We start from the raw sequence: 129,157 nt of genomic DNA on the forward strand, positions 1-129,157 counted from the left end.
CACTGATAGAAATCCCTGACCAAAACACTGACATGTGAATGAGGCATTAAACAGGGGCTGCACCCACTTGTCCAACCCCAGCGCTCTCCTGCCCTACAGGTGGGAGCCTTTCTTCTGCAATCTGCTTTTCTCCTTTAACACATCATCTAATATTGATCAGAATATGTCGGGAACATCTAGCTCCTCCTCTCTCTGCATCTTGAGAACTTTTCTAGGACATGGAGACTAAGAAGTATGATTTGGAAGAAGTAAAGCCAGCAAAAGATGAGAACGGTCATCTTAACCCTTTCACGCCAGGAGTTTTTTTTTTTTTTTTTGGCGTTTTCGTTTTGCGCTGCCTGCCTTCTCAGAGCCGTACCTTTTTTATTTGTCTGTTTACATAGCCATATGAAGGCTTGTTTGTTATGGGACAAGTTGTACTTTCTATCGTCACTATTAAATATTGTATATGATGTAGTGGGAAGTGGGGAAAAATACAAAGTTCTTTCACACGGGCGAGATTTATGCGCTGGTGCAATGCGTGAGGTGAACGCATTGCACCCGCACAGAATCCGGACCCAGTCATTTCTATGGGGTTGTGCACATGAGCGGTGATTTTCATGCATCACTTGTGCGTTGTGTGAAAATCGCAGCATGTTCTATTTTGTGTGTTTTTCACGCAACGCAGGCCCATAGAAGTGGTGCAATTTTCACGCACGGTTGCTAGGTGACGATCGGGATGGAGACCCGATCATTATTATTTTTCCTTATAACATGGTTATAAGGGAAAATAATAGCATTCTTGATACAGAATGCTTAGTAAAATTGGGCTGGAGGGGTTAAAAAATTATTTTTTAATAAAAATAATTTAACTCACCTTATTCCACTTGTTCGTGCAGCCCGGCTTCTCTTCTGTCTTCTTCTTTGCTGTCCTGGTGGAAAAGGGCCTGTGGTGACGTCACTGCGCTCATCACATGATCCATCACCATGTTTCAGTTTGGAACAATAGGGGGAATTTATCATTTACCCACCCCACCCCACTCACCAGTTTTCTGGTGTAAGAAAGTCACAAACTTTGTGTTTGCGGCTTTTTAAATGCCATTGTGTCTAAATTTAGTGCAAGTGGCGTTTCTATGTTGCCCTCCCCAACAGGGCCGTCTTTAATATTGATTGGACCCTGGGCACAAATTTACTTGGGCCCCCTGGATCCCGCCTTTCCACACCCTTGCATGCAATCATGCCCTCCACCGTGATTTACTGTAAATACTTAGGCCTCTTTCACACGGGCGTCGCAGGTGAGGGCTGGATGCGATGCGGGTGCATTCACTTCTATGGGGCCTGTGTTGCGTGAAAAACGCAGAATATAGAATATGCTGCGATTTTCATGCAATGCGCAAGTGATGCGTGAAAAACATTGCTCATGTGCACAGCCCCATCAAAATGAATGGGTCCAGATTCAGTGCGGGTGCAATGAGTTCACTCCAGGCAAAGTAGGGAAGAAGGGTAATAGTAGTTAGATGACTGGGTATAGTATAGGGGATTACCAGGTATGTGTGAAATGACCCGTAAGTGGTAGGCAGGTGACATTATACAAATATATACCTGGTTGTATGTACTGTTATGTAGCTTGATAAAGGCCTCATTGAGCAGGCCGAAACGTTGCTGGGATTAAAGTTTTGGGGTCTTCACCCTGCGACCTAAAGCTGGAAGTGCTGCCTCGTCATTTGTTAAGTACATATATATATATATATATATATATATATATATACACATAATGAACTGTTGGTAATAGTGAGGTGACATTATAAAAAGCATACTAAGTGTCTATTGATTCAATTGCCGCTTGTTGCAGGTAAGGTGGTGGGTGGTGGGCAACAAAGTGCTCCTAAATTGAAAGTGTGTGTCCGCACTGCTGCTGTACTGAGCCGCTAGTGAGAAGGAGCAGCGTTCATAGAGCGCGCTTCCCTCGGTGAGCATGCGCATGAGGGTGCGTGTCAAGCATCCAAGCGGGGCTATGTGTGATGGAACGCACCAGCCCTGGACAGTGTAGTGCTGGTGTAGGGGGATGGTATAGCGCTAAGAGAGAGTAGAGCGCTATTATAGAATGTGTGGAGACACATTGAATTTGTGGGCAGGCTTATGCGCCTGGCCAGTGGCTGCAGGTACCTTCCTTAAGCTAACTGTATTGCCGGCCTCAGGATGGAGATACAGTTTCATACTGTGGCACGGACGGCAGTATTTTGTACTGCACTGTAGTATCTGGTTCTGCTGGGGCAGTATATTGTGCTACATTGTACTATTTGGTTCTGCTGAGGCAGCATTATGTGCTGCACTGTGGTACTTGGTTTTGCCGGGGCGGTATTTTGTTCTGCACTACAGTACTGCAGGCCCCGTCTACTTCTGTTGCCCAGCCTTCTTTCAGTTTGGACTCACCTACAACATGGGGCCACTTTTAGTTTTTTTCCAGGGCCACTTTAAGTTCCCAGTCCGCCCCTGCTTATCATAATTTGGGAGCACCCTCCATCATCCCAGACTGGTCTATGATAAATCCTCCCCAATGTGTATAAGGCCTTTAATGATACAAAACTGCATAAGAATAAGTATTTTAAGACATTCTTTCAAAACATTAAACATGTATCGAATGGCATAACATCATTCAATATTAAAAAAGTTCCATAAAAAAAAAAATCGACTTTTATACATTAAAGCAAAGTTTTGTGATTATTTTCCAGTATAGACAGACAGCTGGCCCAAATTTACTGTTTGAAGATACAGAATGAGCTGCGTATGACAGATGCCTGCCATTGGTTCTGATGTCCTTGCATTTAGTAAGTCGTGCTATGAATTTCTAAATAAAAAGCAAATAAAATCAATTTCCAGGACAAGGTCATCTGTATGAGAATATTTGTATCAAATTTCCTATTTGGTGAAGAAGACAAAAATCATGAATAATATTAGGCTTACTTACATGTTCTATTGCTCTCATAGCACATTGTTTGCCTAATGTAATGAGATCTTGATAGCCTCAATAAAAATACACATTTTTGGGAAGCACACTTAGATCTGCCAGAATATGTTTAAAAAAAATAGATATGAAACACTTTAATTTAACTTGCACCATCTGTCAATACTGGCGCATGCCTGAGTTAATCTGCACAGTTATAGTGATGAAAGTAATAATGGCCTCAGTGCATTAATGGAAATGCCAACTGCACCCATTTATTTGGTACTCAGTTCCTTCATTACCTGCTCCTATTCAAGTCCAATCCTCCAAATGCAAGGTAATTTCATTAGAGGGAAATAGGACGTGGCAGAACACATTAAGACTGGATGCCAGCACACGAACACTGGATTCTCCTCATCCTTTGATTTCAATTAGCTTTATCAGCGGGGTCATGCCACATGTCACTACCTGGGCTCGTCTGTAATTGCAAAAAATCCTGCAGCCATGGGTTAAAGGATGGTACTGTCCAAAGGATATCAGGGAGCTGTATATGCTTGATTAACTTTTTATCTTAAAGGAGTAAGGATAGGTTGCACTGTACACTGTCTGCGATTAATACTAAGGCAAAATATCAAGGATTAAATCAGTGTTTTAAGACAGTGTTTTATTGCTACCACTAATTTAATTTTATTATACAAATATTCATAGTAGAGCACAGTGGTTTGTAGAAAGACAGACAGATGTCATGGTGGCACTCCATGCCTGCTGCGGTCCCACCTTCTGGGGCGGGTATGGGTCACATCGCCTGCGGCACTGCAGAGGTTAATTCCCTTTCTGATCCTTTGCTCAGCTGCTTGACTAATGAGCTAATCAACTCTCCTATATAAGTGTACTGCTGACCTTACTTATGGCCTGAGCAATTGGTCTCTCTAGCTTGCTATTTTCTGATCCTGTAGCGCCTCATATGACCTTCGGAATGTTTCACTGATTTGCCTGAACTTTTCCACTCCTGACCTCTGCCTGTTTTCTGACTATATGTTTCCTCAGTGCCACATACCGGTGTCTTTGAGCCTTGAGAATGTGCAGCTACCACACCAGAACTATTCCAGGAGGTAGTGGCCCTGTACAGGGCTTAAAGTGTGAATACTAGTGGACTGCCAGGTTAACGCCCTCGGGACTAGCCCAAAGTCAAATTGGTTGGTTTGCACAGCAGATCCACATTCACGGTCCATAACAATAGATAGGTAGATATATATGACACAAGCCCATGAAGGGGCTGAAGGAAAATGGGGTCTGTAGACAAAATCAAAGCCATCAGCCATGATACCCACATTTCCAATAACTGACCTATGGATATAGCCAAAAATAATGAGCAAAGCAGAGAATGGCACAGAAATACATTGAGGGCCACAGCCATCCATCATCACAATCCCAAGAACAGAACCACAGCAGCCCCCAACTACAAAGCTGACCATCATCACAACTAGTGTTGAGCGAAGTGAGCTTGGGATGCTACATCCAAAGTTGCTTCGTTCAAAATGGATCTTCGTACAGCAGGGGCTTTGCTAGGGTCTCAAAAGATCCGGGGCCCAAGCCCCAATGAATATTGCCCAATTCTCTAAGTCAACCAATCGCCCCCCCCCCCCCCAACCCATCCCCCTGCAAACACTAGCACTGAAGACATTTTATTGTACTTGCTAAACAGCTATACAGCACAGCAGCACGTACCTTTCACATCCAGTGCCTCCCAGGTGACGTCTCCTCCGATGTGGATCTTCTCTGTCATCATCTTTTCCATTCTGTCCGGACAACTTCTCTCAGCCGCGTCTCACCTCTGCAGAGTGTGAAACACAGTCATCTTAGCTTCCTCACTTTTCTCTACCCCCAAATACTATTTTGAAGAAAAATGAGTGCCCCCCCATAGTAATAGTACTCCTCACAGTTCCACCAATAGTAATTCCCTTCTAGAATGCCCTTATTAGTAATACTGCCCCCTACAGTGCCCCCAATAGTGATAGTGCCCCCAATAGTGCCTCTATTAGTAGAAGAGCCCTCCGATATTAATAATGTCCTTACAGAGCCCCTAGTATAAATAAGGCCCCCCTTCTGTTATCCCAGTGGTAATAAAGGTCTCTATAGACCCCTCATTAGTAATAAGACCCCCATAATGCTCTTTATAGAAATAATGCAGATCTATAAGTCCCTCCTATAGAGCCCCCAGTAGTAATAAGAACGCTTAATGTCCCCTGGATATAAAATGCCCCCACAGTGCCCCCAGTATTTATAATGCCCCCTACTGTTGTAATGCTCACCCTGAAGTGCCCCAGTATTTATATCGCCCCCTACTGTTATAATGCCCACACAGATCCCCCAGGACGGCGAACGCGAATTTCCGCAAATGTTCGCGAACGTGCTAACCGCAATAGACTTCAATAGGAAGGCGAATTTGAAAACCCACAGGTACTCTTTGTGGCCACAATAGTGATAGAAAAGTTGCTTCAAGGGGACTAACACCTGGACTGTGGCATGCCGGAGGGGGATCCATGGCAAAACTCCCATGGAAAATTACGTAGTTGACGCAGAGTGTGGTAAGTTGAAATCGCAATGCGATTTATAGAACGTGAATTAATCGCATTGCGATTTCAACTTTCTCAAATCCGACAGTACATTTTAGCATGGAGTCATTCCCATGGTGATAGGGACGCTCCATGAGCACGGAAGTCAGCAGAAGTTCTGTTGAAATCGCAATGCGATTTATAGAACTTGAATTAATCGCATTGCGATTTCAACTTAGAGCTTCTGCCGACTTCTGTGCTCATGGAGCGTCCCCATCACCATGGGAACGGCTCCATGCTAGAATGTACTGTCGGATTTGAGAAAGTTGTAATCGCAATGCGATTAATGCAGGTTATATTAATCGCATTGCGAATTCAACTTAGAGCTGCTGGGTTCCTAATGATTGTATTGCTAGAATATAACGAAGATTGAGAATATAGTGCTATATTCGTTATATTCGTCAATTCTAGCAATACAACCATTAGGAACTTGCATTCGCTAGCTTGAATTCGCAATGCGATTAATATAACCTGCATTATTCGCATTGCGATTACAACTTAGATCTGAGTTCCTAATGGTTGTATTGCTAGAATTGACAATGAATATAGCACTATATTCTCAATCTTCGTTATATTCTAGCAATACAATCATTAGGAACCCAGCAGCTCTAAGTTGTAATCGCAATGCGAATAATATAACCTGTATTAATCGCATTGCGATTACAACTTTGTGACACTGCAGCTTCAGAATTAATCTAAGATGGATGCTGTCCTTGCTTTTTGATAGGAGGTGGGAGGGTCTGGGAGGGAGGGTCTGCTGCTGATTGGCTGGAATGTGTCTGCTGACTGTGAGGTACAGGGTCAAAGTTTGCTCAATGATGACGTATAGGAGGCGGACTGAACATCGCATATGTTCGCCCGCCGTGGCGAACGCGAACATGCGATATTCGCCGGCGAATAGTTCGGGACATCTCTATTTATATCGCCCCCTACTGTTAAAATGCTCGCCTTGAAGCGCCACCAGTATTTATAATGCCCCCTTGCAGTGCCCCCTGTAGTTATATTCCTCCATTTACTGTCCTCAGAAATTATAATTCCTCAGCCCCTCTACTTTACAGCCCCTCTACTTTACAGCCCCATGTAAATAACATTATTCCCCTTCTCCCCCATAGAGTCCAATGAAAATACCATCACACCATCTCTCCAGCCCCCTCCAATATACACATGTAAATAACATCCCTCACTATCTACAGCCCCCTCCAAAATACAGTCCCATGTAAATAACTTCACCCCCTCCCCAGCCACCTTCAACATACAGTCCCATGTAAATAACATCACTCCACCCCACTGTCCCACGTAAATAACTTCAGCCCTAACATACAGTCCCAGTTAAATAACTACAACTCCCAACATTGCTCTGCCTCTCACACTGAGTAATCTACCCCTCACTTACCTCTCCTCATGTAGCAGACCTCACCACAGCTTCTTCCCAGGACTTCTGTTCACTGCTGAGCCGTCCTCTCCTGCACTGGTCACATGATGGTGACATCATCGCAGGTCCTTTACAGCTACTGCATTTACAACTGATAACATGGACTGTGATGTCATCACAGGTCCTTCAGCTCTTGCAAGGAATTATATTCAATTGTATTGCCGTCCTGAGGATGGCAATACAGTTGGATCTATCTGGCAGGCAGTACATTCGGGCCTGGGACAAAACATCAGGGGCCCAGGCCCTCGAATGTTTTAACCTAGCAACGCCCCTGCCGTACAGTATTAATCCAAAATTTTGAATGAAGCGACTTCGGATGTATCCGAAGCTCGCTTCGCTTAACACTAATCACAACCCCATGTACAGAACCGCAGCAACCTTTAACAACAAGACTGAGCAGCAGGCAGGGGATGAACATTAGATGACAAGGCAGCAGTAAGTCACAATGTCCTGATACCATCCTGATTATAGACTGCAATGGCAAATGCCTGAACACAAGGCAACTTATCCCACGAAAAAGGGTCAGAAAAATTTGCTGCTCAACTATCAAACAAGCAACAGCCATCAGCAATAATCCATATTTTACCAACCACATTTACATACATACAGCCACAAAAGTTCCCCTGCTGTAAAATCACCCTGCCATCATTGCTCCCAAGAAAGGATATCCCTGAACAGAACCTTAACAACCAAGGAGTCAGGCTCTGGCCAAAGAACTGAAATATATAGTGCTCAACAGAAACCCTCAGCCCAGACACCATACAAGACAAAACCCTATGGAAAGGTCACTGGCAACAAATAGACCTCAAATTTTCTATGCTCCTCAAGAAACTGGAAACAACATTTACCCTAAATCGGGCCACCAAAGGCACAAACCATGGAGAAAACCACCTGCCGCAAACAGAGTAAGGCATGGAGGGGATTAAAACCCTGCTCAGCACGCTGTGCAGAAAACCTGTGATTGGACCGAACTTCTACAACATGGTCAACAGTCAAGAATCCAGCTTATTCTATGCAGGGAAGCTCATTAAAAGGTATACATACACACAGTGACATCTTGTATCATCAGTAGATGGAACACGCAAGGACTGAATGCCTCAGCCTGAAATGTAAGTTAACCACCTCAGCCCCCCTAGCTTAAACACCCTTAATGACCAGACCACTTTTTACAATTCTGAACTACACTACTTTCCCCGTTTATTGCTCGGTCATGCAACTTACCACCCAAATTAATTTTACCTCCTTTTCTTCTCACTAATAGAGCTTTCATTTGGTGGTATTTCATTGCTGCTGACATTTTTACTTTTTTGTTATTAATCAAAATTTAATGAAATTTTTGCAAAAAAATTACATTTTTCATTTTTTAGCTGTAATTTTTTTTTTTAAACGACATCTATATATAATTTTTTTGCTAAATTTATTGTTCTACATGTCTTTGATTTAAAAAAAATGTTTGGGTAAAAAAAAATGGTTTGGGTAAAAGTTATAGCGTTTACAAACTATGGTACAAAAATGTGAATTTCCGCTTTTTGAAGCAGCTCTGACTTTCTGAGCACCTGTCATGTTTCCTGAGGTTCTACAATGCCCAGACAGTAGAAAAACCCCACAAATGACCCCATTTAGGAAAGTAGACACCCTAAGGTATTCGCTGATGGGCATAGTGTGTTCATAGAACTTTTTATTTTTTGTCACAAGTTAGCGGAAAATGATGAATTTATTTATTTCTTTTTTTCCTTACAAAGTCTCATATTCCACTAACTTGTGACAAAAAATAAAAACTTCCATGAACTCACTATGCCCATCACGAAATACCTTGGGGTGTCTTCTTTCCAAAATGGTGTCACTTGTGGGGTAGTTATACTGTCCTGGCATTTTAGGGGCCCAAATGCGTGCAAAGTAGTTTGAAATCAAAATGTGTAAAAAATGGCCTGTGAAATCCGTAAGGTGCTCTTTGGAATGTGGGCCCCTTTGCCCACCTAGGCTGCAAAAAAGTGTCACACATGTGGTATCGCCGTACTCAGGAGAAGTTGGGGAGTGTGTTTTGGGGTGTCATTTTACATATACCCATGCTTGGTGAGATAAATATCTTGGCAGAAGACAACTTTTCCCATTTTTTTTATACAAAGTTGGCATTTGACCAAGATATTTTTCTCACCCAGCATGGGTATATGTAAAATGACACCCCAAAACACATTCCCCAACTTCTCCTGAGTACGGCGATACCACATGTGTGACACTTTTTTGCAGCCTAGATGCGCAAAGGGGCCCACATTCCTTTTAGGAGGGCATTTTTAGACATTTGGATCCCAGACTTCTTCTCACGCTTTAGGGCCCCTAAAATGCCAGGGCAGTATAAATACCCCACATGTGACCCCATTTTGGAAAGAAGACACCCCAAGGTATTCAATAAGGTGCATGGCGAGTTCATCGAATTTTTTTTTGGCACAAGTTAGCGGAAATTGATTTTTTGGGGTTTTTTCCTCACAAAGTCTCCCTTTCCGCTAACTTGGGACAAAAATTTCAATCTTTCATGGACTCAATATGCCCCTCAGTGAATACCTTGGGGTGTCTTCTTTCCAAAATGGGGTCATTTGTGGGGTGTTTGTACTGCCCTGGCATTTGAGGGTCTCCGCAATCATTACATGTATGGCCAGCATTAGGAGTTTCTGCTATTCTCCTTATATTGAGCATACAGGTAATGAGATTTTTTTTTTTCCGTTCAGCCTCTGGGCTGAAAGGAAAAATGAATGGCACAGATTTCTTCATTCGCATCGATCAATGTGGATAAAAAAAATCTCCTTAAAAAAAAAAAATATAAGGAGGGGAAAGGCGTCTGCCAGGACATAGGAGCTCCGCCCAACATCCATACCCACTTAGCTCGTATGCCCTGGCAAACCCGATTGCTCCATTCACATCAATCGATGTGGATGAATAAATCATTGCCGGGATTTATAATTTTTTTTTTATATATACAAAGTGTTTGCCAAAGCATATGAACACCGTCGCCTCCTCAGCTTATATGCCTCGGCAAACGTATCTTTTACTGCAGAGGAGAAATCTCGTCTTGCAGCGCCGCATACACCGACTTGTGTGTAATCTGACAGCAGCGCAATGCTTCTGTCAGAATGCACATCAGTGCTGCTAGTCGATCGGTTGGTCCACCTGGAAGGTAAAAAAAACAAAACAAAAAAGAAAAAAACAGACCGCAACGCAATAAATGTATTAACTTTATAATAACATTTGAACAGAACATATAAACTTTATTTAACTTTTTGAACAGAACGTTAACTTTTTTTCTTACCGGTGATTTTTTTTTTGTTTTTTTTTTTTTACCTTTATAGGACAAACCTCTCCTTCCCCATGGAACAATGTGCAAAGCGCAAATCGCCCAAAGATGTGGCGAAATACATTATGCACTTTGTCCCAGGTGAAAGGAGAGGTTTGCAGCAGCTCTGTGTGAATGGGCCCTAATAGCCCTGTGTGCCTGTCCTGTGAGATGCAATCCCTATGCTAAGTGTACCTGTGTGTGGTACTTCCGGAAACACTCCCCTAAGCATAGGGCAGGGTGGTCAGGGCAGTCAGGACAGAAATAGCGGGTGTCACGCCTTATTCCACTCCTGCTACAGACACGACATTTTTTTCGGGGTGGCGGTCGGTTTGAGGTACCAGCAACGACACTGGGGAAATGTTGCTCGTGTAGACGGCTCACTACACTGGTGGATGGGGCCACGGAACCTCCTGGATACAGGAGGTACACGATGATCTCTTCCTGAAATTTGAGGAAGGATCCTGTTCTCCCAGCCTTACTATAGAGAACAAAACTATTATATAAGGCCAATTGAATTAAATATACAGACACCTTCTTATTCCAGCGTCTGGTCCTGCGGGAAAGTAGATAAGGAGCCAACATCTGGTCATTGAAGTCCACCCCTCCCATGAGCGAATTATAGTCGTGGACACAGAGGGGCTTTTCAATGACACTGGTTGCTCGTTCAATTTGGATTGTTGTGTCTGCGTGAATGGAGGAGAGCATGTAAACGTCACGCTTGGCTCTCCATTTCACCGCGAGCAGTTCTTGGTTACACAAGGCAGCCCTCTCCCCCCTTGCAAGACGGGTGGTAACGAGCCGTTGGGGGAAGCCCCGGCGACTTGGTCGCGCGGTGCCACAGCAGCCAATCTGTTCTACGAACAAATGCCTGAAGAGGCGCACACTTGTGTAGAAATTGTCCACATAAAGATGGTACCCCTTGCCAAATAAGGGTGACACCAAGTCCCAGACTGTCTTCCCACTGCTCCCCAGGTAGTCAGGGCAGTCCAGGGTCTGATCTTTACCCTCATAGATCCAAAATTTGTGGGTATAGCCTGTGGCACTTTCACAGAGCTTATACAATTTGACCCCATACCGGGCACGCTTGCTTGGGATGTATTGTTATAAGGGACTCGTCTACGCAGATGTTTTGCTCAGGGGTATACAAATCTGCAAATTTGTTGTTGAAGTGGTCTATGAGGGGCCGAATTTTGTGGAGCCGGTCAAAAGCTGGGTGGCCTCTGGGACGGGAGGTTATCACTAAAGTGCAGGAAACGCAGGATGGTCTCAAATCGTGTCCTGGACATGGCAGCAGAGAACATGGGCATGTGATGAATTGGGTTCGTGGACCAATATGACCGCAATTCATGCTTTTTGGTTAAGCCCATGTTGAGGAGAAGGCCCAGAAAAATTTTACATTCGGAAACTTGGACGGATTTCCACCGGAAAGACTGGGCATAATAGCTTCCCGGGTTGGCAGCTATAAATTCAGTGGCATATCGGTTTGTTTCTGCCACAACTAAGTCCAAGAGCTCCGCAGTCAAGAACAGCTCAAAAAACCCCAGTGCCGAAACGATCTGAGCTGTCTCAACCCGAACTCCAGACTGGGCGGTGAAAGGGGGAACTACTGGTGCAGCTGAAGTTGGGGGCTGCCAATCAGGGTTTGCCAACACCTCAGGGACTCTAGGGGCTCTACGGGCCTGTCTGTGCAGTGGCTGCGACGGGGGAACTAATGCACGTGCCACCGTACCAGCTCCAACTGCCCTTCTGGTGCTCGCCACTTTACCATGTTGTACGGCAGTGCTGGTACTAGGTCCAGGATGGGCTGCTCTGCTGGTGTATGCCTCACCACATAATCCGACAGCGCCAGCCCCACTCTGCTGCCCTTGAAGCAGATCCTACGCAACCTGTGGTCTAGCAACACGGGGCCGGGTACGCCTGGTGCTATCAGGGACCTCAACCTCCTCATCCAAACTTTGTGTCAGACTGCCACTGCTTTCTACAGGTTCATATTCTGACCCGCTGGATTCGTCAGATGAGGGTTCCCATTCCTCATCCGACTGGGTCAGAAGCCTGTAGGCCTCTTCAGAAAAATACCCCTTGTTTGCCATTTGGTCAACTAAATTTAGGGGGTATTCCCTGAGACTACCCAAGAAAAAAAGCAAGCCTGTCTTACAAATCGGAGGCTAGCGAAGTACCGGAAGGCGCTGCGATTGATAAAAAATATCAAAAACTGATTTTTTTTTATCACCGCAGCGCTTGTAAAGTGATTGTGCAGTGACCAAAAAAAATATATATTTTTTGTCACTGCGGCGGGGCGGGCATGGGTGAACGCACGTGTGGGCGACCGATCCTGCCGCCGCAAAGAAGCAATCCTGCTTACGGCGGTCCTGTAGTGGTTAAATGACCCAGACTGAAAAAAAGAGTGAAAAACATTGATATGCAGATCTACAGATGGACTAAGGCAGAGAATGAATCCCTGGTGCCCACCGGATACAAGGAAATAAATCTCTGTCCCTGTCCTGAAAAACAAAAACATCAAGTAGGGCTGGAGCTTAGAGAGAATATTTGTCTGCTATAAAGAGGAGCTCCATGAGCATACCAGACCAGTGAAGAGAGGAGACAGCCACATCTGGATAAGAATCAAGGACGTGGGCAATAAATGTTCTCATCTATGGAGACCTCAATACAAGAACAGAGAGGGAAAGAGATTACCTGAGGGAAACGTGTATATATTCAGAGTAGACACTGACTGTAACAGCTCAGTGCACACAGAGAGGAACAGCTATGACAGCACAGTGACAAACTGCTGAACTTATATCGACTTTGTATTCGACTTTGTGGACTTCGTATTTTCACTGGCTGCACCAAGGTAGACTCTATGGGATGTCATACCCTTAACTCCCATGTACACAACACTGTGGTAGACTACACCATCATCAAATGCATTTTAGACCCTAAAAATCTTTGCATCTTCATAGACCAAGATTTTGTCCTTAAAAATTAGAAACCATTAACAGACCAGACATCTACTACTTCCATAATAATGTGTATAAACTGAAACTAGAAGGAGTAAGTCTTGTGGTACAGAACCACAACAATATACTTTATATCATGGCAGAAATATCTGACCCGAAAAGATGCAATAACAAGAAACCAAGAAAACAACATCCTACAGTTGGTTTGACAGTGACTGTAAAGCCGTAAGGGAGGCCCTAAGAATGGCCTCAAGTGAAAAATACCAAGACCCAAATAACCCCGGGTGAGGGAAGCCTCATACATCATGCAACCATCATCAGAAAGAAGCCACTAGTGAATAGCAAAGCGAGCTTCAGATGCTACATCCGAAGTCGAGTCATAAAAAAAAATTCGGATTAGTACTGTACGGAGATCCGTCTCTGTACATTATTAGAATGCATGGGCTCCGATGATCCGAAGTCAGTTATTCGCGAAGTTGCAAGCGACTTCGTTGAATAACTTTGGTAGTTGATTTTTACAGTGGAAAACCACTTTAAAACTTGAAACCGAACTAGGCATCGGTTCCGACTGGTACCTCGGAAACGTAGTCGAGTTCGTTACAAGTTTTAAAGTGGTTTTCCACTGTAAAAATCAACTATCAAAGTTATTTAACGAAGTCTCGCAGGACTTCGCGAATAGCTGACTTCGGCTCATCAGAGCCCATACATTTTAATTAGGGATGAGCGAATTGACTTCGGATTAAACATCCGAAGTCGATTCGCATAAAACTTTGTTCTAATACTGTACGGAGCAAGCGCTCAGTACAGTATTAGAATGTATTGGCTCTGATGAGCCAAAGTTATTACTTTGCAAAGTCTTGCGAGACTTCGCATAATAACTTCAGAAATTGATTTATACTGTAAAAATCAATTTCCGGAACTCTGGTTTGGTTCCAAGGTACCACTTGGAACTGAACCCGAGTCCAGGAAATGTTTTTTTACAGTATTGAAACTAAGTTTTATGCTAATTGACTTTGGATGTTTCATCCGAAGTCGATTCGCTCATCCCTAATTTTAATACTGTACAGAGACAGATCTCCGTACAGTATTAATCCAAAGTTTTGAACAAAGCGACTTCAGATGTAGCATCTGAAGCTCACTTCGCTCATCACTAGACGCCACATATCCATCAAACTCCTATACTCCAAGAAGCTCTCCAAGACAATTCCTTCTGGGAACTATAGAACCACATGGGCATAAACTGTAAGAACAACAATCTCCACATCCAAAATGGCAACATCTGGCTCCAGTATTTCAAGGACCTGTATAAAGAAAACCTGAAGGAGGACCAAAGCCCAGAAGAAAAAAGAGATCATGAAAAATCTGAAGGATATGGAGGAAAAAAATCTAAGATTTCCAAAAATCCTCTGGATACAGCAATCACACTGCAGGAGATAATAGAGAGGATCTCATTGAGAAAGGGTAAAAAAGCCAGTGGTCCAGATGGGATCTTCTCAGAAATGATAAAATACAGCCTGCCAGGTATCCAGGCCGCAATAGCAAAACTCTTCAATGTTGTGCTGAGTGCCGGCTACTTCTCCCAGAGCAATCAACAACTCATAACCCACATACAAAGGAGCGGAGACAGTGTACGACCCTGCCAACTATCAAGGGATATGTATCGACAGCAACCCTGACAAACTCTTCAACAGTGTGGCTCCCGGGCCTATTCCTAAAACTTTTGGAAAGCGAAATAGGAGGAAGAACATATGATGCCATCAGAAGCATCTACACAGAGAAGACATGCAGCGTGAGCGTTAATGGAAGGAGAACAGTTTATTTCCAGTAGAGCCGAGGAGTCAGACTGGGCCGAAGTCCAATCCAGTGCGCTTCAACATTACCCTCCTTGACAACCAGGTGAAATTTATGCTGTACATAGATGACCTCCTGCTACTATCACCTACCAAGAAAGGTCTCCAAGACAATCTGCAAATCCTGGAGAAATCCAAAGAGAAGCAAAATTATGGTGTTCCAGAAGAGAAAACTGAAACCAGCCAAGCATTCTCCTTACTGCTAAACAACTGCCCGCTTACAGAAACCGACAGGTACACCTACCTAGGCCTAGAAGTCAGCCAATCAGAGAGTTTTAATTAAGCCATAGAGATGCCATGGCCTGCTCTTCATTTGCTGCTATGGGAGTTCCGGAAATAAGCAAGCAAGAATGCTCAGCTATTTTCAGAAGTTCCATAGTGGTGAACAGAGGGTGACCGCCCTTGCGCGGTGCACGCCTCTTTACTTCGGGGGCCTGTTCTGGAGATAGGAACAGGTCTCAGAGGTGAGATATGTACCAATCTGACATTGATGCCATATCCTAGCAATATGCCATCAATGTCTGAGACCCCTTTAAGGACCCAATAAAAGAAAGGAATATACTCTATGCACTTTATTAGCTTAGATTTCTTTGCATATCATAGAATATGTGACACAAAAAAAATTATAGGGGCATAGTGATTCTCACCAAAATGTGTGAAAAGGGCCTTTGAGAATAATAACCCTCTTTATCCTTCACTGTAGTCCTTGTCATATGATGCCACCTTCACTAGAACTTAAAAGCTATGTACTCCGTTGGAGGCATTTATTATTGCATTGTACTAATTTTGAGCTAAACATTTTTTTTATTGGTCTTTATTGCAAATATAGAACTTTTATTCTGTACAGAGCTGAGATGCTCTTATAGAGGGATCTGCATTTTCTCTATGCTCAATCAGCCAGCTAATCTGACAGACTCTTTATCTCTGCTTTCTGACATTATAAAACACTCATTAAAGCTCAGTTCTCAACTTACTTAAATGTGGCTTAACTAAGTGTTTATGACCTCTTAGTAAATTAGAGATGAGGGTTATTAGATGACCCTCACAAAGTAGATTCACACAGCTAGACAAACAGTTAACCCTTTGTGACAGAACTGACCAATATTTTTAATAAAGACCAATTGAAAATATGATTTTTTAGCCCAAAATCTGTAAAATGCAATTATACAAAAAAAAAAAAATTGCCTCTGAAGGTGTATGTAGCCTTTAAGCAGACAGCAGTTTGCCACCTGGTACCTGCTATCAGTTATCAAGTGATATAGTGCCATCTACTGGTGGAAATATGAACAGCACTCTCTATGCAGTGTACTGGAAAGCCAACCCATCACATGAGTAACATTTGGGGTCAGTCTTTTCCATATCTGGCCCCATTAGGTCCTACAACCTTTTGAGACTGGTGCCAGCTGTTCTATTCTCTCCAACTTGTACATATATTTTATACATTTACTTCCCCGAAATAAATGACAATAAGACTGTCATTCCATCTTCAAAAAACCTTCTCTAATATGTCTGTGCAGACGACCCAGCAATTAATTATACAGTGCATGGGTTTTGGCACAAATTACTTGGTTTAAAGATTTTTCCCACTGAACCGAACAGAAAAAGTAGCTCTCTATGCATATTGACTGTCATTCCTCTACCAATTACATTACTTGTGACAACCACTCAACCTCAAGCTCTCAGCGCCAGCTTAAAAGTCCCATGTTCTGCTAGGTGGCATCCCTGGCATCAATAATTCCAGCTCTGGGTAATGAGAGGTGCAGTGCTCGAAATGATCAAGCAAGACAGGGAGATAAAATGTGTCTGGGTCTTATGTTCAGTTATGATTCTCTTCACATTCACAGCAGGACAAATGGAGCTTTTAGTAGAGTTTAAACTCCTTATTATGCAAAAAAGGAAGAGATGAATACTAATAAGCATATGTCTAGGTTAGAATGTTGACTCAAGGTACTTAGGTAACATTTCTCCTTTTGTTGACATCTTTCAGTACCGCTAATTTGAATCTCTGGAAGAATCCCTACAGTTTCCTATAAATTTCCGCCACACTGTGACATCTGCTAGCAGTGAGAGAATAGATTCATTTCAAGACTCCTGACATCTGCTGCAAGTCCTGATTTATTTTTCAGTGTTATGGAGCCAGCCGTGTATGTAACCAGCTAAATCTTTTCTAAATGTATCTCTGGGAATAGTAAATCAATGAGATTTCACAACAATAGGTCACTCTAGACCGTCGGCTCTAGAAGTCAATCCATACGTGAGGTTCAGAAAATAATTGGCCTGTGATCGTCACAAAAACATGGCCATCTTTCTTCCAAACATAGTACCACACCTATCCACCAGTCGTGTGAGATATTACAGCTGAGACCTGTTGTCCAAGAAATGAAAAAAGACTCATCTAGTCAGAGTGTTCCAGCTCCAGCACCCCGGCTCTGGTCACCGCTTCGTCCATCTACAGATTTGTCCTCAATGCCAGGCAATCAACAGCTTCAATGGTGATATGTACAGGAACGGCACCTGCACATGTCTGAAGCATCAAGGACGGGAGCCATGGCACTGGAACCAGGACGCTCTGACCTGGTCAATCTTTTGTACATTGTGCCCAGCCCCCTGTGAATTTTTTCTTGGTCTTAAACAACCCCTTGAAAAAGATTGAGACTGTTCCTGGAGAAAAAAAAAAGGAGATCCATTCTATTGAATACTTAATAACCCCTTTCAATTAGACAGTGTCACTATATATGGAAGCACGTTGTCCTATTAGAAATGTGGGTGCAAAATCAGCTGTTAGTCAGGGGTGCCAGAACTGGGAAAGTGGTCAAACGGATATTTCCCTTGCAATGCCTTTTAGGTCTGGCATTTTGGAAGGTTGGGTCAAACTAGCTATTTAGGGGCATTACTGGCTATTATGGGGGAACTAACTATTACCTATTACCTCATTTGCTGTTACAGGAGTACTAGCTCCAAGTGAGGGTCACAAAGATGGGCATTTGTATTGTGTGAGGACACAAAGAGGGCTTTATTAATGGTAAAAACCTTTTTCTGCTCCTTTGAGGAGACAAATGTGTGTTATAACTTAGCAGTTGGCACAAAGGTGGGCATTTATTCTGTAATAGGGCAGAAATGAGGCATTATTACTGCCTGGGGAGCACATTTTACTCATGCTTTACAGAAAACATACTTTGATTTAAAGAATAATTGTTCTGCTATGCAGTTAAACAGTATCAAACAGCGCAAGTTAACTCTTTTAAGTGAAATAAAGAGTTGACAAATTTGCATAGGGGAAATAGGCAAATGTCCACAAAAGTCCAAACATCAAAGCACCCCTGGTCCAGGGCACTACACTGACAAGTGCTTCATTACAGTACCGGGCACAGTCGCTAGCACATACTTCAATAAGGGGGACTCAAAGTTGCAGGAGTATCGAGGCCCTTTTATTTTTTGAGGTGACAGTGAATCTTGTTTTTGTCTGGAAAAACTGCTGTGTCATTGCCATTGAGTATCATTGAAGCTCTAATGTAAGTCTATGACAGACAGTAGTGGTAACTTTGTAATTGTTTGTGCTGAGTTTCTCCATTCCAGCCCTCCCACTAGAAGGTTCCAGTCTAGCTAGAAATGGTATATAAGGAGAGAAGTCAGAGCCCCTAGGGTGCTGCAGTTAGGGACCAGTGCTTGGAGAGAGAGACTCATGCCGTCTACATGAGTGACCAGAAGAAGACGCTGAGATGGGGATGCTGAGCCACAGACCATAGGTCACCAGCCCTATGACCAAGGAGCCACCCAGTCTACTGAGCTACAGACCGTTTAACTCCAGCCTTTGACCAGAGTACTAGCCTTTTGAAAAAGAGCGGGACAAGCTAGCTCAGGTCTTTCGCCAGCATCAAACCCTTCTTCTGCCAGGAAGGAGACTAGAGAAGCCAGCCCTATGCCTCGCCTGTGTTGCACCTAAATTTCTCCAGTAAATAAGCACACTGGTTTACTGCAGACCCTGACTCTCTGGACTTATTTCCCATTGGGGTGCACCACACCTTACCATCCCTTCCGGAGAGCAGCAACAAGTGGTGACACTTCGACGGTGTCCGGGGGACCCAGTGTAGCATTGGGGCCACCGCAAACCTGGCCACTGCATCAGCAGGTTCTTGACAAAGGCAGCACGAAATAATGACAGAATCTCAGAGTAGAGGTTGCGGGCTTGATTGACAGATCTCTCCTCCCTATTTTGAGGACAATTTCACTTTAAAGCCCATTCATAGCATTTTTCCGCAATATGTGTTTTTTGTGGCATTTTGCGCATATTTTTTGGCATATGTCAGCTGAAAGTCCTTGGAAAATATAAAATGCAGAACATCCAAGAGTTTTTGAGTTATTTCAGTTTGGTGGAATTTCTTTGTGTCTCTGGATTTTATTTTAATGCACATGTTAAAGCTATGGCTTTGTTTCCATTCATTTTTCCATCTTGTTTTAAAAAAAAAGTCATCCACAATTTGGCATACAGAAAAAAGAATACAAATGGTTTCTATGTCCTTTTTGTAACTGTAAATGTGTGATGGAGCTGCACTGTGCTGGCATCCAACTGAAAAGGACAATTGGGCGGAGCATCCTGAGAGAGGCGAAATGAAAGGGAATGGTACAACTCAGACTTCTATGGGACGCTCCAGCACAAATAGACATGTCAGGAGAGCTGGTATCTGCTCTTTAACAACCATCTACCATGAAAGAGTAGAAATCATCAGAAGTGTCTGACATTCCAATAATGTAAGATATCTCTCTGCAGAAGAAGAACCACCAAACATCATCTGTCTATTTCAAACTAAGTTCTATATTACATTAGGGGTGTAATATCTCTCTGACACCGTGGTACAAAATGGAGACATGTGAGGAGCCTGGGAAGTGCTCGTCACAAGCCAAAAATCATTCTTTTGTCTAATGCGAAGGCTTAAAGGCACAAAAAAAATCAAACAGTTAAGTGAAGCTCAGCAGCTGGCTGCACAGACATTTTATTTGTATTAGCTCTCCCTAAATCTGATTGTACACATAAGTGTCAGAGCGGCAGACAATAATCTTATATTTCCTCATCCGTCTTCCTGAAGGATGCGCCGTGTTCCTTGTGCTCTTAACATAACCATTAGCATGAAATGACACTTTCCCTCTCGGTCGGGTCTTATTCTATTACCTGTAAAAAGTTTATCACTAATTTTCATCTGGAAATGTCCCTTTAGGCTACAACAGGAATTTTTTAAGATAAGATTTACTTGGGTAATGGAATAAGTCTCAGATTTGTTTTCCACCTTTCCTGATAAAATCTCACAGGAATCTAAGACAATAAGCCCACAGAGCAGGGCCTTAAATCTTCACTAATCTGTATGGAGCGGTATGAAACACGACGACGGTGCTGCTTACATATAAAATGTGTTATAAAAGCGAGGAGTACCTCGGGGACAACACATCACCCTCAGTAAGTGGTTGCTAGAGATATCAGAGGGTACATAGAGCTATAACCTGCTACTTTTACAGGTTGTTCAACCCTGGGAACTTTTGTGCAGACCCCCAGTCTGGCCGCACCTGCAGTAGCAATCATACTTTCCTGATCCCTGCCTCTGAGTTCTATCTCCATCTTTGGGAACCGCAGTACCTGGGACTCCCCGTGTCAACATCTAGTTTGACGCGGGTCACGTGGATACTGCAGCCAATGGCTGGCCTCAGTGGTGATGTGTCACCCATGCGTCATGTGATCCAGTGACATGACGCATGGGTGATGTCACCATTGCAGCAAATCACTGGCTTCAGCGGCAACATGACCCACCTGATGTTGATGGGGGGGGGGGGGTAGACCTGCAGAGCACATGGGAAGTGATGGACCTGGAACCCAGGAGATCAGGTAAGTATGATTGCTGCTGTGGGTCAGGAAAGATTAGGAGGTCTGCAGAAAAGGTCTCCAAGGTAGGATACATTTTTTTCATTTAGAAAAGGGGGCAGAATGGGTTAAAAAGCAAAATAGGCATTAGTCACCTCATTGACCCTAATGTTGTTTTGACCCTTACCAGGTCCTCACTGGTCCCACTTCCTGGTTAAGTCTTGACACACAGGAAATGCTCACTCACCCAATCACTGGCTGAGGCATGTAACCACCGAGTTCAGTGATTGGCTGAACGAGCATATCTTGTCATTTGTTATACGATGAGACGAGACCAGGAAGCAGAGACCATTAGAAGCCTGAGGACCATCAGCTGCAGGGGGGGTCAATGAGGTGACTAATGCTTTTTAAACACATTGCTCCCTTTTTCTAAAAACTCCTGCCAGACAACACCTTTAAGATGGCTTTCCAAGAGTAAACTGCTAGAAACAGAAAAAATTCTTCCCCACAACTATATAAAACTAATGGCACCCAACACATGGATAAATTCTCTTCTCTTCTATTATCATCGGACTATTGTCAGTACTCCCAAATAAACCCTTTAAGGCCTCATGCACACTGCCGTGCCGTTTTTTGCGGTCCGCAAACCGCGGATCCGCAAAAAATGGAAGCCGCCTGTGTTGCCTTCCGCAATTTGTGGAACGGAACAGGCGCTGGCAATATAAATGCCTATTCTTGTTCTCAAAGCGCGGACAAGAATAGGACATGTTATATTTTTTTTAGCGGGGCCACGGAACGGAGCCACGCATGCGGACAGCACACGGAGTGCTGTCCGCATCTTTTGCGGCCCCATTGAAGTGAATGGGTCCAAATCCGAGCCGCCGAAACGGCGGCTCGGATGTGGACCCAAACAACGGTCGTGTGCATGAGGCCTAACAGTCTTGTTGGAGCATTTCCCCACAACTTTTCCAACTTTCATAATTCTGGGGGAATCCACATGTCTATGGGGGTCAATTATATAGTTCTACACTAGTTTTCTGGTGTGGAAAAGTTGCACATTTTGTTGCAAGTCCTGTTTTGTGACAATATTCATAACTTTTTAGCGTTTTCTAACCCTCACCATTTTTCCAAGTGGCAGGGAATGGGCGGGAGGAGGCCATCCCACCGCCCAACTCATTTGACAACATGGACCTGAAATCTACTCCAGCTCTTGGCTGGAGTAAATTTCAGCTCTGGTGCAAGGATGGTGAAGACATGCACTGTCTCAATAAGTTGGTCGGATGTTCCTCCGGTGGAGATTTTACGAAGCCCTTTTTCAAGTGTCTGAGATAACATCTGTGACAAGATGGTCAGTGGTTCATCAATGAGGACTTCTTGTTGGGTCCGTGTGTCATCCACATTTCACATAAACTGCAAGGCTGAAAATTTGTTTCCACAGCATCTCCCACCAGTAGTCTGTGAAAATCACTGACACGACACGGGTGCCATAACAGGATCAAAGTAGTGCATAAACACATTCAAGTCAATGAATATTGTCCATGTGAAATCCTAGTCTTAGTAAATGACCCCTATGTCTTTTATATCTATGTTATGCTTGTGATACTATGTGCACTTCTCAGTATACTCTACTATATTGTGTTATACACATACACTTCTTTATATTAAAAAAACACCCCGTCAGTTTTTAAAGGATGACGTGTGTTCAGAGTACAGGAGCGGACATTGCGTGTTTTATTTCATTAGCATATCACTTCTCTGTAAAAATAATTTATAAAATTTTCACTTTTATAGATTTGTTTAGGATTTAGCTGTAGACAATTTGGCAAGGATAAGAGAGATACAAAACCTTTATAGCTGGAGGTGCCATTCTGACTCAGTTGGACATTAACAATCATTTTCTGGGACTCATGCCAATATGTAGCTTTCAGAAATGATGTTTCTACCAACAGCACAAAAAGGGAATCCCAGCAAGAAGTCGGAAGATTAGGATATTGTGGGGAGAAAATCACAGCAAGTCGTCCAAATTGTGTATTTTAAGTGAGCGTCACAGTCAGGAAAATCTGAACAATGCACAAAATGCAACAAAGAAAAGATTTCTGCAAATCACAGAGATTCCTGATACGACCACATCCAAAAATAGCATTCATGGTTTAACCCATTCATTAGAGTGGGCAGTACCTGCTGCCCTGAGCCCGGTAGCATCATAGAAGGATACACGTATGTAGATTGGAAGGAGAAAGTTTAAAGGGGTTGTCCAGCCAAACGTGTTTTTTCAAGGCTCAAAGAGACATATAAAAAATTTCATACTGAACTTAACGATCCCCCACCACCTCCATTCCCCTAGTCCACAACAGTCTCTGCTTCCTGGTCCTTCTTGATATACAGGGAATGTCTCCTTACATAATCACTAACCACAGCAACGAGTGTCGAATAGAACTAAGGAGTGGAGATAGAGAGCTTAGTGGGGAACTGGGGACTGTAGGAATGGGAGTGGTGGACGATCGGTGAAGGTGCCAGACAACCCCTTTAGATTGCATTTCCGGTTTGGATGTACAGAGGTAACTTATCAGTGAATTGCCTCATATGCAGCTCACTAATAAATTCTGATTAACTGACTGCTTACAGTATTTGCTAGAAGGTCCTCTGTGGGAAAAATAAAGGCCCTGCATTTGCCACAGGAGCCCATCAACAAACTATAGACCAAAAGAAAGATAGCTCCGCAGACGCAGGCGCCAGATCATCAGTTCATTCATCCTGCTGCTGCCTTTGCCTTCCAGCAGTAGGCCTGGTCGCTGGAGTCCTTTTTCCCCTGTTGCAGACTGTGCTTGTCTTCTAGGCCTCCTCGCTCGTCCTATAGGGCGTACCCGCACTGTCCCCCTGTTCTTAAAGGGCTTTATCAGCTAATGTCTAGACACCTGTGGGTATTTAAGGCACCTTTCCCTAGGGAGACTACCTAAGCAATAGGTGTTTTAGCATGCCAGTGCCTGCAAAGGTATTGTGTTCCATTTGACTGTCTGTGTACCGTCTCTGCCCGATTCCTGACTCTCATCCTCTGCTGCCTGACCTGACCTGTGCCTGATTATCGTACTGACTCTAAGCTGCCTGCCCTGACCTGAGACCTGTTACACATATTCGCACTTACTCTGTCTGTCCTGACCTCAGTCTGTTACTGACAAGTTTAGCACTTGTGTTTCTGATCCCCGTGGGCCGGCTGTCAGTCACACAGAGACAACTCCAGGAGGCGCTGAGGTGAAACGCGCGCCGAGGTCTGCGCTCTCGGGCTTATACTTGCGGTTATCATGTCCTTAGGTACGTTCCATGTATAGTACTATAGCACTGCGGTGTGTCTATACTTGGTTCCAGTTCGCATCCACATTAGGCCCATGATACCATGCGTGGGATATTGTTATTACCTGATATCCAGTGACCATATTCATTGTATTATACATACTGGGGTCTTGGAAGTTTATATATGGATACATAACTTCTGCTGATGTGAGGTCCATGAATAATCAGTAACCCTATTGATCCTGTTGTATGGGATATATCCCTTTGGTGGGCCCTATACTTATTTATTTATATCTTTTTCTTTATTTTCTATACAGAATTGATTATTCATGCACCATATTTACTTTTACCTGTAGGTTATCCATGCTCATCTGTGTGGTCACACATGTTCCCGCATTGTGTACAGGTCCTTCTAAAAAAATTAGCATATTGTGATAAAGTTCATTATTTTCTGTAATGTACTGATAAACATTAGACTTTCATATATTTTAGATTCATTACACACCAACTGAAGTAGTTCAAGCCTTTTATTGTTTTAATATTGATGATTTTGGCATACAGCTCATGAAAACCCAAAATTCCTATCTCAAAAAATTAGCATATCATGAAAAGGTTCTCTAAACGAGCTATTAACCTAATCATCTGAATCAACTAATTAACTCTAAACACCTGCAAAAGATTCCTGAGGCTTTTAAAAACTCCCAGCCTGGTTCATTACTCAAAACCGCAATCATAGGTAGGACTGCCGACCTGACTGCTGTCCAGAAGGCCATCATTGACACCCTCAAGCAAGAGGGTAAGACACAGAAAGAAATTTCTGAACGAATAGGCTGTTCCCAGAGTGCTGTATCAAGGCACCTCAGTGGGAAGTCTGTGGGAAGGAAAAAGTGTGGCAGAAAACGCTGCACAACGAGAAGAGGTGACCGGACCCTGAGGAAGATTGTGGAGAAGGACCGATTCCAGACCTTGGGGGACCTGCGGAAGCAGTGGACTGAGTCTGGAGTAGAAACATCCAGAGCCACCGTGTACAGGCGTATGCAGGAAATGGGCTACAGGTGCCGCATTCCCCAGGTCAAGCCACTTTTGAACCAGAAACAGCGGCAGAAGCGCCTGACCTGGGCTACAGAGAAGCAGCACGGGACTGTTGCATGTCATTCGGAAATCAAGGTGCCAGAGTCTGGAGGAAGACTGGGGAGAGGGAAATGCCAAAATGCCTGAAGTCCAGTGTCAAGTACCCACAGTCAGTGATGGTCTGGGGTGCCATGTCAGCTGCTGGTGTTGGTCCACTGTGTTTTATCAAGGGCAGGGTCAATGCAGCTAGCTATCAGGAGATTTTGGAGCACTTCATGCTTCCATCTGCTGAAAAGCTTTATGGAGATGGAGATGAAGATTTCATATTTCAGCACGACCTGGCACCTGCTCACAGTGCCAAAACCACTGGTAAATGGTTTACTGACCATGGTATTATGTGCTCAATTGGCCTGCCAACTCTCCTGACCTGAACCCCATAGAGAATCTGTGGGATATTGGGAAGAGAAAGTTGAGAGACGCAAGACCCAACACTCTGGATGAGCTTAAGGCCGCTATCGAAGCATCCTGGGCCTCCATAACACCTCAGCAGTGCCACAGGCTGATTGCCTCCATGCCACGCCGCATTGAAGCAGTCATTTCTGCAAAAGGATTCCCGACCAAGTATTGAGTGCATAACTGAACATAATTATTTGAAGGTTGACTTTTTTTGTATTAAAAACACTTTTCTTTTATTGGTCGGATGATATATGCTAATTTTTTTAGATAGGAAATTTGGGTTTTCATGAGCTGTAATGCCAAAATCATCAATATTAAAACAATAAAAGGCTTGAACTACTTCAGTTGGTGTGTAATGAATCTAAAATATATGAAAGTCTAATGTTTATCAGTACATTACAGAAAATAATGAACTTTATCACAATATGCTAATTTTTTTTAGAAGAACCTGTATATTGCCCTACGGCTCTCTGTACACTGTTTTCCATCCTGTCTTTTCCCGTATTTATTATATCTGAGAATAAAGTGATATTTTGATATATCTTTCCCACTTGAATTTTGTTGCTGGTAGCAGCATGGTGGCTACCTGGGACTAAAGTCCAGATCCCTGTACAGGGGTTAAAGGATGAAAGCCAGGGGACTGCCAGGATAACATACTGGGGTTTATCCCAAAGTCACACCGGTTGGTTGACACAGTGATTCCACACCCACTGTTTGTTACAGGAAAGAAATCACATCAAAGGGAACTTGTCGCTGAACCAGTCTCTATTATATTAGGGAATTTAACAGTGCCATATTTTATCTGTCAGGGGATGGCAAAATAACACACCACATAAGCCTCTCTACGATTAGGCAGGACTGAATTACTTAAGACTTTTATTCAACCCTGACTAGTTCCATTTTGCCAGAACTATTGATGTTCTCATTCATGAAGGCATTTGCTGGTGACCTTTATCTTGCAAAATCTGGACCCCAGAATCACCCTGAAGTAAAAATGTCTGCCCAATTGAATGGGGCTTACAGAAATCCATGAGCTTGCCTCCAAAACAACCCCATTTAGATGAATGGAACTCATTTTCACCTACAGAAATTTCTGCCACCTATTAAGGCCCCCTCTGAAGGGAACTGATCATTTTTACCTGCTTGCCTTGTGAACATAGCTTTACTGCCTCTTACGGAACAGAGTTTTTATACTCTCACTGTTCTTACACTAAAGAATTGTCATCTATGATGATGAAGAAACCTTTTCACCTCTGGACATAGAGGATTGTCCCTTGTCCCTAGATGCATATCTAGGTATAAAAAGATTATTAGAAAGATCTCTGAACAATACTTGTACATTTTGTTGAACACTCCTAAGCTGTCTTCCTTCCAAACAGATAGTTTCACTCTAGTGCTAAACTGCTCCGGCAGAGGTAGAGGGATCGGTATAGCCGGTGTGAAACTAGCTTAACCTGTCTTGGTACTGGAATCCACACATTGCCTTAAAGGTGTTGACCGATAAAATTTGTATTTGAATACTTTTGTTAATCACTGAAAGCTATCTGTATAGCGCCACCTGTTTGTTCTTTTTCTAATTTCTCTGTCCAGCTCACTCAGACGGAAGCACATGCTCAATTCCATCCTTTAACTGCCACCAGCTGTAGAAAAAAGAACCCCCCCAAGAAAGTGCATGCCCCCAAGGTGCCAGCTTGAAGTAAATCCAGAACAATTGCAGCAATAAGTTGGGAGATCTCTGGATCCATTTGAGGTGCAGGGCTGGTTCTAAGTTTGCTAGAAAGAGACTGTCATGTGCTATATGATATTTTTATGTGATTTTTTTTTACATTAGTCATGGGATAACCAATTTAATTGCCCTCCTCTGTATCTGCTCTAGTTCAGCTATATCTTTCTTATACACAGGTGTCCAAAACTGTACACCATGGGGCAGATTTACTCATTTTATTTAAAATGTAGACCATGTAAACTTAGGCAGTCTACAGTTTACCACGTTGATTCATGCTGTATGATAAATTTGGCGCACACTTTGGAGATACTTGTCTAACTTGAAATCAACTACAGGTTCCCTTAATTTGGGCCAAAATTTTGCCACAATGTTGGTGCTCCTGTGTGATGGGTTTATTGCTTTGTATAGAGGCACAATAGTGCTCTTGTCATGTGGATATATGCCTCTTTTGATGCATCCCATGATTTTATTTGCCTTGGCAGCAGCTGTCTGGCATTGGTTGCTAAATGTAAGCATACGGTTATTGGGATAATTGCAGTAAAGTCTGAATTTGCAGGTGCTTTTGATGCTCCACTTGGCTTATGACAGTGGATCAAAGTTTCTTACTTTTACATTTGTAGACATCAGCATTTACAATAGAATACGGAAAGTATGACTTTCACAAAGCAGGATTTTCTCCAAATTTGTAGGGCAAGTCACTTTTTGTGGATTTTAGAACCAAAGCATAAAAGGTTTGTTGAGCGTGATCCATCACCCAGCGTAGGGATTAGTAATGGGCTCGGCTAATGGTTATGTTTTTTATGATGATTTACAGGCTGTATCATGGAATGGACATAGTGATTTAGCAGGGACAGAGCCTGTCATTTGATGGTAAAAGCTCAATCTTATTCCAGAGACAACCTGCATAATGAAAGATCATTGGTGACTGATTAGCACACTGGCGAGGAAAACATGATAATGATATTGACATACAGAATCGTTCACACTGAAAAACGTGGGTCTATTTCAGGCACAATAGGTTTTTGTCTCCAACATTAAAGATGGAAATAATACAGTTTACATGGAATTACACATTTTAGATTATTCCAACTGAAGGTAATATTCCACCTTGAAAAAAAAGATCTGTGCCACCCCCAAGTTACGTTTAATGCTGCAACCACAGGCTTTCAGATATGGGATTTTTTATTTCCAAGAGCCCATTTCCATCCTATTAGCATGTGGGAACCATTTCCAAACAAATTAGAGCCTGCATGTTGGATTTGGAGCTCAGTCACACTACAGAAGTAGTCTTTCTCTGTTAGCGATGGTAGAGCATTCTGGGACTTAGCTCTATAAAGTAGATGGTAGGACGTAATAACATAAAAACAGCTGAACATTCTGAGTATTGTATTGCTACTGGTTATACTACATGACATTGTAATATCTATACCTTAACCCTTAGGATACGGTAGATTTTTTCATTTTTGCGCTTTTTTTTATTCCCTATGTACCTTGAGCCATAACTTTTTTATTTATTTTTCTATTCACATATCCATATGGGGGCTTATTTTTTGCAGGGTAAGTTGTACTTTCTAATACCACCATTTAATATGGCATACAATGCAATGGAAAGCAGAAATAAAATTCCACATGGGGTGGAATTGGGAAAAAAAATGCAATTCCTCCACCGTTTTACAGGTTTTGTTCCTACGGTGTTCCGTTTGTGGCAAAAATTACTTGTACCCTTCATTCTCTGGGTTAGTATGATTATAACGATACCACATATGTATATATATATTATTTTTTTTTAGCAATTCTCTTTTTATAAAAAAAATAAAATGACATACAAATCAAGTCGCATTTTACAAGCAAATTAGTATGTGGAGTTTAAACAGGTAATAATGACATGAACATTTGAAAGTGCAAGAACTGGCACCATGTATAATTTTATACTATACTATGTGTAAATAGTGTAAAAATAAATTAAAACTTTTTTTATATCACCATATTCTGACCCCCATAAAATTTTTATAGTTATATCTACTAAGCTGTGCGGGGGCTCATTTTTTGTGGGAATTTGGGTAAGAGAAGCAATGAAATAATGGCGAATCGACCCTTTTCACCCTTTTTTCCATTACACTAGTCACCATATTGGAAAAATATTTTTATATTTTAATGGTTGGGGCGTTTTTGGACGAGGCGATTCCCATGTTTATATTTTTTGTTATTTATGTATTTACTTTTTTATTCTACGTAAAGGGGGGTGACAAACTTCTATATATATATATTTATTTATTTTTTTACTTTTTTTATGGTTCTGTAGCTCGTGTTTGAGGCTACAAAACAGTATTTTTTTTATTCTGTACGATTATGTTTATTATATATCCATGTTGGTACAGAATTGCTTATTTCTTATGAGCAATTTCACTTGCTGGCCAAAATAAGAATTGCAGCTTCAATACCCTGGGTCGCTTCAGAGAAACCCAGCGCATTTAAATCAATTACTGACATCGTCATTGGCCGCAGAGGATGCCGGTAAGAAGCCTGTAAGCGCAAGTTTTTCACCCTTTAGATCTCATGATCACACTTGATCACGGCATCTAAAGGCTTTAATGACCGCGATCGGCATTATTGCTGGTCGCGGTCATTAGCCGCTGGTCTCTGCTGTTTGCCCATTGCTCCAGCGTTGTACATGTACGGTGCTGGTACTGAAGGGTTTAAAGGGATCTCTGGTCCCATAAAGACATTTTTTATCTGCCCAAGGTGAGCATATTATACTCCATATACCCTGTTCTCAGCATTGCTGTATCCTGGCAGGAAGTTTACATACAGAACCCCAGCATGCTTTGCTCTGCAATGTTTCTCACTGGCCTTGCCCAGCTAACATAGTGTAGGGGCGTGACTATTGCAGAAGGAACAGTGTGGCAGGCAGAATAAGCCAAGGAAATTACTGAGGAAAGCATGCTAGGTTTGGTTGGCAAACCCAACAGCTTGAAAGGGACAAGTAGTTGTAACTACACTGCGCCGCCTCTACGAATAGACAACATGCAGGTAATTTTGAAGAGGAAGCAGGGCTCACATGACACTATCTCTACAAACAGCTGATCGGAAGGGGTGTAGGGACTTTGATATTGATGACCTGTCCTGAGGACAGGTCTTCAATATTAACCCACAGCAAAACTTCTTTAACCTTCTCCCGACCGCCTAACGCAGGGATGTGTCCTGCAGGCAGCCGGTTTATTCCTCATGGACGCATCGACGCGTCATCCCGCGAGAGCCGAGATTTCGCGTGAACGCGCGCGCGTTCACAGCAACGCGCGGCTGAGAAGTTAATCTACAGCCTGCCAGCAGCGATCATTCGCTGGCAGGCTGTAGATGCGATTTTTTTAACCCTAAAAAAGTATATTAGACGCTGTTTTGTTAACAGCGTCCAATATACCTGCTACCTGGTCCTCTGCTGGTCCCTTTTGCTTGGATCGACCACCAGAGGACACAGGCAGCTCTGTAAGTAGCACCAATCACCACACTACACTACACCCCCCCCCTGTCACTTATTAACCCCTGATCATCCCATATAGACTCCCTGATCAACCCCCTGTCATTGATCACAAAACATGGACACCGGCAATGTGCTTTCCGCATTTTGCGGATCCGCACATTGCCAGAACTATATAGAAAATGCCTTATCTTGTCCGCAATTGTGGACAAGAATAGGACATGTTCTATAGGCTTTACAAAAAACGCAGTGTTCGCCCGATCAGGCCTGATCTTGTGCGCACACTTGCGTTCAGTCCACCCCACCGCAGTGACAGAAATGTGTTTTTTTTTCTGATCACTGCAAAAACACCGTAAAATCGCTGCGGCGCTATAAAGATCACTTTTGAGGGGCATGGCGAGTTCATAGAAGATTTTTTTTGGGCACAAGTAAGCAAAATTTTTTTTTTCTTACAAAGTCTCATATTCCACTAACTTGTGACAAAAAATTTAATCTTACATGAACTCGCCATACCCCTCACGGAATCCAAATGCGTAAAAATGCCCAGTGAAATCCTAAAGATACTCATTGGAATTTGGGGTCACTTGTGGGGTATTTATACTGCCCTGGCATTTTAGGGGCCCTAAAGCGTGAGAAGAAGTCTGGAATCCAAATGTCTAAAAATGCCCTCCTAAAAGGTACTCATTGGAATTTGGGCCCCTTTGCGCACCTAGCCTGCAAAAAAGTGTCACACATGTGGTATCGCCGTACTCGGGAGAAGTAGGGCAATGTGGTTTGGGGTGTATTTTTACATATACCCATGCTGGGTGAGAGAAATATCTCTCTAAAATGATAACTTTGTATAAAAAAATGGGAAAAGTTGTCTTTTACAGAGATATTTATCTCACCCAGCATGGGTATATGTAAAAATACACCCCAAAAAACATGGCCCTACTTCTCCTGAGTACGGCGATACCACATGTGTGACACTTTTTTGCAGCCTAGGTGCGCAAAGGGGCCCAAATTCCAATGAGTACTTTTAGGATTTCACAGGGCATTTTTACACATTTGGATTCCAAACTACTTCTCACGCTTTAGAGCCCCTAAAATGCAAGGGCAGTATAAATACCCCACATGTGACCCCATTTTGGAAAGAAGACACCCCAAGGTATTCCGTGAAGGGTATGGTGAGTTCATGTAAAATTGTCTTTTTTGTCACAAGTTAGTGGAATATGAGACTTTGTAAGAAAAAAAAATCATCATCATTTTCCGCTAACTTGTGACAAAAAATAAAAACTTCCATGAACTCACTATGCCCATCAGCGAATACCTTAGGGTGTCTACTTTCCGAAATAGGGTCATTTGTGCGTGTTTCTACTGTCTGGGCATTGTAGAACCTCAGGAAACATGACAGGTGCTCAGAAAGTGAATGAATTTTTTTGCACCATAGTTTGTAAACGCTATAACTTTTACCCAAACAAATAAATATACACTTATTGCATTTTTTTTTAATCAAAGGCATGTAGAACAATACATTTTGAGAAAAATTTATATAGAAATATAGTTTTATTTGAAATATTTAACAACAGAAAGTTTTTTTGTTTTTTTTTGCAAACATTTCGGTCAATTTTGATTAATAGCAAAAAAAGTAAAAATGTCAGCAGCAATGAAATACCACCAAATGAAAGCTCTATTAGTGAGAATAAAAGGAGGTAAAATTCATTTGGGTGGTAAGTTGTATGACCGAGCAATAAACCGTGAAAGTAGTGTAGTGCAGAATTGTAAAAAGTGGTCTGGTCATTAAGGGGGTTTAAGCTAGGGGGGGCTTAAGTGGTTAAAGGGGTTCTACAGTTTGTTTTAACTGATGATCTATCCTCTAGATAGATCATCAGCATCTGACCGGCGGGGGTCCAACACCGGGGACCCCCGCCGATCAGCTGTTTGAGAAGGCAGCGGCGCTCCAGCCAAACCACGGCCTTCTCACTGTTTACCGCTGGCCCAGTGACGTCACGACTAGTATAAACTGGCCTGGGTGGGACTAAGCTCCATTCAAGTGAACGGAGTTCAGCCACGCCCAGGCCAGTTGATAGCAGTCGTGACGTCACTGGGACAGCGGTAAACAGTGAGGAGGCCGTGGCGCTGCTGGAGCGCCGCTGCCTTCTCAAACAGCTGATCGGCGGGGGTCCCGGTTGTCCGACCCCCGCCGGTCAGATGCTGATGATCTATCCAGAGGATAGATCATCAGTTAAAACAAACTGTATCACCCCTATATTATTAAAAGCATTTTTACTTTGCAGCATTTTTTCAACAATTGCCTAAAACATTTTCACAGTATTGTATAAATATTAATCAGTATAGAATTTTGGACTTATTTCAATATAAAATGTGTTCATGGGCTTACATTAACTTTAAAGCGTTGGCCCATGAATAACACTAATGCTGCATTTACATGCAGGGACTGAGCACACAATTGTTGGGAAGAAAGTGTTCCTTCCTGACAACTGCCTGCTCGTTAGTAGAGGTGAAGTGTATTTACATGCAGAAATCACCTCCACAGTATGAGGACAACGGCTATTGCTAGCGTACTGTTTAGACAGCATTATCTGCTGCCCAGAAACAAATGACTTAGGTGTCTGCATGAACTATTGTTTCACCGATAAACAAGTGTTTAGTTTTCCATCGGGTGATCTGCTCCACGTTTAGACAGGCAGATTATTGGGAATGGGTGACAATCGGGCCGCGTAAACCCGCCTTTATTCCTTACCAACAGGATAAGTAATAAAAGTAGACTGCTGGGGGTATGACTGCTGTGAGTTTCACTGATCACTAGAGCAGGGCCACTGAGTCTCATGTGTAAAGGCAGAAGCAGTCGTACATGCGATCCAGTTATAATGAGTTGAGATATTCAATTATCAGTATTTTGCATTCCTCACAATTGTACTGTGCTTTTCTGGATTCTTTTGCGTTTTCTTGGTCTAAGAAAAATCTTTGATTATAATTTGTCTTCCCAGACCAGTCCACCTTTAAACATTGAATGGAACTTGCAGGGCAAAAAATGTTTGGGGACTTTGGCAATAAAGCATACAATACAGCACTTTCAGAAATATTACCACCCTCTGCTTTCGAGTGATACTATATCTCCTTATGGAGAGCGCCTAACCGGTGTGAAGAGTCTTATAGACCAGGCAACGCTCCTCTGGATTTCTGGGAATAATGAGCTCTTAGCAAGCTTTGATGCCACCAGATGTAAGGTAGCTATCCTATAAGTCAACATTCAACCTTTTAAACAGGTCTTGTGAGCTAATTTGCATACACTCTTTCCTAGTCTATAAGACTCTTCACACTGATTAGGCGCTCTTCAGAAAGAAAATATAGTATCTCCAGAATCCTGACCTAGGCCTCTCACCTAGTTAATCCTGTACTCTTTATTCTGAACCAATGATGGGCAATCACCTTGAGACAGCTGTCTGCAGATGAGATGCTGGCTTAATTATTATCTAAGTCATGTCTCAAGGCCTGTTTAAAAGGTTGAACATTTGACTTATGGGATGGCATAAGAGGCAGAGCTTGCATACCCTCTACATATAATGTGTCATAATGGTCAGATTATGACGCATTATATGCTATTACAAAAGCTTCGCCGCTTCCTACCATACTCCAAAAAACATGCCAATGGTTTTATTGGTTACCTATGATTTTGCCCCTACTGTGTGCCTGAGATAATGAAATTAGGGTGAGAAAAAAAAATAACTGGTGTGAATAGTGACAGTATCTGTCCAATGCTGTGGAGTAGGTTGGCGCTACCTCAGTAGGAGGAAATAAATAGATCCTAATCTGTGGATCAAGTCTAGATAAAGTGCACTGTCTAGAAAAGGGTGGTGTGCTATAAAACCATATAAGCATGGTAATTACAAAGGGAAGAGATAAAGACTATAAAGGGCTTCTCATGCTTGGAGGGTTTTATATGCAAAACACAAAACAATTATTGTTACTAATCATCTTTGGTAATTCAATTTACATCCTGGTGCAAACCGACTCCTTCAAGCAAGAGGAGGAAACTTCAAGCAGTTTTTTTGACACAGTTTAACCTTTCAATTCCTATTTAGTAAATCTGGGAGAGATGAAAGGCAATGTCAATGGAGTCTCTGACCTTTGCAGTAAACACAAGTCTCTCGTTACCAGTAAACAACTTAGCAAATAAGGCATCTTGGGCTTCCGATGACAGCGCCGGAATATAAATCATCGCTGGAAAATACAAGTCTTTATGAATTTAAAATGAAATGTTCATGCATGAGTTCTACTAAAGCGTCTGCAGTTAGCGCTAATGTATAAATAAAGCTTTCATCGCTTATACACTGTAATGGCAGCCGTGGACAACCTCTTACCGGGGTCCAAGAACGTTATTGTGTTATAGCGCTGGGGTTAAAATGTTTGGCATAATGTGTGTAAATGACAGTTTTGGACTGGGCAGCACGGTGACTCAGTGGTCAGCACTGGGGTCCTAGGTTTGAATCCAACTCCATCATCTGCATGACGTTTGGGCGTTCTCCACGTGTTTGCGCGGGTTTCCTCCCACATACTGATAGGGAACTTAGATTGTGAGCCCCACTGCGGACAGGGTGATGCTAATGTCTGCGGAATATGTCAGCGCTATATAAGTGAGTAAAATAAATTATGACTGGACTCCGGGTCCACAAACAGCATACTCTTTAACAAAAAGGCATTCAAAGAGTCACATTTCAATGGCAGGATTCTCTTGTATTTAAGGGGTTTTCTCATAAACAGCCAATTCACAGGATAGGCATCTGACAGCTGATGGTTCGACAGATAGGACACCCAGCGATCAAGAGAATGGTGGTCCACGATTCACCATCGTAGTGTGCATGCAAGACCATTGTTCCATGCAATTCTATGGCTATGCTAAGTACAATGCTCTACCACCAACAGTACCATAGAAGTGAATAGAGCGGTGGTCATGCATGCACACAACTTCTACATTCATATGGAGCATTGGGGACCTCCACTCTTTTAATCGCTGTGGCTCCCAACAGACAGGCCCCTGGTGATCACACATGCTCTATGTATTCTGTATAAGGGATACGTGCTTTGTGCATGCATGATCATCATTCTCTTCACTTTCATAGGACTGCTGATCACAGCGCTCATCTCTTTCCCCAAAAGTACCATAGAAGTAAATGGAGTGGTTGTCACGCATGCAAACTATTGCTCCATTCATATGAGTAATTAGGGACCCCCGATGACTTCATCACTGAGCGTCCCAGTAGACAGATCCCTAGCAATCTGCCAGTTTTACCCCATACCTGTGGATAGGGGATACGTGTTCTTTGTGGGAAATCCCCTTTAAAAACATAAAAATATGAACGATCACAACAACAAAAAAGAAAAAGAAAACAAAAACAAAGCAAAACACTTTTTGTTCTGATTAGTTGGGAGCAGTTAATCAGTTTCTACCGACCACAAGAACTTGAACTACAGTTTTATTAACTTAGATACAAACATCGGTCCCCAGGCTTTTCCTTTACGTGGGAGAACTAACAGTCCATGAGTTACTTGTGCTGAAAATGTGAACTCATGGGATAATGTATTGGCCAAGTCACTCAGGTCCACGGAGAGGACGTCTCTGCAAGAGTTCAAGACGCTGGAAACCACGGCGCTGTTTTCAGACTCCGATAATGTGCATGTAGAATACACCACTGATCCTCCGGGACGAAGGGCATGGATGGCAGACCTGTGCAATTAGAAACAAGAGCAAAGACAAACTAGTGTTATAAAAAGGAAATTATCCTGCCCACAAGGTCAGCGGAAAAAAATCTTTATTTGACAAATTCGGAAACATTTATGTTCTAAACGGTAATGGCAGATGCTTGACCCTCACTAATAAGTGACCTGGTTTTGAATGTCCTTCAATTCAGAGCAAAGAACAAGCAAATAGGGTCATCTGGGCGGACAATCTCCACTGACGATAATGCTGCGTTCGACACTAACAGAAATGAGACAGCTTGGGGCTCCTCTAAAGCAGATCATCCCCACAGTAAATGTGTGGCAATTATCTGATAAAATTCTCCCTCACGTGGTCTAGCTACTTGTACTTTATAACCATTCAGCTCTTGTTGTAGTAGAAAATCAGCTTCCCCATGCCGGTGAGCCTGTGTTTATACACCAAAGTAAGAGCTAACAACCTTGGAGACTTGGAGAAAATAAAACAGGGGAAATAAGTAAAATAACTGAAAAATTTTAAAAAAATGAAGTACAAAATGATCCCCCTTTTTCCCTCATCAAGCCCTTTGTTAATGAAAAAAAAAAAGAAAGATACATATTTGGATTTTGCTGTGTCTATAAGGGTATGGCTTATCCCACACTGCTAGATTTCTTGTGACTGGTGCGGCAATCCCATTCATTTGCACCGCCAATCTGTGAACCTGGCCGCAACCAGTGTCACCGTGTAGCCGTACCCTAATGGTCTGAAATATAAAATGATCACATTATTTATCCCATAAAGTGAGCGCTGTAAAAAGGAAACAATAACACACAATGCCAGATTTGTCTCTGCTTAGTCCACTCAACACCCAAAAAATTTAATCAAAAGTGATCCTGTACAAACATATAATAAGCCCCCAGACAGCTCTGCTTTGGTACTTAGGAAATGGCAACACAAAGCATTTTATTTCAAAAAAGTGATTTAATTTTGCAAAAGTAGGAAACTATTAACAAAAAAAAACTATATAAATTCAGTATCATCTCAATCGCATTGAATAAAGTTAACATTTTATTTATGCTGCATAGTGAACACTATAACAAAAACCGATAAAAAGTGTTGCTCTATGGTCAGTTCACCTCCCAAAAAATAAAGTCATGAGTAATGAAAATGTCACATTTACCAACGAAAACTACAGCATGAGAAAAAGCTTAGAGAAGGCTCACCTCCTAGGCAAAAAATGGAGTGGGTGCACCTGCGGGAAGATTACACCCAATCTTCAAAAGGATTTAGTGAATATAAAGTGTAGCAGGGCACACCTGCACTTGAGGTCACACAGGAGAGTAGGGTGGATAGTTATATATTTTTATTTATGTCAATTCAATACAAGAAAAATATACTTATAAAATTATTAAACAGTATGCTATATAGACTTAAATTCCTCTAAAAATGGGTATCGCTAAAATGTAACAACACATGTGTGATCCTATGGGAAGGATATCTTGATGGCCAAGTTCCTTACTAATGATAGTGTCCAATACACTTGGTATGATCAGGTTTGTATTGTCAAGAGTCATAGATTGAATGCCGTATAGTCAGAGTGCCACTCACTCCGGTTTCTTTTGCCGTTAGTTGACAATGCAACAGATCGCTCTGCCTGTGTATACACTCGTTCGGCACTTTTGTTACTTACAGTTCTGTAGGTTTGTGCCGACTGTGCTGAAATTTCACGTGGCGTCCCACGTGTGATGCGTTATTCAGGCTGCGGTATATCCTCCAGGAGATAAAATCAGGGATCCACGGTAATCCACGGTGATCAGTTGTAGAAGTGCAGTCTCAGTAATTTGGTAAACTTCAGTTCCTGCACGGGTACTCAATCACGCAGGCAGGTCAGATGTTGCTGCGGCTGATGAGTTTTAAAAGATTTTTCAATTTTTTCTACCAAGTTGTGATTACCAATCCCGTTACTCCTGGTCGACTTGAAGCGCTTCAATACGTCCTTAGTCTCATGGAATTGTCCTACCAGACGCGTTTCGGAGTTAACTTGACTCCTTCCTCAGTGGTATACCACTGAGGAAGGAGTCAAGTTAACTCCGAAACGCGTCTGGTAGGACAATTCCATGAGACTAAGGACGTATTGAAGCGCTTCAAGTCGACCAGGAGTAACGGGATTGGTAATCACAACTTGGTAGAAAAAATTGAAAAATCTTTTAAAACTCATCAGCCGCAGCAACATCTGACCTGCCTGCGTGATTGAGTACCCGTGCAGGAACTGAAGTTTACCAAATTACTGAGACTGCACTTCTACAACTGATCACCGTGGATTACCGTGGATCCCTGATTTTATCTCCTGGAGGATATACCGCAGCCTGAATAACGCATCACACGTGGGACGCCACGTGAAATTTCAGCACAGTCGGCACAAACCTACAGAACTGTAAGTAACAAAAGTGCCGAACGAGTGTATACACAGGCAGAGCGATCTGTTGCATTGTCAACTAACGGCAAAAGAAACCGGAGTGAGTGGCACTCTGACTATACGGCATTCAATCTATGACTCTTGACAATACAAACCTGATCATACCAAGTGTATTGGACACTATCATTAGTAAGGAACTTGGCCATCAAGATATCCTTCCCATAGGATCACACATGTGTTGTTACATTTTAGCGATACCCATTTTTAGAGAAAACTACAGCATGTTCTTCAAGAAACAAACCCTCACACCGCTCTGTCAAAAAGCGTAGGCTCTCAAGATAGAGCTACAAATAAAGCATATGATTATTAAAGGAGTTTTCCAGTCTCGACATTTGTGGCATGCCACAAATGTCATATAGGTGCAGGTCCCAACTCTGGGACCCGCTGCTATTTCCAGAATAGTGCCCTCAAAGTGGAGAGCCCCCCCCCCCCCAGTAACCACTATAGAAGTTCTGAAAATAGCCGAGCACTTGCACAGCTATTTTCCAGCAGTCCCAAAGCGATGAATCAAGAGGGGGCTGCACTTGGACAGCTTGATCTCCATTCACTGCTATGGGACTTCTGAGGGTGCTCATGGCAGTAAAAAGAGAGGGTGCCACACATTTTTCACTTGGAAAATAAAAGCAGTTCCCAGAGGTGGGACCAGCACCTATCTGACATTTGTAGCATTTCTTAGCAATATACCACACATCCAGAGAAGGGAAAATCCATTTAAACCTTCTTTTTATTGTGCAAAAGCAGTAACCCATAAAATAACTACCAAAATTTGGTAATTTTGTACTGACCATCTGAATAAAGTTAATGTCAATTTTTTTTACTGCACAGCGAATGTGCGTAAACATTTTAAAAAAATAACAGAATTTAGTCACCTTGCCTACCACACATAGAATAAAAAGTAGTTAAAAAGTTGCAGGTATCTTAAAATGGTACAAATAAAAAACTACCACTCATCTCTCAAAAACAAGGCCTTACACAGCTCCATCTAAGTCAAGGTTATTGAGACATAAAGATACCAAAAAGGAAGAAAATAAATAAAATATATATCTATATATATATATATATATATATATATACATATATATATATAGTAGAGTACAGACCAAAAGTTTGGACACACCTCATTCAAAGAGTTTTCTTTATTTTCATGACTATGAAAATTATAGATTCACACTGAAGGCATCAAAACTATGAATTAACACATGTGGAATTATATACATAACAAAAAACTGTGAAACAACTGAAAATATGTCATATTCTAGGTTCTTCAAAGTAGCCACCTTTTGCTTTGATTACTGCTTTACACACTCTTGGCATTCTCTTGATGAGCTTCAAGAGATAGTCACCTCAAATGGTCTTCCAACAGTCTTGAAGGAGTTCCCAGAGATGCTTAGCACTTGTTGGCCCTTTTGCCTTCACTCTGCGGTCCAGCTCACCCCAAACCATCTCGATTGGGTTCAGGTCCCATGACCGTGGAGGCCAGGTCATCTGGCGCAGCACCCCATCACTCTCCTTCATGGTCAAATAGCCCTTACACAGCCTGGAGGTCTGTTTGGGGTCATTTTCCTGTTAAAAAATAAATGATGGTCCAACTAAACGCAAACCGGATGGAATAGCATGCCGCTGCAAGATGCTGTGGTAGCCTTGCTAGTTCAGTATGCCTTCAATTTTGAATAAATCCCCAACAGTGTCACCAGCAAAGCACCCCCACACCATCACACCTCCTCCTCCATGCTTCACGGTGGGAACCAGGCATGTAGAGTCCATCCGTTCACCTTTTCTGCGTCGCACAAAAAAACGGTGGTTGAAACCAAAGATCTCAAATTTGGACTCATCAGACCAAAGCACAGATTTCCACTGGTCCATTCCTTGTGTTCTTTAGCCCAAACAAGTCTCTTCTGCTTGTTGCCTGTCCTTAGCAGTGGTTTCCTAGCAGATATTCTACCATGAAGGCCTGATTCACACAGTCTCCTCTTAACAGTTGTTCTAGAGATGTGTCTGCTGCTAGAACTCTGTGTGGCATTGACCTGGTCTCTAATCTGAGTTGCTGTTAACCTGCGATTTCTGAGGCTGGTGACTCGGATGAACTTATCCGCCGCAGCAGAGGTGACTCTTAGTCTTCCTTTCCTGGGGCAGTCCGCATGTGAGCCAGTTTCTTTGTAGCGCTTGATGGTTTTTGTGACTGCACTTGGGGACACTTTCAAAGTTTTCCCAATTTTTCGGACTGACTGACCTTCATTTCTTAAAGTAATGATGGCCACTCGTTTTTTTTTTTTTGCTTAGCGGCTTTTTTCTTGCCATAATACAAATTCTAACAGTCTATTCAGTAGGACTATCAGCTGTGTATCCACCTGACTTCTCCACAACGCAACTGATGGTCCTAACCCCATTTATAAGGCAATAAATCCCACTTATTAAACCTGACAGGGCACACCTGTGAAGTGAAAACCATTTCAGGTGACTACCTCTTGAAGCTCATCAAGAGAATGCCAAGAGTGTGCAAAGCAGTAATCAAAGCAAAAGGTGGCTACTTTGAAGAACCTAGAATATGACATATTTTCAGTTTCACACTTTTTTGTTATGTATATAATTCCACATGTGTTAATTCATAGTTTTGATGCCTTCAGTGTGAATCTACAATTTTCATAGTCATGAAAATAAAGAAAACTCTTTGAATGAAAAAAAGGTGTGTCCAAACTTTTGGTCTGTACTGTATATTGTAAGGATTAGCTCTGGTAGGCAGGGTAAGCGGACGCAGTACAGAGGCCAAACAAGTTCGTAAATCAAAATGTCAGTGTTTATTCACACAAAAGACAAAAGAAAAACAACTCATAACAGTCTTGGTGTTAATTCACACAATGAAAAGTCCATAGAACAAACACGTCACCTTGCTAGCCATTTTATCCCCGGCAGTCCACAGCAGGCTTTAGGGGCCTGTTTCCCAGCATACAGCCCTCATGCAGCTCTGAACCTTCCAGCACAGCACCATGCTTCAGATCCCAAGACAGAGACTTATCTACTGAGCCCAGCTGCCTATTTAAAGAACAGCCAGGTGCTGCCAAAACCCTGACCGGCACTTAAACTCCGGTCCAGTATTTGATCTCACCTGGCTGGAAATCAACCCAGCCGCCCGTGTTGGGAGGAAAATACCTGCCTTCCCAAACAGAACCCCTTGCTTTGTCACTATAAATATATATATATATATATATATATATATATATATAAATTCAACACCTTATTGTCACGGCTGAGGACGGGGAAAATCCTCAGCCGTGCGATGCCAGATGATGTTAACCCCTGCTCGGCCAGGACGACAGAATTAGGGAGCAGGTCACCTCCTAAACGCATCCCTAATCTGACCCTAACTCCTAGCTGCATGGGCCGACCTTTAAGGTAGGAGGACCCATGCTCAGGAACCTCGGATCCCTAACTCACCCTCCGACCGGTCCCTGGACTAGGAGTCAGGGTAAGACGGCCTGTTCCTTCTGGACACGAAGGAACAGGGGTCTTACTGGCCAAGCTGCAGGGAAAAGGGGAAACGCAAACAGATCTATGGATATGGCAGGTGAACTGAACCAGTTCCACCTACCTGCCACAGCCTTGCTGACTGGATCCCTGTGCTGGCAAGCTGAAGATCACAACGCATCCACACACAGGGACCCAGATCCATAGCTGCACAGAAAAACAAGGAAAACATCAAATAGACATCACACATAAACTTGACATAAACTTAAAAGTCACAGTTAGTTTTACATTTATGACCACAAGGGTGGCCCTCACTGGCAGATGGTATTCACAGGAGGCTGCTCCAGCTAAGCATGGCTGAAGCAACCCACTGAGACATGCCAGACACAGAGGCTTTATAGGCCTAAGTGGCCACACCCACACAGACACACCCAGTGTCTCACACACACAGAAAGGGAGTTAACCCTTCCATCACCAGGGAAGGGAAAACACCACTTAAAGGGGAAGTGCACAATAATATAAAACCAAGTGCACACATACACACATATCACACGCAACCGCATGCACAACACAGCAAGCTGACAAGACACAGCTCAGACTGCTATGCTGCCACATACATACTGTTGCCAGCGGCAACCACAGGTGAGGCAAATACCACAGCCCTCACCTGTGATTGACAACCAAACCAAAGACCGCTGACAACCGCATGCGGTTCAGGAGTCACGACCATAACCATGGCCGTGACACTTATATGCAACCCAAAATTGTGCCATTAAAAAAATTAATAAAAAATCATCCCTCAAAAAAACAAGCCCTCATAAGGTTACATCAATGGAAAACTGAAAATGTTCTGGCTCTTGGAAGGCTGGGATGAAAAAAAATTGAATCTGAAAGGCCATAATAGGCTCTGGAATTGATTATTTTAGTGTGCCAAGTTTGCCCAAGCATACTAATTCCATAAAAGAGTCCTCGATACAAGAGGCTTAAATTATGAGGTGTGCGCCTCCGAAAGCACAAGCTTGTGAAAAACGAGATTTTTGTATAACTTACCAGTAAAATCTCTTTCTCGCTCTTCCTTGGGGGACACAGGAACTCTTGGGTATAGCTTATCTCCATAGGAGGCGTGACACTAAGTAAAAGACTGTTAAGCCCCTCCTCCAGCAGCTATACCCTCAGCCTGGAGAGAGAGACTTCCAGTTATGTGCCCAAGTAGTGCAAGACAAAGGCAAGGAGTAACCAAACCAATACCAACAAGTCAGAAAAAAACACCCGTAGGGCAACAAAAAAACAATGGGTGGGCGCTGTGTCCCCCAAGGAAGAGCGAGAAAGAGATTTTACTGGTAAGTTATACAAAAATCTCGTTTTCTCGCCCAATTCCTTGGGGGACACAGGAACTCTTGGGACGTTCAAAAGCAGTCCACAAACAGGGAGGGACCACAATCAAAAGCGAACCAGGCACCGTAAACATTAAGGCACCGCCGCCTGCAAGACCAAGCGGCCCAAAGCAGCATCCGCCGAGGCATAAGTGTTCACCCTGTAAAACTTGGTGAACGTGTGCAAAGAAGACCAGGTGGCCGCCTTGCACAGTTGTTCAGCCGAGGCACGATTACGCTGAGCCCAGGAAGCCCCGACCGCTCTGGTAGAATGAGCGGTAACACCAAAGGGCGGATCCCTGCCCCGAGCACGGTAAGCCTCAACGATAGCCATCTTGAGGAAGCGGGCAACAACCACCTTAGACGCCGCCAGCCCCCTGCGCGGACCCTCCGGAATCACAAACAGAGAATCCGAGCGACGAAAGGGTCTGGTCACATCCAGGTAGATCCTGAGAGCCCGAACAACATCCAGACGGTGAAGCTCCCGCTCCCGGGGATGCGACGGGGACGGACACAGAGAAGGAAGGACAATATCCTCATTCAGGTGAAAGGCGGACACCACCTTCGGAAGAAAATCCGGAACAGGGCGGAGAACCACCTTGTCCAGGTGAAAAACCAAGAAGGGCTCCACGCAAGAAAGAGCCGCCAACTTAGACACACGCCGAAGAGACGTGATAGCGACGAGAAAGAAAACTTTGCAAGACAACAAGCGAGGGGAAACCTTGCGCAGAGGCTCGAAAGGGGAAGATTGGAGAGCCGCCAACACAACGTTAAGATCCCAAGCAGGAACGGGAGGGCGATAGGGGGGAGCACAGTGAGCAACCCCCTGAAGAAAGGTCTTAACCGGACCGAGCGGAGCCAGAGGACGCTGAAAAAGGACCGAAAGAGCCGAAATCTGACCCTTCAGGGTACTGAGACCCAAGCCCAGAACCAGACCAGACTGCAAAAAGGATAAAACCGTAGGAAGGGAAAACCTCAGAGGGGGAGTCCCCAAGGCCTCACAGAAAGCCAAATAGGCCCGCCAGGTACGATAATAAATCCTGGCCGAGGCCGGTTTTCGCGCACGAATCATGGTACGGACCACGTCAGCAGAAAACCCCCGCCGCGTCAGGACCGCGGTTTCAATAGCCACGCCGTCAAACGTAGCGACCCTAAAAGCTGGTGGAAGATCGGCCCCTGAGAGAGGAGGTCTTCTCTGAGAGGCAGAGGCAAGGGAGCGTCTGCCAGAAGCAACATAAGGTCGGCGTACCACGGACGACGCGGCCAGTCCGGGGCGATCAGGATTGCTGGCGTGCCCTCCGCCGCAATCTTCCGAAGGACACGCGGAAGAAGAGGCAGGGGCGGAAACACGTAGAGGAGCGAAAACTCCGTCCAGGGGAGGACGAGCGCGTCCGCGCCGTAAGCGTCCGGATCCTTGGCCCTGGCCACGTAGATGGGAAGTTTGTGGTTGAATCTGGAGGCCATGAGATCCACGTCCGGACGACCCCAACGGAGACAAAGAGACTCGAAGACGTCGGGGTGCAGAGACCACTCCCCCGGGTCGATCGTCGTCCGGCTGAGGAAATCCGCCGCCCAATTGTCCACCCCCGGAATGTAAATGGCCGAAAGATGAACCTCCGCCCAGCGAAGGATCAGAGACACCTCCCTCATCGCCGCCGCGCTGCGAGTGCCCCCCTGGTGATTTATGTACGCCACAGCCGTGGCATTGTCCGATTGGACCCGAACAGGGCGACCCTGAAGCAACGAAGTCCAGTGTCGGAGCGAGAGGAGGATGGCCCTCAGCTCCAGAACACTGATCGGCAGTCTGGACTCCGATGGAGACCAAGTGCCCTGGACGGACCGAGGAGGAAACACTCCCCCCCAACCCCGCAGACTGGCATCGGTGGTAATCACCAGCCAAGTCACTGGCAGGAAAGACTTCCCCTGAAGAGGGGTCCGCAGCCACCAGAGGAGAGAGGAACGAACCTGGGGGGAAAGGGGAAAATGCCGATCCAGACTCTCCTGGGACTTGTCCCAGGCGGACAGAATGGCCGTCTAAAAGGTGCGGGAGTGGTACTGTGCGTAAGGAATCGCCTCGAAGCAGGACACCATCTGACCCAGGACCCGCATGCTGAACCGGAAAGAAGGACGGCGGTGGGACAGAAGGCTCTGAACCGACCGATGGAGGAGCAGGCGCTTTTCCAACGGAAGCCGAACCACCGCTGAATCCGTATCCAGCAGCATCCCCAGAAAGACCAATTGCCGGGAAGGAACAAGAGAGGATTTGGGTAGGTTGATAACCCAACCGAACCGGCGCAAGGTTTGCAGCGAGAGATCCACGCTGGCGGAAGTCAGTGACAGAGAAGGCGCCTTGATTAGGAGGTCGTCCAGATATGGAAGCAGAAAAACTCCCCTGGAACGAAGTAAGGCGAGGACCGGGGCAAGGACCTTCGTGAAAACACGAGGGGCCGTCGCCAGCCCGAAGGGAAGGGCAACGAACTGGTAGTGGTCGGACCCCACTGCAAAACGCAGAAAGCACTGATGACACCGTGCGATTGGAATGTGAAGGTAGGCGTCCTGGATGTCGATGGAGGCCAGGAACTCCCCCTGTTCCAGAGAGGCCACCACCGACCTGAGAGACTCCATCCGGAAACGCTGAAGACGAAGGAAGCGGTTCAGCCGTTTTAGATCCAGAATGGGTCGCACCGAACCCTCCTTCTTGGGGACCACAAAAAGGTTCGAATAGAACCCCTTGAACCTGTCTCCCATAGGAACCGGGGTGATGACTCCTTTGTCTAGAAGAGTTTGAACGGCAGCAAAGAAATCGGCCGCCCCTCGGGAATCCCGGGGAACCCGAGAGCGAAAGAACCGAACTGGGGGAAGGGACGCAAACTCGAGTTTGTACCCGGAAGACACAACCTCGAGAGCCCAGGCGTCGGAGACGTGCGCCTGCCAGAAGTCCCTGAACAGGAGGAGACGTCCCCCCACCCGGGTGGGTGGGGGCGCACCTTCAGGCGGGGGCCTGCTTGGTCGCGGGAGCGCGAGCAGGTTGAGATTTGCGCCAGGAGGGCTGGGTCCGAAAAAAGGGTTTCTTACGCCTGTCCTGGACAGGGTTAGCGGACGGACCTGAGGCGGTGCGAGGAGCAGAAGCCCTACGAGAAGACCTGAAGCGGGAGAAGGTGGGACGACCACGAGTGGAGCTCCTAGCCTTGGATTGGGGAAGATGGGTACTCTTCCCCCCCGTGGCTTCAGAGATGATTTCATCCAAACGGGTCCCGAACAAACGAGCACCAGAGAAAGGAAGGCTAGTAAGAGACCGCTTTGACGCGGCGTCCGCCGACCAAACCTTTAACCAAAGCTCCCTCCTAGCCGAAACGGCCAGGGCAGACGAACGGGCAATAAGAGCCCCTGCATCCAGGGATGCTTCACATACAAATTTTCCAGCCTGAACGATAAGTTGAGCCAGGGCACGGAGGTCTTGAATAGGGACGTCGGATTCAAGCTCCAGATCCAGCTGAGATGCCCATTCTGAAACCGCTTTACCAGCCCAAGCGGAGGCAAAGACTGGCCTAAGCGCGGATCCGGAGGCCGAAAAGATACCCTTTGTAAGGGCCTTTATACGGCGATCCTCAGTGGATTGTAAGGAAGAACCATCTGCGACGGGAATAGCCGTGCTCTTGGACAAACGGGCCACAGGGGGGTCGACCTTAGGAGGAGACGCCCAGTTTGTGATGCAATCCGCCGGAAACGGATAACAAACATCTAACTTTTTTGGCGGGGTAAAACGTGCATCAGGATGGGCCCAGGCCTTAGAAACCACTGACGAAAAGTCAGCATGGAGGGGAAAAACCGCAGAAGCCTGCTTCTGGCGAAAAAAGGAAACACTGGTTTTCTCAGGATCAGGAGGATCATCGCGAATCTTAAAGGTATCACGGATATTGTTTATAAGGTGGCCCACAGCGGAAGCCAGCTTTGAAGGCAGTGCCGAATCCATATCCCAATCGGAATCAACCAGCTCCCCTTCAGAGGGCAAATCCTGCAAAGAGGAAGGACCCGACTGAGAACGCACCCTTGGGGGGGATACCGAAGCATCCGAGGATGACCGGTGATCCGCCCTTGACCGCTTCTGGGATTGGCGGGCTCTGGAGGAGTCGCCTGCAGAGAGAGACTCAGACGGGTCGGCCAGGACAGCGGACCCGGAGGGCCCAGCAGGGGAATCATCCGGCTGCGACAAGGGCAACACACCTGCAAGTCGGCCCACAACGCTAGTGAGACTAACCACAGCCTGGGAGAGGGATCTAGCCCAGTCAGGGGGATCCAAGAGGCCAGGGGGTGACACAACAGATGGCGGACCCTGCGATGGGTCTTTGCAAAGCGAGCAATGCGGGTCAGACTGCCCTTGAGGAAGGGGCGCCTTACATGCGGTGCAGGTATGATACCAAGGTCCCACAGGCACTAAGGGGTCAGACATGTTGGTAGGAGCAATAGAAAAAAACCTGCGTCCAGGCCAGGGGGCTAGAGTGGAGGAAGGGTCAACAGTCCTACCAGGTCACAGAGGAAGCAGAACGGCAGCGGCAGCAGCAGAAGAACGGCGGCGGCAACCAGAGCAATGGTCCGTCCTGCAGTGAGTATCCCAGAAGCACGCAGGCACGAGAGTGGGCGGGACTAGTGAGGCGCGGGAAGAAGGGCGTCCGGCCCCTGACTGAAGACCAAGCAAGACGCTGGGACGGACCGAAACTCCGCCCCCCACCGAAAACATTATCGCGCGCCTCCCCCTGTTCGCGATTCAAATCCCGCTCTGATCCATCACAGGTCTCCCAATGGCCCCCGCCGCAGCGGAAGCGAGAGGTAGGAAGCCGAAAGAGGAGGACCGGGTTTAGGCGTCCTGCAGAGCAACGGCACAGCGGTCGCATACCCGGCCGCTCCCAAACAAGCCTCCCCCATGAGCGCCGCTCAGCTCTCCTGGGACTTGTCCCAGGCGGTACAGACAGGGCGCCAGGCCGCCTCCGAATCGGAGCAACGAGGCCATCAGCAAAAGGGAGAGCCTAGAACGGAACGGAGAGGAGAGGAAGGGAAGGGAGGGGGAGGGGAGCGGAACGGCTGCACTAGCCACCTCACCTGCGACGTCTTCACCCTCTAGTCCATCCAGCTGGGACGCCCCTTCAGCCACTGGCACAAGAGTGACAGTAGCTGGAGAGGGGCTTGCAGGTGGGCGACCCAGTGCTGGCGGGATGCAGGGGAGCATGAGCTGCCCTGGTCCTCCTTTTCTTCTGTGGGGGAGACAGCAGGGCGGATAACCGGCCCTGGTGCAGCTCAACCCCGGGAAAACAGAGAAGTCTACTGCGACTCTGTTGTCCCTGTGGAAAAATCCAAGTGAAAAAAATAAAAATAAAAAATTAAAAAACTCTAAAAACTTCTCAAGACAACTCTGCAGTGCAGAGAGTGTCTTGCCTCCTTGACACTAAGCAGAAAACTGGAAGTCTCTCTCTCCAGGCTGAGGGTATAGCTGCTGGAGTTGGGGCTTAACAGTCTTTTACTTAGTGTCACGCCTCCTATGGAGATAAGCTATACCCAAGAGTTCCTGTGTCCCCCAAGGAATTGGGCGAGAAATCTCATCTACTTCGCTGCTACCATAAAATTCTGCAGATTTTCTGCATGCAATTCTGTTACAGAAAATATGCTCTGCTTATGTTAGTGTGTCTGTAGCCGAAGAGTGGGAGACTAAGTTCAGATGGTCGTAGCAGCTTGACGTCACTCATTGACACCCTCTCGATGGATCTTACCTGCCCTTTTGAGGTTATCAGTATATTGTGTAATACTATTTGCCTGCAGCACTGACCTCAAAGGCAGCCTGTGATCTGCTTGGGCTGCATCTGTGGTCTACCAATAACCCACTAAACCAAAGCTGTCCATACACTTCCAAGATGACCCCCTTCCCTTTTACATACCTGCTCTGTTTGGCAATGGGGAGCAGACTGCTTCCAGATACCTCTCATGTCAAATCCAACATGCCGATTCCTATTTCCGACACGTGTAATGAACATCAACCACACATCTCATACCCATTAGATGCAACTTATATTATGGAGTACGCTATATGGCGTCCCTGACAACCAACCAATATTGGTGAGGCACATATTATTTATCCCCTTATGGGCGCCTAGTATCACTTACTATATGTGACCATTTTCAGCCTCTGCAGGCATCTTGGCCAGGCTCGCTTTTCAGTGTCCTACACGTGTGGCCTCCATCTTGCATACACTGATGACGCGACCACTAAGGATACAGGTATCACTATACATCCTCAGCAACATTATATCATGTTCATTAACTTTAGAATTATATGCATTACGGCTGGTTTTGATTCTAGGGGACAACTTAAGGACTTGATCTGCATATAGCTCTTACATATTCATGACCCCAGCTATTCATAGCCCTCGCTTGTCATATGGATTAAGGGGTCTTATGTTTTCAATATGGCACAATTGAGATTCTGAATTCCTTTGCTGTTAATTAGATGTATTTTGAACAATTATGACATATGTATATGATATCGTTATTTATTTTTATTGATTGTTTTTCTGGCCACACCTTTGACCTCAGTAATGTCAACTGAGGGGTTGGGCCAGCACTACTGGGGTATTTAAACCCCTGCACGATTGGTCTATGTATGCTTGTAAAAGGCTCTATCAGCTGAAACTTTGCATCTGGAATACATCTTCACTTGAGGACGTGCTGCCTCCATCTGATTTTTTTCTATTTTTGCTGATCATCTGATCCCTGTGGGGGTACTTACCACCCCCCCAGAGACTTGCACCCATTGCTCACCAAACTAGGCGCGCTGTCCTCCCTTCATTTTTCATGCCCATTAGATAGTCAGTTGTTCCTGCAGAAATTAGCCTAAGCCTAATGTGTATGGGCAGTGTATTGGCCTGCTACCTAGTCTGTAGATATGCAGCTAAGCTACAGTAAATATTCAAAGATCTAAAATAGCAGGAAAGCACTAACCGTAATACATCATCAAAGAGCCACTATAGTACCAGGGCATCCTAATAGTTAAATGGACATAGATACAGCGTATAAATCACAGGACGTGTAATTACGAGAGACAAAAGCTTCCGATATGGTCACACGGGTGCTGCTGGCTTCTCTCGGTAAACAATACTGTTTTCCCTAGTTACTCTAACATACGGCTGGCCAAATTGGAAAATCTGGTGGTTTGGAGCTCCGGCTGTGCAGCCAGATCACACAAGTGTCACCTCCGTAACTTCAAGGCAGCTTTGCTGAGAAATATTTCTCCCATCTGGTGCAATAAAGTGAGACGCGATGTTCTGTATTACATAAACCGCGTTCTTGTTCATATTCACATTGCACTGTTTGGTGTGGTCCGATCAGTGATATCTGCAGTGACTTTGTCATCATGTTATTCTAGTAGCTGGTGCTGTCTTCTGAAAAGGCCACCCATGACCTCTGGCAGCTCATGGCCCACCAGGGATTATTGATCATTCACATGAAGCTACAAAGAAAAATCACTGATGTCTTGAAATTCCTTTGTACTTTGATAGAAATATTTGCCCAGGATATTCAGAATTGTTGAATAATTCACAAGCAGGGAATCTAAACTACAGGTTCATGTCCTGTGCCAGAGCCCGAGAATGGCCATGCTGGAAGCCTGCGGGACAGTAGAAGGCAGCGGTATCAATACTGAATGGGATGGTTTCCACGCTCATAAATCTTTCCTTGCAGCTCGGATACATTGTGATCTATAAGCCCGGTCCTCTGGACTCTGTATATTACACACGGCACAACAGGCTTTGTGCTGATATTATACTGGAACTGGAGAAAAAGCAATGAGATTTAAAAACAATAAGCACCTTGACATTGCTGGGATTTCACTGAACGTCAGCGTTCAAGGTTATATAGAGAGAGCGCTGGATATTCCACATCTACAAGTGCAGCTGATGGTGGACAAACAGCACAACCAACTGATAAGGGCTCTTTCACACTCGCAATGTTCTGTTCCGGCATAGCGTTCCGTCGTCGGGGCTCTATGCCGGAAGAATCCTGATCAGGATTATCCCCATGCATTCTGAATGGAGAGAAATCCGTTCAGGATGTCTTCAGTTCCGGACTGGAACGTTTTTTGGCCAGAGAAAATACCGCAGCATGCTGCACTTTTTGCTCCGGCCAAAAATCCTGAAGACTTGCCTTAAGGCGGGATCCGGAATTAATGCCCATTGAAAGGCATTAATCCGGATCCGGCCTTAAGCTAAACGTCATTTCGGCGCATTACCGGATCTGACGTTTAGCTTTTTCTGAATGGTTACCATGGCTACCAGGACGCTAAAGTCCTGGCAGCCATGGTAAAGTGTAGTGGGGAGCGGGGGAGCAGTATACTTACCGTCCGCCGTCCGTGCAGCTCCCGGGGTGCTTCAGAATGACGCCAGGGCGCCCCACGCGCATGGATGACGTGATCTCATGGATCACGTCATCCATGGGCATGGGGCACTCTGACGTCATTCTGGAGCGCCCCGGGAGCCGCACGGACGGTAAGTATACCGCTCCCCCGCTCCTACTATGGCAACCAGGACTTTAATAGCGTCCTGGCTGCCATAGTAACACTGAAAGCATTTTGAAGACTGATCCGTCTTCAAATGCTTTCAGTTCACTTGCGTTTTTCCGGATCCGGCATATGGAGTACACGACGGATCCGGACAACGCAAGTGTGAAAGAGCCCTAACTTGTAGTAATAAGTAGCCATCTATGTGTGTGGCCAGCTGTATGCCCTCCATACCAGCTCAATGTCTGAGCGGCTCCATCGAGGGCCTGGTGACTGATACATTCTGCCAATACCGCTACCATACAGGCTTTATGTTTTACTGGTAGGCCCCCTGCACAGAAGTGCAAGTCAACGCACGTAAGATCTGCATGAACTTCCGTGCTGACTTCTGCACCGTATCAGCACCAAAATTTGCAATTTCTAACAGCGGTTTTTGGTGCGGATTTGATGCAGTTTTGTTACAGATCCTACCCTTCATTAAAAAAGGGTGAGGTTCGCAGCTAAAACCGTAAACATAATTGACATGCTGCGGATTTAGTAATCCACATTTCAGGTCAAATTTCTGCAAAGAAAAAAAATCTGCAAAGCGTACAGGACATTTGTCTAACCTCATACACTTTGATGGTACTGTGCTGTGCTGCAGTACTTCTGCACGGGAATCCGCACGGAAAAAAGCACATATTTTGCCTTGTTTGGCCTCTACGGTGTTAGATTTTTGTCTTTGTTGTTTGTCGGCTGATACATTTCAATTTAGAAGGAAACGTATTGTGACACTAGTTTCAGGGATTTTGAATTGTGCTACAGGGGTAGGTTCCAGGACAGGCTAAGTCTACTTTCACACTGGCGTTTGGTTTACATTTGTGAGATCCGTTTCAAGGCTCTCACAAGCGGCCCAAAATGGATCAGTTCAGCCCCAATGCATTCTGAATGGATAAGGATCCGTTCAGAAGGCATCAGTTTGGCTCCGTTCGGTCTCCGTTCCGATTTTGAGGCGGACACCAAAACGCAGCTTAGTGCAATTGAAAACTGATCCATCCCCCATTGACTTTTAATCTAAGTCAGGAAGGATCAGTTTTGACTTAGACTTTTTTTGTGAAAGAATAATGCAAACGGATCCGTTCTGAATGGATACAAGCGTTTGCATTATCAGTGCCGATCCGTCTGTGCAGATACAAGATACACCGAAAGCAGGTGTGAAAGTAGCCTAAGTCCTGACAGGATGATTGCTCTGCCTGTTAAAGGGAACATGTCACCGGGATTTTGGGTATAGAGCTGAGGACATGGGTTGCTAGATGGCCGCTAGCACATCTGCAATACCCAGTCCCCATAGCTCTGTGTGCTTTTATTTTATTGATACATATGCAAATTAACCTGAGATGAGTCCTGTCTGTGAGATGAGTCAGGGACAGGACTCATCTCAGGTTAATTTGCATATGTATCAAATCAGTTTTGATACCCAGCTCTATACCCAAATCCAGGTGACAGGTTCCCTTTAAGGGATAGTTGGGGGCGATACTAGTTACCGCTTTATATACAGTTCTAGAGGAATATTGACCTCCCACAGGGTTGCAGCATTCATCACATTCTTAGATTGTACCTTTGGCATTGTGTGCTCTTTGCTGTGTCTTGACACTTTATGGACCAGATTTATACTTGGGATACTCATGTGACTTTTCCAAGCCATTGCATAATGTATCATTAAAATGCAGCTTCATAGTCTCCTCCCTGCTTCGATTATATCAACCAAATGTATCATTAGACCTCAGCTCCATATTCTCCTCCCTGCACTCATTATATCAGCCACACATACACTGCCTGTCCAAAAAATTGGATTTAACTAAGCAAATAGTTATGAGCCTCCTATTGGATAATCACTGCATGGGCGATTATCTTTCAGCTGGTAACAAGGTTTTTAACCCCAACTGGTGCAATGAGTTGCTTCTCATTTCTTAAACAACCATGTCGAAAGGCACATCTCGTGGTCGTGGAAAAGATGTTAGTCTGTTTGAGAAGGGTCAAATCATTGGCTGCATCAAGCAGAGAAAACATCTAAGGAGATTGCAGAAACTACTAAAATTGGCTTAAGAACTGTCCAAGGCATTATTAAAAACTGGAAGGATAGTGGGGACCCATCATATTCGAGGAAGAAATGTGGCGGGAAAATAATCCTGAATGATCGTGATCCGCGATCACTTAAACGTTTGGTGAAATCAAATTGAAGAAAAACAACAGTATAACTCAGGGCTATGTTTAATAGTGAAAGTAAGAGCATTTCCACACACACAATGCGAAGGGAACTCAAGGGATTGGGACTGAACAGCTGTGTAGCCGTAAGAAACCCACTAATCAGTGAGGCAAACCAGAAAAAAAAAGGCTTCAATTTGCTGGGAAGCGTAAAGATTGGACTCTGGAGCAATGGAAGAAGGTCATGTGGTCTGACGAGTCCAGATTTACCCTGTTCCAGAGTGATGGGCGCATCAGGGTAAGAAGAGAGGCAGATGAAGTGATGCACCCATCATGCCTAGTGCCTACTGTACAAGCCTGTGGGGGATGATCTGGGATTGCTGCAGTTGGTCAGGTCTAGGTTCAGCAACAGTATGTGCTCCAAGAATGAGGTCAGCTGACTACCTGAACATACTGAATGACCAGGTTATTCCATCAATGGATTTTTTCTTACCTGATGGCTCGGGCATATTCCAAGATGACAATGCTAGGATTTATCGGGCTTAAATTATGTAAGAATGGTTTAGTGAGCATGAGACATCAATTTCACACATGGATTTGCCACCACAGAGTCCAGACCTTCACCCTATTGAGAATCTTTGGGATGTGCTGGAGAAGGCTTTGCGCAGCAGTCAGACTCTACCATCATCAATGCAAGATCTTGGTGAAAAATTAATGCAACACTGGAAGGAAATAAATCTTGTGACATTGCAGAAGCTTATCGAAACCATGCCACAGCGAATGAGTGCCGCAATCAAAGCTAAAGGCGGTCCAACGAATTACGACTTTTTTTGGGGACGAGCAGTGTATCATTAGAGCACAGCTCCATATTGTCTTCCCTGCAATGATTATATCAACCACATGTATCATAAGACCACAGCTCTGCATTGTCTTCTCTGCACTTATAGATCTGGGTTCTCTTTACTGTAATTTATGGCATCTGTAAAACTACAATGAAGTGTACAATGGAGTCTCAGCAGTAAAACCTTCACCTATCAAGACATTTAGGGCTTATACTGTCAAGATGATATACAGTTGCAAGAAAAAGTATGTGAACCCCTTGGAATGATATGGATTTCTGCACAAATTGGTCATAAAATGTGATCTGATCTTCATCTAAGTCACAACAATAGACAATCACAGTCTGCTTAAACTAATAACACACAAAGTATTAAATGTTACCATGTTTTTATTGAACACACCATGTAAACATTCACAGTGCAGGTGGAAAAAGTATGTGAACCCTTGGATTTAATAACTGGTTGAACCTCCTTTGGCAGCAATAACTTCAACCAAACGTTTCCTGTAGTTGCAGATCAGACGTGCACAACGGTCAGGAGTAATTCTTGACCATTCCTCTTTACAGAACTGTTTCAGTTCAGCAATATTCTTGGGATGTCTGGTGTGAATAGCTTTCTTGAGGTCATGCCACAGCATCTCATTTGGGTTGAGGTCAGGACTCTGACTGGGCCACTCCAAAAGGCGTATTTTCTTCTGTTTAAGCCATTCTGTTGTTGATTTACTTCTATGCTTTGGGTCGTTGTCCTGTCGCAACACCCATCTTCTGTTGAGCTTCAGCTGGTGGACAGATGGCCTTAAGTTATCCTGCAAAATGTCTTGATAAAATTGGGAATTCATTTTTTCTTCAATGATAGCAATCCGTCCAGGTCCTGACGCAGCAAAGCAGCCCCAAACCATGATGCCCCCACCACTATACTTCACAGTTAGAATGAGATTTTGATGTTGGTGTGCTGTGCCTCTTTTTCTCCACACATAGTGTTGTGTGTTTCTTCCAAACAACTCAACTTTGGTTTCATCTGTCCACAGAATATTTTGCCAGTACTGCTGTGGAACATCCAGGTGCTCTTGTGCAAACTGTAAACGTGCAGCAATGTTTTTTTGGATAGCAGTGGCTTCCTCTGTGGTATCCTCCCATGACATCCATTCTTATTTAGTGTTTTACATATCATAGATTCGCTAGCAGGGATGTTAGCACAGGGCTCGACAAATCCCAGGCGCCAGGTCGCCATGGCGACCAGGAATTTAGTCCTGGCGCTTGGGTATTTGTCAGCCCGTTTTCAAAGGTGCCTGGGCGATGGGTGCGGAGCGCTGTTCTGTCCGGAGGCAGCACTGGAGTGGAGATGAGCGGAGAGCTGTGTGACGGTGCCTTAGGTTTCCTATACCCGGCTGCTCTTTGGACACGCTCCCTGCCCATGGCTGAGCGTACGCCGCGGAAGTCCACTGTGACAGACGTGATGAGGAGAAGCGCCGCCCTGCCCCCAGCGGGCTCGGGCCACCCATGTGCTCTATAAGCGGAATGCAGAGTCTGGCCTGGCAGCACGTTAAGCAGCTGCTGTGTCTGATGGGCCGGAGGCCTGACCTGCTGTGCGGGGGCCATAGCGCTGACCTGCGCCCTCCTCGTGGCTCTCAGGTTCACCTGCAGGTAACTTACACGCCTCCAGTGCAAATTACTACTACTCTCATCCAAGTGAGGCAGGAGCCTGAGGTGTCAGCACATGTACACTGTATGCCATAGTCCTATATACTGTACATATATCATGGTCCTGTATACTGCACATATATCATGGTCCTGTATACTGCGTATGTAACACAGTATACAGCACGTACACTGAATGTCAGTCATATACTGTACATATATCATGGTCCTGTATACTGCGTATGTAACACAGTATACAGCACGTACACTGAATGTCAGTCATATACTGTACATATATCATGGTCCTGTATACTGCATATACCATACTATACAGCACATGTACACTGCATATGTAACATGGTATACAGTATTATTGGGGGGGCTCTATGGAGAAGTGGGGGGGGGGGCACTATGGGGGAATCTACTGGGGGCTTTATGACGCGGCTCCGCCTGGCTCCTAACTTTTTTAGCTGGCTCCTAGATTCCAAGGAAATTTGTCAAGCCCTGTGTTAGCATATGCCAGAGACTTTTGTAAGTCTTTAGCTGACACTCTAGGATTCTTCTTCACCTCATTGAGCAGTCTGCGCTGTGCTCTTGCAGTCATCTTTACAGGACAGTCACTCCTAGGGAGAGTAGCAGCAGTGCTGAACTTTCTCCATTATAGACAATTTGATGAACAGCACGGCTTTTGGAGATACTTTTATAACCCTTTCCAGATTTATGCAAGTCAACAATTCCTAATCATAGGTCTTCTGAGAGCTCTTTTGTGCGAGGCATCATTCACATCAGGCAATGCTTCTTGTGAAAAGCAAACCCAGAACTGGTGTGTGTTTTTATAGGCAGGGCAGCTGTAACCAACACCTCCAATCTCATCTCATTGATTGGACTCCAGTTGGCTGACACCTCACTCCAATTAGCTCTTGGAGATGTCATACTTTTTCCACCTGCACTGTGAATGTTTACATGGTGTGTTCATTCTTTGTGTGTTATTAGTTTAAGCAGATTGTGATTGTCTATTGTTGTGACTTAGATGAAGATCAGATCACATTTTATGACCAGTTTGTGCAGAAATCCATATAATTCCAAAGGGTTCACATACTTTTTCTTGCAACTGTAAATGTTATTGTGGCCCTTGAGAATAGTAGAATCTGACGTGACCCTCAGATCCGAAAAGGTTGCGCACCCCTGCCAGAAATGAATGAGCACCCATGTAATAAATTACCGGAGTGGGGGCTAATGGTGCCCCACTTCATAACGTCCATATGCCCTAATACACACATGGATAGGGGTTGTCATTATGTGTGACAATTCTTTTGGTTCTTCCATCAATACTATAATTTTTTTTAAATACTAAGCCCTAAATTTTCAGCCCCATTGAGATATTATCACTTCAATGTCAAACAACCGTCTCATATTCTCCCAATTTACATAAGATATGCGCACTCACACACAGGCAATGACACAAGAAGAGCTGATCCCTTTAAACATGTCCGGCATAGAGACTTCTATCAGAGGAGATTAAAAAGCAAGAAAAAAAAAAGACCTTTTTCTATCACTTATGAAACCTGTATTTTCCATCCTTAGTATTTTGGCTCCTTAAATATACAGTATGGACTAATGTAAGAACAGATCTGCCGTATTCTGAGAAAGGGTCAGATTTAATGATACCATCATTTAACTGTTTTCAATGTTAAAAGAAAGTTGAAACAAGCGGCTCCGGCTAAATCCCAACTTACATCAATTATAATGTGTTCACGTGCCAACACTGCCATCTTCTGTTCCACAGGGCACGCTGCCCGGTAATATGCCAGCGCTACCTGGACTGTACAGTAGTTCGATGCAGCTCATAAACTTGGAGGAAATATTGCACTTTCCACAAAGGCTGATATTTGCAGCAATTCACGGCTTTCTTTCAATTATTTGCTTAATGCTCGTTTCAACAGTTTTATTTTGTTTGCTTTCCGTTGCGGCGGGGAAGTTACTTTTTTTCAATTACCCTTTTCTTTTTATTCCAACAAAAAAAAACATTTCAATCTGCTCCTAACACCAGCAGCCGAATCTGTCCATAAACTGTAAAGCAATTGCAAATAAAATGGGTACGTCTCGCTTGTATTCCAGGTTTTACTGAAGAAACCATAACGTGCTGATATGTATTTTATTTTTTATCGACAGTAAAAATTCTTAGTAAAACATTGATAATAATAAGTATGATAGACAGATACATATAGATAGATAGATAATGGATGATAGATAAATAGATAGATAGATAGATAGATAGATAGAAGCTTCCATTTGTTACAAAGGCTACCTTCCATGCCTCCCTGTTACACAGACTTCTCTCCGTGCCTCCCTCGGTTACACAGACTGCTCTCCATGCCTCCCTCGGTTACACAGACTGCTCTCCGTGCCTCCCTCTGTTACACAGACTGCTCTCCGTGCCTCCCTCTGTTACACAGACTGCTCTCCGTGCCTCCCTCTGTTACACAGACTGCTCTCCGTGCCTCCCTCTGTTACACAGACTGCTCTCCGTGCCTCCCTCTGTTACACAGACTGCTCTCCGTGCCTCCCTCTGTTACACAGACTGCACTCCGTGCCTCCCTCTGTTACACAGACTGCTCTCCGTGCCTCCCTCTGTTACACAGACTGCTCTCCGTGCCTCCCTCTGTTACACAGACTGCTCTCCGTGCCTCCCTCTGTTACACAGACTGCTCTCCGTGCCTCCCTCTGTTACACAGACTGCTCTCTATACCTCCCTCTGTTACACAGACTGCTCTCTATACCTCCCTCTGTTACACAGACTGCTCTCCGTGCCTCCCTCTGTTACACAGACTGCTCTCCGTGCCTCCCTCTGTTACACAGACTGCTCTCCGTGCCTCCCTCTGTTACACAGACTGCTCTCCGTGCCTCCCTCTGTTACACAGACTGCTCTCCGTGCCTCCCTCTGTTACACAGACTGCTCTCCGTACCTCCCTCTGTTACACAGACTGCTCTCCGTGCCTCCCTCTGTTACACAGACTGCTCTCCGTGCCTCCCTCTGTTACACAGACTGCTCTCCGTGCCTCCCTCTGTTACACAGACTGCTCTCCGTGCCTCTCTGTTACACAGACTGCTCTCCGTGCCTCTCTGTTACACAGACTGCTCTCCGTGCCTCCCTCTGTTACACAGACTGCTCTCCGTGCCTCCCTGTTACACAGACTGCTCTCCGTGCCTCCCTCTGTTACACAGACTGCTCTCCGTGCCTCCCTCTGTTACACAGACTGCTCTCCGTGCCTCCCTCTGTTACACAGACTGCTCTCCGTGCCTCCCTCTGTTACACAGACTGCTCTCCGTGCCTCCCTCTGTTACACAGACTGCTCTCCGTGCCTCCCTCTGTTACACAGACTGCTCTCCGTGCCTCCCTCTGTTACACAGACTGCTCTCCGTGCCTCCCTCTGTTACACAGACTGCTCTCCGTGCCTCCCTCTGTTACACAGACTGCTCTCCGTGCCTCCCTCTGTTACACAGACTGCTCTCCGTGCCTCCCTCTGTTACACAGACTGCTCTCTATACCTCCCTCTGTTACACAGACTGCTCTCCGTGCCTCCCTCTGTTACACAGACTGCTCTCCGTGCCTCCCTCTGTTACACAGACTGCTCTCCGTGCCTCCCTCTGTTACACAGACTGCTCTCCGTGCCTCCCTCTGTTACACAGACTGCTCTCCGTGCCTCCCTCTGTTACACAGACTGCTCTCCGTGCCTCCCTCTGTTACACAGACTGCTCTCCGTGCCTCCCTCTGTTACACAGACTGCTCTCCGTACCTCCCTCTGTTACACAGACTGCTCTCCATGCCTCCCTCTGTTACACAGACTGCTCTCCGTGCCTCCCTCTGTTACACAGACTGCTCTCCGTGCCTCCCTCTGTTACACAGACTGCTCTCCGTGCCTCTCTGTTACACAGACTGCTCTCCGTGCCTCCCTCTGTTACACAGACTGCTCTCCGTGCCTCCCTGTTACACAGACTGCTCTCCGTGCCTCCCTCTGTTACACAGACTGCTCTCCGTGCCTCCCTCTGTTACACAGACTGCTCTCCGTGCCTCCCTCTGTTACACAGACTGCTCTCCGTGCCTCCCTCTGTTACACAGACTGCTCTCCGTGCCTCCCTCTGTTACACAGACTGCTCTCCGTGCCTCCCTCTGTTACACAGACTGCTCTCCGTGCCTCCCTCTGTTACACAGACTGCTCTCCGTGCCTCCCTCTGTTACACAGACTGCTCTCCGTGCCTCCCTCTGTTACACAGACTGCTCTCCGTGCCTCCCTGTTACACAGACTGCTCTCCGTGCCTCTCTCTGTTACACAGACTGCTCTCCGTGCCTCCCTCTGTTACACAGACTGCTCTCCGTGCCTCCCTGTTACACAGACTGCTCTCCGTGCCTCCCTCTGTTACACAGACTGTTCTCCGTGCCTCCCTCTGTTACACAGACTGCTCTCCCTCACTCCCTCTGTTACACAGACTGCTCTCCGTGCCTCCCTCTGTTACACAGACTGCTCTCCGTGCCTCCCTCTGTTACACAGACTGCTCTCCGTGCCTCCCTCTGTTACACAGACTGCTCTCCGTGCCTCCCTGTTACACAGACTGCTCTCTATACCTCCCTCTGTTACACAACCTGCTCTCTATGCCTCCCTCGGTTACACAGACTGCTCTCCGTGCCTCCCTCGGTTACACAGACTGCTCTCCGTGCCTCCCTCGGTTACACAGACTGCTCTCTATACCTCCCTCTGTTACACAGACTGCTCTCTATACCTCCCTCTGTTACACAGACTGCTCTCTATACCTCCCTCTGTTACACAGACTGCTCTCCGTGCCTCCCTCTGTTACACAGACTGTTCTCCGTGCCTCCCTCTGTTACACAGACTGCTCTCCGTGCCTCCCTCTGTTACACAGACTGTTCTCCGTGCCTCCCTCGGTTACACAGACTGTTCTCCGTGCCTCCCTCGGTTACACAGACTGTTCTCCGTGCCTCCCTCGGTTACACAGACTGTTCTCCGTGCCTCCCTCGGTTACACAGACTGTTCTCCGTGCCTCCCTCGGTTACACAGACTGCTCTCCGTGCCTCCCTCGGTTACACAGACTGCTCTCCGTGCCTCCCTCTTACACATACTGTTCTCCGTGCCTCCCTCTGTTACACATACTGTTCTCCGTGCCTCCCTCTGTTACACATACTGTTCTCCGTGCCTCCCTCTGTTACACAGACTGCTCTCCGTGCCTCCCTCTGTTACACAGACTGCTCTCCGTGCCTCCCTCTGTTACACAGACTGCTCTCCATGCCTCCCTCTGTTACACAGACTGCTCTCCATGCCTCCCTCGAATTCACAGACTGCTCTCCATGCCTCCCTCTGTTACACATACTGTTCTCCGTGCCTCCCTCTTTTACACAACCTGCTCTCTATGCCTCCCTCGGTTACACAGACTGCTCTCCATGCCTCCCTCTGTTACACAGACAGTTCTCCGTGCCTCCCTTGGTTACACAGACTGTTCTCCGTGCCTCCCTCGGTTACACAGACTGCTCTCCATGCCTCCCTCTGTTACACATACTGTTCTCCGTGCCTCCCTCTGTTACACATACTGTTCTCCGTGCCTCCCTCTGTTACACAGACTGCTCTCCGTGCCTCCCTCTGTTACACAGACTGCTCTCCGTGCCTCCCTCTGTTACACAGACTGCTCTCCATGCCTCCCTCGAATTCACAGACTGCTCTCCATGCCTCCCTCTGTTACACATACTGTTCTCCGTGCCTCCCTCTTTTACACAACCTGCTCTCTATGCCTCCCTCGGTTACACAGACTGCTCTCCATGCCTCCCTCTGTTACACATACTGTTCTCCGTGCCTCCCTCTGTTACACAGACTGCTCTCCATGCCTCCCTCTGTTACACAGACTGCTCTCCGTGCCTCCCTCTGTTACACAGACTGCTCTCCGTGCCTCCCTCTGTTACACATACTGTTCTCCGTGCCTCCCTCTGTTACACAGACTGCTCTCTATGCCTCCCTCGGTTACACAGACTGCTCTCCGTGCCTCCCTCTGTTACACAACCTGCTCTCTATGCCTCCCTCGGTTACACAGACTGCTCTCCATGCCTCCCTCGGTTACACAGACCGTTCTCCGTGCCTCCCTCGGTTACACAGACTGCTCTCCATGCCTCCCTCGGTTACACAGACTGCTCTCCGTGCCTCCCTCTGTTACACAGACTGCTCTCCGTGCCTCCCTCTGTTACACATACTGTTCTCCGTGCCTCCCTCTGTTACACAGACTGCTCTCTATGCCTCCCTCGGTTACACAGACTGCTCTCCGTGCCTCCCTCTGTTACACAACCTGCTCTCTATGCCTCCCTCGGTTACACAGACTGCTCTCCGTGCCTCCCTCGGTTACACAGACCGTTCTCCGTGCCTCCCTCGGTTACACAGACTGCTCTCCATGCCTCCCTCGGTTACACAGACTGCTCTCCGTGCCTCCCTCTGTTACACAGACTGCTCTCCGTGCCTCCCTCTGTTACACAGACTGCTCTCCATGCCTCCCTCTGTTACACAGACTGCTCTCTATGCCTCCCTCGAATTCACAGACTGCTCTCCGTGCCTCCCTCTTACACATACTGTTCTCCGTGCCTCCCTCTGTTACACAACCTGCTCTCTGTGCCTCCCTCTGTTACACAGACTGCTCTCCGTGCCTCCCTCTGTTACACAGACTGCTCTCCGTGCCTCCCTCTGTTACACAGACTGCTCTCCGTGCCTCCCTCTGTTACACAGACTGCTCTCCGTGCCTCCCTCTGTTACACAGACTGCTCTCCGTGCCTCCCTCTGTTACACAGACTGCTCTCCGTGCCTCCCTCTGTTACACAGACTGCTCTCCGTGCCTCCCTCTGTTACACATACTGCTCTCCGTGCCTCCCTCTGTTACACATACTGCTCTCCGTGCCTCCCTCTGTTACACAGACTGCTCTCCGTGCCTCCCTCTGTTACACAGACTGCTCTCCGTGCCTCCCTCTGTTACACAGACTGCTCTCCGTGCCTCCCTCTGTTACACAGACTGCTCTCCGTGCCTCCCTCTGTTACACAGACTGCTCTCCTAGCCTCCCTCTGTTACACAGACTGCTCTCCGTGCCTCCCTCTGTTACACATACTGTTCTCCGTGCCTCCCTCTGTTACACAGACTGCTCTCCGTGCCTCCCTCTGTTACACAGACTGCTCTCCGTGCCTCCCTCTGTTACACAGACTGCTCTCCGTGCCTCCCTCTGTTACACAGACTGCTCTCCGTGCCTCCCTCTGTTACACATACTGCTCTCCGTGCCTCCCTCTGTTACACATACTGCTCTCCGTGCCTCCCTCTGTTACATAGACTGCTCTCCGTGCCTCCCTTTGTTACACAGACTGCTCTCCGTGCCTCCCTCTGTTACACAGACTGCTCTCCGTGCCTCCCTGTTACACAGACTGCTCTCCGTGCCTCCCTCTGTTACACAGACTGCTCTCCGTGCCTCCCTCTGTTACACAGACTGCTCTCCGTGCCTCCCTCTGTTACACAGACTGCTCTCCGTGCCTCCCTCTGTTACACAGACTGCTCTCCGTGCCTCCCTCTGTTACACAGACTGCTCTCCGTGCCTCCCTCTGTTACACAGACTGCTCTCCGTGCCTCCCTCTGTTACACAGACTGCTCTCCGTGCCTCCCTGTTACACATACTGCTCTCCGTGCCTCCCTCTGTTACACAGACTGCTCTCCGTGCCTCCCTCTGTTACACAGACTGCTCTCCGTGCCTCCCTCTGTTACACAGACTGCTCTCCGTGCCTCCCTCTGTTACACAGACTGCTCTCCGTGCCTCCCTCTGTTACACAGACTGCTCTCCGTGCCTCCCTCTGTTACACAGACTGCTCTCCGTGCCTCCCTCTGTTACACAGACTGTTCTCCGTGCCTCCCTCTGTTACACATACTGCTCTCCGTGCCTCCCTCTGTTACACATACTGCTCTCCCTGCCTCCCTCTGTTACACAGACTGTTCTCCATGCTCGATTACTCAATTATAGAGATGTATTAAAAAAACATTAATTGAGTCATTTACCTATATAGAAGATAGTGTGCCATTTTATCTCCATGGCTACTATGTTGGTTTTGTGTGCAATATGAATAAAGCCAATGTCACAACCCTGGTCGGTCTAGTCAATAATATTGTGGTCTAGTCTTATTTGGCGTATATTGCACCCATCACTGGGGAGACCATTGATGAATAATTACACAAAGGGTTCTTTCTATTTGAGATTTCTGTGAATTGTCTTGTATAACTCCGGGCTTGTAATTCAAGACTGTGATAAGTGAACTTCTCAGAAATGGGATCCACGTCTATGAGGCATTAAAGAGGTTCTACAGAATTAGAAAAACATGGCTGCTTTCTTGAAAAAACAGTCCATGGGTTGTTTCTGGTACTGCCGCTCGGCTCCACTGGAGAGAATGAGTTGGAGCAGAAATACTGGTGCCGCTTTTCGGAAGAGAACAGCTATGTTTTTATATCACTGGACAACCCTTCAATGGCAGAAACTCTAACTATGTAAACTACAATTAAAGGATGATACCTTTCTTTAACAAGTGCTCAAGTTACAATGGACTGGCTGATCCAGGACACCTTCACGTGCCTTCTGAGACTGCAACATTTGCTTATGTAGAATTTGCTTTGACTTACTGATGTCTACCAGGAGCCACGATGAGTGACAAAGGACAGAACGCAGGAACCGGATTAAAAATGGCTGCATTTTTTATAATAATGTCCTGAAATGAGCTGCACTGGCTCTACAGTGGCCTTCAAATGTTCACTGACATTTTCCATACTACACCCATAGAAAACCTATATCTATCATTGGCGTTGTGGGGATTCGCTCTGGTAGTTAGGGCTAGCGGACGCAGTATAGAGGCAAAGTACACAGTTCTTGAATCAAACAGCGGTGTTTATTCACACATTGGTGTATCACAAAACGCGGGTGGCTTGGTGTTTGTTCACACACAAGGAAAGTCCATGAACAATAAGTGTCACCTTTTCTCCTGGGTGTTAATTCACACCCTGTTAGCAGTTCAGCCTCATCAAGTCCCTAGGCGACCTGTTCGCCTTTAGAGGGGCCCGAGTCCTCCAGCCCAGCTCAAATCCCAGCACAGCACACAGACTCCTGATCTCCACTGTCAGAGGGAGGTAAATCCACCACACCTGGCAGTGCTGCCTGGTTTTTATGCCTGGCAAAACCCAGCCTGGAACATGGTAAATTGTCACCCACCGAGCACTTTGACTACTCCCGGTAAGAGCCGTCCCGGATCAGCTATGACAGCCATGCTAAATCAATAGCTGCTGCTGACACATAAAATACCGGCTCTTACTTCACCGAGGCCAGGAACCTCTGTGACCAATGCCTTCCATCCACGATGATTCCAGGTACCTTCTTACAGCATGTAATTTGTAATGAAGACTGATGTTCCATTATGCTCTGACCATGTCACTTTCAGACATCACCCTCGTGTGCAGTGCAGTAAATGAACTGCCAATATAAGTCTAGAAAAACCAGTGCGTCACTCACCGACATAAATCACAATCCTTTTCTCTATTTCAGCCATTTCACATTTACAGGCTCTGTGTCAAGGCCCAGCAAACTACCTGTTACATACTCACCACCCAGCAAGTCTCATGGCGGGGCAGGAAAGGACACTGAGCGGTTCATGTACGGAGCAAGCGGCCACCTAGTTAATCGGAGAACTATACCCTGTATGTAAAATGACAATTATATGTGTATTATCGCCGGCTAGACTGGTGTTAACCTACTGCTCCTGAATTGTATATTCACTGCTGTTTTCTTGACTCCTCTTCTGCTTCGCTGTACCTCATGCCTGGATCTACTTGATCACAATTACCGAATCCCTGGCACATGTGACTACCTTCAGGAATTATCCTCTGTAGCACTGAATACACGGCTCAGCTTCATCACTTTTATCTGGCCCATGGATACTGCATCTGTGTCTGTCTCTACTGTGATTTCTGGACTCCCCGACCACGATTTTTTCCCCATCTCCTTGCTATAACCCGGTATATTTCAGAGAATTTTTACATTTGTGATTGCTTGTAGAAAACGTTCTTCCTACTACACCCTTTGGTTTAAAGGGGTTTCTTGGGACCCAGTGGGTCCTGCAAAGCCACCATAACTACACATGACACACCTGTATGAGAAATTATGTACTTACTGTTACGAAGTTGCATGGATCGGCCTCCCAGGAACCCGGTCATGTGGCACTCCTCTTTTGAAAATCCAGCATCCACTGAAGTCACATGCTTCACCAGGTTTCCGGCCTAGGGCCTATGATGGCTAACCTCCTGCACTCCAGCTGTGGTAAAACTATGACTATTCTCAGAACTCTAAAGAAATGAATGGAGCATGCTGGGAGTCGTCGTTTCACCACAGCTGGAGTGGCAGAGGTTAGCCGTCACTGGTAGGCTATGGACAGGATGTCAATTTTGCTGTGGACAGGGACAAAACTATACTTCTCCCAAGTGCACATGCAGACTTCTGAATCCACCTCAGCTACACTTGCATCGGGGAAAGGAATCGTTCTGCCAGCGTTCACAGCCCCGGCCGGGTTCCCCAAAAGCCGATCCATGCATCTTCAGAAAGGTAAGTATATTACAAACGTTCTACTTTGAGTGTGTCCTGTGTTTATAGTGGCCTAAAACTCTTTAATTCGACCCAGTTAGCCATTTACCATGAAATCATGGGAAGGGAGGTACTTTACATGAAAATGCCCCAACCGGTTGGTTCTTTTTACAACCGGGAGATGTAAAATGGACACTGGTCATAAAATGATGTAAATGCGTTCTTTTTCGATTATCATGTGATTGAAGGAAGGACTGCTCCACTATTTCTTCTACAATGACTTCCATAATGGGCACCACTTAGGTGTATTATTTCAGGCTGAGATGGTTTAACTCATGGGCAAAATCTCCATATTGTATACAGGACAGTTCACCCCTCTGATATATAGAGGACTATAAAGCCTTATTCACACGTCAGTGATTTCCATCAGTGATTTGGAACCAAAACCAGGTGCAGCTCAAAACACAGAACAGGTGCAGATCTTTCCATTATACTGTTTCTTTGTGTAGACCCCAATCCTGGCTTTGTCTTACAATCACTGACCAAACACCGATGTGTGAATAAGGCTTTAGACGTCATCATGACGTTGTATGGGAAACATAATCCAAGATGATTTCTACTGTTCATGATAAGTCACAGCAGGAATCACATCATTCCTTATAAAACTTACCTTAGTTCATACAAATCCTCTTTTTTTTTAACTGTTGGTTGCCTCATCCTGACTATTTCTTCTAAAAATTAAGCCAGGAATGAAACCCACAACAGGGATTGTCATCACTAGAAGAAGCTGGGGCTACCTACATAATACACGGCGATCATGGAAATGAATGGCCATCCATATAACACGAAGTGGAGCCAGGCTGCCAGAGTGGGAACACAGATTGTCCACGACTGCCAGTCTTGGTTCACAGAGGCCAAAAATGAGATCTTCCTGATCTTGAGTCTTGGCGGAAAGACCTCTTTAAGAATAATGTAGAGCTCTGTATCAGTAACTGGTTATCTAAAATGAAGTTTTTATGTTTTATTCTCAAAAAAATAAAAATAGATAGAGGAACTTCATGTAAGTGATAAGCTGCATAGTGGTGCAGAGGTGGGTCTGTGTAGTTCTCATGGATGCACATGTGACAGATTTTAGGCTCATTTCTGCCCTCCTAGACCACATAATGGGGGGTCACATATCATGGCCCCTTATGCCAGTTTTTGGAGTAAAGAAGTCATATGACCCAATTGTGGGACTTTTTAAATTCCTGTGTGCTTAATTTTAGGCGCACGCTGTGTTTTTACGCCGCCCTCAACATGGGGAATGGCAGGGGAGGTGTGAGGGCATGGTGGGGGCCAGGCCATCAGCCCCGACAAACTTAATATCATTTATGTTTCCTGGTGTAAATGATGATTGAAATCTACTCTAAACAGGGGCTGGAGTAAATTTCGATTTAGGCAAACTGACTGGGGGAGGATGCGCCTAATTTATGAAAAGGCTTTCACCTCTGCATAAATTTAGTGCATCCTCCGGCAGAGCAGAAGATACCAAAGAACGACGTCAAAAGCCGGTCTTTAATAAAGAACCCCCGATGTGTATTCACATACTGCCACGACCTCTGCAGCGGCTCCATACCATAGGATAAGGATCAGTACTATCATGAAGCTGCAGAGACACTCACAGGGACGCGGCTGCAGAGCGCGCAGGGTTAGCCCCAGTAACGATGATGTATGCTTCAGCTTTCCCTACAGCTTCACAGATTTGATTTTTTATGTCACATCCAGAATGAGAAAATTATAAAGGAGGGCTACGGCATTTGATTGATTTCTCCCGAAGAAATAAACGACATGATGCATTACCCCAATAAGACACTCAAGAATTTCACCGATCAATCAGAATGTTCTCTGAACTCAGCATTTTTCATTTTACTAAGGAAAAAAAATCACCATTGTTCAGAATTCCACGGTGGCTTTTATGTCTCCTTTTATGAAATATTTTCAATGTCTAAATCACGTTACTCAATAGACTGCGGGCCACACTGGAACATAAAGGCAGGGGAAGAAGAGAACATGCTCCAACCAGTGTGTCTGGGAAGGGGCAGCGACTGCGCTGTGTTGTTTATACTTGGGGCAAAAATGGGGGCGTCGCTGTGCGCTGATGTGGCTGCGCACACAGCGCAATTTTCCAATAGATGGGCCCAAACCATTTTGATCAAAAATGTGTGCACAGAGCTTCTCATTTTCATATAGTAAGTATAGCAGTAATGCAATGCATTTTTCTCCACGTTTCCAGTGTCTGCGTGTGTCTTTGCACATAGAGCAGTGTGTTGCCACATACAGTGTTTGCCTTTGCGTTGCAGCCGTGGTATCATGCACCTGTACTTTATTACATATTGTTTGGCAGTGATGGTCTGACTTTGTTTTTTTGCATTAATGAACCATAATATATCATATTTTTAGGGGACTGTATAAAAAAAATAATGCACCGTTTTGGGGGGAATTATTTTTAACTATCTTAGGCTACATTCACACTCGCGTTTTGTGCGGATCCGTCATGGACGCACCCGTTCAGATAATACAACCGTCTGCATCCGTTCAGAACGGGTCCGTTTGTATTATCTTTAACATAGCCAAGACGGATCCGTCTTGAACACCATTGAAAGTCAATGGAGGACGGATCCGTTTTCTATTGTGTCAGATTGTGTCATAGAAAACGGATCCGTTTTGGACCGCTTGTGAGAGCCCTGAACGGATCTCACAAACGGAAAGCCAAAACGCCAGTGTGAAAGTAGCCTTATTTTTAAACAAATGTCTTTTTTATGTTTTATTAAATTTCCACAACAAAATCATATCATCACATTTCAAGATCCGTAACCTTTTTATTTATCTGTCGATTTACATATAGGAGGTAATATATGCAAAATCAGCCACCACCAAATCCATTAGATGCTGACGGATCCTGTCGAGATTAGATGTCCTGGCCGACATATATTTAATGTGAAGTCATTGTGCAGGGACACTGATGTGGGATTTAACCATTTACTGCGCAGCGCAATAATAGCACACAGCTGCAAATAAAGCGTATTTCCGATTTGCGTTGCAGCCTTCCAGCAGGCAGTATCGGCCTGGAATCGGACAGACAAAACCAGTTGCATGGCTGCATAGTTTTTTTTTTCTGGCCGAATCACAAAGTATTTTCCAGGTAGTGGCTGGATCTCTGTCAGATCCCATTGTAGTTAATGGGGCCGGAAGGCGTTCCGGTAACATCTGTCAATGCCAGATCTGGAGAACTCCGGTAGGCAAGATATCTGCCAATGCCGGATCTGGAGAACTCCGGCAGGCAAGATATCTGCCAATGCCGGATCGGGAGAACTCCGGCAGGCAAGATATCTGCCAATGCCGGATCTGGAGAACTCCGGCAGGCAAGATATCTGCCAAGGCCGGATCTGGAGAACTCCGGCAGGCAAGATACTAACAATGCTAAGATACCAGTGGAAACCAAAGGCATTGCTGTTAATGGAAATGAAGAGAGGTGTATCTCCAACTCACCAGGTCTCATGATAAGGGCTCATGCACATGAACGTATTTTTTTTTTTTGTGTCCAATCCATTTTTTTGTGACCCGTATGTGGAACCACTCACTCAATAAAAAAAAAACTGAATGGTGTGCATTCCGTTTCCGTATGTCCTATTCTTGTCCGTATTGTGGACAAGGATAGGCATTGTTACAATGGATCCGGAAAAAAATCAAAAAACAATACAATACGGATGTCACACAGACGTCATCCGTATTTTTTGCGGATCTGTGTTTTGCAGACTGCAAAATTTCTACGGTCGTGTGCATGAGCCCTTAACATGTAAACAGTGATGTGAGGGGGTGACCAATATATGTAAAAACAAAAAAAGATTTTCCATTTGAGTAATTTATCTTTCCATGTACAAGACCTATGGATGTCTGTCCGGGGGATGATAGGCCTGTGCAGACTAACAGTGGTCACAGACATTACAAACTGATATATCTATGGGGCTGAGAAGACACAAATATCTGATCTGAAAGGGAACATCGGGCCAACAGGTCGGACTGTGTCTTGTCCAGTGATAAGCGGCACCAGATGTGTCTAGTTGCTACTTACCTCCAAGTGCACTGTTAAAATAAGGGATATTTGGATGAGACAAAGGTACATAATGCTGAATGTTTATGGTGACCTCACAAATTTACTTTTCCTGCCTCTTGTCAAGGGGCTATCTGACCAGTATAATTTTTTATAGAAAAAGGTAAAAATCACGTAAATAAAAGAAGTTATACTCACCTCACCGCTCCCGTTCCTCGTCGGTCTCTCTCAATACACAGGAAATGGCGACTCATCCAGTCACTGGCTGTGGTGGGTCACCGCTTCAGCCAACGATCGAGATGGGTCACTCTTGCTTTTGGCAGGCATGAGCTAATTTGCATACCCTTTTCCCATGGAGCACTGCCTTGAAATAAGCCTCATACACACGCCAGGTCTCTTTAATCAGAACCAGCGCCTACAAATGGATTTTCTAATCTATATAAAGTAAAGTAAGTCATTAGGTGCAGGGAGGTTGATGATATTTTCTATGTTGGTAAAATATCCCACCTCATTTCCATATACCTGTGCTGGCGGCTGACAGAAGAGAGACGTGGACAGGTTAGACGCTCTCCAGAACGTTAATGGATTCAACACAGTCCGGTAGAGAAGCTTATTTCAGAGAAAGACAAATGCAGGAACAAGAGGTCACGCTCTCCGCTGGATACTGCCAGACTCCGGGAAATGTCAGGCAGCAGCGGGGCAGGAGGAGGATAGCTGCAACACTGAAACTAGCCGGGCTAGAAAAAGAAATATCACAAATCTAACGCAGACGCAGAGGATACAAGTCAAGCCGAACTGAAAGGAAAACAACCTGAAAGTACAAGTCACACACAAGTCACACAGTTTTACAATGTGTGTGTGGTCGTCGCAGCTTTCCGGACCTCTTTAGTTCAGAGATCTGTCTGAATACAGTTTTCACTTGGGATGGAGCTGATGTAATTACACTGCACAGCCGCTACAAAGGAAACGGCAGGCAGGCAAACGTTGCATGCAGGGCCGGCGCTTCCATAGAGGCAAGGGGGGCAATTGCCCCCGGGCCCCGAGTCCTTAGGGGCCCCCCCGCGCCGGCCTGCAACTTTAGGCAGGCAGGACAGTCAGTGTCACACGGAGATGAGTGCTTCCATTGTGCAAGCGCTCATCTCCAGTCATCTGTATTGCTGTGCGGCAGGGGAGGGAGAGGTGTGTCCCTTTCCCTTCTTCTGATAGGCTGCAGGCACTAGGCCGGCAGCCTATCAGAGGCCGGCGCAGGGGTGACGTCATCGCGCCGCCTGAGCCCTGAGCCGTACACAGCGCAGGACACAGGCCGGAAGAGGCCTGCATCGCATCGCTGCCAAGGAGGTAAGTATAAGTGTTTTTTCTTCTTTTTTTTTCCTGTACAATACTGGCGGCTAGTGGCACATGATAGGGGGGGCCCTATGGCTAGTGGCACATGATAGGGGGGGCCCTATGGCTAGTGGCACATGATAGGGGGGCCCTATGGCTAGTAGCACATGATAGGGGGGGGGGGCCCTATGGCTAGTGGCACATGATAGGGGGGGCCCTATGGCTAGTGGCACGTGATAGGGGGGCCCTATGGCTAGTGGCACATGATAGGGGGGGGCCCTATGGCTAGTGCCATATGATGGGGGGGCCTATGGCTAGTGGCACATGATAGGGGGGCCCTATGGTTAGTGGCACATGATAGGGGGGCCCTATGGCTAGTGGCACATGATAGGGGGGCCCTATGGCTAGTGGCACATGATAGGGGGGCCCTATGGCTAGTGGCACATGATAGGGGGGCCCTATGGCTAGTGGCACATGATAGGGGGGGCCCTATGGCTAGTGGCACATGATGGGGGGGCCGCCTATGGCTACTGGCACATGATGGGGGGGGCCGCCTATGGCTACTGGCACATGTTGATGGGGGGCTCAGGCTACTGGCACATGATTGGGGGGGCATCTATGAGGGCACATTTTACTGGCACATTATTGGGGGACATCTATGGGGGCACTTCTTACTGGCACATTATTTGTGGCACTATAGGGGCATCTACTGAGGCCACAAAGAACGGTTATTTTATATGGGGGCTCTGTATAGGGGCATTTTATACTGGGACACATTGTGGTTGGTACTATGGGGAAGGGGGGAGAGGACTACTATGGGCGCTGAGAAGGGGTATTTTATGCTTACAAATTATGGGGGACACTGAGGGCATCTACTGGCACTAGGGGGGAGAGGAGCACTATGGGGGCATTAACTGGGGTCACTATATAGGGGTATTTTATACTGGCACATTATGGAGGCACTATAGGGACATTAGCTCAACTGGGGGCATTACAAGGGGGTATTTTTTGCACCGCCACATTATAAGAAGAATTATTTCTACGGGGGGGGGGCATTATGGTGGGCTTTATTACTCCCCATGGTATGACCCCCTAGTAGCAGCACCAGCCTCTCCCTGCTCTGCTGTCCCTCTGCCCCTTCTCCAAATTCTTATTATGAAATCTTTCTCATTAGGATAAAACACAACATCAGCTCCGCCGAGCCCCCGGCCAAGTGTTGAAGTGGCGTCCGAGATCCCCAAGGGCCAAGCCAAGTAACTAAGTTTTCATATGAAATATGTTTATGTTATACACACATAGCCTACACTGTGACCCAAAATATACAGTTTCTTCTGTAAAAGTCATCAAGTGCCCCTTATTGTTTTTCGCCCCAGGGCCCCATTTCACCTAGAACCGGCCCTGGTTGCATGGCAGCTGATTGACAGGGTGTTGGACCCTTGAGCATCTGATATTGATGACCTATCCTGAAGATAGGTCATCAGTTTTACGCCACTGGACAACCTCCTTTAAAGGGCATCTTTCAGCAGATTTGTCCCTATGAAACTGGCTGACCTGTTACATGTGCGCTTGGCAGCTGAAGACATCTGTGTTGGTCCCATGTTACTATGTTCGTGCATTGCTGAGAAAAATGAAGTTTTAACATATGCAAATGAGCCTCTTGGAGCAATGGAGGCGTTGCTGTTAAACCTAGAGGTTCTGCTCTCTCTGCAACTGCCGTGCACTTTGATTGACAGCTCCAGGTACAATGACGTTTACACCCCCTGGTCCTGTCAATTATATTGCAGAGGTTGCAGCAGTTGCAGTGGAAATGGAGCCTCTAAGTGTAACGTTAATGCCCCCGTTGCTCCTAGAGGCTCATTTGCATATATTAAAACATCATTTTTCTCAGCAATGCGGGCACATGAGAACATGGGACCAACACAGATGCCTTCAGCTGCCAAGTGCACATGTAACAGGTCAGCCAGTGTCATAGGTACAAGTCTGCTGACAGTTGCCCTTTAAAGGGGTTGTTCAGTGGAGTAAAACTGAGGACCTATCCTTGGAATAGGTCATCAATATCAGATGCTCAAGGGTCCAACTCCCGAAACCCTGTCAATCAGCTGTCAAGCAAAGTTAGCCTGCCGTTTCCTTTGTAGCAGTTGCGCAGTGTAATTACATGCCCTTTAAAACACCCTGACCCTAGTCATTGTAGCTGACTGCAGTACAGCACTTGGCAATTTCTAGCAGGACCATAGATAAGAATTGAGTGTCAGTGCACATGCCCGACCTGCCGCTCCATTCATTTCGGGGGTTTGGAACCCCCCTTCTTGTGATGGATGGGGGTTCACCGATCAAAAGATTGCTCTAATAGTTATCCCCTATGCTGTGTTTGGTAGATAACATTATCTAACAAAACTACGCTTTAAATAGTTATTGGTATCAATACACACAATCTTAGACATATCTGAATCAAGGAATATGGACCACGGGTCAACAACCAGAGCTCCCAGAATGCTCGGGTAACCTGCAATCAGCAGTATTTCGAGTTCAGCATTGAGAATGTGAGTCTAAAAGTACATAATGAAAAATAACTAATTAAAATCAAATCAATACAAATATTCTGAAATTGGCCATCAAGTGATTTTCAGCAGCTTGCGGTGCCATATGCCAACATTAAAGAGAGAATTCAGGTGTAACACAAAAATAACAATAAGAATAAGTAATGAGCCTACAGTACATGAGAAGAAAAGTCTCCTGTACCTGAGTAGCTCTGCTTGGACTGCAGGGAGGACTTTCCTTTGTGATATTCTTTCCGCTGCCTGAAGAGCATCAGATGAGAACAACCAACTTCTGTCATTAGAGCAGGGGGCATCTACTAAGACCTACGGCACAAACACATGACAATGTCTAATGTCATAATCCATGAATATTGACTCCTACCTTTCAGGAGAACAAGGGTCCCCGGATTCCCGGTCTACCTACCAGAGAATACAAGAAGAGATGATCATGTATGTGCACAGCTCAATCTCCCACTCTTATAGGCTAGAATGGAGACAGCCAAGCACATGCGCAGACATTTCTCCTTACATTCTGATGTTGGACGCGACCAGCCACATTATTTCATTAAACTCATTTTGAGCTAAAAATCTTTTTTTTAATTGGTCTTTATTAAAAATGTTGAGCCGTTTTCTCAGCACAACTTTGAGTTTCTCTAGTAGCTGGTTCTGAATTTCCTCTCTGCTCCATCAGCTTGGCTCCTTATCTCTGACCTCCTAAACACTCATTAAAGCTCAATTCTTATCTTACAGATGAGAATGTGGCTTAAATAAGTGTTCATGACCTTTATAAGTTTACAGATAAGTGGTTATTAGATGACCAGCACAAAGTGAAAGTACCAGTCACACAGCTAGAAAAACAGTTAACCCTTTGTGACAGAACGGCTCAATACTTTTTAATAAAGACCGATAGAAAAAATTATTTTTATCCCAAATGCAATCATAAACAAAATACCCCTGAAGGTGTACAATGTATAAATTGCAAGTTATACTAAATCTTTTCCCATAAACCTATACATCAATCTGCTCAGCTCCTCCTGCTCTATAACCTGCTGACTGTAGCTTACATTGCATTTTCATGGTGACAGGTTCCCTTTAACCACCTCCCGACCGCCTAACGCAGATATGCGTCCTGGAGGTGGTTGCTTTACTCCTCCTGGACGCATATACGCGTCATCTCGCGAGACGCGAGATTTCCTGTGAACGCGCGCACACAGGCGCGCGCGCTCACAGGAACGGAAGGTAAGCGAGTGGATCTCCAGCCTGCCAGCGGCGATCGCTCGCTGGCAGGCTGGAGATCCGAATTTTTTAACCCCTAACAGGTATATTAGACGCTGTTTTCATAACAGCGTCTAATATACCTCCTACCTGGTCCTCTGGTGGTCCCTTTTGTTAGGATCGACCACCAGAGGACACAGGTAGGTCAGTAAAGTCGCACCAAACACTACACTACACTACACCCCCCCCCCCGTCACTTATTAACCCTTTATGAACCCCTGATCACCCATAATCACCCCATATAAACTCCCTGATCACCCCCCTGTCAGGCTCCGTTCAGACGTCCGTATGATTTTTACGGATCCACGGATACATGGATCGGATCCGCAAAACGCATACGGACGTCTGAATGGAGCCTTACAGGGGGGTGATCAATGACAGGCGGGTGATCACCCATATACACTCCCTGATCACCCCCCTGTCATTGATCACCCCCCTGTAAGGCTCCATTCAGACGTCCGCATGTGTTTTGTGGATCCGATCCATGTATCCATGGATCCGTAAAAATCATGCGGACATCTGAATGGAGCCTTACAGGGGGGGTGATCAGTGACAGGCGGGTGATCACCCATATACACTCCCTGATCACCCCCTGTCATTGATCACCCCCCTGTCATTGATCACCCCCCTGTAAGGCTCCATTCAGACGTCCGCATGATTTTTACGGATCCATGGATACATGGATCGGATCCGCAAAACACATGCGGACGTCTGAATGGAGCCTTACAGGGGGGTGATCAATGACAGGCGGGTGATCACCCATATACACTCCCTGATCACCCCCCTGTCATTGATCACCCCCCTGTAAGGCTCCATTCAGACGTCCGCATGTGTTTTGTGGATCCGATCCATGTATCCATGGATCCGTAAAAATCATGCGGACATCTGAATGGAGCCTTACAGGGGGGGTGATCAGTGACAGGGGGGTGATCACCCTGATCACCCACTGTCATTGATAACCCCCCTGTAAGGCTCCATTCAGACGTCCGCATGTGTTTTGTGGATCCGATCCATGTATCCATGGATCCGTAAAAATCATGCGGACGTCTGAATGGAGCCTTACAGGGGGGGTGATCAGTGACAGGGGGGTGATCACCCTGATCACCCCCTGTCATTGATCACCCCCCTGTAAGGCTCCATTCAGACGTCCGCATGTGTTTTGTGGATCCGATCCATGTATCCATGGATCCGTAAAAATCATGCGGACGTCTGAATGGAGCCTTACAGGGGGGGTGATCAGTGACAGGGGGGTGATCACCCTGATCACCCCCTGTCATTGATAACCCCTCTGTAAGGCTCCATTCAGACGTCCGCATGTGTTTTGTGGATCCGATCCATGTATCCATGGATCCGTATAAATCATGCGGACGTCTGAATGGAGCCTTACAGGGGGGGTGATCAGTGACAGGGGGGTGATCAGGGAGTCTATATGGGTGATCACCCCCCTGTCATTGATCACCCCCCTGTCATTGATCACCCCCCTGTAAGGCTCCATTCAGACGTCCGCATGTGTTTTGCGGATCCGATCCATGGATCCGTAAAAATTATACGGACGTCTGAATGGAGCCTTACCAGGGGGGTGATCAATGACAGGGGGGTGATCAGGGAGTCTATATGGGTGATCACCCCCCTGTCATTGATCACCCCCCTGTCATTGATCACCCCCCCTGTAAGGCTCCATTCAGACATTTTTTTGGCCCAAGTTAGCGGAAATTTTTTGTTTGTTTTTGTTTTTTCTTACCAAGTCTCATATTCCACTAACTTGTGTCAAAAAATAAAATTTCACATGAACTCACCATACCCCTCACGGAATCCAAATGCGTAAACATTTTTAGACATTTATATTCCAGACTTCTTCTCACGCTTTAGGGCCCCTAAAAAGCCAGGGCAGTATAAATACCCCACATGTGACCCCATTTCAGAAAGAAGACACCCCAAGGTATTCCGTGAGGGGCATATTGAGTCCATGAAAGATTGAATTTTTTGCCCTAAGTTAGCGGAAAGTGAGACTTTGTGAGAAAAAAACAAAAAAAATCCATATCCGCTAACTTATGCAAAAAAAATAAAAATTTCTAGGAACTCGCCAGGCCCCTCATTGAATACCTTGGGGTGTCTTCTTTCCAAAGTGGGGTCACATGTGGGGTATTTATACTGCCCTGGCTTTTTAGGGGCCCGAAAGTGTGAGAAGAAGTCTGGGATCCAAATGTCTAAAAATGCCCTCCTAAAAGGAATTTGGGCCCCTTTGCGCATCTAGGCTGCAAAAAAGTGTCACACATGTGGTATCGCCGTACTCAGGAGAAGTTGGGAAATGTGTTTTGGTGTGTCATTTTACATATACCCATGCTGGGTGAGAAAAATATCTTGGTCAAATGCCAACTTTGTATAAAAAAATGGGAAAAGTTGTCTTTTGCCAAGATATTTCTCTCACCCAGCATGGGTATATGTAAAATGACACCCCAAAACACATTGCCCTACTTCTCCTGAGTACGGCGATACCAGATGTGTGACACTTTTTTGCAGCCAAGGTGGGCAAAGGGGCACATATTCCAAAGTGCACCTTTCGGATTTCACAGGCCATTTTTTACAGATTTTGATTGCAAGGTACTTCTTACACATTTGGGCCCCTAAATTGCCAGGGCAGTATAACTACGCCACAAGTGACCCCATTTTGGAAAGAAGACACCCCAAGGTATTCCGTGAGGGGCACGGCGAGTTCCTAGAATTTTTTATTTTTTGTCACAAGTTAGCGGAAAATGATGATTTTTCTTTTTTTTTTACTTTTTTCCTTACAAAGTCTCATATTCCACTAACTTGCGACAAAAAATAAAAAATTCTAGGAACTCGCCGTGCCCCTCACGGAATACCTTGGGGTGTCTTCTTTCCAAAATGGGGTCACTTGTGGGGTAGTTATACTGCCCTGGCAATTTAGGGGCCCAAATGTGTGAGAAGAACTTTGCAATCGAAATGTGTAAAAAATGACCGGTGAAATCCGAAAGGTGCACTTTGGAATATGTGCCCCTTTGCCCACCTTGGCTGCAAAAAAGTGTCACACATGTGGTATCGCCGTACTCAGGAGAAGTTGGGGAATGTGTTTTGGGGTGTCATTTTACATATACCCATGCTGGGTGAGAGAAATATCTTGGCAAAAGACAACTTTTCCAATTTTTTTATACAAAGTTGGCATTTGACCAAGATATTTTTCTCACCCAGCATGGGTATATGTAAAATGACACCCCAAAACACATTCCCCAACTTCTCCTGAGTACGGCGATACCAGATGTGTGACACTTTTTTGCAGCCAAGGTGGGCAAAGGGGCACATATTCCAAAGTGCACCTTTCGGATTTCACCGGTCATTTTTTACACATTTCGATTGCAAAGTTCTTCTCACACATTTGGGCCCCTAAATTGCCAGGGCAGTATAACTACCCACAAGTGACCCCATTTTGGAAAGAAGACACCCCAAGGTATTCCGTGAGGGGCATGGCGAGTTCCTAGAATTTTTTATTTTTTGTCGCAAGTTAGTGGAATATGAGACTTTGTAAGAAAAAAATAAAAATAAAAAATCATCATCATTTTCCGCTAACTTGTGACAAAAAATAAAAAGTTCTATGAACTCACTATGCCCATCAGCGAATACCTTAGGGTGTCTACTTTCCTAAATGGGGTCATTTGTGGGGGGTTTCTACTGTCTGGGCATTGTAGAACCTCAGGAAACATGACAGGTGCTCAGAAAGTCAGAGCTGCTTCAAAAAGCGGAAATTCACATTTTTGTACCATAGTTTGTAAACGCTATAACTTTTACCCAAACCATTTTTTTTTTTGCCCAAACATTTTTTTTTTATCAAAGACATGTAGAACTATAAAGTTAGCGAAAAATTTATATATGGATGTCGTTTTTTTTGCAAAATTTTACAGCTGAAAGTGAAAAGTCATTTTTTTGCAAAAAAATCGTTACATTTCGATTAATAACAAAAAAAGTAAAAATGTCAGCAGCAATAAAATACCACCAAATGAAAGCTCCATTAGTGAGAAGAAAAGGAGGTAAAATTCATTTGGGTGGTAAGTTGCATGACCGAGCGATAAACGGTGAAAGTAGTGTAGTGCCGAAGTGTAAAAAGTGCTCTGGTCATGAAGGGGGTTTCAGCTAGCGGGGCTGAAGTGGTTAAAGGGCTTCTGTCACCCCACTAAACCATTATTTTTTTTTTTTTTGCTTACTTATAATGCCTACACTGCGATTAATGCCTACATAATCTAATTAGTCATTTTGGTCCTGTAGATTTTGTTTAAAACATGCTTTTAAAATATGCAAATTACCTTGATACCAGCAAGTAGGGCGGGTACTTGCTGGTAGCAGCCGCATCCTCCGATCCTAAAGACACCCCCTCCGCCAGGGAACGGAATCGTTCTCTGCTGGCCCTGTTTGCATTCAAAATCTGGCGCCTGCGCCGCGGCCGTACCTGTCTTTAATCGGCGCAGGCGCACTCGCTCGGCCGCCTCTCAGTGCGCCTGCGCCAATTAAAGACAGGTACGGCCGCGGCGCAGGCGCCAGATTTTGAATGCAAACAGGCAGGGCCAGCAGAGAGCGGTTTAGCGGGGTGACAGAAGCCCTTTAAACAATAAAATTCTTGCAGCTGCCACTAGAGGGAGCTCAACAAGGGTAGATTTATAGAGGTACCACTGAACTGATAAGGGTACTTTTACTAGCGGCAAAGAACTGCGGCAGACTGTTCCGGCGGGTAAACAGCCTATCGGATCTGTACCACCGCTAGTGCACGTGTGCTCCCGGACTACCGCTCCGGCCTCATTGACTATAATGAGGCCGAGCTGGAGTTCCGGTGGCAGCGCGGAAAAATGGCGAGAGGCGGCCGGAATAAAACTACGACATGGGACGGAGCGGTAGTCCGGGGGCACGCATGCACTAGCGGCAGCACGGGTCCGACAGGCTGTTCACCCGCCGGAACAGCCTGCCGGAGTTCCTTGCCACTAGTGTAAAACTAGCCTATAAATAGTGGTGGTTGATTGCATGTCACAATGTAACTCTATGGGTATAAACCCCTTTAAATATATATTATTAGATTAATTTGCATAACCGGAAAACAGAATTATGTCCATAGTTGGAGGTACACTTTAACTAATTATAATAGTAAGGATGGAAAGCTTTGGAATGTCGCTGTACCTCCAAATTTAAACAGCTTTTCATAAATCAAGTGAAAGTAAAAAAAAATGTGCAATATTGTATTACAGTCCAATGTTTCTCTCATCTTATCTTTACATATACTCTCCGCCTTCCCATCCCTCCTAAATTGTTGAATTACTATCAGTTTACTGGTAAAATCTATAGAGGCAACAATGAGATGTATCATCATTTCACTGTGGGATAAGGGCTGTAGCCCATAGAAGTCAAAAGAGGAGGGGAGAGGAGAGAGCATCTGTAGAGACAGAGATGTTGCTGCAGCATCTAGGAATTGATTTTCTCTTTCGCTCCGGTGCTGGATTCACAACAACACTGCTCAGTGATAAGGTATCATTTCCTCCATGCTTCTGCTTCTTCTAAGGCCTCATGCACACGACAGTTTTTTTTCACGGTCCGCAAAAACGGGGTCCGTGGGTCCGTGATCCGTGACCGTTTTTTCATCCGTGGGTCTTCCTTGATTTTTGGAGGATCCACGGACATGAAAAAAGTCGTTTTGGTGTCCGCCTGGCCGTGCGGAGCCAAACGGATCCGTCCTGAATTACAATGCAAGTCAATGGGGACGGATCCGTTTGATGTTGACACAATATGGTGCCATTTCAAACGGATCCGTCCCCATTGACTTTCAATGTAAAGTCTGGAGTTCTTTTATACCATCGGATTGGAGTTTTCTCCAATCCGATGGTATATTTTAACTTGAAGCGTCCCCATCACCATGGGAACGCCTCTATGTTAGAATATACTGTCGGATATGAGCTACTTCGTGAACCTCAGATCCGACAGTATATTCTAACACAGAGGCGTTCCCATGGTGATGGGGACGCTTCAGGTTAGAATACACTACAAACTTTGAACAAGACTGCCCCCTGCTGCCTGGCAGCACCCGATCTCTTACTGGGGGATATGATAGCACAATTAACCCCTTTAGGTGCGGCACCTAAAGGGGTTAATTGTACTATCATATTCCCCTGTAAGAGATCAGGGCTGCCAGGCAGCAGGGGGCAGCCCCCCCCCTCCCCAGTTTGAATATCGTTGGTGGCACAGTGTGCCCCCACCATCGCCCCCCCCTCCCTCCCTCTATTGTATTAAATCGTTGGTGGCACAGTGTGCCAACCACCATCGGCCCCCCTCCCTCCCTCTATTGTATTAAATCGTTGGTGGCACAGTGTGCCAACCACCATCGGCCCCCCTCCCTCCCTCTATTGTATTAAATCGTTGGTGGCACAGTGTGCCAACCACCATCGGCCCCCCTCCCTCCCTCTATTGTATTAAATCGTTGGTGGCACAGTGTGCCAACCACCATCGCCCCCCCCCCTCCCTCTATAGCAGTAACATTGGTGGCAGTGTGCGGTCTCAACAGTAGAAGATTCATACTTACCTGCTTGCTGCTGCGATGTCTGTGTCCGGCCGGGAGCTCCTCCTACTGGTAAGTGAAAGGTCTGTGCGGCGCATTGCTAAAGAACTGTCACTTACCAGTAGGAGGAGCTCCCGGCCGTTCACAGACATCGCAGCAGCAAGCAGGTAAGTATGAATCCTCTACTGTTGAGACCGCACACTGCCAACAATGTTACTGCTATAGAGGGAGGGGGGGGGGGCGATGGTGGTTGGCACACTGTGCCACCAACGATTTAATACAATAGAGGGAGGGAGGGGGGCCGATGGTGGTTGGCACACTGTGCCACCAACGATTTAATACAATAGAGGGAGGGAGGGGGGCCGATGGTGGTTGGCACACTGTGCCACCAACGATTTAATACAATAGAGGGAGGGGGGGGCGATGGTGGAGGCACACTGTGCCACCAACGATATTCAAACTGGGGAGGGGGGGGGGGGTCTGCCCCCTGCTGCCTGGCAGCCCTGATCTCTTACAGGGGAATATGATAGTACAATTAACCCCTTTAGGTGCCGCACCTGAAGGGGTTAATTGTGCTATCATATCCCCCTGTAAGAGATCGGGTGCTGCCAGGCAGCAGGGGGCAGTCTTGTACAAAGTTTGCATTGTATTCTAACTAGAAGCGTCCCCATCACCATGGGAACGCTTCTGTGTTAGAATATACTGTCGGAAATGAGTTTTCACGAAGTGAAAACTTAGATCAGAAAAAGCTTTTATGCAGACGGATCTTCGGATCCGTCTGTATGAAAGCAACCTACGGCCACGGATCACGGACACGGATGCCAATCTTGTGTGCATCCATGTTCTTTCACGGACCCATTGACTTGAATGGGTCCGTGAACCGTTGTCCGTCAAAAAAATAGGACAGGTCATATTTTTTTGACGGACAGGATACACGGATCACGGCCTCGGCTGCAAAACGGTGCATTTTCCGATTTTTCCACGGACCCATTGAAAGTCAATGGGTCCGCGAAAAAAAACGGAAAACGGCACAACGGCCACGGATGCACACAACGGTCGTGTGCATGAGGCCTAAGGGTGATAGAGACATGGGAGCAGGATTTCATCTTCTCATCATAGCAGCTCATCTCCCCCCACCTGGAGCCGAGTTCAGGGAAAACTGACAATGGAAAACATCTGCATGAAGTTTGTATGTTCTCCCCGCGATTGCGTCGGTTTCCTCCCACACTCCAAAGACACGCCGTGAAATATAGTAGTGCTATATAAGTGCGTGAAATAAATAAAATAAACATGCAGAGGAGAAAACTGCTGATAAATGCAGGATAGAATACACAAAGAAATACTAAGTGATACTAAACTACTGGTATATCAATCATGAGTCATGTAGGAATAAGAAGCTAATCAATACTGGGCATGAACCCTAAAAATGATACCTTTATTTAGATTGCGTTTAAAAATAATACATGAATGACTGTACTCAAAAAAAAAATTAAAAAAAATATGTCAACAATTATAAATCCACTTGGTGCACACAAGATTCAAGAGTATAGGATAGAATACACACACGACAGTTTAACGGTTTAACAAGGAATCCTGTCCATGGACTTTACACGGAACTGTACAAATTGTATGGACCCCCTAAGCTTCTGCTGGAGGCTCTGCCTCTAAATAATGTTAACAAAAAAAAAAGGTGATACAAAATGCTAGGATTTTCCCATTATAAAGATGCAAACCTGAACCAAACATGCCTTCCTGAAACAATACAGACCTTGTCATATGACTTGGCATGCAACTTCCCTATAAGCCTCCCGTCCAGTTCGGAAGTGGAGATGGCATTCAGATGGGGCGATGGAACAAAGGACTCCAGTGTCTCCTTCAGCCATTGCGATCTGCGGATATCCGGTTCATTGCAATGAAGATGCCCTGGGCAAAAATGATAAAAACATGAGCGCAATAAAAAGGATGGTTTAGACATGTGAGTGTTTTGCAATGTTACTGTTATGTTTTCCTTACTGACGCACTGAATATCAGATTAACCCCTTCAGGACCCTGCCATTTTTCACCCTAAAGGGCTTCTACCACCAGAAATACTGTTATGTAGCTGACAGACATTAGTGATGCGCCCATGTCAGCACTACATAACAGTATGTTTCTAACATTTGTCCCTGCAGCGGTTTTTGTAAAAAAAAGCACTTGTATTATATGCTAATGAGCCTCTAGGTCAGGGCTGGCCAACCTGCGGCTCTCCAGCTGTTGTAAAACTACAACTCCCACCATTCCCTGCTGTAGGCTAATAGCTGTAGGCAGACTGGGCATGCTGGGAGTTGTAGTTTTGCAACAGCAGCCCTGCTCTACCGCACCGTTGACAAAATCCCGCGTCCTGCGCCGTTCACTTCTGTCTTCGGTGCAGGCGCAGTGAGTGAAGGTCGCTCTCCTGATGCCGACTTCCTCACTGTGACGTAGTCGGCGCAGGCGCAGTGAGGAATCCGGCACCAGGAGCGCATCATTTACTCACTGCGCCGAAGACAGAAGTGAACGGCGCAGGCGCGGGATTTCGTCAACGATGCGGTGGACCGTGGCATCAATCAAGAGGAGCGGGGCGGGAAGAACAGGGGACCTGGGCGGGATAAAGGGTGAGTGGGCGGAGCCTCTAGGTGCTGATTTTACGCCCACATAGCACCTAGAGGCTCATTAGCATATAATAAAAGTGCTTTTTTTTTACAAAAACGGCTGCAGGGACAAATGTTAGAAACATACTGCTATGTAGTGCTGACATCAGCGCATCGCTAATGTCAGTCAGCTACATAACGGTATTTCTGGTGGTAGAAGCCCTTTAAGGACAAGGCAATTTTTTGCAAATCTGACATGTGCCACTTTATGTGTTGATAACTTTAAAATGCTTTTACTTATCGAGGCCATTCTGAGAATGTATTCTCGTTACAGGACAGTGGTAAAATTGAGTAAAAGAAAATGTATTTTTATTTATAAAAAATGCCAAATTTACCAAAAATTTTAAAAATTTGTATATTTCCAAATTCCAATTTCTCAACTTTTATAATAGATAGTAATACCTCCAAAATTAGTTATTACTTTACATTCCCCATATATCTACTTTATGTTTGGATCATTTTGTGAATGGCATTTTATTTTGTGGGGACGTTAGAAGGCTTAGAAGTAAATCTTGAAATTTTTCAGCAAAAATTTCTAAAACCCACTTTTTAAAGGACCAGTTCAGGTCTGAAGTCACTTTGTGAGGCTTACATAATAGAAACCACCCAAAAATGACCCAATTTTAGAAACTACATCCCTCAAGGTATTCAAAACAGATTTCACAAACTTTGTTAACCCTTTAGGTGTTCCACAAGAATTAATGGAAAATAGAGATCAAATGTCACTTTTTTGGCAGATTTTCCATTTCAATAAATTTTTTCCAGTTACAAAGCAAGGGAGCAAGGGTTAACCACCAAACAAAACTCAATATTTATGGCCCTGATTCTGTAGTTTACAGAAATACCCCACATGTGGTCGTAAACTGCTGTACTGGCACACGGCAGGGCGCAGAAGGATAGGAATGCCACACGGTTTTTGGGAGGCAGATTTTGCTGCACAGTTTTTTTGACCCTATGTCCCATTTGAAGACCCCCTGATGCACCACTAGAGTAGAAACTCCAAAAAAGTGACCCCATTTTAGAAACTACGAGATAAGGTGGCAGTTTTGCTGGTACTAGTTTAGAGTACATATGATTTTTGGTAGCTCTATATTACACTTTTTTTAGGCAAAGTAACAAAAATTAGCTGTTTTGGCACAGTTTTTATTTTTTGTTATTTACAACGTTTATCTGACAGGTTAGATCATGTGGTATTTTTATAGAGCAGGTTGTTACGGATGCGACAATACCAAATATGACTATTTTTTGGTTGTTTGTTGTAGTTTTACATAATAAAGCATTTTTGAAAAAAAAAAAAAATTTTGTGTCTCCATATTCTGAAAGCCGTATGAAAAGCCGCTCTGAAAGCTGTCTTGTGTATGGGCTCATTTTTTGTGTGATGAGATGACGGATTTATTGGTACTATTTTAGGGTGTATATTACACCTATTGTGTGTGTAAGGTGACAAAAAATGGCTGTTTTGACACCGTTTTTACGGTGTTCATCTGAGGGGTTAGAACATGGGATATTTTTATAGAGCAGGTTCTTACGGACGCGGTGATACCCAATATGTCTATTTTTATTTATGTAAGTTTTACACAATAATATCATTTTTGAAACAAAAAAAAAATAACGTTTTAGTGTCTCCATATTCCGAGAGCCATAGTTTTTTTTATCTTTTGGGCGATTGTCTTAGTTGGGGTATCATTTTTTTGCGGGATGAGGTGAAGGTTAGTTTGGTACTATTTTGAGGGGCATATGCCTTTATGATCGCTTGGTGTTGCACTTTAAGTGATGTAAGGTGACAAAAAATAGTTTTTTTAGCACAGTGTTTATTTAATTTTTTTTTGACGGTGTTCATTTGAGGGGTTAGGTCATGTGATATTTTCATAGAGCCGATCAATACGGACGCGGCAATACCTAATATGTATACTTTTATTTTTTACAATTTTTTTAACTTTATTTTGGGAAAAGAACGCTTTTTTTACTTGAAACTTTAATATTTTTTTGTTAAACTTTATTTTTTTAACTTTTTTTTACACTTTAAATTTTGTCCCACTCTGGGACTTCAACTTTTGGGGGTGTGATCCCCTTTACAATGGGGCTGGATCTCACAGGGTCTCCCGGAAGCCAGCCACGATGCCTAAGGAAGGCATCGGGCTGTCTTCCCTGCCATCGGGTCCCCATCACATCAGCATGGGGACCCGATGGATCTCCGCACGGACATTGCACGTGTCGCGGTCAGTGCTGACCGTGGCACATCAAAGGTTAATGCGCCGACATTGGTAATTTCACCGATGCTGGAGCATGCAGCAGGGGTCCGGCTATCAGTGACTGCCAGACCCCTGCCGCGGATCGGGCGGGCGCATCTCCTGCATCCGCCCGATCACAGCTCTGTACATGTACAGCACTAGTCCTTAAGTCACTAACATCTACGCCGTACATGTACAGCGCAGGTCCTCTACGGGTTAATGATGCACGTGACTAAGGCCTCATGCACGCGGCCGTTGTAGTGGGTCGCATCTGAGTCGCATTTTTTGCAGATCGGGTGCAGACCCATTCATTTCAATGGGGCCGCAAAAGAAGCGGACAGCACTCCGTGCCATCTTTATTGAAGACTAGCACAAAATCTCGTCCTGCCTGTGATGATTTCCTACATCACCGCACACAGGATTTTGTGCGAGATCTCCTTGTGGCGATCAAATGGATGAGCTAAGTATTTCCCCATTCAGGGAAAATCGATTCGCTATCAAGAAGCACAAGGAAATTAGGCTTTGTGGCGAATCGAATTTTCCCTGAAATTCAGATCAAAGTCCACTTTGTGGACTTTGATTTGCTGAACACTAGTCTTTGACTTTCTCTGCTCCACTGGAGGCTACATCTCATCAAAAATTAAGTTGCCCCGTTTACACCATTCCCTTGCCACCCTTTACAGAAAATGGTGAAGGTGTAGAATGCCACTTGCGTCCACATTTCTGATGTACAGGGACACAGTAAATGACCCCCAACATGTGATATGTCCGTCATGAGACTTTGATCAAGCTGTGCTGTCCTAGGTAAAAGCTTCATAGTATGGGGGGAAAGGTCTGCTCTCCTGTCAGGTCTCATTTATGGGATATGCTATCAGTTTAAGATTGGCAGGGGACCGACCTCTTGGACCCCAACAATCCTGAGAATGGTGGGGCTGCGGCGCTGAGTAAGTGTTGCAGCTACTTCACTGTATTTCTCTGCGCAGCAGTTCCCGGGCCACCAACTGTTCAGAGAACTTGGACACAACTCCATTCAAGTAATGGGGGCCGTACAGAAACTAAATGCACAGGGAAAACTAGTGAAGGGTCCGCAGCACTGACTCAATGCTGCAGCCCCTTCATTCTTAGGATTAATGGGGGTTCCAGAGGCCAAACCCTCAATCATAAAGTGATGGCATGTCCAAGAGATGTGGCATCACTTCAATGTCAGGTCACTTATCAGCAATTAATATTAATAATCCGCTGAAGCAATGTTTCTAATACAGTTGTGATGACGGTGAAGTTTTTTTTTTCTCTAGAATTACAAAGATCTTTGGAGCCAGCGGGAGACCTATCAATGCACCTTGAAGACAACCTAAAACAATTAGCTCAAGGTAAAATGCTTAGGAACTTACTGGTACATAATTACAGAGCAAAAATATGGAAATTGCTGATGCGGTTGCTGAAAGTGGTCATGTCTCTTTCAGCTCATTTCCCCATAACGTCCTACTAAGCAGTTCCTGCCTGACACTGTGTAACATTAATCACTGCTGGAGAGATGCTCTTCAGATGCCGTTATCAGCAGGCCGTGCCGCTGCAGAGCAAAGATTCTGACAAGTGAGTTGATCTTGGCAGCTAGATAAGGACTATTGTCTCCCCTGCGCCCGTCTGACTCCACTATCACTCTCTCCAAAATGTCATTTCTGAGATTGCAATATGTCCATATAACCGCAGCGTGCAGACAGCAGGTGGAGAAGGGTCATCTTCACCGCCGTGAAAGATAAATTACGGAAATGGCGGAAAAATTGTAGGGTTTGAGCATTAAAGCGTATAATGAACTCCATCCGTAATACACAAATGACCATGATTGCAGAAAGGCACAGAACATAAGAGATGAATTATAATAACGTTTTATTCCGAGCATGTCAACCCATATCTGCTCGCCCAAACAACTAATCTAATCAGGTCACAACTGAAAGCATCGGTCTGGGGCCATCATGGCAGATCAGACGGAGCGCTACGTTGAAAGATAATGGGAGAGATGTACCGAGCTAAATGATCCATCAGGGCTCAATTTGCTCCAATGTCATGCGTCCATTTTTAGGCTACACTTGCGGTAGCAGGGTGCTGGCAGGCTGCCGGATGCGTGCTACCGCTAGTGCACCATGCCGCTCCAGCCCCATTCACTATAATGGGGGCGGCTCGGAGGTCCGGCACGGCAAACGTGCTGAGAGGTGGCCGGAACAAAACTACGACATGTGAAATGAAAAAATCTATTATTTTTTTTATTTACAATAAAATGGTGTTTTAAGCCCCAAATTTTTCACAAGGGCTAACAGGAGTAAATACACCCTACAATATCTTGCTCATTTTCCCCCGAATATGGAAACACCCCGTATGTGCTTGTAAACTGCTGTATGGGCAAGACTCAAAAGGGAAGGAGTACCATTTAGCTTTTTCAAAGGCTGATTCACTGGAGTGGTTTTGAGGCACCATGTCACACTTGAAGAGACCATGAGGTGCCCCTACAGTAGAAACCTTCAAGAAGTGACTCCATTTTGGAAACTACACCCCTCAAAGACTTTTTCAAGGGGTTCGGTGAGCATTCTGACTCCACAGGTGTTTTTCAGACATGAATGTGTAATGGATGGTAAAGGGCTAAAATGAATAATCCACGGATGAGCTGTATGCTTTTAAGCAATCCTTCCTGCACTGGCCAGGTTTCCTGTCCAATCATCCCCAGCGGAGCCCACCTGCAGCCCCCTTGCTGGCCTTTACTACAATCGGAGCTGCAGGGGAGAGGTACAGCCAATATCTTAGGCTGGTCATTATGAAATTATGAGACATTATGTTTACGCACGTCTTCAAGGGATTAAAAGTTTTCAAAGCATTCAGAGCTTTGTTTGTCAGATAAAAAAAATCCAAATATTTAAAACTTAAACGGCCACTTAATTTTCACACAGCTTTGTATAAATCAATAGTACAGATGAATATAGGAAACTTTGTAATATATCTCATCAGAGAAAAATCTCTTGTTCTAGGGTCATCAGCTTTTTTTTTTTTCTTCTTCGTCCGTTACTAAACTAACATTCTTTCGGAATTCTGTGATAAATCCATCTTGACAAAACAAGACAGGCCGTCAGCTCACTGAATGACCAGATTACACAATCCAATAGAAGTCTATGGAGAGGGGGATGAGGAGTGAGCCGCAGGGCAATAAACACAGACTGACACAGACAAGGAGGCTGGAGGAAAAAAAGCTGTGTATTCGGGCGTATAAAATAGGTGTTTTATGCTGTGTAATGCACATTTGAAACAATGCAAAATGCAGAAGGATTTATTTAAGTGAATCAATATCTGGAAACGCCCTACTGCATTTACTACAGATTATATGAACACGAGTTTAAGAGCCTCATGAGCTACAATGCTTTAAGGCAGTGTTTCCCAACCAGTGTGCCTCCAGCTGTTGAAAAACTACCACTCCCAGCATGTCCGCACAGCCAAAGGCTGTCCAGGCATGCTGGGAGTTGTAGTTTTGCAACAGCTGGAGGCACACTGGTTGGGAAACACTGCTTTAAGGTAATCCCCTCGCTGTCGGTGTTTTGATGTATTTGTGACTACCAAATAGTATCCCATAGAATACAAAGGGAAATACAAACCTTTGTGTACAGGGTGTGTATTTTTATACAGCGGCTTTCAAAAATACTATAGAAGTGGCAGGTTATTTCAGTCAACTGTCTTTAAGGCTGCTTTCCCCATTGAAGTAGTTGAAGAAGTAAAATACATTGATGAGTAGGAGGCACATCTGGCGTGAGTTTGGCAAGATTTCTCCTTGACCTGCCACAGATTTTTCAGGTCCATTTTGTGAACATTGCTATGAGTTATCTCATCTTGAGTGCTTTATTCACATCACTACTGCTCAGTACTTCTCTATAATGTCCTATATGGGAATTCTGAGTGAGAAAGAGAGTTGGGAAGCAGAATCTGCAGTCTCCATGTGTAGTCTATGGGAGACATCAGACATGGAGACATCCACCCTCCAGCTCAGAGACAGCTGAAAATTTGAGATATAACTGCTAAAAATGCCATAAAAGTCATAAAATAGTCAGATTACTCATGTATAAAACACATGACAGCGTATTCTGAAAGGCTATCTGAAAGAGTAGGAATGTTTTAACAAGCTGTTTACCTGAAGCCACGACTATAGGGTACTTTGAAGCTAACTGCATATTGCTATAAATAGAACTGTGATCAGAAGGATTTTTTCCCATAAAATGAAGAAAATTGTCTTCTACCTCATGATGGTTTTTTTCCATCCTCTGTATCAACTTTGCAGGATAACAGGCTGAACCGGATGGACGGATGTCTTTTTTCAGCCTTACAAACTGTTACTATGTAAGATACAGAGTTAGCTCATATGCTCCCTCTAGTGGTCATTACCATTAAAATCCATTTCTATGCAAGGCATTTGAAGTTCTACAGGAAAAGTTCCAACTGCCATAAAGACATGTAAAAAAATCAATCAATACAGAATTTTGGACTTAAAACAGCAGTTCAGGCACTGAAAAATGTAACAAAATGTAAAAAAAAAATAAAACATTTAAAGGGGTTGTCCGTTGTGCAGAGCTTAGAGATTGATGACCTGTGCTCGGGATAGGTCATCAATATCACATCAGTGGGGGTCTCACTACCGGCAAACCCCGCCCATCAGCTCCCTTCTCTGCTCTGTTTACCTGCTTGCCGCAGCAATTGCAGTGGTGAGCAGGTGTAATTACAAGTATGGCGTCTCCATTCACTTCTATGGGACAGCTCTATCTGTTCAAGTAAATACCACCGAGCCATCCCAAAGAAGTGAATAGGGGTGTTATACTTGTAATTACACTGCAATTACTGCGGCAAGCAGGTAAACAGAGCAGTATGAGTGCCACCTTCTCTTCCAACAGCTGATCGGCGGGGGTGCCGGGAGTTGGACTCCTGACCATCTGATATTGAGGACCTATCCTGAGAATAGGTCATCAATAGTAAAAAGTGGACAACCTCTTTAAAGGGGTTCTTTACCTTTTTTTTAACTAATGATCTATCCTTTGGATAGGCCATCAGGATCTTGACAGCGGAGGTCTGAGATCCAGGACCCCCATTGGTCAGCTGTTTGAGAAGGCAGCGGCGCTCGCAGTAGCGCTGCAGCATTCTCTTTGCTTCCCGCAGGCCAGTGACGTCATTACTATTTCAATGGCCTGGGCACGGCTCAGCCCCATTCACTTTAATAGGGCTGAACTGTGCCCAGGCCAGTAAAATAGTAATGACGTCACTGGCCTGCGGGAAGCTCTGAGAAGGCCCGGTGCTACTGCGAGCGCCGCTGTCTTCTCAAACAGCTGATCGACGGGGGTCCCTAATATCGGACCTACACCGATCAGATTCTGAGAACCTATCCAGAGGATAGATCATCAGTAAGAAAAAGCTGTAGAACCCTTTAAAGCTGGTCATACACATTAAGTAGCTGACGGCCGACCGCATGTTTGGCCGACAGCTATCCCTCTTGATCCTCCCACCCCATACATGTATATGTAGTGACTGGGGAGAGGGGAGAAAACCCCTGCCAGATACCGCTGGCATAGCCTACCTCACTGCTAAAAAAAAGGATCCGCCAATTGAATCTGACATGGCCCATCCTTACCTCCCACTTGGAAGACACCGCATGCATTAGATGGTTGGCCAAAATAGGTGGGTTCAGCCGATACCTATCTAGTGTGTATGGCCATCTTTATTTGCTTTTTTTAACTGATATCACCAAAAATAGGACAAACTTCTATAAAATGTGCACAAAATAAAAGGTAGGTAAATAAAAAAAATATGCAAATATATTTGAATAACCAAGCGGAAAAAAACTGCATGTACAGATGTAACAGAGTTAACAGTCAGTCAGAACACGTTAGGCTACTTTCACATTAGCGTTTTCAATTCCGCTATTGAGATCCATCATAGGATCTCAATAGCGGAAGAAAACTCTTCAGTTTTGTTCCCATTCAATTGTCAATGGGGACAAAACTGAACTGAACGAAACAGAATGCACCAAAATGCATTCCGTTTTGTTGCGCTCCCATCGCGGACAGAATAACGCTGCAATCCGGATCCGTCCTGGCACACAATGTAAGTCAATGGGGACTGATCCGTTTTCTCGGACACAATAGAAAACGGATACGTCCCCCATTGACTTTCAATGGTGTTCATGATCCGTCATGGCTTTAGAAGACATAATACAACCGGATCCGTTCATGACGGATGCATGCAGTTGTATTATGGTAACGGAAGCGTTTTTGCAGATCCATGACGGATCCGCAAAAAATGCTAATGTGAAAGTAGCCTTAACTAGTTGTGATAACTCACTAAGGCTCCATTCACACGTCCGCAATTTCGTTCGGCATTGTGGACCCATTCATTCCTATGGGGCAGCACGATGTGCTGCCTGGACACAGAATTGCAGATCCGCACTTCCGTTCCGCAAAAAAATAGAACATGTCCTATTCTTGTCCGCAATTGCAGACAAGAACAGGCATATTCTATTAGTGCCGGCAAAGTGTGGTCCTGCAAAATGCGGAACGCACATTGCCGCTTTCAGTGTTTTGCAGATCCGCGGTTCCGTGGATCCGAAAAACACGTTGCAGACGTGTGAATGGAGCCTAAGTGTATGTGTTAACTCTGCTGCGTCTGTACTACAAATCCCTGGTTTCCACAGGTTTACCAGTTAATGTTTATGCCTGTATTTTCTTGTATAGTTAACGCTCCATAAATACTGGACAAGGATAACTGATGATATCAGATACGTAACAGGAATGTGACACAGCTCATAAATCCTGGTATGGACGAGCGTGCTAAAGACGGCAGAGACGTGAGAACGAGCGGCTGGAGAGTCTGTACTGATCAGAAGGAAAAAGCAGCAAAACATTCTCTGAATGCACGTCTCCATCCTAGCAGACAATGCCTGGTCATATCTTATCCTGAATCCTTAAGAAGGCTTTCAGAGAAATGAAAAGACTTGATCTGACTTTTATAGCGACCTGCTCTGAAAACTCAGGAGAGGAGTCCCCCCATCAGGGACAGAGGTGGTCACACCAGTACAAATAACAGGAGCTCACATACAAATAATATAAAGGTAAAGCCTGTATTAGACAGGCAGATCAGCAAGCTTCCCTCCCGGCAATCTGCTGCTCACTAGCGGAGGAGACTGCTGCTATTGCATGGGGAGGAGCGATCGCAATGCCGTCACTCGTACCCATACTGTCTAGTGGTTTGTTGGCTGACAATCTGCCAGCAGCAAGCGCTGATTTTTAATAATACTTAGAAATCAGAATTGCCCAATGAACAAGCGTTTGCTAGTTCATCGGGCAATTGGCGACAGTATTACACTGCAAGATGATCGCACAAACGCTCGTCAGTAGGCCTGAAACGATTAATCTATTTATTCGATGTGATCAAGGCGAAAAAAATCCTCGATGCAATTTTTCTGCACCAAGGATTCGTTTAAATCACATGACCACGGAACGTGTGTGAAATGAAGCTTCTCACTCACCACTCCGTGGCCTCCTGTCGGCACCGCGCTGCAGGACCTTGCGTTCACACATCGTCATCGCGCTGACGCTGTGTGTGATGTCAGGTCCCCAGTGCATGCTGGGATGAAGACGCGTCTCCTGCGGACTCCATGTGCCAGCGCACGCCGCACTGAAAGGCAAGTATAAAGTTATCAGAGGCAGCAGCGGCGGGGCGGGGGAAATTGTGGCACCTGTGATTTGGCATGGGCTGGGGGAAATGGAGGCACGTATAATGGAAGAAATGTATAAAGTTATTGGGAGGGAGAGGGGTTAATGGGGGCACCTGTGATTTGGCACATGGAGGGGCTGATCTGGGGGAGTGGGGGACATGGTGGATGGCATGGAGGCCCTGTGGAAGGGGGACATCATGGCAATCTGGATGGAGGGACTGGAGGACATGGCATGGAGGGGCTGATCTGGGGGAAGTGGGGGACATGGTGGATGACATGGAGGCATTGTGGAAGGGGGACATCATAGCAATCTGGATGGAATGGAGGGGCGATGGCAGTGCCATCATGGGGGTACTGGGGGACATGGCATGGAGGGGCTGCTGCTGATCTGATGGCACTGGGGGACATGGTGGATGGCATAGGAGGCACTGGGGAAGGGGGACATCATGTCAATCTGGATGGAATGGAGGGGATGATGGCAGTGCCATCATGGGGGCACTAGAGGACATGGCATGGAGGGGCTGATCTGGGGGAAGTGGGGGACATGGTGGATGACATGGAGGCATTGTGGAAGGGGGACATCATAGCAATCTGGATGGAATGGAGGGGCGATGGCAGTGCCATCATGGGGGTACTGGGGGACATGGCATGGAGGGGCTGCTGCTGATCTGATGGCACTGGGGGACATGGTGGATGGCATAGGAGGCACTGGGGAAGGGGGACATCATGTCAATCTGGATGGAATGGAGGGGATGATGGCAGTGCCATCATGGGGGCACTGGAGGACATGGCATGGAGGGGCTGATCTGGGGGAAGTGGGGGACATGGTGGATGACATGGAGGCATTGTGGAAGGGGGACATCATAGCAATCTGGATGGAATGGAGGGGCGATGGCAGTGCCATCATGGGGGTACTGGGGGACATGGCATGGAGGGGCTGCTGCTGATCTGATGGCACTGGGGGACATGGTGGATGGCATAGGAGGCACTGGGGAAGGGGGACATCATGTCAATCTGGATGGAATGGAGGGGATGATGGCAGTGCCATCATGGGGGCACTGGAGGACATGGCATGGAGGGGCTGATCTGGGGGAAGTGGGGGACATGGTGGATGACATGGAGGCATTGTGGAAGGGGGACATCATAGCAATCTGGATGGAATGGAGGGGCGATGGCAGTGCCATCATGGGGGCACTGGGGGACATGGCATGGAGAGGCTGATGATCTGATGGCACTGGGGGACATGGTGGATGACATGGAGGCACTGGGGAAGAGGGACATCATAGCAATCTGGATGGAGGGGCCGATGGCAGTGCCATCATGGGGGCACTGGGAGACATGGCATGGAGGGGCTGATCTGATGGCACTGGGGGAGTGGGGGGTATGGTGGATGGCATAGGAGGGAAAGGGGGACATTTTTATAAAGCAATATGTTATTTTAAGAAGGTTTTTCTTATTAGATTACTCGATTAATCGTTTAAAAATAATCGATAGAATACTCGATTACTTAAATAATCGTTTATTGCAGCCCTACTCGTTAGCGATTATCAGCCGAAATATCGGCCAGGTTAACACAGCCTTTAGGGAACCCTTTGAATTCACCTGGATTTCTGCATTGATTGCTAAGTCACAATTAGGCCTCATGCACACGACCATATGTATTCTGCGGATCTGCAAAAGATGGATACCGGCCGTGTGCATCCCGCAATTTCCGCTCATTCATGTCCGCAAAATGGACAAGAACAGGACAGGTTTTATTTTATTGCAGGACACGCGGACATAAGGATGCGGACAGCCTTGTTGAAATCTACGGCTCCGCGTCTAATCGACAAGCACAATGTAACTAAATTATTAACACACAAACAGTTGGACGGGTCATCTCTTATCTAGAACCCCGAGTAGTCATCCACAAAGCCGGGAGAAACAGCAAGTGAACCCCGGAGCTTCATACCCTGCAAATCCCCCTCCGCCAAATGTTTCTTGTAGCTGCCAATGAGATTTGCATCACATGGAGGAGGAATTTTGGACCATATTGGACTCCCTTCTCTCTGTACCCTACATCCTGCTAACCTACCAAATGTATGTTAGGAAGAAGTAGGGGACAATGGGAGGAAGTACGACGGCGGGATCAGACCTCACAGGGTTCCTTTCTTATATGCTACCATGGAGATGCATACGTCTGTAAAGCAGCTGCAGACACACAAAAAAACTATAAGCAAAGACGCCTCTTTTATCACTGTAGACGTGTCGAATCTATAAAGGATTCAAGGATAGCAAAATACAGCGGTGGGCTATCTCCTATGGATAGGGGATAACTTAAAAACCCCTTTAATTAGGGCTGGGAAGGTGTTTAAAATTAAGGAAAAAAAATGGACACTTACCTAGTTACCTAGGACAGGGATGCTCAACCTGCGGCCCTCCAGCTGTTGGAAAACTACAACTCCCACAATGCCCTGCTGTAGGTTAATAGCTGTAGGCTGTCCGAGAATGCTGGGAGTTGTAGTTTTGCAACAGCTGGAGGGCCGCAGGTTGGGCATGCCTGACCTAGGACATTTACCAGCGCTAAGCGTCCACTCTCCTTCCAGCCCCATTTGGATCGGAATTGTGATGTCTCGTCCGCGGTCAGGTGCACTGCTTCAGCCATTCACTAGCCGCAGAGAGGCACGTGACCACAGGCTAAGCAGTCGCGTGCCACTTGGGCACAATTTTATAGCGCACAATCATCAATATGATTGTGCGCTATAAAAATTTGGGGACACAACCCACATGTTCTGGGTAAATTGAAACCTAATGAAAATCTGGAGCCCATTTCAAAATGAACCTTTTTATAAAGCACAGAGTTCAGATTGTACGAGAATCGCGGCAAGTTACCTGGCGATGAACACTGCAGCAGTGCTACAGACTTGCCACCGGGGGCAGCGCACATATCCAGGACTGTCTCTCCATCCTTGACATCTAACGCTAATACTGGGAGAAGAGAAGAGGCGTTCAGTACGTAATACTCTTTGATCTTCCCAGTTTGATGGCGCTGTGAAGGAAATTTTCCAGGATTCCTATTGATATAGCACTCCAATTTTTCTGGAAAGGTTTGATGTGTGAGCCGGTGGTAACCCTGCATCAATAGCTGTTTCCTGGTCTCCAAACTGCACTGGAAATGATTCAGTAACACGGCATACTGCCAGAGGCCGGGCGCCGTCAGCACTTCCCTGTGGATTACATATTAAAATACAGATATTCATTTGCCAGATTTAAAGGGATTGTGCTAGAGCTAAAAAGATGGCACCAAATATTGTAACAAAATAACAAAAAAACACCAGATTACACCGCTGTTAAATCCCCCAGTACTCCAGTGCCGAGGCTCTTGTGGACCAGTTTCTGTTTACATGGAAGCAATGATGCTACCGAGTATGACACTGTTGTGGCAGGTGAATGTCTGTGCGGAACATTCCTACTGCCATGTAAATAAAGACCGCCATGGTCCATGGGAGTATAGTCGCTGGAGTGGCGGGGGGATTCAACAGCTAATTAAAGTGGCTTTGTTTTGTTCTGCACTCATCATATTGAGCCTCACCTGTCAATCATTTTCTCTGTGAATATGAAACTTTATAATATATCTTATTATAGAAAAGTGTCATGTGTGTCACTTTCCGGAAGCTTGTAATTCCCTGCCTGTAAATGTTCAGAGACCTCCTCAGTCACTGAAGAAATCATCTAATGTAAAACTGGAGAGGAGGGGGATGCAGCTGCAGCTTCTCAGTGTTTTAGTGACACAGCATGACATGAGGGGGAGCAGCCGGAGGGGGATGTCTGGCTCAGATGGTCTGCCTGTAGAGGGTGCAACCCAAAACCAAGGGGGACAAGCCTGACAACAGGGGTACTGTGGGGCTGCTCCCTCTGCAGGTGTAGCATTGTGGAGGGGTCGGTCGCTGTACCTCATGTTATTCTCTTGAACATTTTACTTACCAGCAATAAATCACTGGAAAAAGTGAATCCGAAAACCATGTTGTTTTTTTACTAGCCGCCCCCATCCGTTCCGCACAATCAGTGCAGGTACTCTCGACTTCCGATATGCTAGTCACACTGTGGACAGCGCCCTAGCTAAAGTTCAGTTCCTGATGAAGATTGGGGCCTGAACAGCATAATGGAACCCGAAAACACCCTCACCGATCAGAAATGGGAGGCCTAAGGCCTGTTTCACACTTGCGTTGTTAATTCCCGTATTGAGATCCGGCAGAGGATCTCAATACCGGAATTAAACAGATCCGTTTTGATTTTGCACAGCAGGGAGCATGAGCTCCATTAGGGCGCTGTTGTGTGAAATCGAAACCGAAAATACATTGAAAGTCAACGGGTGACGGATCAGTATTTTTTTGACTCCTAAAAAACAAAACAGATCCCTCACCATTGACTTACATCGTTTTTAGTGACGGATCTGTTTTCATGACCAGACACAAAACCGCAGCTAGCAGCGGTTTTGTGTCAGGTCACAAAACGGAATTCTGCCGGAACGGAACACACCCTGATGCATCCTGAACGGATCTCTTTCCATTCAGAATACATGATGACTAAACGGAAACGTTTTTTTCCGGTACTGAGATCCTCTGCCGGATCTCAATACCGCAAAACAACAACAACACAAATGTGAAAGTAGCCTAGTGGAGCAACAGCTACAGACTCGTAATGGCGGCCGCGGACGAGACAGGTCCTCTTTAACGGGGGCAATGCTCAACACGGCCACAATTTCTGAGAACAGGTTTAACACACGCCTTATGAATATATCAGATTATTAGACTCACTTGACTGTTTGCCACTGATCGCCCAATTCATTTGTGTACGTTTTATCAAAATAGTCCAGCACAACGCGACAAATCTGTCTCCTCAGTCTGGCCATCTGTTTTCACAGGACACTGAAACACACACAAAAAAAAGTCTTACTGTTGATGACCCAGACTTATGATAGGCCATTAATATCAGATCGGCGGAGGTCCAACTCCTGACACCCCCACCGGTCATCTGCTCTCAGGTGCTGCTGGAACACTACAGCTCCATACACCGCGTAGTGGCCGCGCCTGGTTACTGCAGCGTTGCGTTAAGCGTTCTATAATGCGGCTCCAATGTGGGGCTTCCGCTTAGGTGTTTTGATGGGTCTTCAGTGGCATTTTTCACATGTGCAAAAGAAAAAACTTCACCAAAAACACACGTAAAAATCTTTGAAACACCGATGATTTCTCACGAGGGGAATTTTTAAAGTCCGGTTTGGAGGACTTTACATTGCAGTAATTTGTACCAAAATCTCTCAAATGCCGCATGATAAATTTGATGCACTTTTCAGTCCAACACTTCTGTCTTGAGATGTTACTCCCCCCCCCCTTACTGGAGTAAGATGGCGACAGTATTTGCGACTTTTTACAAAGTCTCAGTTGATGAATGTGACTTTAATCAGCTCAACGCCGGCAATGCGGCAATTTCAATGGAAATTAATGCCGGCATTCCAGAAAGTGTTACGGAATTTTGGACGGAGAAAATACTGCGGCCAAATACCGTAAGAGGGACTGAACTGATGCATCCTGAGCAGATTGCTCTCCATTCAGAATGCATTAGGATAAAGCTGATCAGTTCTTTTCCGGTATAAAGCCCCTTTGACGGAACTCAATGCCGGAAAAGAAAAACACTAGTGTGAATGTACCCTAACCATGCCCACTTTTCAAAACTGAATAGTGTGGTGTGAAAATGAAAAATGTTGCAAAAATGATGCGAAAATAAGGCTACTTTCACACCTGCGCTTTTCCTTTCCGCTGAGATCAGTCATAGGATCTCAATAGCGGGCGAAAATGCTTACGTTTTGTCCCCGTTCATTGTCAATGGGGACAAAAATTAACTGACAGGAACAGAGTGCACCAGAATGCATTCCGTTCCGTTTCTTTGCGTTCCTATGACTCATGCCCATGCAGTGCGTCCTGGGATGCGGAGCCAGACGGATCCGTCATGACTCACAATGTAAGTCAATGGAGACGGATCCGTTTTCTCTGACACATTGACTTCCATGACAGATCCGTCTTAGCTATGTTAAAGATAATACAACCAGATCCGTTAGTAACAGATGCAGGCGGTTGTATTATCGTGACAGAAGCGTTTTTTGCTGAGCCCTGCCGGATCCAGAAAAAACGCAGATGTGAAAGTAGCCTTAGGGTACTTTCTCACTAGCGTTGTTAGAATCTGGCGGGCAGTTCCGTTGCCGGAACTGCCTGCCGTATCCGGAAATCTGTATGCAAACGGATACCTTTTTTTCCTTGGATCCGTTAGACTTATTCATTGAAATACCGGATCCGTCTTTCCAGTATAATCCGGAATAACGGATCCGGTATTGAATAAAATGCGCATGCGGAGACTGGAAAACCAGATCCGGCGATGCGGCAATTTCCAGAACACTTGGTACCGGATCCGGCATTAATACATTTCAATGGAAATTAATGCCGGATCCGGCAAGTGCGGAAGTGTTCCAGAATTTTGGCCGGAAAAAATACTGCAGCAAGCTGCGTGGTGAGCGCGAATACGTCAAAGGTCCTTTTGCAGGTCCTGAAAGAAGAAGAAAGAAGACGATGCCGGCTGTGCGATCAAGTGGATGAGGTGAGTTACATATTTATTTATTTTTTAACCCCTCAATCCACATTTTACTAAGCATTCTGTATTAAGAATGCTATTATTTTCCTTTATACCCATGTTATAAGGGGAAATAATAAAATGAACAGAACACGTAATCCAAACACAAATTTCAGCGAAGAAGTCAGGGTTCTGGTCTGGGTACCACAATTAGTTTTTTTCTCACGCATAGTAGTTTTTTGTACTCGCACGGAAAAAAACTAAACATCGGAACGCAATCGCAGTCAAAACTGACTGCAATTGAGTGCCTACTCGCGCGGTTTTCCCGCAATGCACACGCAATGCATCCAGAGCAAATACAGAACGCCCGTGTGAAAGGGGCCTTAGGGCTCATGCACATGAAAGTACTTTCTTTCCGCTTCCGTTCCGTTTTTTTTTGCGGATTGTATGCGGAACCATTCACTTCAATGGGGCTGTAGAAAATACAGAAATTACTCCGCGTGCATTCGGTTTCCGTTTGTCCGCATGACCGTTCCGCAAAAAAGTAGCGCATGTCCTATTATTGTCCGCAAAAAAAACGGAAAGCACGTGGAACACATCCATATGTCATCCATATTTCATCCGTATTTTGCGAATCCATACTGTAGAAATGCTATCCCCAGCCCATATAGCTCACGTGTTTGGCGATTAATAAGTTAGGCCTCTTGCACACGACCGTATGGCTTTTTCAGTATTTTGCGGTCCGCAAAAAATACGGATGACGTCTGTGTGCATTCCGTTTTTTGCGGAATGGTACAGCTGGCCCCTAATAGAACAGTACTATCCTTGTCCGTTATGCGGACAATAATAGGACATGTTCTATTTTTAAACGGAACGGAAAAAAGGGAAATACAGAAAAGGAAGGCATAAGGAGTGCCTTCTGTTTTTTTTGCGGACCCATTGAAATGAAAGGTTCCATAAACGGGTCCATTCACACATCCGTAGTATATTGCAGATTCGCAATTTGCGCATCCGCAATACACCCGGCCGACATCCCCATAGAAATGCCTATTCTTGTCCGCAATTTTTTTCCGGAGACGCGGACCGGAAGATCGGCGGCGCACTCCGGAAATGCGGATGCATCCATTCCGTCCCCATAGAGAATGAATGGGTTCGCACCCGTTACGCACAATTACGGAACGGATGCGGACCACAATTGCGGACGTGTGAATGGAGCCTTAGGCAAAAAAAACGGAATGTACTCTGTATGCATTTCAGTTCCATATTTCCATTTTTCCGTTCCGTTCAAAGATAGAACATATCCTATTATTGTCCGCAAATCACGTTCCGTGGGTCCATTCAAGTAAATGGGTCCTTAAAAAAAAAAAAAAAAACGTAACTCATACAGAATGTACTTCGTATGTCTTCTGTATCCGTTCCGTTTTTGCTAAACCATCTATTGAAAATGTTATGCCCAGCCCAATTTTTTCTATGTCATTACTGTATATGCCATCCGGAAAAACGGAACGGAAACACTACTGAAACAAAAAACGGATCCGTTTAAAACGGATCACAAAACACTGAAAAAGCCAAAACGGTCGTGTGACCGTTGGTGGCCCGTTCCCATATTGCGGAACGGAAGCACGGAACGGAACACTACGGAAGTACTACGGAGTGCTTTCTGGGGTTCCGTTCCGTGCCTCCGCACCGCAAAAAGATAGAGCATGCTCTATCTTTTTGCGGAACTGAGGTATCGCGGACCCATTCAAGTGAATGGGTCTGCAATCCCCATGTGCTTGCCCTACGGAAGGTGCCTGTGCATTGCGGACCGCATATTGCGGTTCACAGCATGGGCACGGGACACCAATGGTCGTGTGAACGAGCCCTTAGGCTGAGTCCTGCATGTACTACTTTTGTCTCCGCTCCAAAATCATCTTCTCAGCGGAAACATAACGGAGCCCATTATAGTCTATGGGGTCCGTAGGCTCCGTTCGGCTCAGTTATGTGCTGAATCCGTTACGTGCTGAACGCTGATGTGAACTCAGTCTTAGGCCTCATGCACACGACCGTTGTGTGTTTTGCGGTCCTCAAATTGTGGATCCACAAAACACAGATGGCGTCCGTGTGTGTTCTGCCATTTGCAGAAGGGCACGGACAGCCGTTGATATAACTGCCTATTCTTGTCCGCAAAACGGACAAGAATAGGACAGGTTATATTTTTTTTTGCGGACCACGGAACAGAGCAACGGATGCGGACAGCACACGGAGTGCTGTCCGCATCTTTTGCGGCTGCATTGGAGTGAATGTGTCCGCATCCAAGCCGCAAAAACTGAGGCTCGGGTGCAGACCAAAACAACGGTCGTGTACATGAGGCCTTTCTGTATCTGTATACGATCCGCAAAAAAATGATCAAATACGGAGGCCATACGGATATGTTTTGTGCAATAACGGAACAGGACTTAAATCAGAGGGGGGGGGGAAACTCAGATACGGAACAACGGATCCGTGAAAAACGGACCGCAAAACAAAAACGGTCGTGTGCATGAGCCCTAATGCACATTTGGCATCCGTTTGAGCCATTTGCATCAGAGATCCGTTTCTTTAGAAAACAAAATACTGGTTTTATTCCAAATAAGAGCACATACTATAATCTGCACCGTCTTTCCGTTACCATCCAGTCACTGGGGGGAGTCTCCAGATCCATCCTGGCGTTCGACAGGGTGGAGTGGAGATTTATTTGGAAAGTTCTGGGAAGGATGGGCTTTGGCCCTAAATTTATCGATATGATTAAACTTATGTACAGAACTCCCACAGCAAGAGTGAGTGTGAACGGCAGCTTGACGGACAGTATTCCCTCGACCAGAGGCCCCCGTCAGGGTTGTCCTCTCTCTCCATTATTATTTGATATATACATAGAACCTCTTGACGCTTCGGGATACTGGGTACAGAGGATCGGGTCTCTCTCTACGCCGATGATGTTTTGTTTTTTATTGATCATACCGTTATTACACTTCCTGAACTTATTCAGACCATTAACGGATTTTGGATCAGTGTCAGGTTTTGACATTAACTGGTCTAAAACTGTGCTAATGCTGATCGAAAAAATTGACTATCCTCTGACAGGCCCCCTGACTATGGTGAGAGTCGTTGACTTTTTTGAATATCTAGGTTTAACCATTTCTCCCAAAGTAGAAGAGTTTGTACAGCTAAACTTAATTCCGCTGATTATTAAACTAAGATCAAAAATTACAGAATGGCTTCGGCTGCCGACAGAGTATCCCTAGTGAAAACGGCGATACTACCTCAATTTCTTTATACTCTTAGAAACTCCCCGGTTAGGATTGAAGCCAAATTTTTTAAGTTAATTGAGACCGTTATAAATGATTTACTTTGGGGAACAAAGCGGGTAAGGCTTAAAATAAACTATCTGTATCAACCGCTTCAACAAGGAGAATTAAACCTCCCGTTTTTATTGAGTAGATCTACCCATCGTAATATTTTTAGAGTCTGGGTCACTAATTAGATTCCAACAGGATTATAAGGAAACTAGGAGGCTATTCGCTAAATCATGGGTCACTGTAAGGCCTCTTTCACACGGGCGTTGCGGGAAAATGTGCGGGTGCATTGCGGGAACACGTATGATTTTTCTGCGCGAGTGCAAAACATTGTAATGCGTTTTGCACTCGCGTGAGGAAAATCGCGCATGTTTGGTACCCAAACTTCTTCACAGAAGTTCGGGCTTGGGATCGGTGTTCTGTAGATTGTATTATTTTCCCTTATAAATAATAGCATTCTGAATACAGAATGCATAGTAAAATAGCGCTGGAGGGGTTAAAAAAAAAAATCACACTTGATCAGAGAGATCAACTCCTCCCATATACCGATTGTAGTCGACGATACAATCGGGCTTGAGGACTGTTGCCGCGGTACCTCGCACAGGGACAGGGGTGGTGCTGTTACCGTGGATTGTGGACAGCATAAGGACATCCCTCTTGTCCTTATATCTGACCAGCAACAGGTTTCCACTGATAAGGGCACAGGTCGCACCCCTGGGGATAGGTACCTGGAGGGGGTGGGTAGGGAGGCCGCGTTGATTTTTCCGCACGGTCACACAAGCGGACGTGGATCTGGCGGCGAGGGACTGGAACAAGGGGATACTAGTATAAAAGTTATCCACGTACAGGTGGTAACCCTTATCTAGCAGTGGGTGCATAAGGTCCCACACAAGTTTCCCGCTAACACCCAGAGTGGGGGGACATTCTGGGGGTTCAATACGGGAATCTCCCCCTCGTACACACGAAACTTGTAAGTGTACCCTGAGGTACTCTCACAAAGTTTGTACAGCTTCACGCCATACCTCGCCCGCTTAGAGGGAACATACTGGCGGAAAATGAGTCTCCCCTTAAAAGCAATGAGAGACTCATCAACCGCAACCTCCCTTTCAGGTACATAGGCCTCCAAAAATTTGGCCCCAAAGTGATCGACGACCGGCCTGATTTTGTACAGGCGGTCATAGGCAGGATCACCTTGGGGGGGGACATGCTGCATTATCTGCATAATGCAGGCATTTCCGGATGGCCTCAAACCGGATATGTGTCATGGCCGTACTGTAAAGTGGGGTCTGGTAGAGGACGTCCCCACTCCAGTAATGCCTGACACTAGGTTTTTTGACTAGGCCCATGTGCAGCACAAGGCCCAAAAACGTCCTAATCTCGGCTGCACTGACCGGAGTCCAGGAACCTGCCCTAGCTAAAAAGGAGCCCGGGTGTTGAGCAATGAACTGTTGGGCGAACAGGTTTGTCTGCTCCACTATCAGATTTACAAAGTGGTCACTGAAAAAAAGACTTAAATAATCATATTCAGTGAAGCCCACTGTGGAAATCTGTATTCCTGGTTGGTCAACAAAATCAGGAAGCGCAGGCTCAAAATGCTCTGGGGTACACCATGCAAGTTCACCGGTAGGGGGCTCCGGTGGACTTAACTGGTGGGCCGGAAAACTAGTACGATCCCCAGGAAAAAAATGAAAACTGATTGCGCCCCCAAAAAAGTTGTGTGGGGGGGGGGGGGGGCAGGGGGGAAAGCTGCAGCACCCCTAGGGGGGTCTAGCCGCCTCCGGACCGCCTAACGCAGATGTGCGGTCCGGAGGCGGCAGCCCTGCGCACAGTGACGCATATACGCGTCATCTCGCGAGGGCTGAGATTTCCTGTGAACGCGCGCGCTCACAGGAACGGAAGATAAGCGAGTGGATCTCCAGCCTGCCAGCTGCGATCGCTAACAGGTATATTAGACGCTGTTTTGATAACAGCGTCTAATATACCTGCTACCTGGTCCTCTGGTGGTCCCTTTTGTTTGGATCGACCACCAGAGGACACAGGTAGCTCAGTAAAGTCGCACCAAACACCACACTACACTAAACCCCCCCGTCACTTTTTAACCCCTTATGAACCCCTGATCACCCATGATCACCCCATATAAACTCCCTGATCACCCCCCTGTCATTGATCACCCCCCTGTCAGGCTCCGTTCAGACGTCCGTATAATTTTTACGGATACATGGATCGGATCCGCAAAACACATACGGACGTCTGAATGGAGCCTTACAGGGGGGTGATCAATGACAGGCGGGTGATCACCCATATATAGATTCCCTGATCACCCCCTGTCATTGATCACCCCCCTGTAAGGCTCCATTCAGATGTCCGTATGTGTTTTACGGATCCACGGACACATGGATCGGATCCGCAAAACGCATACGGACGTCTGAATGCAGCCTTACAGGGGGGTGATCACGCATATAGACTTCCTGATCACTTCCCTGTCATTGATCACCCCCCTGTAAGGCTCCATTCAGACGTCCGTATGTGTTTTACGGATCCATGGATACATGGATCGGATCCGCAAAACACATGCGGACGTCTGAATGGAGCCTTACAGGGGGGTGATCAATGACAGAGGGGTGATCACCCATATACACTCCCTGATCACCCCCTGTCATTTATCACCCCCCTGTAAGGCTCCATTCAGACGTCCGCATGTGTTTTGCGGATCCGATCCATGTATCCATGGATCCGTAAAAATCATACGGACGTCTGAATGGAGCCTTACAGGGGGGTGATCAATGACAGGGGGGTGAACATGGAGTCTATATGGGTGATCACCCCCCTGTCATTGATCACCCCCCTGTAAGGCTCCATTCAGACGTCCACATGTGTTTTGCGGATCCGATCCATGTATCCATGGATCCGTAAAAATCATACGGACGTCTGAATGGAGCCTTACCAGGGGGGTGATCAATGACAGGGGGGTGATCAGGGAGTCTATATGGGTGATCACCCCCCTGTCATTGATCACCCCCCCTGTCATTGATCACCCCCCCCTGTCATTGATCACCCCCCCTGTCATTGATCACCCCCCCTGTAAGGCTCCATTCAGACATTTTTTTGGCCCAAGTTAGCGGAAATATATTTTTTTTTTTGTTTGTTTTTTCTTACAAAGTCTCATATTCCACTAACTTGTGTCAAAAAATAAAATCTCACATGAACTCACCATACCCCTCACGGAATCCAAATGCGTAAAATTTTTTAGACATTTATATTCCAGACTTCTTCTCACGCTTTAGGGCCCCTAAAAAGCCAGGGCAGTATAAATACCCCACATGTGACCCCATTTCGGAAAGAAGACACCCCAAGGTATTCCATGAGGGGCATATTGAGTCCATGAAAGATTGAAATTTTTGTCCTAAGTTAGCGGAAAGTGAGACTTTGTGAGAAAAAAAAAAAAAAAAATCAATTTCCGCTAACTTATGCAAAAAAAAAACAAAAAACGATGAACTCGCCAGGCGCCTCATTGAATACCTTGGGGTGTCTTCTTTCCAAAGTGGGGTCACATGTGGGGTATTTATACTGCCCTGGCTTTTTAGGGGCCCGAAAGTGTGAGAAGAAGTCTGGGATCCAAATGTCTAAAAATGCCCTCCTAAAAGGAATTTGGGCCCCTTTGCGCATCTAGGCTGCAAAAAAGTGTCACACATGTGGTATCGCCGTACTCAGGAGAAGTTGGGGAATGTGTTTTGGGGTGTCATTTTACATATACCCATGCTGGGTGAGAAAAATATCTTGGTCAAATGCCAACTTTGTATAAAAAAAATTGGAAAAGTTGTCTTTTGCCAAGATATTTCTCTCACCCAGCATGGGTATATGTAAAATGACACCCCAAAACACATTCCCCAACTTCTCCTGAGTACGGCGATAAAAAGTTCTATGAACTCACTATGCCCATCAGCGAATACCTTAGGGTGTCTACTTTCCGAAATGGGGTCATTTGTGGGGGTTTTCTACTGTCTGGGCATTGTAGAACCTCAGGAAACATGACAGGTGCTCAGAAAGTCAGAGCTGCTTCACATTTTTGTACCATAGTTTGTAAACACTATAACTTTTACCCAAACCATTTTTTTTTTGCCCAAACATTTTTTTTTTATCAAAGACATGTAGAACAATAAATTTAGCGAAAAATTTATATATGGATGTCGTTTTTTTTTGCAAAATTTTACAGCTGAAAGTGAAAAATGTCATTTTTTTGCAAAAAAAATCTTTACATTTCGATTAATAACAAAAAAAGTAAAAATGTCAGCAGCAATGAAATACCACCAAATGAAAGCTCTATTAGTGAGAAGAAAAGGAGGTAAAATTCATTTGGGTGGTAAGTTGCATGACCGAGCAATAAATGGTGAAAGTAGTGTAGTGCAGAAGTGTAAAAAGTGGCCTGGTCATTAAGGGGGTTTTAGCTAGCGGGGTTGAAGTGGCTAGGGTCACACAGCTCCGCTGTGGACCCCAGACACCCAATTTAGGGTGATGCAACTAAAAACTTTTTTTTTCAACTAAACTGAATATCCCTGCCTAACCTAACCTGTCCCTAACCTTTCCCTAAATACCTTTTAGTGAAGGTGAAGGGGGTGCTGGCCCGCCAGCCCCTGCAGCCAATCAGAGCCGATCCTGAGAGGTGATGTCACCATCACCTCTCAGGATCACAGGATGGCGATTGGTGGTGTATTATCACACCACCGATCACCATCCTGTTCCAGGTTATCGGGTCCCCAGAGACCCAAATAACCAGAAACGCACCAACCGCAGGTTTGCTGTGATCGCAGACACTGTGGGGAGATGGCAGCAGGGGGGTCACAGGACCCCCCCCGTGCATTGTCCCAGGGTGCCTGATCAATGATTTGAGCAGGCACCCAGTTCCGATCACCGCCGCCACGCGGCGGTGATCGGAACTACACAGGACGTACAGGTACGTCCTGTGTCGTTAAGAGGTTAATAGATTTGAAAATATTTTATATAAACAAAGGAATTGTGAAGAGAGATGGCGGAATGTATGGGGAAGATGGAGTTTTTAGGTTACCACACTCTACGCTCCATTAGTGATTTGCCCCGATTTAATCTACGGTGGGCACTAGGTGCCGCATCGCAAGGGGAGGGAAGGGGGTTGGATGGGGTATTCTTAATTTGGGGGATTAATGGGGATTTTTTTTTTAGAAATAATCTATTTGTATGAAAAATGTTTGTAATATTTATTCATTAATAAATAAAGTATAAACAAATAAAAAATACTGCATGCAGGACTTTTTTTTTTGGTCTAAAAAAAGTATCGCAGACGGAAATGGCTCAAATGGATGCCAAATGTGCATAAGGTCTCCTGCACACGACCGTATGGCTTTTTTAGTGTTTTGCGGTCCGTTTTTCACGGATCAGTTGTTCCGTTTTTTGTTTCCGTTCCGTTTTTCTGTATGGCATATACAGTATATAGTAATTACATAGATAAAATTGGGCTGGGCATAACATTTTCAATAGATGGTTCCGCAAAAAAATCAGAACGGAAATGGAAGACATACGTATGCATTTCCGTATGTGTTTTTTTTTTTTTTTTGCGGAACCATTGACTTGAATGGAGCCACGGAACGTGATTTGGGGCAATAATAGGACATGTTCTATCTTTAAACGGAACGGAAAAACGGAAACAGAATGCATACATTCCGTTTTTTTTGCGGAACCATTGAAATGAATGGTTCCGTATACTGACCGTATACGGATCGCAAAAAACGGGGGAAAAAACGGTCGGGTGCAGGAGGCCTAACTGATGCACAGGATCCTGTTTTTTTTTCCCAAACTGTGATCACAAGGGGTCTGGATTCTGTCATCAGTCGCTGACTCAATGCTATCAGTGACGCAAACTCTCCCTAAACTGGACCATCCACTATACAAAGGACGGAGCTGTATAGTTTCCGGCGCTGGAGCTACGGCAGAAAAGCGGTTAGCCCACAGTAACAGAAAACCCCTGTAAAGCTGTGTACAAAGTGGATTTCATGAGTTATGTCTGGACAACCCCTTTAATAATCCTATAAAAAAAAAGAACAGTCTTGTGCAATGGAAATATCTTCCTCATTCTTCCGAGAGACATCAGCGATTCCCAGAAACCTTCCAGCACGGACTGGGTGAGCACAAGATCTCTGGTGACAGGTAATTTGTCCGCGCTGAGTCACAGAGAGGGAAGAGTTTCGTATCGGATTCTATGTGGGTTAATAGAGTACCCGGCAATTAGACGTTTCTGTGAGGTGTTAAAGGGAAACTCCGACGAACAATGTCCTGTTTAATTATCCCTTAGACTCCGGAATGCATCATTATTTGGCTCTGTTCTATGCTAGACCTCGGTATCTGGATCGAATAGGGAGCCTGTGGATTATCAAATATTCTGGATTATTGGATGGTCATAAAAAAAAAAAACTTATTTTAGACTGACGCGTAAGGGATGTGTTCACACATGGCAGGCTCACCTATGGCAAACCCAAATACAAACTTTGCAGCAGAATGAGAGGCCGACACTCCGATTTCTGCAGGTTGATGTGATGCAGATCCATAAGGGGGCGGCCCCCGTGTGAGGAGCTAATCCGCGTGGAACGCGAGAGAATAAATACCGTATCACCTATTCTCTACTGCAGAATGGACAAAAAAAAATCCACGTGGATATTTTCTGAGTGTGAATGGAGTTACAGAAACACAATATCCGCACACAACACATAAAGGGAGATTTATCAAAAGTGGATTAGAGGAACACTGGCTTTGTTGTCGATAGCAACCAATCAGATTCCACCTTTAATTTTCCAAAGGAGCCCTGAAAAATGAAAGGTGGAATCTGATTGGTTGCTATGGGCAGCTAAGCCAGTTCTCTGTTATACAACTTTTGATAGATCTCCCCCATACTGTAAATGACTGTGTAGTCATCAGAGGGGCCTCTTAGGCTCTGTTCACATTTGCATCATGTTCATAACCAAAGCCACAGAGCTCTGCTGGATGTATAGTAAGACAGATAGTCATAGTGCCTAACGGACTCTGGTGACCTAATGGGGCCTGCCCTGCATGTACTACTACTCCTTCAGTCAAATCTGAGCCGAAAGGGGCTGTGCAGAGCTTAAAGACTAAAGACCTATTCGCAGGATAGGCAATGAATATCCGATCGGTGGTGGTCCGACACCCGGCACTACCGGATGTATGAGGAGGTTGCGGCGCCCGTCTAAACACTGCGTCCTCTTCAGTGTGACCTGCTTGCTGCCTAGATTGTAGTCACTCCTTCAAAACAGCCGATCGCCAGAGGTGCCGGGAGGCTGACCCCCACTGATCGGATGGTGACGACCGATCCTTAGGACAGGTCATTAGTCTCTAAGCTCAGCACAACCCTTTTAAAGGAGTATTCCCGTCCGGACATCGATAATATATACCTTACATGTCCGGTAGGTGCAGGTCCCACCCAGGGTTTAACTAGAACGTAAAAGTCGCACTATGTTGTAGGCAGGTCCAAATTGACAAAAGGCGGAGCAATACAAATAGGCAGGGCCAACAGTAGTAGTACAATACCGCCCTAGCAGAACCAAATACCACAATATACCGCCCCAGCAGAACCAAATACCACAGTGCAGTACAATATACTGCCCCAACAGAACCAAATACCACAGTGCAGCACAATATACTGCCCCAACAGAACCAAATACCACAGTGCAGCACAATATACTGCCCTAGCAGAACCAAATACCACAGTGCAGTACAATATACTGCCCTAGCAGAACCAAATACCACAGTGCAGCACAATATACTGCCCCAACAGAACCAAATACCACAGTGCAGCACAATATACTGTCCCAACAGAACCAAATACCACAGTGCAGCACAATATACTGCCCTAGCAGAACCAAATACCACAGTGCAGTACAATATACTGCCCTAGCAGAACCAAATACCACAGTGCAGCACAATATACTGCCCCAACAGAACCAAATATCACAGTGCAGTACAATATACTGCCCCAACAGAACCAAATACCACAGTGCAGCACAATATACTGCCCCAGCAGAACCAAATACCACAGTGCAGCACAATATACTGCCCCAGCAGAACCAAATATCACAGTGCAGCACAATATACTGCCCCAACAGAACCAAATACCACAGTGCAGCACAATATACTGCCCCAACAGAACCAAATACCACAGTGCAGCACAATATACTGCCCCAACAGAACCAAATACCACAGTGCAGCACAATATACTGCCCTAGCAGAACCAAATACCACAGTGCAGTACAATATACTGCCCCAACAGAACCAAATACCACAGTGCAGCACAATATACTGTCCCAACAGAACCGAATACCACAGTGCAGCACAATATACTGCCCCAACAGAACCAAATACCACAGTGCAGCACAATATACTGCCCCAACAGAACCAAATACCACAGTGCAGCACAATATACTGCCCCAACAGAACCAAATACCACAGTGCAGCACAATATACTGCCCCAACAGAACCAGATACCACAGTGCAGCACAATACACTGCCTCAGCAGAACCAAATACCACAGTGCAGTACAATATACTGCCCCAACAGAACCAAATACCACAGTGCAGCACAATATACTGCCCCAACAGAACCAAATACCACAGTGCAGCACACTATACCGCCCCAGCAGAACCAAATACCACAGTGCAGTACAATATACTGCCCCAACAGAACCAAATACCACAGTGCAGCACAATATACTTCCCCAACAGAACCAAATATCATAGTGCAGCACAATATACTGCCCCAACAGAACCAAATACCACAGTGCAGCACAATATACTGCCCCAACAGAACCAAATACCACAGTGCAGCACAATATACTGCCCCAACAGAACCAAATATCACAGTGCAGCTTAATATACTGTCCCAGCAGAACCAAATACTAGGGATGGACCGATATTGATTTTTTAGGGCCGATAACGATAATTTGCGAACTTTCAAGCCTATAGCCGATAATTTATACCGATATTCTGGGAATTTTCATTAAAAAATAAAAAATAAAAAATTCCTACACAAATCTGCTGAAAATTAATGTTTATTGTTAATGTGTAGTTTTGTTTTTGTAATTTTTTTTTCATTTATACTTAATATTTTGGTTATTTATTTTTTTAACTTTTTGTTTGTTTTTTTTTCTCTAACTTTTAGCCCCCTTAGGGACTAGAACCCTTGTCCTATTCACCCTGATAGAGCTCTATCAGGGTGAATAGGAGCTCACACTGTCCCTGATGCTCTGTGCACACAGCAGCATGGAGCTAACCATGGCAGCCAGGGCTTCAATAGCGTCCTGGCTGCCATGGTAACCGATCGGAGCTCCAGGATTACACTGCTGGGGCTCCGATCGGAGGAGGAGGGGATCCTGTGGCCACTGCCACCAATGATTAATACTGGAGGGGGGGGGGGGGCTTGGGTGGGGAGGCGCACTGCGCCACCAATGTTTTTAATGTGGGGGCGCACTGCGCCACCAATGATTAATACAGGGAGGGCTTGGGGGGGCACACTGCGCCACCAATGATTAATACTGGGGGGCTTGGGGGGGGGGCACACTGCGCCACCAATGAAGTTAAATCTCTCATTTATTCATATACAGGAGGCAGGAGCTGCAGAATCACATAGCCGGCTCCCGACCTCCTATGAGCGGTAGCTGCGATCCGCGGCACCTGAGGGGTTAACCGAGGATCGCAGCTACAGCTCATAGAGGTCGGGAGCCGGCTATGTGATACTGCAGCTCCCGCCTCCTGTTCAATTTGAATGAATGAGAGATTTAACTTCATTGGTGGCGCAGTGGCCACAGCCCCTCCCATCCCATTGGCTGCAGCGGCAGCAGAGGCACAGGGGGAGAAGACACTGCTCCTTCTCCCCTGTGCTGCTGCTGAGGGAACACGGAGAGCACTGTCAGCAGTGCGATCTGTGTTCCCCATACGCTATCGGAATATCGGCAAAATAAATGCCGATACCGATAACAGTCAAAATCCTCAATATCGGCCGATAATATCGGTAAAACCGATAATCGGTCGATCCCTACCAAATACCACAGTGCAGCACAATATACTGCCCCAACAGAACCAAATATCACAGTGCAGCACAATATACTGCCCCAACAGAACCAAATACCACAGTGCAGCACAATATACTGCCCGAACAGAACCAAATATCACAGTGCAGCTTAATATTCTGTCCCAACAGAACCAAATACCACAGTGCAGCACAATATACTGTCCCAACAGAACCAAATATCACAGTGCAGCACAATATACTGCCCCAACAGAACCAAATACCACAGTGCAGCACAATATACTGTCCCAACAGAACCAAATATCACAATGCAGCACAATATACTGCCCCAACAGAACCAAATATCACAGTGCAGCACAATATACTGCCCCAACAGAACCAAATACCACAGTGCAGCACAATATACTGTCCCAACAGAACCAAATATCACAGTGCAGCACAATATACTGCCCGAACAGAACCAAATACCACAGTGCAGCACAATATACCGTCCCAACAGAACCAAATATCACAGTGCAGCACAATATACCGCCCCAGCAGAACCAAATATCACAGTGCAGCACAATATACTGCCCCAACAGAACCAAATACCACAGTGCAGCACAATATACTGCCCCAACAGAACCAAATGCCACAGTGCAGCACAATATACTGCCCCAACAGAACCAAATATCACAGTGCAGCACAATATACTGCCCCAACAGAACCAAATACCACAGTGCAGCACAATATACTGCCCCAACAGAACCAAATACCACAGTGCAGCACAATATACTGCCCCAACAGAACCAAATACCACAGTGCAGCTCAATATACTGCCCCAACAGAACCAAATGCCACAGTGCAGCACAATATACTGCCCCAACAGAACCAAATGCCACAGTGCAGCACAATATACTGCCCAAACAGAACCAAATGCCACAGTGCAGCACAATATACTGCCCGAACAGAACCAAATACCACAGTGCAGCACAATATACTGCCCCAGCAGAACCAAATATCACAGTGCATCAGTGTTATCTGATAGTGGAAGTGGAACTGCATGCTAATCGTGCAGCTTCTGAAGATGGGAGCCCAATGTTGGAGACAGCAGGGCTCCCCATAGAGAAGGCAGGGACAGGTTTTCATAGTCCCTGCCTTCCCCACCGCTTGTCCCAGTGGTCATGTATTTGCCAGGGCCTGGTGTCTACGGAGCTGGCTAGGTTTTAGTAGACCCAGTTGAGCTCTGCAGCACATACAACCTCTCAGGGGCTACACTAGAAGGCCTCATGCACATGACTGTGTTGTATCTGAAATTTTGCAGACCCATTGATTTCAATGGGTCCATGGTCCGCTGTTGTGGCCAAGTATAAGACATCTTCTATCCTCTTGTGGAATGGGAGTATGGAGGAGGAAAGTACAAGGATCATCCGTGTGCTTCTGCAGCACCATGCGGAACATTTATTAAGACAGGCGTTTTAGACGCCGGTCTTAATGAACCCCTAAGCTGGCGGTGGTCCTGCCGAAGTTATGAAGTGGCGCCGGCCTCCTTATAACTTTGGCGGATCCTCCAGCCATAGAAAATGGTAAATGAGAGGGGCCTACTGGCCCGTCCCCTTCGCCGCCCATAATTTTAGACCTGGTGTGAGCAGGGAGAAGTCGCAGATTGTGGCGCAACAATTCATCGTGCCTGAAATACGCCTAATATAGACGTATTTCAGTTTAAGAAATTACGCCCTTTGTCTGTTCTGCAAAAAGAATAAGTTTGAAAAATGTGGACAACGGACCGCATCCATATTTCGCAGATCACAAAAGGTCACGGTCGTGTATATGAGGTCAAAATCGGCAATAAAGAAAAATAAAGTGAAAAAGGTCCCCCAAAGGTCCTGTATGACTTTATGGGGAGAACAAAGCGTAAAATAAAAACAAAAGAAATAAAGAAAATAAATGTAAAAAATTAAAAAACATCACCACACGCAGCTATTGGCCCTGACCCATAACCCATAACCCATATGGGTCCATTTTGCGGACATGTGAATGGACCCTTATGGGATATAAGGGTCCATTCACACGTCCGCAAAATTGGTCCGCATCCGTTCCGCAATTTTGCGGAACGGGTGCAGACCCATTCATTTTCAATGGGGCCGGAATGTGCTGTCCGCATCCGCGGATCTGCACTTCCGCATCCGTGCTGCAAAAAAATAGAACATGTCCTATTCTTGTCCGCAATTGCAGACAAGATTAGGCATTTTCTATTATAGTGCCGGTGATGTGCGGTCTGCAAATTGTGGAATGCACATTGCCGGTGTCCGTGTTTTGCGGATCCGCAGAACACTTACGGACCTGTGAATGGACCCGAAGACTGTTATATATGTAAAAATATCTATTTCAGTTGCACATTGTGCTATCAACAAATAAATATATATTTATTTTTTTACATTTTTCCTTTCTATAAAAATAAAAACAAACAAATACTGAAATTAAAATGAGATAAAAAATAAAGGCCCATGTGTCATCGAAAAAGGGCGAAAAAATGATTTACATTACATCTCTGCATTGGGGGATGGTGTTAAAAAAATACCAGGGAACTTCAAATGGCCCTGGAAAATAATAAAATAAATAAAAGTGGCCCCAAGTTGTAGGCGGATCCACATTGAAAGAAGGCGGGGCAACATAAGTAGGCAGGAAGAATACAATCCACAAGTAGGCGGGGCCAGCAATATCGTAAAGCAGTACAAGATACCGCCCCTGCAGAACCAAACACCACAGTGCAGCATAAAATACCGCCTTATCACCATACTGAGGATAAAGTTGAATAAGTACCTTGCCTGATCATCCAAGCATTAATTAATGATGAGGGCAACAGATCGTTATGTACTTAGCTGGCGGACATCAGGAGGGCACCGACGGTGTTGGCCCACCGGAATATTTCTCCGTAGGGACTATGCCCTGTACTAGGGATGAGCGAATCAACTTCGGATGAAACATCTGAAGGCGATTCGCATAGTACTTCGTTTAAATACTGTACGGAGCGAGCTCTCTGTACAGTATCAGAATGTATTGGCTCCAATGAGCCGAAATTATTACTTTTGCGAAGTCTCGCGAGTCTTTGCGTAATAACTTCATAGATTGATTTCTACTGTAAAAAAAAAAAAACATTTCCCGAACTCTGGTTCGGTTCCCGGGTACCACTTGGAACTGAACCCCAGTTCGGGAAATGTTTTTTTTACAGTAGAAATCAATTTATGAAGTTATTAATAGTGTTGAGCGAACTTGTGTTTCAAGTGCGGCGTCTAAAGTTCGGGTTATCGAAGAATCGCGTTATGGATTCCACTACCACGGACCATAACGGAATTTAGAATCCATAACGCGATTTTCCGTTAACCTGAACTTTAAACGCCGAACTTAAAACACACGTTCGCTCAACACTAGTTATCACGCAAAGACTTTGCAAAGTAATAAGTGGCTTCGCTCATCCCTACGCCCCTGTCTCAATAGGTGCAATTCTAGCACCGGCGAGCACGTTCTACTGGAGGTGTTACACAGACGCGTGGGGCTTATTTATTGTAGGCTGTGGCTAGGGCGGAGTTTAGTGAATGACCCCCATGCACATATACAGAATACAGGAAGGAAGGTCACAGATAACTCGTGTTGTAATGTCATTGCCAGCACTCACCTATCATCCTGTGACATCCAGTGATGTCGCGATATTAACACGGTGCAGAATTATCTCCAACCTGTAACCACTCGGAATCAAACATTCCGGCAGCAAAAGGGTGCGAGAACTAGTGATCACGTGACGGCTTCCAGTATCGTACGTCACTTCCCGGACAGTTGCAATCTGGGAAGTGTAGTTCAGCATTCTATCGTCCACAGGAAGCGGAGCAGTTGTGGTTGGAGAACGCTATTATAGTGAATACCCGGTGTTCTAACAAAAAAAAATCAACTCGTCAAAATACCGTACCCCTCGTGACTTCCGGGGGTGGGCGCCCATTAGGATATACGACTATTCAAGCAGCGGCTGGTGTGCCCACTGTGTAGCTTGAGCGGCCATATTTGTTTTGGGTAATAGGTCACTGTCCAGACCTGAGGCAGCTAGTTATCTGAAGATTAGATCTGTACATTACTAGCACTAATGCCACCAGTCCCCCCAAATCAGAATCCATGCGGGTGATTTTATTTTATTTTTTAACAATTTTATTTTACACCCCGTTTTCACCATTGTGCGCGGTGTATGTAATGTACAAAGCGACTGGTAGCCTTTAGTTTATATTGTATGGGAGGGGGTCAGGGTGGATATTATTTGTATTCAATCCTTTTACTGCAGGACTTTGGATCGCAGTGCATGGCCTCCCAACTTTTGGAAGCCCAAAAGAGGAATGGTGCATAGGCGCTTTTTTTTTTATTATTATTTTTTTTTAATACTAGCCATCTCTTTATCTCCGCAAAAAAAAACGTAAGGTACTCCATGTGCATTCCATTTCCGTACATCCGTATTTCTGCTCCGCCAAAAAAAAATAGAACATGTCCTATTATTGTCCGCATTACGGACAAGGATAATACAGCTCTATAAAGGGCCAGCTGTTCCGTAAAATACGGAATGCATACGGACATCATCCATATTTTATGCTGATCCGTTTTTTGCGGACCGCAAATTACATACGGTCGTGTGCATGAGCCCTTATACTGATTTATAATGCAATGTGTCGCTGCATGACCTGAATCTACTGAATTAGGGTTCATGCACATGACCGTATGTATTTTGCAGTCCGCAAAAAATGGATCAGCAGAAAATACGGATGACATCCGTGTCCATTCCGCATCTTGCGGAATAGAACAGCTGTCCGTTCATAAAACAGTCCTATCCTTATCTGTAATTTATTTTTTGCGCAAAGGACGTACGGAAATGAAATGCACACGGAGTAACTTTTTTTTTTTTTGCAAAAAAAAAACACGGAACGGACACAGAAAGAAAATACGTTTCTGTACATAAGACCTTAGGCCTCTTGCACACGAACATGTGCTGCCCGTTCAGTGGACCGCATTGCACAGGCACTGACCGAGGGCCAGCCGCATGCAAATCACGACCCCATTCACTTGAATGGGGTCCGCGATCCATCTGTTCCGCAAAAAGATAGGACAAGTTGTCACCACCCCATAGTGCTTCCGTTTCACCCCTCATCTCCGGATTTGCGGACCCATTGAAGTGAATAGGTCCGCATCTGTGATGCAGAATGCACACGGCCGGTGTCCTGTGTATTGCGGATCCGCCGTAAGCGGACTGCAATACGGCCACCGGGGACTCATGGTCGTGTGCAAGAGGCCTTAGGCCCCTTACAGACGAGCGTGTCCAGATTAGGTCAGGATGCGTTGCGTCTGCGATCAGGGAAAATCGTGCGAGTAGGTACGCAATTGCAGTCGGTTTTGACTGCAATTGTGTTCCGATGTTCAGTTTTTATCACGCAATCCGTTTTGCATGTGCGTGATAAAAAAACCTGACTGTGGTACCCAGACCCGAACCCGGACTTCTTCACTGAAGTTCCGGTTTTGGATCGGTGTTCTGTATATTTTATTATTTTCCCTTATAACATGGTTATAATGGAAAGTAATAGCATTCCCTAATTCAGAATGCTAAGCAAAAGGTCCATTGTGGGGGTAAAAATATAACTCACCTCGTCCTCTTGATCGCGCAGCCGGGCTAGTCTTTCTTCTTCTTGCAGGACCTAGCTGGAAAAGGACCTTTCGGTGACATCATCGCGCCCTGAGCCTTTTACTTAGCATTCTGAATTAAAGAATGCTATTATTTTCCCTTATAACCATGTTATAAGGGAAAATAATAAAATCTACACAACACCTAACCCAAACCAGAACTTCTGTGAAGAAGTTCGGGTCTGGGTACCACAGTCAGTTTTTTATCACGCGAGTGCAAAACACATTGCACCCGCGCGATAAAAAATGAACATCGGAACGCAATCGCAGTCAAAACTGACTGCAATTGCGTACCTACTCACACGATTTTCCCTGATCGCAGATGCAACGCATCTGGACACGCTCGTCTGCAAGGGGCCTTAAAAGGGGATGTCCCCTTGCTTTCTTCCAAAAACAGCACCACCCCTGTCCATGGGTTGCGTCTGGTATTGCAGCTCGGCTCCATTGGAGTCAATGGGGCAGAGCTGCAATACTGCATCCAACCTGCTGTTTTCTGGAAGAAAGCTCCATATTCCTCTAATGCTAGACAACCTCTTCAAAATGGCCAGGATTAGCAGGGGGGTGTCAGCTGTATAAACTGCTGAGCCCGTTCCAGATAATCCCTGCACACGTGTGACATACATGTATATCACAGTGCGCCAATAGGTTGTTAAAAAAATACAAACAAAAAAAAAAAACTTTCTGCCTTCTTTGCTGGGCACACAATTTGCAGCCTCTAGTCCAGAAAGTCTTAGGCCTCATGCACATGACCGTGCAGTTTTTTGCGGTCCGCAAAAAACGGAAGGCGCCCGTGTTGCCTTTCACAATTTGCGAAACGGAACGGGCGCTGGCAATATAAATGCCTATTCTTGTCCACAAATCACGGACAAGAATAGGACATATTATATTTTTTTTGCGGGGCCGCGGAATGGAGCCACGGATGCGGACAGCACACGGAGTGCTGTCCTCATCTTTTGTGGCTCCATTGAAATGAATGGATCCGCATCCGAGCCGCCAAAACGGTGGCTTGGATGCAGACCCAAACAACGGTCGTGTGCATGAGGCCTTACTGTGTATACCGTCACTAAAAGGGCTTTTCCAGAAATTAAAGGCGGTGTCATATCTTGGCTGAGTGCCAGCCAAGGAGGCGGAGTTATGGAAATGGCAGAGCGCCTGGCACAATCACAGTCTGCTTAAACTAATAACACACAAAGAATTAAATGCTACCATGTTTTTATTGAACACACCATGTACACATTCACAGTGCAGGTGGAAAAGTATGTGAACCCGTGGATTTAATAACTGGTTGAAACTCTTTTGGCAGCAATAACTTCAACCAAACGTTTCCTGTAGTTGCAGATCAGACGTGGACAACGGTCAGGGGTAATTCTTGACCATTCCTCTTTACAGAACTGTTTCAGTTCAGCAATATTCTTGGGATGTCTGGTGTGAATCGCTTTCTTGAGGTCATGCCACAGCATCTCAATCGGGTTGAGGTCAGGACTCTGACTGGTCCACTCCAGAAGGCGTATTCTCTTCTGTTTAAGCCATTCTGTTGTTGATTTACTTCTATGCTTTGGGTCGTTGTCCTGTTGCAACACCCATCTTCTGTTGAGCTTCAGCTGGTGGACAGATGGCCTTAAGTTCTCCTGCAAAATGTCTTAATAAACTTGGGAATTCATTTTTTCTTTCGATGATAGCAATCCGTCCAGGCCCTGACGCAGCAAAGCAGCCCCAAACCATGATGCCCCCACCACCCAACTTCACAGTTGGGAGGAGGTTTTGATGTTGGTGTGCTGTGCCTCTTTTTTTCCACACAGTGTTGTGTGTTTCTTCCAAACAACTCAACTTTGGTTTCATCTGTCCACAGAATATTTTGCCAGTGCTGCTGTGGAACATCCAGGTGCTCCTGTGCAAACTGTAAACGTGCAGCAATGTTTTTTTTGGACAGCAGTGGCTTCCTCTGTGGTATCCTCCCATGAAATCCATTCTTGTAAGTCTTTAGCTGACACTCTAGGATTCTTCTTCACCTCATTGAGCAGTCTGCGCTGTGCTCTTGCAGTCATCTTTACAGGACGGCCAATCCTAGGGAGAGTAGCAGCAGTGCTGAACTTTCTCCATTTATAGACAATTTGATGAACAGCAAGGCTTTCGGAGATACTTTTATAACCCTTTCCAGATTTATGCAAGTCAACAATTCCTAATCTTAGGTCTTCTGAGAGCTCTTTTGTATGAGGCATCATTCACATCAGGCAATGCTTCTTGTGAAAAGCAAACCCAGAACTGGTGTGTTTTTTATAGTGCAGGGCAGCTGTAACCAACACCTCCAATCTCATCTCATTGATTGGACTCCAGTTGGCTGACACCTCACTCCAATTAGCTCTTGGAGATGTCATTAGTCTAGGGGTTCACATACTTTTCCCACCTGCACTGTGAATGTTTACATGGTGTGTTCAATAAAAACATGGTAACATTTAATTCTTTGTGTGTTATTAGTTTAAGCAGACTGTGATTGTCTATTGTTGTGACTTAGATGAAGATCAGATCACATTTTATGACCAATTTGTGCAGAAATCCATATCATTCCAAAGGGTGCACATACTTTTTCTTGCAACTGTATAATCTGTAACTGCAGAACATCTGCATTTTAAATTGCTTACCCCTTGTTTATTCCAATCTTTCCTATGGACAACCTGATGCTCCAGTCCCCAGATGGCCGCTCATGGAGGGTCATGTGATCAGACCCCGCTAATCAGTGGTATCCATTGACTAAGGGCTTCTTCACACGACTGTGCCGTGTTGCAGCTCGGATGCGGAACCAAAACCACATTCATGTGCATGTAGGCTAATACGGATGACCTATCCTCACCTATCCCCTCCGCCTATCAGCTGTTTGAAGGGGTAGTTACACTGCACCACCGCGATAATCTAGACGGCCCCTTCATTAGCTGATGGAAGACTAAACCCAATGGTCTGATGCGTTGACCTCTCCTGAGCGGTCATCAGTATTATGCCACTTCATATTCCCTTTAAACACTGGACAAATAGGCGTTTTTTGTAGTGAATTTTTTTCTTGAAATACACTTTTTTTTTTTTCAAGAAAAAATAAAAATAAAAAATTCCCTGTGCGCCTGAAAAACGGCATTAAAAAGTCACGGAGTTGGCAAGGCCAGTGAAGGGGGCACGGTGACAGTTTTCTGGCGTAAATGAAGACAGAAATCTACGGCAGCTCTGAGTAGTCATAGATTTTTGGTTAGACGCATGAACTGCAGGAGGATGCGCCTGATTTATGATGAGGTGTACACAGTGTCATAAATTAGGCGCATCCTTCGGCAGCGTTGGGGATTTTAAGACAGGCGCAGAAAGAACCAGTCTTGATAAATCTCTTTTTTTTGCACCTAGTGTTGGGCATGTCCATACAAAGTTTTTTTTTATAGATTTTTCCACTCCGTAAATGGGTGCAGTCCCCCCTCCTAGTGATCTCAACGGGAAAAACTCAAGGTAATTTACACATTTGTTTTCCGCTTGCGGTTTTAAAAACAGTGTTGTGGAAAAAAAAGTCGTGAGATTATCGCTTTGTGTGGATTACGTGCCAAATCTACATCCAAATCCCCCATTCAAATAGTAGAAACTGCATCCAAATCCACGTGGAATTGGGAAACGGATTCCACTTTTTTTTTTTTTTTTTTCCCCAGAACGGAATAAAATTGGTGTGCATATACAGCACCCCGTGTCTTACTAGTATTTTTTTCATGCTGTTTTTGCCCAGTTGACAAAACGTATGGAAAAATGTTTTGTTTTTTTTTTTTTAAAGAAGCAAAAAAAGACACTACATTAACAAAAAATAAATAAAAATAATGACACCTTTGGTGTGCCCTGAGTTTTATATTTCCCAAAGACTTTCAGATAATATCTGGAGCTGGCGTTTTTGCTCTCAAAATTAACACAAAATGGAAAAAAAAAATGCCACTAAAAACCTACATATGAAAGCAGCCTAAATACGCATAAGTAGAAAAGTAACATGCCACCATTGCTGGCATATACTAGCGATATACCACCTCGAATAATGGTGGCATATCACTAGGATATGCCAGCAATGTCAGACAGACAGAGGTGGGACCAGAGTTGGGACTCTCAAGAAAAACACAAGTGCACCATGCGTGTGCAGCAGTCCTCCATTCATTCCTATGGAAGCGCCATAGAAATAGCCGAGCACACCGGTGGCATATCCTGGCGATACCCCACCAATGTTCAAAGTGAGACCACCCCTGACTATTGAGCTGAAAAAAAAAAATTTGAAGGCCTCCTGGACACGAACGTGTGCTGCCCGTTGCCGTATTGCGGACCGTATTTGGAAATCCACAATACACGGGCACCATTCCTTGTGTATTCTACATCACGGATGCGGACCCATTCACTTCAATGGGTCCGCAAATCCGGAATGGTGCGGAACGGAAGCACGGAGTGGGGTATCGTACTGTACTTCCGTTCCACAAAAAGATAGAACATGTCCTATCTTTTTGTGGAATGGCCGGATCGCGGACCCATTAAGGTGAATTTTGCGGGCCGCAGCACGACCACGGGGCGCACACATTCCTGTGCAGGAGGCCTAATACGGATCCACTGGAACATGCGTACTGGAAATAAAAACAAAATATACACAACAAATGGAAATGTGAATAATACCATGTATTGGCACCATAGTTTCATTTAAAAAAAAATGAATACATATCTATAATACTGCAGTGTGAATGAGCCCTTCTCATATACGGTTATGTCCAGTGCGTACTCAAACCACACATTGAGGCACATTTATTAAGACTGGCGTTTCCGGTCTTAATGGAGCCCTTCGCCGCTTCTAAATGCAAGACGGCTTCCGAGCTGTTTTACATTTAGACCATTTTTTATAACTAAGGCTACTTTCACACTTGCGGCAGTGTGATCCAGCGGGCAGTTCCGTCGTCGGAACTGTCCGCCGATCTCCCGCTGACTGAAAGAGTTTGTGAGACAGATCCGGATCCGTCTCACAAATGCATTGCAAGGACGGAACCGTCTCTCAGCTTGTATCTTTTTTCAAATTTTTACCGGTCTGCGCATGCGTAGGCCGGATCCGGCATTCCGATATTTGGAATGCCGGATCTGGCACTAATACATTCCTATGGGAAAAAAATGCCGGATCCAGCATTCAGGCAAATCTTCAGTTTTTTTCGCCGGAGATAAAACCGTAGCATGCTGCGGTTTTATCTTTTGCCTGATCAGTCAAAATGACTGAACTGAAGACGTCCTGAACGGATTACTCTCCATTCAGAATGCATGGGGATATGCCTGATCAGTTCTTTTCCGGTATAGAGCCCCTGTGATGGAACTCTATGCCGGAAAACAAAAACGATAGTGTAAAAGTACCCTAAAACAGGCGTAGAAAACAATAAATGAGATGGGCCTGCCGACCCATCCCCTTACCCACCATGCCCACTTTTTTTAGACCTGACGTGAGCAGGGAAAAGTCAGAGATTGTGGCAATCTGTGCCAGAAATACGCCTAATTTAGTCATATTTTTGGTTTTAAATGACCCCCATTATTTCTTACGACAACAAAAAGAAATGAAGCCAGCGCACACCGCCTTATTTACACCGCTTTACTCCGGGTTTTGTAGTGTACCAATATTTTTGATAAAATCTTTTACATTCATTATATACAGTACCGGTGAAGATTAGGTTTAGCAGTAGAAAGATAGTGGCTATATAAGACAGTAAGGGCGAAGAATACTGAAATGATACGGATAAACTGTCAGAGGTAGAATTTAATTCAGTGACTCCAGAGCTGCTCCCACTGCCAGAACCAGAGAAACACTTGTCTTTCTTTTTGGCAGCCCTGTGCCAGTGGTCATCTGCCGTATTTCTGTTCCGTGCAAAGATAGAACAAATCCTATATTTGGCTGCAAATCACGTTCCGTGGCTCCATTAAAGTCAATGGGTCCACAAAAAAACCGGAATGCATACGGACATGCATCCGTATGTCTTCCGTATCCGTTCCATTTTTTGCGGAACCATCTATTGAAAATGTTATGCTCAGCCCAATTTGGTCTATGTAATTACTGTATATGCCATATGGAAAAACGGAACGGAACCAAAACGGAAACAAAAAAAAGGGAACAACGGATCTGTGAAAAATGGACCGCAAAACACTGAAATAGCCATACGGTAGAAAGAGGCCTAAAGGGTTTTTCCTCAGGATAGGTCATCAATATCAGATCGGCAGGGGTCCGACACCTGGCATCCCTGCCAATCAGCTGTTTGAAGAGATCGCAGCCCTCCATGTGAGCACAGCCTTCCCTTCATTGTTTACCTGCTTGCTGTCAAGCTGTGAGCAGTGTAACTACAAGCGGTCCCATTCACTTCTATAAGACGGCTCTGTAGCACACACTTGAATAGGAAGGAGCCTTCCTATTCAAGTGTGTGCTACAGAGCCGTCCCATAGAAGTGAATGAGACGGCTTCTTCTAATTTCACTGCTCACCGCTGCGATGTCGGCGGCGAGCAGGTAAACAATGAAGGGAAGGCAGTGCTCGCATACAGCACAGCCTTCTCCTCAAACAGCTGATCGATGAGAGTCTTGGAATCTACTGGATTAGGGTACATGCACACGACCGTATGTGTTTTGGAGGTCTGCAAATTGCAGATCTGCGAGAAAAAAATAAATAAAAAGAGGATGACCTCCATATGCCATCCGTTGTTTTTTTGCGGATCCATTGTAACAATGCCTAAAACGGACAAGAATAGGACATGTTCTATTTTTGTTGCGTGGCTACGGAACGGACATACTGATGCGGACAGCATTTTTTGCGGACCTATTGAAATGAATGGGTCCGCATCCTATCTGCAAAAAAAACGGAACGGACATGGAAACAAACAACGTTCGTGTGCATGTAGCCTTTACACTGACATAATGCTGTCAGTGTAATTCAATAAATTCCAGGTCTCACAGGGACACCCAGCCTTATAAGGGCTAATGCCCATTCACTTCAATGGGGCTGCAAAAAAACAAACAAAAAAATAAATAAAATGACTCCGCATTGGCTGTTCCGCAAAAATATAGAACAATACCTATTATTGTTTGCATTACGGGCAAGGATAGGACTGTTCTGTTAGGGATCGGCCGTTCCGTTCTTTAAAATGCCGAATGCACACGGACGGTATCAGTGTTTTGCGCATATACAATTTGTGGACTGCAAAACATCCAATGGTCGTGTAAATAAGCCCTAAATCATTATGAGGCTGTGCCATCCTGTCAGAGGC

At 45.4% G+C, this 129,157-nt stretch overlaps 1 protein-coding gene across 2 annotated transcripts; it reads right to left on the minus strand.

The window, feature by feature from the left end:
* Window positions 1-36,433: 36,433 nt before the first annotated feature.
* LOC122930850 (tRNA (cytosine(34)-C(5))-methyltransferase, mitochondrial-like) lies at window positions 36,434-120,071 on the minus strand. Of its 2 annotated transcripts, XM_044284503.1 has the most exons (6): window positions 119,852-120,071; window positions 101,017-101,127; window positions 99,092-99,426; window positions 85,357-85,511; window positions 75,969-76,090; window positions 36,434-36,697 (listed from the first exon to the last, which is right to left on the minus strand). In XM_044284503.1, exons 2-6 carry the CDS (start codon window positions 101,109-101,111, stop codon window positions 36,439-36,441), a joined length of 966 nt encoding a protein of 321 aa, XP_044140438.1. In that variant the 5' UTR covers window positions 101,112-101,127; window positions 119,852-120,071; the 3' UTR covers window positions 36,434-36,438. The 2 variants fall into 2 exon arrangements, with proteins under 2 accessions (XP_044140438.1, XP_044140439.1); XM_044284504.1 differs by lacking the exon at window positions 101,017-101,127 and having other exon boundaries at window positions 119,852-120,070.
* Between the last annotated feature and the right edge of the window lie 9,086 nt (window positions 120,072-129,157).

Source organism: Bufo gargarizans, chromosome 3, assembly GCF_014858855.1.
Source record: "Bufo gargarizans isolate SCDJY-AF-19 chromosome 3, ASM1485885v1, whole genome shotgun sequence".
NCBI classification, from domain to species: Eukaryota; Metazoa; Chordata; class Amphibia; order Anura; family Bufonidae; genus Bufo; species Bufo gargarizans.

Bases quoted from the DNA above. Each gene is read 5' to 3' on its own strand.
- LOC122930850 (XM_044284503.1), bottom strand. From the start codon at position 101,111: ATGGCCAGACTGAGGAGACAGATTTGTCGCGTTGTGCTGGACTATTTT. The intron at 85,512-99,091 runs GTAACTTGCCGC...ATTTTTGCCCAG, and splicing joins GCTGCAGTGTTCATCGCCAG to GGCATCTTCATTGCAATGAA. The intron at 76,091-85,356 runs GTCTGTATTGTT...TTTGTGCCGTAG, and splicing joins ATGCCAAGTCATATGACAAG to GTCTTAGTAGATGCCCCCTG.